Source organism: Myzus persicae, unplaced genomic scaffold (genome assembly GCF_001856785.1).
Source record: "Myzus persicae strain clone G006 unplaced genomic scaffold, MPER_G0061.0, whole genome shotgun sequence".
In the NCBI taxonomy this organism is placed as follows: domain Eukaryota; kingdom Metazoa; phylum Arthropoda; class Insecta; order Hemiptera; family Aphididae; genus Myzus; species Myzus persicae.
The window spans coordinates 130-144308 of NW_019102926.1; the positions used below are offsets into that span (position 1 = coordinate 130).

The 144179-nt window shown below is 31.7% G+C and overlaps 7 protein-coding genes and 1 long non-coding RNA gene across 16 annotated transcripts; 3 read left to right on the forward strand and 5 right to left on the reverse strand.

Moving 5' to 3' along the window:
* Window positions 1-4906: 4906 nt before the first annotated feature.
* Window positions 4907-32264, forward strand: LOC111033443 (chromosome transmission fidelity protein 8 homolog). 3 transcript variants are annotated; one of them, XM_022314178.1, is made up of 3 exons: window positions 14374-14392; window positions 22968-23128; window positions 31660-32264. In XM_022314178.1, the coding sequence occupies exon 3, from the start codon at window positions 31687-31689 to the stop codon at window positions 32062-32064; it is 378 nt and encodes a 125-aa protein (XP_022169870.1). In that variant the 5' UTR covers window positions 14374-14392; window positions 22968-23128; window positions 31660-31686; the 3' UTR covers window positions 32065-32264. The 3 variants fall into 3 exon arrangements, with proteins under 3 accessions (XP_022169867.1, XP_022169869.1, XP_022169870.1); XM_022314175.1 differs by lacking the exons at window positions 14374-14392; window positions 22968-23128 and adding an exon at window positions 4907-5313; XM_022314177.1 differs by lacking the exon at window positions 22968-23128 and having other exon boundaries at window positions 14289-14392.
* A 19050-nt stretch (window positions 32265-51314) lies between these two features.
* On the forward strand, window positions 51315-73629 carry LOC111033442 (protein gustavus). Of its 3 annotated transcripts, none has more exons than XM_022314172.1 (7): window positions 51315-51887; window positions 61690-61767; window positions 70207-70499; window positions 72034-72221; window positions 72362-72692; window positions 72842-73000; window positions 73103-73629. In XM_022314172.1, exons 1-7 carry the CDS (start codon window positions 51355-51357, stop codon window positions 73240-73242), a joined length of 1722 nt encoding a protein of 573 aa, XP_022169864.1. In that variant the 5' UTR covers window positions 51315-51354; the 3' UTR covers window positions 73243-73629. The 3 variants fall into 3 exon arrangements, with proteins under 3 accessions (XP_022169864.1, XP_022169865.1, XP_022169866.1); XM_022314174.1 differs by lacking the exon at window positions 51315-51887 and adding an exon at window positions 57774-57984; XM_022314173.1 differs by lacking the exon at window positions 61690-61767 and having other exon boundaries at window positions 51316-51887.
* A 5078-nt stretch (window positions 73630-78707) lies between these two features.
* LOC111033434 (cytochrome c oxidase assembly protein COX11, mitochondrial) lies at window positions 78708-80627 on the reverse strand. The gene is made up of 5 exons (XM_022314166.1): window positions 80466-80627; window positions 80101-80370; window positions 79868-80023; window positions 79048-79215; window positions 78708-78986 (listed from the first exon to the last, which is right to left on the reverse strand). Exons 2-5 carry the CDS (start codon window positions 80308-80310, stop codon window positions 78846-78848), a joined length of 675 nt encoding a protein of 224 aa, XP_022169858.1. The 5' UTR covers window positions 80311-80370; window positions 80466-80627; the 3' UTR covers window positions 78708-78845.
* On the reverse strand, window positions 80513-94066 carry LOC111033433 (probable ATP-dependent RNA helicase DDX5). 4 transcript variants are annotated; one of them, XM_022314162.1, is made up of 13 exons: window positions 93710-94060; window positions 93433-93624; window positions 89056-89181; window positions 88876-88987; window positions 88618-88806; window positions 88372-88551; window positions 88132-88304; window positions 87955-88065; window positions 87823-87884; window positions 87685-87744; window positions 83766-84008; window positions 83514-83691; window positions 80513-82251 (listed from the first exon to the last, which is right to left on the reverse strand). In XM_022314162.1, the coding sequence occupies exons 1-13, from the start codon at window positions 93736-93738 to the stop codon at window positions 82236-82238; spliced, it is 1671 nt and encodes a 556-aa protein (XP_022169854.1). In that variant the 5' UTR covers window positions 93739-94060; the 3' UTR covers window positions 80513-82235. The 4 variants fall into 4 exon arrangements, 3 of the variants coding, with proteins under 3 accessions (XP_022169854.1, XP_022169855.1, XP_022169856.1); XM_022314163.1 differs by lacking the exon at window positions 80513-82251 and adding an exon at window positions 82710-82794; XR_002604418.1 differs by lacking the exons at window positions 80513-82251; window positions 83514-83691 and adding an exon at window positions 84175-84487 and having other exon boundaries at window positions 83892-84008; window positions 93710-94066.
* Window positions 94067-94328: 262 nt separating this feature from the next.
* Window positions 94329-95582, forward strand: LOC111033435. Its single transcript, XM_022314167.1, has 3 exons — window positions 94329-94698; window positions 94783-94965; window positions 95076-95582. Exons 1-3 carry the CDS (start codon window positions 94638-94640, stop codon window positions 95291-95293), a joined length of 462 nt encoding a protein of 153 aa, XP_022169859.1. The 5' UTR covers window positions 94329-94637; the 3' UTR covers window positions 95294-95582.
* A 441-nt stretch (window positions 95583-96023) lies between these two features.
* LOC111033436 lies at window positions 96024-96767 on the reverse strand. The gene is made up of 3 exons (XR_002604419.1): window positions 96504-96767; window positions 96150-96218; window positions 96024-96036 (listed from the first exon to the last, which is right to left on the reverse strand). It is a non-coding gene; the product is annotated as an uncharacterized LOC111033436 (long non-coding RNA).
* Window positions 96768-100417: 3650 nt separating this feature from the next.
* LOC111033446 lies at window positions 100418-101315 on the reverse strand. The gene is made up of 3 exons (XM_022314182.1): window positions 101073-101315; window positions 100827-100985; window positions 100418-100751 (listed from the first exon to the last, which is right to left on the reverse strand). The coding sequence occupies exons 1-3, from the start codon at window positions 101131-101133 to the stop codon at window positions 100528-100530; spliced, it is 444 nt and encodes a 147-aa protein (XP_022169874.1). The 5' UTR covers window positions 101134-101315; the 3' UTR covers window positions 100418-100527.
* A 4573-nt stretch (window positions 101316-105888) lies between these two features.
* Window positions 105889-118792, reverse strand: LOC111033445 (STE20-related kinase adapter protein alpha). Of its 2 annotated transcripts, XM_022314181.1 has the most exons (4): window positions 118660-118792; window positions 107835-108361; window positions 107256-107775; window positions 105889-106143 (listed from the first exon to the last, which is right to left on the reverse strand). In XM_022314181.1, exons 2-4 carry the CDS (start codon window positions 108236-108238, stop codon window positions 105958-105960), a joined length of 1110 nt encoding a protein of 369 aa, XP_022169873.1. In that variant the 5' UTR covers window positions 108239-108361; window positions 118660-118792; the 3' UTR covers window positions 105889-105957. The 2 variants fall into 2 exon arrangements, with proteins under 2 accessions (XP_022169873.1, XP_022169872.1); XM_022314180.1 differs by lacking the exon at window positions 118660-118792 and having other exon boundaries at window positions 107835-108524.
* Between the last annotated feature and the right edge of the window lie 25387 nt (window positions 118793-144179).

A 144179-nucleotide genomic window follows, 5' to 3' on the forward strand; every position in this document is an offset into this window, starting at 1 on the left:
TTAAATTTAAATAATCATTCTTAATTATATGTGCGTAGTGCGTATAATATAATATAAGCTATCAACTACTGAAATACCTACTGTATCATAATAATAAAGTATACTACCTAACTATTATAATTTATAATACAAAATAATTGCATTTTTGTAATTATCTGATAAATTATAATATAAGTAATAATGAATACTTATATTATAAGCTGTAAGTCATCTGTTGAACTAGAATAATTCGATACAAAAAGTCACAAATAATTGATTCGTAACTATACCTGACAATTTGACAAATAACTAATAGGTAAGTTTATTCTGACATTGAAAAATTATTTTTTCTTATCTGTCAAATAACTTATTTATTATTTGTTAGAAAAAATTTGACTATAAAATCGGGACTTAGAAGTAAATAGGGTCAATAGTTTAACGTATATATATTTTTTTCCAATCTTATGTACTGTCAGGTATAGTTGCAACGGTGATTTTCATACGAAGATTTTTTCTTAAATCCACTAAAATACTCAATCTTAATTAATATAGATTGGGGGATTTTCGGAAAGGAAAAAAGCTGTTACAGAACAGAAAAATAAGTTTAATTGATAAAATAATAACAAATAATGACATGCGAGAATAAAAGAGTGAGGCCTTCCAATGTTCCAATGGAATATGGATGTACTTCGGTGTGAAATATTAGTTATAATAATCATAATAATGATAATAGTTATATTAGAATTAGTTATTACATAATACACTTAAAAGTACCTAATCTACTTTAATTTTTTTTTTAAACCAAATCGCAAAAAAAGCCTATACATAAAAAGACATTTATATCGTTCTTTTTTATAGCCTCCTTTTGGATTTCTCGGAATAGTTGCGGATGATAGTTATTAGGTTGGACAGTTGGGTGTTAAGAGGGTTAATCTAAGTTTAAGTTTTGAATACATACAATTTTAACTACTTAGCCAAATACTTAAAATATTTATATTACATAGATAATAATAATATAATATACAGAATGGAAAGAAAGTGATTAACTGGTAGTAGGTGGTACTTATTCAGTTAGCTGCTCATTATTGGACCATGACGTATACATGCCTATATACTAAATGATAATTTTTAATTTTTGTGGTGTTTTATGTGGCTCAGCAACAGTGAATAAAAATCTAGGTATTAATTTTATTGCATGGTGAAATGTTTTAATTACCTAATTTAAAAGTTAAAACAATAAAAACTTAATGAAATAGTTTACTGACTGAAAATACAAGTTATTACTTATAACTTATAAGTACTATGCAAATTTAAAGTTACATGGTAACTATACAAGTCGTGTGACGTGAAGGAGCTCAGGACTCAAGCTACAATGCAGGTAGGTTAGGTTATAGGTACATCTAAAAATGCTTTACTGTGGACTCCCTTATAAAATAATATGGTGTTCCCGTTACTCATATTTGTTGTTAATTGTTTTTATACGTGAATGCTGTTTTCGTAAATGCGAATAGCTAGTTCTAAGCTATCTAATTATAATACATAATATGTAAGAAGTTCATTATTTGGTACATTGGATAGGTCAAACTGTAGAAGCCATCAATAATTACTTCCAAATAAATCCTTCTATTTTATATATTATAATCTAGATGCTAATTATTATGATTTATGTTATAACTAGGGTTCGGATTTGAAGGCAAATGCCTTTCTCTTATTAATCACAATAGAAAAATAATTTTTATACAAAAATGTGTTTCATTTAATTTCTTAGACGATGTATCTTTTTTTTTTTGCCTTTTTTTGCCATTTTACTTATAAATGCCTTTTTGCCTTTTTTACCTTTTGTACTTATAAATGCCTATTTTGTGTTTAATTTTTCAGTTGATTTTATAATTGTATACACAGCTTGCGTATTATCGCTACAAATGAGTTTTATTATTCGCAATATTAATCGATATCATCTTATCGAGTATTTGGTTAGGTTCAACAAAGTTATATCGAAGAACAAGGGATGGGAAAATATCAAAAAGATCAACCAAGTATTGATTGGAGAAAACACAAGCGAAGACGATCTATCAATTTGCAATCTTAATTTAGATAATTATTTAAGTATGAAATAACCCCGATAACTTCGGTGGACGTAGAAAGATCGTTTTCGATGTACAAAAATATTTTAACCCCTAATTTTTCTGAAGACAGCTTATCACAATACATGGTAGTCAATTTTTTTTTAATACCAACTAGTTTATTTTGCATTAAATTAACTAGTATAACTCAAGTAAGTTAATATTTAAAATTGTTTTTAACTAATTCTTGGGACAAACATGGTTTTAAAAAAAGGTACCTAATCTATTTATACAAAATAGCATAAACTTAATATAGTTTAGTATTCATGCTCAATTTTAATTTGTATTTTTCTCAAAATATGTGCATTTGAAAGTGTTTAAAAATTGTTTATTATTTTATTTTGTAGTATATTTATGAATTGCCTTTTGATATAAATTAAATGCCTTTTTTTTGCCTTTTTTTACATTTTAAATGCTTTTTTTATTGATTATATTGCCTTCAAATCCGAACCCTAGTTATAACATATTTTTATTTTGTCAGGATTTTCTAAGTTACAATAATGATATTAGGCCTCTGACGATTTTTGTTTTTTTATGATTATTCAAAAAATAACAATCGAAGAAACTTGAAACATTTCATTATTATTTAAGCATTTTAAGCTATTATTTTCTTTATCCATTATGATATTTTTTAAATATTTTAACTAATTTTAAGTTATATTTGTTTAGCATTTGAATTTTTTTATATGTTGATATAATATAGTACTGCTCAGCCAAAAACCTTGGAAATGTAATACAAGTTAAACACATAAGTTTTCCTGATAGGTAGTAGTTTAAAAATATTAACAGTTCATTTTTATATACAAATACAATATAACCTATCTTTATAAATATACAGGCACAATTTTTTTTCTTCAAATGTTTGTAATTGAAACATAAGCAGGCAAAATTTGTGAAAATCATGCAAATATTTTTGTAGTTACACATTTATAAAATTTTAAATTCTTATAGTTGTGGCTTACAAATGTAATACAATGTTTCTCATAAGTTGTTCTTACAGAAATCTAAAAATAGAAAAATAAAAGTTCATATTTCTAGGCATTTAACTTTTCAGTTAAAATTTTGACTAAATTTGATATTTAATTGGAAAATAATGATTTTAGTTGTTATAATTCATATAATATGATGTATGGTGTCGAATACTATAGGAACTTGAAACTTTTCACGTATATATGATAATTTACTTAACACAATGCAAGCTATAAATATTTAGACGAAGAAAAAATTCACATCGGTCTACAATCCTACTCCGTGTACAACCGTACTCTGTGAGTATTGACTTATCCATACAATTTAATTACAACTATTAGTTATTACTATAGTACAGTTACTTTAGAACTTCGATTAACCGTCACTCTCTGTTATCCGTCATCGGTCATCGCCGAACAAATAAATAATTAGGCGATTAGACGATTGTCAAATGCTACGCTAATCTTACTTCTACGTCAAATACGTAATATTGCTGCTAAAAAAGCTAGAGAATCAAAAAACCAAACTAAAATTACAGATTTTTTTTTATAATTTGTGTGGTATGTATGTTTATAATTTATAAGTGTTATAATAATTAATTTATATGTTATATGTAAGTAATTTTTTTTTTAAAGTACACACACGTAAAAAATATAATAAATGTGTGTACATATATGTATGCACACGTTTTTTTTTGCAAAATTTCCGTTAACTGTCTTCGATTAACCGTCATAGCCCCGGTCCCGACAGTGACGGTTAATCGAAGTTCTACTGTAATATCATAGTATGTTATAATATTTAAATAATTACCATATATACAACTCGCTAATGAAGCTCCTGCATAAGAGTATAAGACGCTGTTTGGCCCCGGTCTTTAAGGCTTTAAATTGTACTGAATAATATACTAGTTACTAGTTACTCGTAGACTCGTAGTTAGAAGTTAATGCCTGTATGGCTGTATATAACTGCATAAGACGTATAAGACATTCTTATGAGTTGGTTTCTCAATCATACTACTTTTACTGTAACATATTATGTGATTAGTTTTTTGGTAAGAACTAGTTCAAGTGTTCAACGTACTGTATTAGAGCATTACTAAATGTCTAAATAGTAAATATTAATAGAAAAATCAATTATTAATAAAGTAATAAATAATTATTAATAACATTATAAGTAGGTGATATTCTTATAGTGATATCTCAATAAATTACGATAAATTCGTACTTGGTGCATCCAGAATATCACAATCTAGGAAAAAAATCCCCGAAAATTGCTTTGTTGCTAGTTTTCAAAGTTTATTTATACATATTTATACATTTTAAACGGAAACATCAAATGTCTGGTGTACGGTAGAATAGTTTAAGGCGTTTACGCACTTGCATTTTCTTTCTTTGCACCTTGAATAGAGGAAGGAATTACATATTTAAAAAACAATTTACCCGAAAATCTCACGGATCTATTAGATTATTTTGATGCATAATACGTAAATGACAAATAACCATACATTTGAAATGATGAAAATAATATTAGATTTCGAAAACTACCACCATTATACCCACCAGCTGCTTATGGAATGTAAATGAAACCACCCTCAATAGTCAATGGTAATATATATCGTAGTAGGTGGTAGCACAGACTAGGTATATGAAATATATTATTTTCATATATAGTCTGAGGTGATAGGTAGGTTCAATTAAGGTATGATGTATAAGGGTATATCAGATAGGATATCAAGGAGTGAAAAAATTATTACATTAACCTATTCTCCTTGGAATCACCGCAATCGATATCACATTTTACTTGTCTGTTCGATAGGTGGCGCCGGCGGCCCGCCGCAACCGGCCATTTCCTTTGTCGTCCTCGGTATCGGTTTCGTACTCTGGTGTTATTCTTCGGCTCTTATTATTTTTTTTGTATAGTGATCGATTTGGTTGTTTCTTTCACGTATTTATTAATCACGCTCAACTTCACACGTGTTGTATTTTGTTACTTAGGGTTTTTTATCATAACCGTCGTGTTAGCGTCAATCACACCGCGGTTTCGAAATTTCTACCCCTAGCCACCGACAACGAATACAGTGTGTGCGTGTTATTATAGATACCTAAGATATCTCGTCGAAAAATCCAGTAAATAAAACGAATTTGGTTTTGGTAGTATGCAATCGACCAGTAACCAGTAGGCAATTTCTCAAACTTCAATAAAGCTCCGACCGGATCAACCTGGCTCCTCAACTTTTAAAAAGGTAAGCCATCTCCATACTTTGGGTTAATTAAACTTGCATGGCTAACCTATGTCTAAATCTACCCCTACTATTTATATAGGCGTTTTCTTGTTAATCAATTAATGTCATTTATGTCTATTCTGTACATCATTTCCTTGTTTGGTAAAGAACTAAAGACTAAAGGTGTTACTTGTTATCACATTAAACAAATATTAGGTACAATTATTACATTCTGATAAAACTGTTTGTAAATCAAATGTTGTTATTCTAATGAAGTCTTGACATCAACAATCAACAATTTGTTTTCGGTATAAGTATCTATGATTATAGTTGTAGAAATTTGATAGAAAATGATCAACAGTCTATTTTTTTCCGGATCTATGTTTTGTTGTTTTTATTTGTTGGTATTTCAATAAACTGCTTAATAATTACTTTCTGTCTAATATCTATGTAATTATCATATAGATAACATTACACTTGCTCTTTGTCAGAGTTTACGCAATCAAATAAGATGATAATTATTATCTTATTTTATAACCACCCATTCATATGGTGATGACAATTTTTCAACAAACACTATAATCTATTGTTATATTTATATAACAGCACTAGGCATATTTCCTTCATATTTATATAAAATTCTAGCATTTATTTAGCTTGATTACTACATATAATTATTGTTTCTAACATCCATGTTAATAGGACATTAACTTAACAAGTTACTCTTAATTTTTACCACATTAGGTTTTAAAAAAAAGTTTCAAGGTAAGTCTTAGAAAGTTTCAATACTTAACAATAGTCTGAAAAGTTTTTCAAGCAAACCATATTTTAATTATAATTTTCAAACTCAAATGTAAGAACTGTAAATCCTCCTTTAAATTCCATAGATACCCCATAAGAACTTACATTACTTATGTTACCTACATTTAATTTATTATTTATTTTTCTGTAATTATATAATTTTTGGAAATGTACAGTTGAAAAAGAATTAGGTATAGATAAATAACTTCATAAGTAACATTTTACATTGATTCCTACAATTCTGTTGTAATTTGAATGATTTATTTTAGGTCATTGATTAATTCATCTAGTATTGATATAAAATGATTAATATTTAGGTATTAAATTATTGTGCCTAAATTATGAATATTTCCAGTTATTGGTTAGAAAACGTAAATTTAAGATAACAATTGAAAACCAGTTTTATCATTAAAGTAAACCTATTTAAATTACATAATATTATTTATATATTATAGTGATACATGTTGTAATCAATGTTTAGTTACTTTCATACAAACTATTATTATGAATTAGTATTAATAAATAGTTTGAGTGTGTTTGTATTGGTTGTTTTAATAACCACTTATTACTATCATATCGATATGCAGAAAAATATTGTAATACGTTACAAATGAGAGTAAAGTTATTGGTACTTGGCACCTATAACAATATTTTTTATTAAATAATAATACCTTGGACAGTATTTAAGCTATTTTAGATTCAGAGTGAAGTAATGAACGTATTGGTTTTAAAATGTGTTTTTTTTAAATCTATTTTTCGAGTAGTAATAATTCTACGGTGGATACTGGTAGGAAATTAGATGCAGTTGGTACAAAAATATAATATAACAATAGATACTTTCAATTTTCACTGGAACTTATAGGTTATCTCGACTGCCAAAATATTTCCAAGACTACCTATTATGGTCATCCTTGTTATCTCGTCTACCTCAATTTTTCAATAAAAAAGTGTATTATATTCGTATTATATTTTTGACATTTAATTATCATTCGGTAGGTAGGTATATAAAATAATAATACACGAAATTTAATCAACAAAAAACAATCTTTTCTTCTATGAATAATATGTCTGCTATTTGCTTGAAAATCCAGGTAATCCATTTAGTCGGATATACAATGTCATATTTAAGTGAACATTTAATATCTCGAAGTTTTAAATGTTTTTACATAATTATATATCACTGTCAAACAACAAAATCCTAATAACATTTTTTAATTTAATTTTATCATTTTTCAAATTTTTTCTTTTTATACGACATTTTGAATTTCATAATGCAGCAGAACATTTTTCGTAATATTTCAATACTTAAATTGAACTTTAATCTTATTGTTAATTGTTAATTACTTATAACTAGGGCTGGGATTTCGATGCACTTTGCATTGTTTTTCAAAGCTTACTGTGCAATGCTCGTCTTGTCACAAATTTGTTTTATGTACATTTGAATGAGAATAAGAAAGTTTATTTTGCATTTTTTGGCATTTTTTAGTTTTTAGGTCATTTTCTTAATTTTTTAGGACATTTTAGAGTTTTTGGAGCATTTTTTGAGTTTTTGGAAACCAAGTGTATGAATTTGAAATTGTATTTTAAAATTTTAAGATTTTTACACCTACATGGTTTTAAATAAAAAAACAGACTATAAGTAGGTACTGGTAATTCGTATTATATTATCGGACAATCAATTTTTTTTTTAGATTTATACAAAAACTATGTATTTACAGTTTAAACTTGTAATAGAATTTTATAATGCATTTTTTAAAACTTTTTATTGTAATTTATACTAAAATTATTAAAAATAAAAAAATTTGTGGATCATAAAAGCATTTTTTCGGGTTTTTTTAGGGCATTATTTGGAGTTTGTAGGTCATAAAAGCATTTTTAGGACATTTTTCGGGTTTTTTAAGGGCATTTAAATTCCAGCCCTAATTATAACTTATAGAAATACCTATTGTCTTATTTAAAGTTTAATTGAGCGGAGTTGAGTAGTGCAAGAAAATTTACTAAATTATAAGAATTTGCAAAAGTTGACTAGTCACTACACCACTCTTTTAAACTTAAAATACATATAAGTTGTGAGTTATAACTAATTAACTACTTGTTAAAAGTTCAATTTTGCGTATCAAAATACTCCAAAAAATATTCTGCTTCATTGATTAAAATATAACAAAAAATAAATAGAAGGAGATGGTATTTTAAGATTTTTTAGAAGTTTGTGAAATATCACATATCAATTGTATAGAATTGTAAAGAATTTATTGTTTATCAATTTCATCTTATCTGATCTTTTGATTGGTAATGGACTATGATCTTTTTTCTTTTCGTGTCGGTATGAATTATGATAATTATTTTTTTACCCTGTAAAATAATATTATTTTTGAAATAAAAGATTTTCCTTTTTTTACTATGTGATTTATAGAGATTGGAAAGATAATTTGAAATACATTAAAGTAAAGGTGTTGGCAAACATTATTTTAAAATATAATGCATGCATTTTTTTTTATTAAATAGGTAAAACAACAAATATAATTTATGTATTCTAATGTATTTTATCAATATTATGTTGGTGTATCTATACTTATATTTTGTTCCTTTATTTCGTATAAGTCTATACAGTTCGAATTTCCTTAATGCGTCAAATAATTCTGAGTGTTTACAGCCTCGTGTAAGGCCATGGTGAGCTAGTTTTTACCATGTTGGCGGTGTTAGTCCAGTTTAGCAGGTTTGTTATTGATAAAAGTATAGAAATAAAACCTCATAGCTACTGCAAGATCACGATTACCATACTTCCTTGTGACTCCACTCGAGCTGTTCAACTTGTCGAGTTCACCTTGAAACTGGTACTTTATTTATTCCAGTATTTTACTAGTATTCACGCATATACACGCGGGTCATTGAAACAAACTGCAAGAAAATTTACTAAATAATAAGAATCTGCAAAAGTTTTAACTATAGACTATATTATATTAATTATATTTTGTTTTTAAAAAGTATTTAATATTTAAATGGACATTAAGTATATACAATATATAATTTATAACTATTAACTAAAATATTTTGAAATTCGCTAAAATGACCAGCTATTTAAGTTGTTTACTCGAAGAATCTCAAAATTTAACTGTAAAAATATGCCACTCAAATTTTAAATTTTGAAAGTAATAATGAATGGATTTAGTTTTTTAATTTTTAAATTGTTGAAAAAAATTAACATTCAAACCAAAAAAAAACTTAATTTGTAATTCGATAAACATTATTCGTATAGAGACTTTTCAACATATATTTAGATTCATTTTAAACTACCTATTTAGTATTCTAGATGTACGTACCTATATTATATATATTATATATATGTATATTTTGAAGTATTGGTTACTTAATATAGGTACCTAGTGAATTTCATAGTTTTTTTTTTATTAAACTTAAGCCGAACGACTTAGGCCTTTACGTTTGGCCTTAGCCTAACTGTGGTAGGGGTAAAGTTGGTACGGTAGGTTGTTTTAACGATTGTTATGGTTTTTACGATCGGTAGCAAACACGTGTGTGTGGCAAGGTTTGTAAACTTTTATGAACCCGGGTGGTCACCCATCCGGGAGTTAGTAGCTGTGGCCGTTACTTACTCCCAGTCGCATTCCGCGACTGATAGCAGCCAACGCGTCACGCCAAGCCACGTTTTTTTTTATATTTATGACTTATGTTAAAGTCGTTAAATTCTTTGAACATTTTAAAATGTATTAACAGCAATATAAATAAACACCTATTAATTTGTACATACATTTTAAGGTAAATATATTTTTTTTTAAACTACGAGGCCTTATCTAATATTCTGTTTTTTTAATGTAACAATAGGTAAATTCAAACGGTTTTCTGAACGTTACCATTTGTCATGTTGTGTGTTAGTAAGACGGGGATTAATACTTGTAGGTAAACGTCCTGATAAATGTTTAGGTACTGTTTATTATTGGCTGTTTTTCTTAATTGTATTTAGTTGTCATATTAAAAGGTTAAGCATTTAATTCCATAATAGTTTTAACGATAAATTGCAATACGCAAGTACCAATGTAAAAAATTATTTTAATTGTTGAATCATTCGTCGGGCTGAAGTGGTTTTTGATATAAAACAAGCATGAGACTTGACAGACAAAATATAACAATTGTATGTTGTTAGTTAAATAAAAAATCATATTTATATAAACCATGATGTAATATCAAATAATTTCTTAGTTTTCAAATTATTATTGAATTTTATGTAGAAAAAAATGCAAATTACTTGTAAAACTTATATTTAAAGTTTAAACGTATCATTCTTCTTTATAATATATTGTTTATTTATAAAATAAATTGTATTGAACTCTTAACAGTTACTTCACTTACTTGTAAAATAATTTGATTACAATGCTTAAATTTAAATATATCTTAAAAATGTATCCGTCCTACTCGTCTGTTGACTTAACCTAGATGACCTATGATTGCGCCTATAGACAAATGTATTCTCACGTAACAATGGACAACTAAAATTAACACTTATGAAATATATTATATTCAACACATTGTTGTTAGTAATAGTTGTAACAATACTATATAAATAACATCGTATATTCACACGATCTTGGTTGCTAATAATAAGTATTTCTTCATTTATAAAGTTTGAATATAACCTGGAGTAAATCTAAAAGATTATAGAAAATTTAAAAAGTTATAGTTTATAACAGATTTTTAAGAATTTCTTATTATTATAGTTAATTTAATTTAAATATCAACTATTTTACGCATAAATTATTTGTTAATTAGTCTACATACAATTGGTCATAAATATAACACACTTATTTACTTAAAAGAATTTAATTAACACGTTACAATAATTACACGTTTATATTTTTTGGTGGTATACGTGCTTGTTATCGGTGGTCATTGCTTACTGTTGTTTTACTATTTACGTTTATTTGAAATCAGAATATTCATTTAAACAGTGTTTATTCATTTTTGTGATGTTTTTAATATTTAACGAGAACATTTTAATAGAAGCAGTTTACTGAACAACTGAGCGTAGACTTACTGGATTGACATTTTAAAATATACACCTAAATGCTGCTAATAAAATGCAATATGATATTATTAACCTAACCTGCTATGAATTTTGTTATTTAGTTACATTTTAGTGTTATTATATTGTATTATCTAATATAAATTTTATTTATAAATTTTATTAATCTGCAAAACATTTTTATACAGTATAAGTCCATTTAGCAAACCTGATATTTGGTTTTTATATCAGGCCCGCGTTCTTACTAATTTATAGTAATTTTCTTTAATTTCTTCTCTCCCCACCCCCGTGGATTTGACCTGTTTTTAAACGTATGCTAATGCTAAAAAACAATTCAAACAGGTTTAACGTATATTGCCTAACATTAATATTAATAAATATATTTTGCATGTATCAACAAGTTTAATTGCCTAAATTTACTACAATGGCTTATTGTTTAACAACTGTTTCCACTAATAATTGCTCAATAATAAGCTAATATCCCCCCTCCCCCTCCCGTGTTTCTGTGTTGAGCACGGCAGGCCACAAGTATATTTCTGGAGGTCGTCGTATTTAGGTATTAAGTTTTTATTAGACTATTAGAAACTCATTGACAATATTATCCCCTTTACTACTATAGTCGAGTCATGTTTTTGAGGTAAAACGCTGCAACATTATACTCGCAAACTGTGCAATTTGTTTTATTGATAATGTCATCAAACATCATTCTAATTAATTGCTTAAATTTATTAGGCAATTTTTATTTTATTTTTTACTATTAATTATTATATAGTAATTTAAATAATAATTACAAAAGTTTCCAAAATAGATACACATTTGAATACCTAGCATAAGTGTATGAAATTAATGAACTACTGTTGCCTAAACATGTCTTAAAATGCATAGGTGATTATTTTTTGATAAAATATACTATAACTAAGTCCATAGGTGTAATCTAGGGTAAATTCTTGGGGGGGGGGCAGGGGCCATGTTAAAACTAAAAATCTATAAGGTAAAAAAGCACTATTGACACACATAGTTGAATATCTGAGGAGACAGTTGCCCAACCTCAGATTATGACAAGTCTATTATCTATGGCTTATTAAATTATTAGACAATAATATGTTGATTTAGTATATTCAGAAAAATTATTACATGTGGACTTAAGTTCTTCTATTATGCATACCATATTATGTATTTATATTAATTTCTATTATTATATTGTCTAAAACTACTACCTACCTACGTTTATATATTGTCAATAACCAATTTTTAAGAAAATATAATGTAATAAATACAGATACGTCATGTAGCCACACTCATAACGATGTTATTGAAGAATGTTAAGACTTATATTTCTGTGGTTTGGTGCTAGGTGGAATATCGTCAAAAAAGAACACTATTGTGTAGGAAATTAAATTTTATATATATGATAGGCAAATTTTTTTTTATTCTTAATATAACGAAACATTTGTGTCTTGCTAAATCAAATAATGTATTAATATTATTTTGATATTGGCCTTTTTGATAGATGGTTAATATTATTAATATTATATGGCATTTGCCAAGAACTAAAGTACACAATAAACACTTATAATAATTACATAACTTAACTTTTTTATTACAACCTGATAATAATATTAATTTGCACATACTGTTAGTATAACTTATATTTATAAATTTGCTTAAATGATTTCTAAATGGTCAACTTCGCGGTTTAGAATGCATTATGAATTATATCTTAATAATACGTGGCCAATGTCGAGATAGGCTTGTAACAATAATAAATGTCAAAATGGGCAATGTATTGAGTTGGTCATACTGCATCAGAAGACAGTTTTATTAACACTATTTATTGATTGATCAGGACATTTTTTTCAATTTAATTTTAATTATTTTATAAATACTGAATTGAATTTGATGTTTTACCTTTAATATCAAATTTTAGAAAATTAGGCCTTAAAATTCAAAAATAGTGCTCGATTGCTATCATACACACATGCACATTTTGGTACATTTCACGCTGTATTCAAATTTGTTATTATAATAGTCATCTCTTCACTACATAAACTGTACGAGTATTGTCCTTACTATGAAACGCGAATGGGTTGCTTCATTGCTTGTATTGTTTTTCATAGATAATAAAGATCTTTATTATCTATGTTGTTTTCCAACAAAATAAAGTTGCAGTGTAGGGTGGTAACTGTCATTTTCCATGTTCATTTTTATTGTATTATCAAAATTTAATACCATATCATTTTTTCCACCTTGTCGTATCGACATTCGACGTACAATTAAAAAAAACCTACATCATACTGAAATCATACATTCATCGCTCTGCTCAGAATAAAAAAAAAACGTGTATCCATCATGTGGATGGTGTCGAGAAACAAGAGTTAAGAGGAGTAGAAGAGAACTCGGAAGGGGGGTCGATTAGGGAAAATGAAACAATAGAAAAAAATCGTCGTCGAATACTCGAATTTAAGATTACACCTATCGCATTATTATTGTAATATATTATTATTACGTATATTATTATAATACACGTCGTCGCCCGTAGAAACCGGTAATACTAGGCAGTCGGCCCCGGGTGTTGCCCGAGCGCTGAGCGATATGGTTCACCTGTGCACGGCGTTGGCCCGTTTTTTTGTTCTTCACCAGGAAGGAGACCTTATCGTGCCTATAATATTATATTGTTGTGCCTATGCCGCCGCTGCCTCAGCCACCACCACTACTACATACGTCTTGGTGTCGCGTTGAACCGACGTTGTACCACCACCTGTGCGCGCGCGGTACACGAGCAAAAGCGCGCCCGATGAAGGAACGGCGGCCGCGCAGATTCGTTGAGCCGCAGAGTAATGCCGACAGCCGGTTGATACGTCGACCGACGCCGTCCGTGTGGTGCACAAAATATTTCTTGCGTGTGCGCGTTTTCCGTACGTGATTTAACTGGTCCTGTTGTCATTATTTTACTATCGATATCGTCGCCACTGCCGTTGTATTTTCGTCGCTGTTAATGTCTACATTAATATTATTTATTTATAACAATAATATTATTAATAAATAGAAAGAAGAGGAGAACTTCTTTTTTTTTTTAATTTTTCGTCGTCCGGTCATTCCCCCATCACTTCAGTGCGCCTTCGTTATTGTTGTTTCTGTTGCTGTTGGAAAACTGTATCGTAATAAACCATTCAAAACGAGCGAGACCGTCAACAAAAATATCTCATATTGTTTTATTCAAACCGACGTTGTACCTACTAGTTCCGATTCCACACCACACGAAAGGTACGCGAAATTTATTTGAAAATGTAATAATGTAACTGTATGGGTAACCTACTACTTACAACACGAAAATCCGACAGTGGTTGGAACGTCAGAGAATTTAATATAATATACTATATGACTGTATAGTAATAAATTAATGATAATAATAATATAATAACCATGATCGAAACATCATGTAGGTACGTCATTGTGTATGTGTTCATGGCTTTCGTCGTATGTATGTGTTAACATTTGTATTTTATGCTGTAGTCATTGTATTTGTAGACTTCACGAGTCACCAACCTTAAACAAATGATCCTAGGTTACGCGTGTATTCGGGAACGGACAAAACGGATTTTACGCCAGTGTCTATTGTTATTACAATATACAATATACATGCGAGGAAGCACGTTCAAAACAGTTGTTTAAGTAATCACGTGTAAATAAAAATTCTAAAAAAAAAATACGTTCTGACGTCGGTTTGCACAATAATGAGACGTAGTTGTGTTGTCAGTTCATACTTCATACCATAATATGAATTCAAGAATCGAGTAACATCGAGATAGGTATGTAAATCGTTAAGGCTTCCACTAGATGTCTAGATGATTATTGATAAGTATTATTTTGAACAGTTTGTAATATGCACGTGCTGTTTTTTTCTGTTTTATTCTTCTGTTCCTATTTTATTACAACTATATACATATTCTGTATAGTATTATGTTACGTTATACTCTGTTTTCACAGTATTTTTTTATATTACCATAAACACGTATAACATTTAGAGTATATTGTATTATTATCACAATACACTTATCTACTATGTGAAGCACACTGATAAACATAATGCTCACATGGTAGTTATAGAAATTCAATTATCCATTTATTTTGTACAAAACGCCATGTATCATAATAATATGTATAATAATACCTCATTCAATTATTATCTTTGAGTATTTATGACGTCAGAAGTTACATGTAGATTGTAGGTGCATCGATCAACATGCAATACTGTATATTAGTGTATTGCAATTAGTTTTAAACTCTGATATCAAATAACTTATTCCTATTTTGTTAGGTATTTAATTGCTGTTTTGTATTTATTATGTTTATTGAAACATTTCGAAATTTTAATATTGTTTTAAAAATAAGTTGTGAATTTGTGATGTAGAATAATAATGGTCAAGTTAATTTTCAGAACATTTCTTTCTAAATATTGTTTTGTTGTTTTCATTTAAAAATATGGAAATATTTTTTATAATGAACCTAAGAATAGGGTGATAGGTACAGTTATATTTAATAATGGAAAATAAAAATAGGTGGTTGTATTATTAGGAGTATTTATAGACTATAATTCAATAGTAATGTGAGGTATAAGTTATTAACTTATTAAATCAATTGTGTGTACTAATATTTTCAAGAAATTATATATATTTTAATACTTACTACTACTTTACGAAACAAATTTTGAATTAGATCAATTGTTACTGTTCCAATACATGATACGCGTTTATACTATATGTTATTAATTAGGTATTCTTATTTTTCATATATTTTGTAATTCCTGAAATAAAAAAACACAATCAATAAATCAATTAATACACTTGTCTGTTATTAACAGCTATTACAACTTATAAATTTACGATCCTATAAATTTTTAGCTGATGATAATTCAGGCACACGAGTGAGACCAGATATAAAATAGTTTGTAGTCGACAGTCAAGCATAATATTATATTATTAATATATTATCGTCCACTGCTCAAATTCTATAGAGGCTAGAAAGGAATTCCCCGTACCAGATATTTAAACAAAATAATTGGACATTATGCAAATGTAAATAATTGAATGCATGTTAATGAGTAATCACCACGCGATTGATACCAATAAAATGTTTTTTTATAAACTGAAGTAGTACAACTTACTTGTAATTATTTATTTTGATTTCAAATAAAAACCCATTTTATTTCCGCATACAGTAAAGATGAAGATGGTCGTATGTTTAACTAGATGTTATTAATTACATATGTAATAATACCTATATACCTAATATTTCTGATGTATAATATTGTGGAAGTTAATAGTAGTGCATTCATGCTCACCTTGGTCACTCAAGGTTTTCTTCTTCAGTTCTCATTTTGCACTGCCGTGTATATTGTATAGTTTCTTTTGTGCTCGTTGTGTCGAAGAAAAATTATATCGCATTTTTTTTTAGCGTATCCACCATTATATAGTCTAAATCATAGATATTAATAGATCCTCTCAATTAATTCGATTTTATTTTAAGCTTTAAGCAAACCATTGGCTAATTATTTTTCAATTAAAATGTTTCATTAAAAATGAACGTTTAATATTTTAATGTTAGTTATTGGAAACTGCAAAAATGGAATAATTTAATTATTGCGTAATATAGCAAGATAATATCAACTATTTTGTTAGTAAAAATACGTATGCAACACATTTTAAGGATTATGTTTATTTAATCATCGTTGTATTATTTTAATAATATATTTTTATATTTATTCTTCAAGAAGATAATCGGCCCCACTGAACATGTTCGTGTGGGGGCCCATGAGTTCACAATTTGTAATATACATTTCTCACATGACTGGAATATTAATATAGATAAATACATATTTTCTTTTTTTGTTTATATAATACTATAATTTAGTATTATGCAAAACATTGTTTAGTTATTAATACGATATAATATGGTAATATAAAACTAAATTTAACAATAATTGCTTAAACCTTCTAGCTAATATAATAAGTAATGTCGTAATCCTATACATATGTCATTAGCCTGTCTATATTTTGTTCTTGTAATAGCCAAAGTGTAATTTTTTTTAAAAGTATCTTAAAAGAGTTGCTATGTTTAATTTCTAAAGGTAATATATTGTAAATTTTAAATATGAGTAGGTATGTGGATTGTGTTGATTTTTTGTATATAGTAGGTACTTAGATATTAGTTATTTGTCTAGTATTATGTCCGTGTTGAGTTTTAAAAGTAAGGTTATTTTTAATTACGTAAAGTACCGCGCTTTATAAAATAATTTTTTATTGGTAGTACATTCATATCGTTGTATAAATATTTTGTGTGGTACCTTGAGTTTTTTTTAGGATAATTTTTGGTATTTTATTTAGTATTTTGTTTAATAGATCTATAGTTGTAACCATTCGTAACTACCCATATAGAAATACCATAATTGATTATGGATTCTATTAATGCTTGATACACTACTCTAATTGTCATAAGTTCTAAGATATCTGTTAAATTTTTAAATGCATACATAAGTTTTCTTAATTTATTTGTTACACATTTTATGTGGTTATTCCATTTAAGATTATGCATTATTTTTTAACTTAAAAGTAGTACATACCTACGCAATTGAAGTCGTTTAAATGAGTAACTTATCTAAATATGTATAAAATATTGTACATAGCATGTTCTGTTGAATAGACAATATGAAGTTGTTGTTAGTCAAGTTCCTATTCCTATATAATTGAAAATTAGTTTATACATAAATATTTGATTGTGAACTTAAAGAATGATACGTATTGCTATTATAGCAATATGCTTTTAACTTTGAAATATTATGCAATATATATGTTGTACATGTAATTATTGGTTAAATTAATTTTTTTACACGAAATTAAAAAATCAGTCCCATTCAAATAATTATTTATTCCATTTTGTCTGTGGGTTGTATCTGGCACGTCATGTTGTTTGCATATTATTATAATTTATTCGGTGTAGGTGTAGATAGTATACTACTTGACTGGGTAAATTGAATCCATGTTGTAACTGCCAATAATTAGTTTCAAATAAATCGATTGTCTTATTATATTTTCCTATTATATCGCTTATAGGTATTTGCTATTTAGCGTTCATATATTTGTTTTTGTGTGTACTTTTATCGTTTAGGCTTACAGTGTGATATTCAATATATGTGGATTTATAAATATGAGTCTTGTGGTTTTTAGCCTTTGTAACAATAAAATCTTATTTTATACTATACCGTCTATACCTAGTGATTTTTTCTGGCTTAGTATGATGGTAAACTGTGTATTATATTTCTTTCTTTGAAGCAAAATAACTATGAAAATGTATAAACGGTCATAGGATTGAATAAATATTGAGTATTTTAGTATCTTGTAATCGTTGATTTTTTCAAATATATACATCGTGTTATTTACCTACTACTTATATACGATTATAACTTATAAGAGTTACGGAGGTATTGAAAGTTTAAACGCTATAAAAAAAATATAAGTTTGAAATAAACGAAAGTTGATGTGAAAATACTAAATATCAAGTTTTCATTAGAATCGGACTCAAATTTTTTTAACACGACCTTCTGACTACCCTGTTTATTTTTTAAAATATTTTATTAAATCAGTTTGAAGTATAATGATTAATAATGGTATATCATTTCTGAATACAATTATGTATTACTTGACATGAAATAATTAAATTAGTAATATTAAATAGGTACAGTTGTATTTTTTATTAAAATTAATGAAATTTAGATTAGCTTTTATCAAAAATGTCTCGAACAACACATTATTTATTTGTTTATTTTCACTGAGAACATTAGTGTATTTTATTTATTAAAAATAAGTCTTAAGGTTAACAATAAATAATAAATATTATGAGCTACTTAAGTCTATGAACAACAAAGTGGGTAGGTTCATGGCCAATAAAAATCTTAATATAATATATAGTACATAGATTTTTGGCTCATTTACTTGTAGCTGACTTAAATAATTATTTACGTTTCAATTTTAGAAATAATTTAATTATGACTTTTAAACAATTGAAAACGTCTGTATTGTCAGACTAATCGTTTGTCTATATTTTTAGTCATATTTTAATTTAATTGGTTTATTCAGTACAATAAATATGAAAAATGTTTGGATATATTGTATCCAAGTAATAGTCTGGTGATCACTGGTCACCTTCCTAATAACGGGTTTTGTGTTTTGCAAGGTCAATTTACTTCCGATGTGCGTGCGCGGAGGCGATAATGACCCCGACTGCGACAAATATTAATTATTAACTATGTACCTACTGCAATTTACTTTAACTATAACCTATCAAAAATTATTCATTTGTAACTATCATAAGCTTTTTAATAATATTTATGACTTGATGTTTAGGATTTGGTACTTATATACTATTGTAATGTAGGAAGGTTATCGTTCTATACATGTTCAATTTGTGATCCAATATCCTCTGTAGACTTATGCTTATTTGAATATAGTAATAGTTTTATTTTTATTTTTTATATTGATGCAGTGAATTTGTTGATTTGAATTTCCGTATGATTAGTGAAATGATTCAATTATAAGACCATTGTGTTATCAATACGTACATGATTAATTACTGTATGCTCTTTAGCTAATTATTGTATCTATGACAAGACAATAGTATGCATTTCTTTTTTCATTTACTTATACAATTGAAAGATTAAAATTTAATTATTTATTTAATCTTTTATAGGAAGCTAGACATTCGTGTTCTATAAAAATCACTTAATTAAATATAATTGTTAAAATAATTATAAGGAAGATATTGCATCGTGATTGTTTAAAGATTTAAATCGACCATTGGTAAATAAATGAATGCATAAAACATTTTTTTTTTAAGCAATGAATAACTCCGTCCTTTTCAAGGGCAAAGCACGTCCTAAATGCATTTAAGAAAACTTATAAGTGACAAGTTATAATCATTTTGTGTGTATCTAACTTATTTTAATTACTTTAAAATGAAAATGGACTTAATATTTAGGTATTTTACAATTATTCATTAGTATATTTTTGTTATTGAATCTAAATGATATGATAAAATTAGTATATCGACTGACAAATAAATAAATAATAAATATTTTGTGTTTATGTAAATCTCACAAAAGGTCGTAAATAATGGGGACATCAGTTACCTATTATATTTCCCATATCAATATTTTGCAAACAATAAATCTGAATTAAATGTCCTTGATAATATTAAAATACTGTTTTATTACCTTAATATAATAATTTACATACCAGAAATAGGAGTTTATTCATTTTTAATTCAATTTCAAATTTGAATAAAAGATACAAATTCTAATACATTTTTAACCGACCTAAGTATATTAACTTATATTAACGAAGTTCGTAGAACATTATTACGTTGCATTAAAATGCCTAATATAATGCGTGCTATTTTAAATATCATTTCAGATAGTTTTATACTTTTGTATAAACTTTTTATTTATTCTTATTTATTACTTTTTTATATTATAAGTATATTATTACTAGATACCGGAAGTGTGTATATATTTGTATGTTCATACTGAGGGTATGCAATATGCATTATCATTGGGATTTGAAATCAAATTGATTTCATAGACCACATGACTATATATTTAAAAGTTAGAACTTAAAAGACATATTTTGTTATTAGTTGCATTTCAATACTTCATTTGCATATTTTATACACTTACCTAGAGATAAATTAACTATTTCCTCTTCCTTAATCTAAATAATACGTAAATTAACAATAAAAATGAGAATTAATTAGTTAGCGAAGTACTTATTTAAAATTATCACAGTACAATTCTCAGTAGGAGAAAATAATATTTCTAAACTTACAAAAAACATTTTTTTTGCCTTTCAAAATTTACAATCTTCACCTCTATACAATCTTCTTAAAAAATAAGTATTGTGTTCAATAGATGTAAAATCTAAATGTTTATTAATTATTTTTGTTAGTTTGGTATACATTTTTAATACATATAAATAAATGCATACTTTATGATTTTTACTCTGCATGTTAACGTCATAGTTAGCACCTTAAGTTTTAATTTCATTAATATCGATTATAGAATGAACTTGCAGTATGAGTAGGTAATTTATATAAAATAAAAAGATAACAACATGGTAATATAAAATATATGTATACTTTGTAATACTTATGTATATTTCGATCTGATTAAATGTTATCATAAACGTAGGTAAGAAACGTGATAAAAACGAAATCAAATTTAATATGCTTGTCATTCATTTTTTTTTAAATTTAGATCGCAACAATACAACGTATTGTTGATATGGTGCATTTTAAAGCAAATGATTGTTAAAATTGTTGTGTTTAACATTTTTAAACACTAAAATAAAAAGTAATTTATGATAATGAATAATGATAATATTTATTGTTCACTACACAACATGAATACATCATAATTATAATAATAGAAAAATGAGTAAAACAATATTATGATCGTTTCCTTTTTTCTGTAAATAATGCCTATATTACTAACGTAATTTAATTACGACAAAAATAAAATATGAAAATATATATAATTTGTCTAACTGACACCAATGTTGTTCATTCTTCGCGTGTGCATATTATCATTATTATTATTTTCTCCTCTTGGTTATTAGTGTTATTATTAGTTATGATAGCCGATAAGTAATACGAACCGAACTTTAAATGTTCAGTCGAAATAGAACTAATTAAATCAAAATTCGAGCTATTGATAGGTATTTTAAAGAAGGATAAAAAATAATTTTTATTATTACCTTCCAATCGTCTTTAATTATTTTGTATTAAATAATTAATTATAAAATGTTTTTGAATAAGGCAAAATCAACTTTTTGAAGTTGTTTCTGGTTCGAATAAAGGGTAATAACACCATTAGTATTTAATATTATATATTTAAAAAATATTCAACTATAAATAATGTTATGAATTTTCACAACAAGGTAACATAACATGCTACACCTACGGGGTGTATTGACGATGTGTATGTGTATGAGTGTTAAACATTTTACGAACTGCTAAGCGCACTTAAACCAAATATTCGACGAATGCAACGAGTGCAGGTGACGTGTTGCACTTGCGAGCACAAGAATTAACCCTGAATGTCATTATTATATAATACTCGAATGGGACGTCCAGATTGCGATGACTCGGAACACGGCTACTTATGCTCTGTGTGTAGTCGCCCTTGACCTAGAGCCCCAGATATTAGCTCCCCACCTATGTGTGTATGTGTGTGTGTGTGTGTGTGTGTTAACGCCGACCACCGCCGTAAGTATACGAACCAGTGCGGGGTTCCTCGAGCTAGGACACTGCGCGTACACGCAGAACGACATCATCGCCAGTTTTGACCACGCGACTGCCGAGAAGTTATCGCGACCGAGTCTGGCTGTCAGTTTGCACCCGCGATTGTGTGTGTGTGCGCAGCGTCTGCGATACGAATAATTTCGCGACGACTTGACCCCCGGATGGATTTTATTCCGGATAACATAATATTATTACGCACACGCAGGACACGCGACTTATGACAACGTTAGTCTTTACTTCTGTTTACTACACTACGCTCCGTATAGTATCACGTACTGTGTATTCCTCGTGTGCGCCTCGTCGCCCTCGCCAGATCCGAGAGGTCTTCTTCGACGATCATGCTCGTGCACTGTAAACGGTGTGCCAGAATAACGCTCGTTGCCGACGTCGCCGTGCGTTAGTGTCGTCGTACCGCGAGCGCTGAACGGAATATAATAATAATATAGCATTATAGCGAGATCGGGTTTAATTATTATTAATACGTGTGCAGGAACACCTGCAGTGTTGTGCACGTTTGGTGTCGCTCCAACTGAAACGTTAGATTCCGTCGTCACTGGATCGTGCGATTACTGCTGTAGTAGACAGATACGCTATCACTCTGCGCATGGGACATCATAAACTCAACTCGATTCGCCTCACGATTTCTTACCGGTAGGCCATTCATTTTGAACACTCGTAAACCACATAAAAATAGTATTATTTGAAACGTTAAGGTTTTAATTCGTAATTGTTATTCTTTTATTTTTAATATTATTTTATAGATTTTTAGTGTTCCTTATAATTAAACTAGGTATTTAAGTTATAACTTAAAAGTTATAACATATGAGGCACTTGTAACTTATGAGGTTATGACTTAGAGAGTTACAAATAATTTTAATAATTTAATCATATTTTATAAATTAAACCGAAACGAAATGTCAAATATTTTTTGTATCGACAATTGGTACCAATAAAAGTAATTTTTTTGTTTCTCCGACGTAGATAAATATTTCATTCGATGGCTTTTATTTAAAAACAAGATTGGGACAATGGGTAATGCCTTCCAGACTTGTTGGCGTTGTCCACATAGCCTTCACAACATTTAACCCATATAGTTAAAATAATTTAACAAATTGTATACATATTTATTAATATTATAATGGCATGCTGATATTATATAAGGTTTACTAATAGGTACTTTGGACTTTTAAAATTGTATTTTAAATGTGTGCGTGTTCAAAATCAGTTAAATTACCTATGTAGATTTACTTTTTATTAAATGGAATCCTACGTTTTCATTATTTAATGTGCTGAGGTAAAAAATCTATATTTACTTTTATAGTCTTTTAAATATTTATATCTTAAAATTTAATTTAAATATAAAATGTTTAAGCCAAGAGTGAAGTACGTTGACATTTTTATCTTCCTCTTAAATTTTAGACAAGGCTGAAATTGCCGTTAAACAAATCCAACGACATTATATTCATTACCATTACGCCTGATAATGTATAATCTCACATGAAAGTCACAATAATATTAACGGAAGGTCACATCCTTGCTCACGCCCTTATTCGTTCAATATACTCATAATAATTGTAAGACAAGGTTAATAATACATTATTTTATCTATGCAAGACAGAGAAAAACTAATGAGTCAAATGATTATTTGGTTTTTATGATCTATAATTTTATTAAAAAATATAAAATCTTAATAATATGTATTCAACACCAATTGTATCACATAGTATTTACTATATTTATCACAGCTCATTTACAGGTAATCGATAATTTACTTAAATGTATACTTATTATATCCATGACTTATATGATTTTAATTTGTATTTGCTTACTCCACTCTACTCTGAGGTAGATTTTCTGTAGGGATAAAACTGTTTTAGGCGTGTAAAATTGATTTAGTATGTAGACTATACAAATACAAATTATTATTTTTTAGTATATTTTAGTGAACTCTAACCCATAAGTATTTAAAACTTAAAAAATTATGATTAATATATGGTAAGTAATGCATATATTCTGAAATATTTTGTTTATTATTGTTTAAACTCTGATGAAAATTACAATATTATTAATATCTATTAGGCATTAGCACTATGAAAATATTAATATTTTATATGACTTCTTGTTCAATATTTGAAGCATTTATAAAGCTATCAGAAATCACTTATCTCAATTTAGAAAGAAGTTAACAACCTTCAATTAAATCTGTAAAAAATACAATTTTAGTTTCTCCTAATTTTTCAATAAATAGTTATTATCAGAACATCCTTTTTGGTAAAACAAATTGTAGATTCAAATCCATCATTATTAATTAATACATCACCATTGATACTAGGTCTCAACTGTCTAGGTTTAAGGAATTTGTTTATTAGTTATTGTATTTTCCCAATATTACATTTATATGGTATATTACTATATTATATTATAACTTTATGTAGTATGCATGTATTGTATTGAATAATATAGGTAATTAAGTTTAATTATTTTATATTTACAAAATTCGTATTTAATGACATAGTAATTTTGTAATTTTCACGTTTGTCGCATCTTTAAATGTATAATAATTCTATATTATGATAATAAATATCGCCGGTCTCATAAGTCATATTACTATTTACTATATTAGGATATCTACATTATAATACTATTATTATTTTCATTATTATTACCCGTTGTTGTTGTTGCTGCTTATTCTGTGTAACATTATATTGCCTCCAGCGAATTCTTTGTACTGCCTAATAAAACGCAACGTTGCCAAACTGAAAAATCTTTGTGCCCGGTTCGTCTAAAACCGCACGCGCAAAAAAACTTGTATAAGGAAAAACAATAAAAAATTATAATATGTCTTGACTGTTGTCTTGCATTAATTCCATAATCATTCCAGCAATAGTTCATTGGTTTGAATAATGTTCGTTTTTATTTTTTTTTTACTTTATAACATAAAGTGCCAACTGCCAATAGCTCATTTCCTCAAAGTTAATTGTAATGTATATTTAGCTAACAACAATGAACGTTACATTGACAACGTATGTGTATTTATGTTGTGAAACAAACATAATAATATATACGCGTGTGTGCTTCAGCGAGAAAACATACAACGTAAGGTATAATATAAGTACCGTCTGTATTTTATTTGTTTGCTACATAAATCGCTTTGGCTGTAACCAATGACCTAACCACCAGGCATCCTATATTATTACAGTGCTACTGATAATACTTGTACGAGGTCGGTTATTAAAAAAACACACAATTTTTTCGGAGTTAAATATGACTTCGAGGAGGTCATCTTGTGTCAATCGATGTTTGTCTTCCTACTCTACTATATGGAAATAATCTCAATGTTGAAACCGGAATGACTCACCGGATGTATTTATTCATAATGTTAATGTTTACAGTTTTTTAAGAGAAAGGTTTTGCTCCCTTCGAGGATCTTTCAATTACTTATATATTGACTGCTTTATTTTTATTTTTGCCCGCTGTTTAAATTGTTGATTAGTCGCCAAATTGTGATAATATTAACTCCTGAACGATAATTGCAGCTTTACATAATATGTCTGTATACATATCTATTTCTGTTGGTAGCACCGTTCTATTTGTTGTCTAGGTTACACTACGTCATCTTCGTACTATTAAGATTTTTACGAGGTCATTACGTCTTGTCATGATGATAACTTAATTTTTACAATAGAAAAAGGTCTTCAAACTTTAGTTTAGTAGTGTGCCATGGTAATAAACGCTTTGACCAATTACTTAAAATTAAAACAATAAACATTGATTATATTTTAAATTTAAACACATACAAAAGAAGTTTTTCTATAATTTAAATATTTTATTGGGTATTTAGCTGTACATGTAAAATGCATCTTAATTGAAATCTGCAACAAAACATTAAATTAATTATATAGTGTAGATCCAGTTTTTTTATAATAACTAAGATTATTTATGTATAAGTAATTGAATACATTTTTATATAAGTACATGACTACATGAGACTAAAATTAAAATCAAATGTTAATTTGTTTAATGGAATTCAGTATGCTTGAATTTGTATAACCAAAGCAGTAAAATGGTAAACATATCTAAACAAAATTATCGCAAATGGCATGGTATTTTTACATGTTCACCAGTTCACCTTAGGGCTGCAACTCTGCTAAAACTGTAATTACCTTCCCGTACCAGCACACATACTATTTTTTGTAATGGTAATCCATAATGAACTGTTCCTGTTCTCAAAATCTAGATTTCTGCCAAACTGTTTCATATAGAACAGTACGGGAGTAACCCAACTGGTATACCCAACCTTTAACCTAACCAGTATTGATATAGACTAATGTATATTTATCTGATTTGGACAGTAAGTACGAGTATAACCTTGTCGACCGCTGCGTAGCGCGGATTCTCACTTTTCCGACCGCCGGTTGAAAAAAAAACGTTCATTGTCCTCTGGGCAGAAAAACTTAATTTTCTAAATTTCTAATACTTCAACCGGCATCGAAAATTAAATTTAAGATAAAAAATTGTATTTAATTTTAATTTTATGTATCTTATTCCTCAGTTATTAAAAGTTATTACTCGCAGAAAGATAATAAAACATTTTATGTTAAACCAAACTAAATTCCTTCAATTTCTTCTTTTTGGATAAGACTGTAGGTACTATTATTTCAAAATTGAAATAACTAGTCAATGGCCAATTATATCAAATATAATTGATGATGATATTTTACTTGAAGGAATTAAATTTTGCTGTGGGGGTTAAGAATCGTGTAGATTACGACATGTATTTCGTAGATACTCATCATGTAATGGGAAATGTCGTGAGAACAGTACCATTGTAGGTACGAATATTTGGTTTTTGATATTTGCAGTGTTTGTTTTTCGTTATTCGCCACCTTGCCAAGGATGACATTCATATGTTGGTAATGCTGTCAAAGTGACATGAGTCGACGAAAATGTCTTTACCAACACAGATATTTGGTCTCGAAGAATTGAGTTTTCAATTAATATGAACAGATCCTGGGAATGGTCTACCTGACTAATCGTGTGGATTTAGTCAAATTATAACTGTCAAATACACGAGTTGTGTTTGCAACCTATGAAAGTCCGTTATAATACCCCTCAATGGGTTTACTTTTATTTTGAATATTTATCGTATAGCATATCGCTTTATACTTCATAACGAGTGACTAATGAGTACTCAGATCTTCACCGATTTATCATCATATCTGATTTATGCGTCATAAAATATAATTACTTACCAAGTGCATTACCGTGTAAACCAAATTCTATACACGTTTAATTTATAACGTTTAAAGAACTTTAATACTGTCTTTATCTAGTGTTATAGCTTTTGACTTATGAGTATATTTTTAATAGATTATTTTCTATAAAATAAATGTATAACCAATTTTCATTATTGCAGATTCAATGATTCATAATTCAGTTCACTTTATTTTTCTAATTTATTCTTTAATTTAACCTAAAAACAATTATATTCTAATTTCTAGTTTAATTTATTTATTATTCAAAATCCCATTGTCAGTGTAACCTAATTTTATCATAGACTAAATTTAAAAAAAATCTTTGAATTTAAACTATAGTAGCATAGTGTGACCGGTACTAGAATTAAAATGTTTCTAATATATTTTGACTTCCTTTTGAAGTTAGGACTTGATAATTCTTATTCAATTTGCAGTAATTTAATCATTAAATTCTAATACAATTAAAAATAAGCTATTATATTATGAATACTGTACTGCGTGGTATTTTTATTAGTTTATGTTTATACTTTATTGTACCTATAACATGTTTTAATGGTGATCGTTAAAAGTAAATTTTGTGATTCATGGTGTGTTCACGGCCGTATGTAAGTATATGGTGTGAGGCAATGACAATATGTATAACTAGTATAACGCACATACAAGCACGAAGAATACACATATAAGTAAAAGACAAAAGAATAAATAACTCCCTTATATTTACTTTTAAAGTGAATATTTTCCTTTTGATTGGTGTTCATGTTATACAAACAAGTGGGCGAAAACGAAGTCAAGGCAGAATTTTGCAATTTGGAAGGTGGTTGAGATTATTTTGATCAGACACACAATTTCTAATTTAACAGTTTCAAAATTATTCAACTTATCTTAATGGCGTCTCCTTTTTATTATCACGCATGACGCCATCAATGAATATTATTTTATTATATTTGTTCTCATCTTATTGTTACTCTACAGTATCCATACTGTGTAATGTCTTATTTTTGCAATACAATGCAAATATATTATCAGGTGAATAGTAGAAGGGGATTCCTATACATACTATCTTCATAATATTACAATGACTATATTATTATATTGGTATAGCGTAGGTATAGTCTTTATAGTTCGCTGTACATTCTTGTATTCATTGTGGTAGGGAATGGTGCTAGATAATACATTGGGTCAATATTCGGTATGAATTTCAAGGTCTTGGTATGCATGACTCGAGTTGTTTGTTGCCCAACATCGCGTCAGTAAGCGGTGAGAGGGTCAAGGGGTTCTGGACCCCCCGGGGTCTAAATTAAGGTTGTAATTATACTAAACGTGTTCTTCAATAAGCGTAGTGCATTTATAATATAATTTTAAAATCTATGTAGCACTACAAATTGTGAATTTAATAAATCCAGAGCTGCTGCAATTATTAATAAAATATAATTTTATTTAGTAACATTATATAAGTAATTATTATAACTATAGTAGTGTTATGTTACTGATAGTTACTGTATGATCAATATTTGCTTGGACCGTACTGACCAAAGTTAAATCAATTTATATTAAGTACACTTTCCTACATAACAATATTGGTTTATTATTATTTATTAGTGAACTCTTAGTTAATGATTTAGTAAATATTAAATGATTAGAAAATCATTTTTACTTAAATTGTTATTCATCGCTTTAAAAACCACTATTTATACAATTTAGATATATCATATTGACAACTCGTTGAATAAACTTGGGTTTTTGTACTTCCTTAGTCTGCAGTCGTTGGAATTAACATATTCTTTAGATTTTAAGCGGCGACGTATGTATTGGTACAATAGCGTAGGTTATTTTGGGTCCGACACCATCTTTTGGTGTACTTAAATTTTTTTCGACGGTTATCGTGGTCTTATACAATTTCTTAAGAAAAAAAGTGGAAAAAAATATTGGCCCTCCATTTTTACTATATAAATATAGTTTAAATATTAATTTATTGATTCATTGTATTTTAAATTCAATAAATGTAGGTACCTAAAAGTATAAATGTTTAAATAAATATATTGTTTGCTTACAATACCACAGAAATTATTGCCTAGATATTTGCAGGATGGATATTTTTGTTAATTTAGTTGGAAATGTTCTATGGTGTATATAATTATTATAAGGAGAGAATGAGATCAAATTTAATTAAAACGTGCCATCATATTGTTGAACGGGACACTACGAAGTTTTATGAGCCCGAAATAGTTGGTTTTAGATATTCAGAGAAAAAATTAATTAAAGTTGTAAAGTCCTAGGGCGGCGAGGGTTGAGATTTAGTATGAAGTTCTCTCTCATTATGGAACGTTCGAGCGGGGATAGCAACCCTTTATATTTGTACCGAGAGAGAATATAGTGGGCCAAGGGTATTTGAGTAATTTTATATAGAGGGTCGTGGAATGACTGAGCCTCTAAAAAAAACTAATATATTTATAGCTAGTAAATATCATGTATTCCCTACTATGTATAAATATATAATATACAAAAAAAAAAAAGTATTAAAGTCTTTATATTAAAAGTGCGTTTACGTATATTAAATAATATAACATACACAATGGTATAATGTTATAATAGTTAATGAACTTGTATAATTTTATTGTTTCTCGTAGTTTTTCTGTCGTAATAGTCGTGCGGAAAATAAAAATACGTTTTTAACTCGTGTTTAACGTGACAGTTGTATTGTACCTTTAGTGAAATCTTAAGCGCTTGCTGCATTTTTCATCTAACGAACTGTACTTTGTTGGAATATTGCAGTTAAATAATAGTCGTTTCCCAGTCGATTACGTTCAAAAAGTCGGCAATTTACATGTATGCAATGAAAGGTGTTTCACGTTAATTCCTTGTTGGGTGGTTTGTCGTGTTCAGCAATAAACCGATTTGGGTGGTTTTAAATTTATTAATTCTGTTGTATATATGGACTATGTGCTTGTGTCAGACTCGTTATAATTACATTATTTATGAATTTTACAGTGGAAATTTTGTTAATATCGATTCTGCTATTTTTGTATCCGTGTTTAAAACGTCTTAGCTGTTAAAATACGTTTCGTGATTACCTCAGTTATCTGTACCTCAGTTTCTCGTTGGTCGTATGTCGGCGTTAACGTCTTATTACAATCGGTATTTATTTATGTAAATTCCACACATTTGTATGCAATTTAAATGTAAATGCACCGAATATCTGTAAAAATGCTGCGTAAACGACTTATCTTATATTACACAAATTCGTTATGATTCATAAATGTTAAATGCGTCAATGTCGTGTAGCTTTTACTACATTTTATGATAGAGTGAAAACGGAATTTGACGCTTAAAGGCGTTGTGCGTAGGCAACATATTCACTCATCGGTCGCCACCGCTTTTCGTTTGCGTGACGTGTGTGACAAAATAAACGTTCCCGCGCTATAGTTGTGAATTTTTTTATGGCATTTTTACCAATCATTATTTTTCGGCTATCGACAAGCTATTCAGTAAATTTGGTATCATACGCATTGCCTCCCAATTGTTTGCGTATTGAATTAGTTTTTGTCGTGGCGATCGTTACGACGCGTCGTACGTATAATAATATGGTGGGCACCAATTTCTATGTAATTTTTCATTACAGAAAAACGAATATTATCTTTAGTGTACGGTTTATTTGGTTTTTAAATTATTTAACTTGTTATTCATTAATCAATGTCGAGAAACAGAAATTGTGGCATTTTAAAGATGTACTGTCTGCAGTGATAAGTTCAAATTTGAAGATAACAATACCACCAGTTTTTATAAAAATATTAAGTCCCAGTCCCTGGCTGTCTATATTCTATGTACACGCCGTTTCCTATTTATGTATTGTATTTGCCCAGAGCGGTGGATTGTTGTTGTTTCCTAGCTGTTGTGTTAAACCGGGCACGTTTTGATTTGATTTTGTAGTGAACCAAAAAAAAAAACCAACCGAAAATGATTCTAGTGAAACTGATCGAAAACGTCGACGGACTCGAATCACCACCCGAATGGGCCGCCCTGGAACTACAAGGTGAGCTCGAAACCCGCCGGCACACGCCGCTCGAAAACCAATACGTCGGTGACTTGTTTGCTACCATGCAAGATGGCGTGCCCATATTGATCATCGGCCATCATATCCTGTATGGCAGAGCTCAGACGTTCGAAAAGCCACTTGCTGTGTTGAAGAAGAAACCGGACGCAGACGAGTACGTGGTCGAAGCCATCGTCAACAAAAAATTGCTGTTCAAAAACCGGCCCAAGCCCATCATTGCCTGTCATTCCGACACTGGCCGCGACCCTGGCCGCGACCCTTTGTTGGGTTTTTTAGATTAAAGTTATATAATTCGTCGTTTATTCCAATAATTCATTACTATACCCTTAATATGTAATTTATATTTTTCATCGACCAGACGTGATCGGATTTTGGCCGACGACATACTCGCATTATTATTTCAAGTTGTTCCGCCAAAACAAAAACTATATTATAATAAATAAATAAACTACCATACACAATATACATTAATTTTCCGAATTATGCGCCTTTTTATTATTGCTGTAGTTGTAGTTGTATTTGTAGTGCAGCCGCGGCGCTGTCGTGTCCGCTACGCCTGAAAACTTACCAGCTAAGCAACCCAACTATCACTAGTGATGTCTGAGCAGCGGGTGTTTCTAACGGCCGCGGCGGTTGTTAGCCGAACGATCTTTTATTTATACTCTTGGAATGCCTAGTTTAATCAATTGATGTCTTGTTGTCATTTTGCATCCAAAGGTGATTTCGATTTTCCGACTATATTTTACTTCAAACGACGTATGTCCGTCTTCAGCTGTGGTCTGGAAATCGTCTTTTCGTTTATAGTTTGGCGAGAAAGCGACTCCAACTGACATAATATAATTACTCGAACCAATTTTGTCATATTATATTATGCCGTGTCCCGCCCCGTGTCGTTCTCGAATCTGAACATATGTATCGAGTATATATTTTTTATGTCGATAACGCCGTATTAAAATGATAAATGTATTCATCGAAAGTAAGGCTGCTTTTGGTTTAAATTCAAAAAAAAAAATTAATTTATATGGAATATTATTAAGTACATTATAGTAGTGCATGTGTATAGTCACGCTAATCGATCCATGTGACCGATTGGCGTGTTGTTGTTGTAATGGCAGTTAATATAATATTTTATCGCACGTTTTTTAATACGAACAATCGTCATGGAATGTAAATAATTGAATAATTGTCAATTTCGTCGCTTGCTCTATGCTGTATTGTAATATTTAGGTATATGCATAATATAATAACATATTTCTCGTGTCCCATCTTGTTACACCTCGCCCTAGTAATCACCGTCATAAGATTTACACGCCTGATCGTTTGGTGGTTTTTAGGCGTATTATGGCAACAGTCGGAGACGCTTGATGTAATTTTCGTCGATGTTTCTCCCTTCGAAACGCCATTGATCTCAAAACCACTATTTGTAATGCGTACGCGTATGTATATTCGATAGATATACGTTTACAGACGACGTATATCGATTGTTCTCCGAGCTATATAATAATAATATAATCGATACAATAATTTAATTATGGTGCATAACACGAGTGTTGAGTTCGCTGTGTAACACGATATCTGTGTAGTGTGTACGGGAGAACAATAACGCGCGAACAAAAGTCGTCTTATTATTTATTACGAGCGGAGCGTAATGTAAAAGTTTCAAAAACAAAAACGTTATTATTCCATAATAATAACGCGGGCCTTGTCCTCTGTAATAATCGAAGCTGATATATTACACAACGTAGAGATGTTCGTACGCGGAACACCTATATATTATGTTATTGCAAGCGTCGAAAAATCATTACAATTGTATCTGTACTACTATAATATAATATATAATAATATAACAAAGCTGCTGAGAATCCAAGTATCGTTATATATACATTATTCTACAGTGTAATATATGATTGTAATAAATATTTTTAAGACGTCCGACCACTCTCACGATCTCTCTTTTTTGCGTGTGTCTGTGTCTCTATTTCTCCCTCGGCGTGTTTTGGTGCACAGGGCCGCTTGAGTCGCTGTCGCAGTGGTTTTATTATGCATGACGACTACGACGATGTTTTATATTTTTTTAACGAAATCGTATTTAACTCCCTCTGAACCCACGTATTTGTAGATTGTTTATTGTTAATTCGCGAACTAGAAATAATATGTACATATGTACCTATTAATAATAATATGTACATATAAATACAAAACAAAAAACAATTTCTTGAAAATGTTTGGTAATGATTTCTCAAAGAAAATCGGGTCGGCGAATTCAAGCCAAGGTCTCTGTCCTATGGTGTTCGGTATGTGAGTGCGAGCCGAGCGACGGTGGTTATAGTCGGTAGCCGGTCGTTGAGAGTGTTACAAATTCGTACGACTGAGAGGCCTGTTCCCAAGGACAAAGGACGCGATGTTAATTAAGTCCCTCGATTGTCTCGAGTTAATATTATGATTATTATTATAATACCTAAATCTAAATCTTGGAAACGTTTCTTTATTTCGCGTATAATTAATAATAACGTTCAATGTCAGGATTTCCCCCCGCCCCCACAACATTCTCGGCAATTGAGTCTGACGTCTGAAAAACACACATATTTCACTATTACAGTATATTGTATAATATGATATTATTGTACCTACAGCGTTACCGAGTTTCTAATTTTTAAATACATTATTTATTATTTTATTTTTAAAGTTGTAATCTTATAATATTGTGCGTAATAACTGGGGACTATTATTAGTGCTGTGCAACACTATTTCTGGCGTTCGTCTTCTCGGGCATAATATTTTAATGTCAGAACTTAAAAAGTGACAAAAATTAATCTCGCTTTATGTCAATTAATTAGTTAATTGTATTGCAGGTGCATTTAACTATTATAATTAAGAAAAACAAACGAGTTACCTACTTTCGGAGAAAACACTTTCAACGGGCTTTATTTTTGAATGATGCGTGACGTGTAATTTATTTCAAAACAAAAAAAAATAATGTGACGTGTACAAATTATTGTTTGTTGTCTTATTGTTACTATTATTATAATTTGTAACTTATAGTACTTCAATTTCAATCGTTTATGATTATGACATATTATTATTTATGCATGATATAATCAGGGTATACCACTTATATCACCTAACATCGTATTTGTATTTGAACGGTTGTTGCGCACCTACCTAGATTTATTTTTTAAGACATTTGCGTTGTCCTTGAATAGTATACTTGAAATTCATTTGTACATGAACAATTGACTGAAACAGTGCCATCTCGACCTGATGATAATTTGTCAAAACGCAAGTTTCCTGCTATTGTAGGCAAAGAAATGGAACACATTCTTCCATTCATTGTTTAAAAACAATGAAATTATCATAATTATTTGGACTAATATATAGTATTAAATTATAAAGGGCAAATGTCTAAGACGGTTCACTCCCGCCGCCTTGAAAGAGCCTTGGTCTCCATATTTTTCTTTCGTTTTCATCGGCCCCGCGTAACACCTATCTAGGAGCACTATATTATAATACTGATATTTATACTGAAATACGGAAAATGTTCAGTGCTTATTTTGACTTCAAATAATATATCACGGCGCCGAAGTTTAAATTGTTTTTTTTCTTGACATAATCCCAATCTATTGGTCCGTCGTCGAATTCGCCAGAATTATGAAAGAAATAACAATAATAATATTAAGACTATAACATGATAGTTCTGTCATATTAAGATTATTATCTTCTTTTTTTCTTTTATTCCTAAATATGTTATTCTGTATATCATTTAAAAATGCATGTCATGCGTAAATATATACATATAATGTAATGTTATGTCCAATAGCCACAGACGCTGCGGATAGTTTGTTTAAAAAAAAAAAGATTATTACCTATTTCGTAATTAGACTTCGTGGTTAAGGTTAACAAGTCTGCAGTCTCTTCAATTCAATTACCTTTTCTTTTTAAAGGAAGTCATGAATACTCACGTTTGAATAAGCTGCAGACACTAAACCATCACGCTTACACACTGTAAATTCTTGCGAAGCTTTGGGCACGTAATAATGATTATGGCATTTATCGTGTTTCCGTTGAATAAATAATAAAGTAGGTAATAACAAATGATAAGTAAAATTGAAATAATAAGAAACACTTTCTTACGTAATACTGTAACATGTTGCATAAATACAATTTACCGAAACAGAAGTGAATAATAAAGCTAAATAAGAGTTAATACAATTAACAGCTTATTCAATATTGTATGCCTTGCAAGGCATAATGTACACTGACACTGAGAGACCGACCATGTGTCTATCACTTTTACTAATTACTAGCCCTAAGGTCCGCCATCGCCTTAAAACATACTCGGTTTGTGTTTTTTGAAGGGATCTTTCATGCATTTTGTTTGGTGTCGTTATCGCCTTCCGAAGGTCAATTTTTGTGAACAAAAGTGATAATAAATTTTTGTTTGTAGATAATTTATGATTATATTTTGTTTTTATAGATATTCATAATGTTTAATATACTATACATATTGTACAAGACGTATATAGTATCACTAGTGTGATTATGACTTAAGAGTTATGCGTTATTCTGAGACCGTGGTTATGAGTTTAACATTATGATTGTGTTATTATTATTATAATCATTTGAATTTTTAACTGTGGATTCAACGTCAGTGGTTATTATTAGCCTGTTCTCTAAAATGTTGTATCGGTAGTTGGTGTACATTTTTAGAATTTTTAGAATGTTTAACAATTTTTTTTTAAATTAAATAATTTATACAATTAAATGTAATATTAAAAATTTAAAAGTTATGAAGTGTTTAACTCTGTAATTATGTAGTTTGATATAAGGAATCGTGATTGTATTAAGTACATGGTTTTTTCCTTATTGATTATGCCTAATATATAATTTCATGTTTATTTGAAACGAAATTATTATAAACATTATATATTTGTAGATTATACTCCCAATTGTTATAATTCCTATACAATTGTGGCTGAACGAAGAGCTTTGATTGTCTTTTTAGATTTTAGTATAAAATAATAGTCGAGCTATCTGCTATTTATTTCCTGTCGTATTTTATCTGTACGCTTAAACAAAACCAATACATACGTGTCAATGATAGTATTAATTATAGTATTATTCATAGATTAATCATTATCATTACTTCAACTATATTTTTATCTACTTTTAAAAGATAGTAATAATATAATAATTTGGATACAATGCATTTCAGAGTGCAAAATATATTATTTTATTAGGTTTATTGTTATACTATGAGTCTATGCACTTGGTGTCAAGATATATTACTATAATGTCTTGCGTATACTGTAAACCTTGTATTACTCGTAATTAACTGTAATCCATGTATCGTCGTGGTGTTCTCTACATAGACCGAGTTATACTAACTATAGTAAGTTAGACTAGTTAAATTAATCGTTATTCGTTAATATGTAGTATGTATTTTCCCGAAGTTATATTTATTTTGGTCAAAGAGACGATTTACTAAATTTTATAGCACCCTTTATATTATATATATTCTTAAAAGTTAAAATACATATGAATGTTATTATCTTTAACCAGGTGCACCAGTTGGATAAGCATAGGTGAGTTGTATTGTCACTATAAAAAAAAATCACCCTGCACAATATTTTATTATAGCGGTCCAATATGTATTTATTATAATTTATATCGTACGTCTATTATAGTAGGTCGTTTACCGTGTAACCGATTCATTTTCATAAAATTTGATCGAAGACCAACTATTTCGGAACCAGAGATCTACAAAAAGATACAATACTGATCTAAATTCATAGTGTTATATATTTACGCCGGAGTGGAGTATATACCAGACAACATCATTTTCCATTTACGGCGGACCGTTTCAGTTGTAAGCGCCGATCAATATATGCGTAACTCCTACCATTTAGGCCGAAGGGACCGAATTTTCCATCAATTCTGTTGGCCGCTGCTGCAGAAGTCCGTATTTATATATATATATATATATATATATATATGTACATATGTATATGTGTTTTCCTACACCACTGCACAGCGTGTATACATGTTATATTAATATTATTATATGCCGTTCAAAACGCTGTGAAAGTGTACACGCGCGAGGATTTGTGGATTTGTGTGCTTATAACATCGACTCTTCTATGTATGTACCTAATTTTTTTTATTGAATATAATGAGAATAACAATATTAATCGAGTATGGTATTGTCTACAACGGATGGTCGGTCGGACCGGTCGTCGTCGATATTGTAAAAATAATTTTGAACTCACCTTCATATGATATTGTTATATTTATTTATAGCTGTATGTATGAAAAGAGCGTTTTCCTTGTGATTTTCACATTTCCCTTCCGCGCAAACAAATGACTTTCACCTGACCCGGCAATGTCGAAGTCGATATACAACTAATTTGAAAACTTTTTATATAGACATCATGTCAACGAGGCTGTTGCTTTACAGTAATATACCACGTTGACGGAATACTGTTTGCATGTTATATACAGGTAACGTAGTATTCCCATGTATTATTTAGTGGGCAGCGGAAGAAAAGACTCGAATCCAATATTATTTCAACAAATGTATTTTTCTTTCCTTTCCTGTATCCCCTTATTATAGACGTTAATCTGTTTCGATCGCAGCGTTTGCCTTTTGTCGTATGAGTAAAATTTTTCCCCACATGGTGTGTAATTTTCTATGTAGCTATGTCTGTAAGAAATAATACCGTCCGACAATGGATTTCTCTAAACAAACCTTTGGTAACAAACATATATGTATGTATACGTACGTTGCAGCTGGAACCGCATTTATATTATATACAAAACGTTTTAGCAACCGTATAATATTATATACGGTTTGAGTGCGTGAAGCATATTATAGTTATATGTACGAGTAAAATGATTTGTCGTTACCCATAGACCGGGAAGGAGCCGTGGCCAGCTCGTCCAAAGTACCTACTATAACAATAGTGTAAAGTATTATAGTAGGTAGTATAATAGTACACTTATATTACTCTGTTCGCAGAGGAATTCCGAGGTCGACGAAAACGTTCGGCTATATAGTTGGCGATACAATTGACATTTATTCCCAGTATACTAAAAAATATGCTACATAATAAATAATAATAGGTATGCAAAATGTTTTATAGTAAGCACTTACATAGTATCTATGATCTGCAGTGCCGGGGCTTGAGATTGGCCGTTTTTGTTTTTTCCTGCATACAACTTGATAACGTTATTCGCATAAAGGTGAATACTGATTGACTTTGCTCCATAAATTGCTTCACTTACTCATTCTTTTATAATAACATAACGATTACATAATATAATACTTAACAACATTTATATAAAATAGGATACATTGTATCAGTACTTACAATAGTTATTATATTTACACTTATAAGTTATGACTTTATGAGTCATGACTTAATTGCTTTTATAGGCTTATTAGTAGTTTTTACGAAACCTAACTACTCACTGACTATCGATGTAATAAAAAAATAATTAATTTAAGAGCAATGTTTGGGTAACGTTTAAGGACCAATGGCCCCTTCTGTGATACCCGCGATCAGTATAAATACCCTTTCGTATATTATGGTTGGTATAGTGTATGCACGCGACTGTCGTCTATGTTTATATCGGCCGGCGTTGTGTACCAAAATCGTTGTAATATGCAAAACTCACCGAAAAAAATGTAGTTCTCGAGTTCACTCGGGACTGCCAGACAGGACGGCGCTCATAAATATATATATATATATAAAGTTTTTTTATATCGTATATATATTTTTGAACAGATAACACAATAATAATAGTATAATATAATATCAAAATGCATAGCCTGGCGTGAGTAATAGTATACTGTTAAAATTCTAGACTTTTTCGTGCGGGATTCTATCTAGTCTACAATAGTTTATAGTATAATGGTATACTGCACTATTGTGTATGCCCATAATAATAATAATAATTATTATTATAATATAGTCTGTGTATGCACTGTGTTCTTTCGGAAAGTATACGGGCACGTCTGACAAAAAAAAAAATACCGACCTTATGGCTTAATAATAATAATATTCAAACCAGCTCGACCCTGTATATTATACTGGCAGCAGCAGCAGCAGCAGCAGCTGTCCATCAGATAACGAAACGCGTGGTGCACGACGTGTTATTTCGGGTATGCTTGTGTGTACGAACTATAGTACCATACAGGGTGTCCGTCTCGTTCGCAGTGTGTGCACGTGTACTTTCTTGGTATACGCCAGCTCATATCATGACTTGACGGTAGTTATTGTCCTCGTGCGTTTTGCAGTTGTTCCATAACGTAACATTTAATGGGAATCCATAATTATTATTCTACTTTTCACGACTTCGGAGGTTATTGAGAACGACGAACATTAAAAACTATCGCGATTGGCACTAAAATACAGTCATGGACGGTGCGACGGACTCGATGGGGCACCCTGTACACGTGTTCCACACTCGGAGGCTGCGTGTGAGTGCATTTAACTGTGTATTGTTGTGTACGATACTGCAGCGACGACGATTCAACCTAACGCGTTTCGTAAACTCATTTTTATGTATTACGATATGATATTCAAACTGTATGCCGTCGACTCGTGTATAATATATTATCCTCGCAAAAGAACAGCAGCAGCCGGTCGTCGTCATCCCGAGACCGTCCTCAGCTTATATACCGGGTGCTTTATACTATATATTATAATATAATATGCATATTAGTAGTGTGTGTTCGTTGGTGTGCATATTATAATATATATATAGTTGTGCCTCCACCACCACCACCACCTACCCGAGGGGGTTGTCGACCTCCACCGCCGCCGATGATGTGTTGTATTTACGCACGCACGCACACCCTTCGCACGTCCCCGTCGGGTTTATTGCTAGCGACACGCAGCCTTCGTGCCTTATCGCTAGGGACCGCCGCCCTGCCATCGCCCTCCGAAACTGCGCTAGTGATATTCTCAGACCCCGAGCGAGAACGCGCCTCACAATATTTGCTGCGGGAGAGCCGAAAAATAGAGAGAGATAGAATTTTGAAACTATATACACGATACTCGCAATCATTGCTCATATACCTATAAGTATTATATATATCTGTCGTCAGCAGTCCAACTTCTTCTTTTCCGCATAAACGATGACCCGGAAAACTTTTCACCTCGCCCGATAAATGGTGGTCTCTCTTCGGTCCGCTTTCTCATTCTTTTCGCCTCCGTATCGGAGGTATATCATTACAGCATTCTATTAAACGTCGTCTTTGGCGACGACCGGAAAAACTAAATTCACAAAAAACCGAGAGAAAATCTGTTTCTGCACGCTTATTATTATCATCGTTATATAACGTGTTTTTTAATGTACGGTTGTATACAGTGAGACACTAGATACTACCTTTTATTACAGATATATAAAGTTATTACCCTCACTCAATGTGTGTCAAGATATCTATCAATTATTCCAATACGTCTCCGCTACATGTACTTCGCCGGTTAAATTCATCAATGAGTGTAGTATACTCGTATGTATGTAAACTCATTACACAGAGTCAAAAGGACTTTTTCTGCCTCAGTCTTGCATAGTCGTCGTTATAATTGAATCCTTGGCTTTCTCTCTCCTCCACCGAAACGTCCTCCGCACCATGACACTAATACTGTATGTGCTGTATATACATGCACTCAGCTACTGACTCCCTTATCGACCCGAGACCGCCCCTTTGCGAGTGTATACTCTACATAACCCAAAAAACTCACGATCCCCATCCCACTCGTGTTCTCGCCGCACTGTAGTCACCCTCCCTGTATATAATCTCGTATCCGCATATACATTATATAATAATAATCCTGACGAGCGCTTGGACAAAAAATAAAATCTGCCTGCGGGCCACGTTCAATTAGAACTTTTAATAATAATATTATAAACGTCCGTTATAATTGCGTTACACAATTACGGGATAAAGGGTCGTTTGCATTTACAAAAATCGATATTGAAATCATTTAAATTTTTTTTTTCCACTGGTTTCCGTCATTATCATTATTATAATCATCGTGACCGCGTTGGATATAATATACAGAGAGTCATGTGTCCGTAACCATAAACTGTATTATATACGTATACGGAATTCAACCTGACTGACGATGCGACTATAATATAGCCTTCATAGTGGAAAATAATAAGGCTGTATTTATATAATATATAGGTATATTGCTTTCAGGGTACACGATGCCTATATGTTTATATGTATAATATTATATTTATACGTGACCGTACCTATACACTCGACGTTGGGATAGAGAGACCCCAATAGAAACCCGACGCATCAAACCGGTTTCAATTTTTTTTCCGTCCGTGTGGTTTTCCGTCGAATAGCCCAACAAAGGCGCGTTCAGGAATTTCAAAATACACATATATATGGGTATTATATATTTTTTTCACCGTCGAAATACGACCAGGAAGCTTATTGTCGAAATCATTTTTTTGATTTAATGTAGGAACTGGTTTAACAATTAATATTTAATGCGTTCTGGTAAAAAAAAAAAAGCCGCTACCCTGCACGGGGGCTATTGTTGTACGCTATTGTTTCACACCCTACATGTTATTAACTCAATATGCTTATATGATCCTTTTTTTTGTTTCAGGTAAATATATACATTCCAATTCGTACTACTACTACTATTTCGCTTAAGGGTTAAATACAGTTTTTTGCTCGGTAAGTGTTTGATTGTGCTGTTATGCCTACATGTATTATTTTTTATACGACGAAAATTTAAAAAAAACTGATTATACATAATATACTAAACCAACAGAATATCATGCTGTAAGGAGGTCCCTAGTTACTTTGTCTATATTTTTGCAGGAGAGCAGAATAAAATTCAATATTACATGCTTTCTTATATAGATTCATATTTGTACTTGGAATTTTAAATTCTTTTAACTTTTTATTTAGGCAATGCCAGGTTGTAGGAATTGAGCAGTTTTAAAGACAACACTTTGAATATAAGTATAATTACAGTAAAACAGTCTACTTTGAGAAAAAAAATGTTCTCTTTATTATAAAAAAATTCGAGAGTTATAATATTATGGCCAGTTCAATGCATTGTTCGGTCCAGCTAGTAATTTTGTACATCAGAATATAAGATTCCTAAGACTGCCGTACGATATTATAATATAATTTTAACGGCCATCGAAGACTTGACTATAATAATTTATGAATCTGGGGTCCAGGGCAGAAAATCGGCTTATTTATAATTGTTCGCGTTTGTCGCGTGCAACTCTTGAGTCTTCTTTGACGATTACGCGTCGACCGGCGATCATTTGTTACTCGGAATCGGTCTGGAAACGAAGTTATTAATTTATTAATTCATAGACTTATCGAAAAAAATAATACTCGAAACGAAAACTCGACGACCGATTGGCGGCGATTCCCTTGTATAGAAGCTATTATACGGAGGTGCAGACGCTTGATGACTGTATACCGATATACAATCTTGTCGATTTCTGTTCCAGGGATCAAATGTATTGTGCGTCTTGTATTGAGTTGTGTGTACAATAATTAATAATTATTACTGGATTTCGACGGGACTTTTTACCCCGCGATAATGATAAATTCTTATATACCATATATTTCATTCTGTAATCTGTAATATGACCGAAACGACGACATGTGCAGTATTGTAAAGGAAAAAAATCGCGTTTCGTGTGCGACGGGTGTTCGGTGGGTTCGTTGTTTTCGTTTCGTGAGTGCGTGTGCGTTTGTCGACTACGGCGACGGTGGTGGCGGGCGGCGGTGCGTGTTCCGGGCGGCCGATGGAAAACTGGCAACGCTGCGCACAGGATCGACAGTCATGCGTTGCCTAGGCGGTCGGAATATTGATCCCGTCGGCCCCCAGCGCACGTCGTGTGCTACGTTGCAACGCCTCACGACAAAGAATCCGTCTCCAACAAAAAAAAAAAAACATTTAGGTATATACCATGTACCCAACAAAATGCACCACCGACGTCATGGCGGCGGGGGTGACTTCTTCACACATAAAAGACGGGAACCCCTTGGACGACGACCCAGACGAATCCTTGGTTTTGTTATTTCTCTCTTCTCCGCTACGTACGATAGGTCCAAAATCTATTCGTCATGATTTTCCCCCGTTTGCTACGATTTTGTACGGGTAGGAGCATGACGAGTTCGGTGGTACCGTGTGATACGTCATAACGAGCACTTAATATGATATAATATATAGTTTATATCTGGGTATTTGTGTAAATTGCGTTTGAGGCGATTTGTGAGCTTCGGTGTGTATTTCGTGACTGTTTTCACCGAACATTTTTGTGTGCTTCCGTCGGTGCTGGTATTCATTCGCAAATTAATTCATCTTGTGGCCAGCCTCTCTTGAAATTATTCACTATTATCTATTAAGTTTACGTTGGGTTTGGAATATTATACATAATGTGTGCTGTACGCTCCACTCCGTTGCAGGAGCCTTCAGTGTGCATTTCGTCTGACGCGGTCCCCTCTTCCGTTGCTATAGCAATAATGTATATAGTATATATCTACGCCTGTCGGTCAGCAACAGTAAAACGTCGTCAAACGGCCGCAAGATAAGCGTTTTACATGCATATATACGCAAATCGAAATGCACGTAGGTTGGTATACGCCAAGAATCGGTTTTCGAAAATAATAAATCTATCCACGTTTAGGTATTTCAAAACGACATTATTATAATTTATTATAAGTATATACAACGCGATCATACGCACATAATATAAGACAGTGTACCAGGAAATCGACAATCAATCGACTCATGGTGTTGTGTAATTTTTTACGGGTTTTTTTGCGAGCTAGATGAAAAACTATGACGAAAGGATACGGAATACTTCGATTACTACAGAACTTTGTATCGCATTGCAAACGATATTATTAATAATCAAGTAATATGTATTCATTGGCAATGCCTTGTGTATAGCTGAGCTGTCTTTATAGTCTTTGCACAACTAAAGGAAATTCTTCATATATGTATATTGTATGTAAACGACGCATAGTTGAACATTATAATAATATGTCTACAATAGTCTATATGACTATATGTGCTCAGTAGAATTTAAAATAAATACTACATTATATGTATGCATCGGATGTAAACAATATTTCTGTGAGGATTCAATTATACGGTTTTTGACGACTATTAATTAATATCATATAAGACATTAGTTAGGTATATAAGCTAGCCGCTTCAACAGAATTGAAGGTATAATAATTATATAATTGCTGAGTAAATACTTTATGACCAATACAATGTGACCCAAACCAAATTTTCTTATATTATATAGCCTACGAAATAGTAATAAATAACAATAATATTCTTATCGTATTATTATGTCTCTACGGCAATTAGTTACTTTACATGTCTGCTATATACATCGAAATTATAGACCAAGAGAAATACACGATCGACTGCGACGAAACAAATGAAAAATTATGCATTTGGATTGGGTAGTTATGTTTTTGCAGAAAAGGAACTCTGAGAGAAATTATTAGATTATTAAATAAAAACAAAATTTATCCGTGAACGGGGTTCATAACAAGAACATTAATTTACAATTCGCACAAATGATGGACATAATACTATACTATATAATAGTCAAACTAACAAATTATTTTCCTTACTATCCAGCGGATTTAAAAAGGGTAGTGCACCCTTACCACCACAACGTAAAATCAATCAATAGCTCAGACGGTATTTCGAGAATTGAGGAAACGGTCACGACTTGACAATATATTGCAAAAAACCTTACCATAATATATTGATATTTAATATGTCAAACTCAATTAGGCTAAAATGTTTTTTTCTTTATAGTTTAAACCAATGAATATTTCGATTGTTTAAGCCATGTGCCCATGTATGTAAGTAATTGTAATACTGAAACCTTGAAAACAATCGTGCCGGAAATACAACTTTGTATTCGAGTATAAAATTCTATATCAGATTATATATAATATGATTACGTTGTTCATAGTCGGCTGTGTGAAAATCGTTGAACTTTATTCTTTAGATAACATTATTTAAGTTTCCGGGTCGGCCGCCGTGGCAACCTGTAGATTAGATAGTAATTTAAAAGAAAATAATAATATAATATTGTAACTTATTTCTTTATATATTGATTTAGTTTATAAATGTATTTAATGATGAATTGATGACTGACCGACTGTCCCACGCGAATTGTTGTAAAATGATTTCGTGAGAAATAGAAATACGACACTGTGAAACAAATATGGCCGATTGAACGCATGATATCGCTGATGAGATATGTACGAAAGGAAAAGGGGTGTTTGGGGTAGGTCTGTCTTTGGCATTTGTTTTCGCAACGAATGAATGAGTAACATTATTTTGTATAAAATATAATCAAACATCTTTTTGTTTTTTTTGCAATAAATTATCTATCATCATATTTACTTATCATATTTTTTTGTTTTTTGCTGACAAAACAAAGTTGATGATAATATTGTTTTTCATATAGCAAAAATCCGGAAATGGGTTAATTTTTCATATTACATAAGTCAGATCTACAGAGCCTACATTCTACAGTAACAATACGTATTAATAGCGGGGAATGTGGAAGTAAATCTTAACAGTAGGTACCTACTAGGAATAATTATAATTTATTTGCCATCCCAGTACTGATTTCCCGCCATATAATAATAATCATGTAGAATATTATGTATTATGTAGTCAATATCAGAGTAAGCCCATTAATATTATATAATGTTATTATATTGTGTTATTTGTAAATACGCTAAATGTTTTTCGTTAATATTTTATTATATTACATGTTCGTATAATTCCCTTAAATGCTAGCTGACCTCGCAGCCAAAAATGCTATCACATCTTCACTATCTTCACCCACACAAATCATTTCCTCCAGTGATATACAAATGCTCATAAGTCATAACAAAGAAATGTCAACAAAGATGGCATCAAAGGTTGGACATCTTATTATACGAAACTAAACCATATAGAACACAACACCGATAATTGGACATTTCCCTTAGAAATTCACAGAAAATTCGAAGTTATATTAACCAGACTAAGAATTGGACACATAAAAATATCTCACGTTTCCTAATGTCCAAAGAAGAACCACCAATGTGCACAACATGCGGTGTTCAAGTCACCATCAAACACATAATAACCGAATGAAGAAACTACGACAGTACCCGAACAAGCCACAACCTACCCGAATCACTATCAGAAACTATGCAATCACCCTCAATCCATTACCAACATCATGCAATTCATCACAGCCGCCAATCTTATTTCCAACATTTAATGTAACTTATATATATATGTATACAATTTCTGTAATTTCTGTAATTTATAACTTTTGCACTGTAAGCCCAATGGCCCATGTTGCCGAGAATATCATTAATATAAAAAAAAAAATTCCCTTAAGTGTATAAGTATATTTAATTTGAGTACGCTTATTCGCATTTTCGTCCTTATCGATTCAAGCCACTTCGGCAAAAGAACATCAGACCCAACGTATGACGATCGCACGCGTTCGCGCCCCCTCCCCCTACCGAAAGTCTGCGGCGGCAAAGCTGGTCGTCTGCCTCACCGCAGAGTTTATGTTTTTTTCGTATATATTTTTTGGGACGTCTGCCAAAAATGATCTCGCGATCGTCAGTCGCTGTTCAGCTGTTGTCTCTCGGGGGTTTTTGGCATCGCGATTCATATATATAATAATATAATATCGTCGGCCTCCGTTATCATATCTCGGTCGCTCGCTCGCTCCATCACTGCCACGTGAAGTCGACTGCACCTGCGGCGTGGGTGGACGACGGATCGCGGGAGGGTGGATATGCGAGGCGGTGGAAGGAGGTTTTCTAGAAGAAATCGCGAACAAAAACTGAGACACCCGCACAGCCATTGCCGTCGCCGTTTGCGGGCGGTGGTGCGGCGGCCAGAAAAAAAAATACCATCAGTGCCAGTTGGCATTTTTCTCGCGCGGCACGTCCTCCGTCGAGATACCGCGCGCGCGCGCGCGCCGGTTGGTCGGTCGTCGCTCTGTGATGACGAAAACTACGCGGGCGGCGGTGGCCGGGTGTTCCGCCGTATAGAGGACGACGACAACTACGAAGTAACGCCATTACCACAGAGACGGTCCCGGCCATGTATGGGAATTCTTGGCTCGGCGTTTTCGAGGTGGCGGCGGCTGTGTCCCGCATTGAATATTATACTCGCGGCAACTGGATTTCCGAAAACTCAATGTTGAAACCTTGCACGTTTTTACCGAAGCCGCTCCCTGTGAACCGAGGAACGAATACGAGATAATAGTATATTAGGGGGGAAAAGTCGGAATAAACAGGAAAAAATAAAGGATTATTGCTAAATTATGTAAAAGACGAGCATAATAATATACCGTAAAAACCTCAAGTGTATATCTGACCATAGTATTAATATAATAATTAATAGTGACAGCTTGGCTTTGTATATCGACTAATCAACACTGTTTATTATAGTACGATAGTTCTGAGACCTGGTTCCGATGAGCGAATAATACGTTATAAAACAAAAATACTTACCACCTATTTGTGACCGCTTTTTATTGTTAATTAATATTAATATTATGGACTAATAATCAATTATTAAATTTGTTGGGGTTTTATAATAAAACGTGTTTACTTAGTTCTACTATTTACCACCGAATACAGTATAGAATGCATTGAACACGTATTATTATTATGAAAAATAAACGCGACGATTGTCGAGTGAAAATTAAAAAAAAGAAAACGGTTTTGGCGGCGGGAAAGGCACGTTAAAAATACGCTCGACGCCACAACTACGGTCTACTACACCGACGACGACGCGAGTGGTACCTAACCTACGCTCGATTTCTATTTCTATTGTTGGCCCGTAAATGGTTTTCGTTAATCGATTCGTATATTTTCGCAGATACCTAGGTAATGAACAATTATTACCATGGTATGTTGTCACAGTAGTTATGCAGAAAAATATTATTTGGAATTTCAATGTTATTGTGACGGTGTATTTTTGCTATCATAAAATATATTGTATTATAAGTTATTATAATTCATAAGTAAAGAGCCCCATAGATTGTTCCGCAAAAACAAACGAACTTCCTTTGTGTATTGTGAAACGGACACACGCGTGCGTGTACTAAACGCGAAATATTTTTATGACATAATAAAATATTGTATTATTCATTATCCGTCTGGTTGTATACTATGTATTATCAGGTATTATTAAAAATATTAATCGTCGTGTTTGGCAGTAGTCGCGCGTACTGTATCAACTCTTTACCACAATCGTCAGCGGTCACCCTTTCCTCCGGACCATGCTCACGGTGGCCAAAAATATTATATTATAATCGCAGTGTAATAATGATCGAAGCGGTACGAAGACGTCAAGTCGAGCCGTACGAATTACGTATTAATAATGCTTATTATTAGGCGTTTAACGAACGCTATGACTTATTATGAGCGCTTATAAAATGTAGCAATGTGTTATTATTGTGCTGAACGCGACAATATTGCCGTCGCCGTGATACACATAACACAGGGAATTATCTCGAGCGTACGACGCCGTTCTCGGCTGTGGGAATCAATTATTATATTAATTATAATTTCCCAATCGTTTCTCTCTCTCTCTCTCGTAACAACATCTGACAACGTATTACTTTATGCAAAAAAAGATAACTTGTTTTATTATCGTACGCACGCGGCACGCGTAAATAATATCGCCTGCTTGTTGTTGCGTGGTCGCCCGGCCGCCGCGCCATTTGTTTATTACGTTTTCCTGAAACACGAGTACCACGCGGGACGTTCGTATCTACGCGGAACAGCCGATAGACGGTTTTCCCTATCAATCGTGGCGCGACGCCGGTCTCTCCGATTTTCGCCCTCCGAGTTCTATCTAACCGAATGATATGGTATGGTTACAGTGGCCCTCGTTAACTTATAATAAAACACTGTGGTATTTTTAAATTCACTCCAGGTAGGTGTCGACGGTTTTCCCGAAGACAATGAGACGCGAGTACGTTCGAGGTCGTTTGCTCGAAAACTTAATAATCCGATTAAAATGCACTGACTCTCCTCTCGTTCTCCTCTTTCCCAGTAACTTGTTTGTACCGTACTTTCTATGATAAATTGTATTATTTCGTTAATATATTATACACTTCCAGTTCAATTCGTTAATCGCGCAACTACGGAAATCATCTTTAGGTAACACATTATTTTTAGTTGATTTTGATAGTGTATTATATATTTCTATACACTATGATGAGTTCTAATAGAAATTAACATTTGTCGACGTTATTGCCTATTACTATGCTCGAGTATCAAGAAACTTCTGATGACATGGCTCGAAACTAACGAGGAAATACATTTAATAAACGTTACTTTACCTATTATATTTTAATGTAATATAGTACACGTTTCCTTGTCTATTCGACAACCTTTGTCGAAAGTAAAATATATTATTCACAAATACCCACATACAAACGATGTCAGTATTGGTTTTGAATAATTTATTATGACGTGATAATATATTATGATATTTTATGGCATGACAATAAAACACAGGCGTAGCGTTATGCACACTCCCGTGGCACTTAATGCATACTTTTGTAAAATTCATCGTTATAGTAATTGTTATTGCGCGTGTGTCCGTATTGCAGCAGCGCGATAATAATACTTATTCAAAAAATGTATATCTTTTTTAAACGTTCAAGTCGTACCGTCCACGAATTAGTAAGACGATAAGTGTGTGTACAATCACAACAATCTGAAAGTGCAACTGAGAAGTACCTACTATAACCGTGTACATAGTGCGTCGTTATTATTATTCGACAGACATGATATAATATTAAAATATTTCGCTCTCGACCAAGAGGAATCAAGAAGAACAATTATAAACTATAAAATCGTTTAAAGGAAATCCACCGGCCACCGTGTAAAGAGAAAACTTATTTTGAAAAAAAGTCCCCCTCGCTCGCTAGTTCATAGTTTTCTCTCCTGCCGAGCCGCGTCAAGCACGGCGCGCGGTTGCGGCGATTCAAGGGCGTCACAATGGAGCGGGGCGTTGTGCGCGCAGCTGTTGGCACACTCCTCGTGCATGCAACCCACCTCGCGCCGCCTCGACGGCCGTCGTCACTCATGTGCGTGCGTGTGCGAACGGCTCTTTCGGCGCGCACACCACACAAAACAATCGCCGGCGGAACTCACTATCGATGGCGATAGTACCGTATCGGTGGGTCGGCGTAGACGATGATCGTTGCCGATTGTCCTCGTGTGGCTCCACGAAATGTGTGCAGCAGCGCTTCGGCGGCGGCGATAGCGGTCGTCGGCTGGGGAGGGCGTACAAAGCCGGTCGTAAAGAGCCGCGTTGTAGCGATAGCGACGACCGCTTCGTAGTTTTCGGCTTGGGAGGGGTGAAACGAGGATCGGTGGGGAAAAAATCGATAGTGTACGGTTACGCCGCCGGGCGCGTGTGCGTGCGGATCGACGACGGGCGCTCACCGCGATTCCGGAGGACAGCCAGTTCGTGTTGAGCGCGCGGTTTGTCATGCCAGCAGTGGTTTTGCCGACTCGCCACTGTATAGCAGCAACGAACACGACGACGACGACTAAAAAATCGCCTTCAACCGCCGCCGTTTCTATTGCTGCTGCCGGTAACAATATCACGACGACGACGACGCTCTTCTGGTTGCCTGTAGTGGATAGCCCGACGTGTTGTTTTTGCTGTTATTGCGGCGGTCGGCTATTCGTCGTCGGCGGTGTCCCGACCACCGGACGTGTTAATAGCAGCGTTGGTATCAGCAGTGCGTTGAGTCGTTTCGACGCGTGTTCGCCGCCGCCGCCCCCGACGCGTAATTTCGGTAGATTTTGCCGGTGTGACGGTGCCGTAGTCGCCGCCACCACCTCCGCCGTCGTGCTACTGGTGCCGTATGTGCTTGGGCCGCCGTGCTTCCGACCGATCGTATTACCGCCCACGTTCGTTGCCGCCGCCAATCACCTCAGGCATCACCGCCGAATACATCACCAACACCAGCACCACCTGTACAACACGGCCGTCGCCGGCAACAATATGGAAACTAGGTAAATACCTCCTAATCGAATAAAAAACATTTTTATCTGTCGCCACGCGTAGAATTTTGGCCTGATAATAGTTTTAGACCTCGGTTAATCGTCGTCGATAACGTAGTAGTTAAAAGCAGCAACAACAACAACAATAATAAAAATGTTGTAATACTCTTGTCGCACGTCCTCGCCGTAGACCAATCATAAAAGTGATCTATAATAACTATTATCAAAAAAAAAAAAAAAAAATTATAATAATAATAATGATAGTGATAATAATAGAATATGCGCACACTGTCGTATCGTGTATTCGTGTCGTATATCATACGTCGTTCTACTTACCATTGGAATATTATATCCCGTGATAACCATTTACTTTGTGTTCTCGTTGTTATACCCTTTCGCGAAGACCCAACACCGCGGCCGCCGCCCTCGTCCCTACCTTCTTATCCGCCTATCTATCCACCTACCTGCCTGCCTACCTATCTATCTACCTACCTACCAACCAACCAACCAACCAACCAACAAATCTACCAACCTACCTACATGTATATGCCAGCGTAGAACTTGATGCACGGCAACAGCGGACGCCATCGTTTATTGAACCGGTCTTGAAAAAACCGCTTCGGTTGCCCTTGAACCCATATCCCCAGCCCGCCACCATGGTATCTGATGTTGTATTATACTGTACGTACGCTCGGTCGCCGTTCTCTTTTTCTGTTTTGAGTTTTTTTTATCATTATTATTATTTCTTTCCGACTCGGCCGCGAAGACCGAGGGCTTTATTTCGGTCCGATTTAGCGGTGGGGAAAAGGCGGTTAATGTAGGGGAAGGGAGGGGAGTTGGCGCAACGACGTTACACAACAACAGCTGCTGCTGCGCTAACGTGTGCTGCGAGCAGTGTGTGTATGTGCGTGTTTTTTTTTTTACCAAAGCACAAAGAAAATCATACTAAAATTGTAACCAGTGAAAGTTTTTTTCGCTTCCGCCCCTTCGTCGTCGACGCCACCGCCGCAGTACACAACAACAACGGCGGCGGTCGCCTGAAATAATTACGTCGGACCGGGGCCCGGTGGTCAGCACGAGCCGCAGGGACGTTGACCTCCTCCGCCACCGTCACCGCGTATAATTATACGCGAAACGGCCATCCCCCTTTTGTTGTAACGGTTCGGTTGCGCAATGCTCGTTGGCGAGGAGGAAGTGGTAGTAGAGTCGAGGTACGTCGCCGAGGGGTAGTGGCGGTGGTGGTGAAGTGTGTATGTGTGTGCGTGTACGTGCACATAAAAGGGTGTGCGGGTAGTGGTAATGGTAGTGGTGGTAGTAGTGGTGCGGGTATATAGACAGCTCACAATGCGTATTAAAAAAATAAAATAAAAAAAAGCTCCCCTCGTAGTTTTGTATTATGTATATGACGTGATAAATGCGTTCCGGGCGCTGTGTACAATGTAAAATGCACTTAAATGCGCACTGCTGTTGTGTGTGTATGTGTAGTGCTTGCCAGCGTTAGGCGAACGTATGTTGTTATAGGTACTAGCGTATAATATGTGCTACGCAACTACAATGTGTTTGCATTGCGCGCGTAGGTACTTTTGGCCGTGTTTGTTTTTCCTCTCTCGAAAAAAAGCGCCAAAAATAGGCTACGCTCACGCCCACAGAACAAAGCGTAAAAAAAATGTGTGTAATATCGCGTTCGTGTTTTTAACAATATTATTGACCCGTAACAAATTTTGTTTTACGGGCTCGGCTGACCGGAATGTTTTACAAAACGACTGCGGTGCGTGTTTCGGCGTAGACGGCCAAAAAGTCACAGAACGGTGGAATATTCCTTTTTTTACTCGTTATATTACACTGTACTCTACGGGATGGTTTTTTTTTTCGTAAATAAAAGGACTCGGGGCAGATGAAATCTATGGATTAGAACGGAACAATAATATGACGAGAACCATGTGCGGTGTTCACGAAAACTCCGTGTAATGTACCCGATTCGTTGCTTTTTTCTTTAAAGAATCAGGACATCGGCGTTTTATCGTTGACAATCGTCATCTGACGAAATGTTATTGTACGCGCGCCGTGTTCGTCGGTTCGGTTCGTCACGACGGGGAATGTGTGTGTTCGACGGTTTTTATCAACGCACAGATCCGACGCCGTGAACGGCCGACCGGTCGGTTGACGCATTATAACATGTTTGCCGTTTGCAGATGATGCATTGTGCTCGCGCGTACGGTATAATCATATGATGTATACATGCAGTCCATGACTTTCGGAGCGCACTCGAAAAAATGTCGTTAACGCCGCATCCCTCGTGCAGTAAGAATATAATATATATATATATGGGGAGCAATGGGAAAAAGGGACATGACAGTGGCGGCGCGCACCCCTGCAAATTCCCGCGACTAGAGAACCCTCTCCGACGTCGGCGCGGCCCCGACCCTTCTCGGCGGAGAAAGAAACCGTCGTCTTGCCATGTCTCGGCGGCGGGTTCTCAAAATGCGATGTATGCTTGTGTGCGCTACGGTTTCGAGAATCGTTTGGTTTATATTATACCTTTATAACATTATATTATATTACACAAACGACGGATGCGGTCGTTGCCGCAGCCAATGTATACGGTCTCGACACGCACGTAAAAAGCCGTGAGCGGTGAGTGAGTGAATTCTGTAAGTGTATGAGAGAGGGAGAGAGAAAGAACGAGTGATTCGAGTTACTGCGGTATAGAGTATACCCCAGAAGGCGACGTTGCCGGTCCGTGCGCCGGCCATCTGTGTGCGGTCGTTCTTTGTTTATTACGTATCTCCGGACACGACGTCTACACCAGTAAATCGCCGGTGCTTCGGTTGTTTTAACTCCGAACCCGTGCTGCCGCCGCCGTCGTCCTCGTGTTCACCATCATGTGAGAATAAAATTTCGTATCGGATCGTATTATGATTGTATAATCCTTGAGCCCTCCAACATCCGATCACGAGGTTGTCGGGGACTCAATTCGGGTGGGAGAGGGACCGAATAAATCTTACAAGGAAACGTTGACAATCCGATAACTTAAGTCGCACACTATTTTCAATTTTGTTATCTATTCTGTTATCGTGGTCAAGCGAGTACACGCTTATCACATATTATACAATATAATATCTAATATCTATAATACAGATGTGACGACTTTTCACTCGTACCATCTGTCTCTTTGTACGGTACACAAATTATTTAGTTGTGGTTGTGACTCTGCTAGTTGTGTTTATTTCGTCCACCTACAACCGATGCCTAACCGGCAGCAGCAGCAACAGCCCCCTTTCACTACGAGTTTTTTCTTCTCTCCCGTTCACTCTGTCCGTCCGTCTCTCTGTTACCTTTTGTGTGTCCGCTATACACACACGCACACACACCTGGGTCGTCGTCGACACCGCCCGGTCCGTCGGCGACGGCGGCGGCTGCTGTGTAGGGCGAGCGGGCGGCGCGAGGAGGTGTGGGACTATCAGTGTGAGTGTGTGTGAGCGCAGGTATCGCCAGGTGGTTTTTATTATTATAGTTTTTTTTCCCCGACGGATCCGACGAGAGACACCCACCGTACACGTACATAATAATACCCAACAACAATACAAAAGTTTTGTGAATAACACCTCCACCCTCACTGCTGCACGTCGTCGCGTTGTCGCGCCGCCGTCCGAATGTGTGGTGGTGAGTGAGTGAGGAGTACCTGTTGTGCGAGAAAATAAAATGTATACACGTCTGCTGTCCCGACACGAGACGGTGTATCCGAGATTTATTTATTGGAATTCGTCGTATTTCACTCGTACATTATTATATATTATGTGAGACGTCGAACGCGGCGGCGCCGCGCGAATACCTTCGAATCCGCCTTGGCCTAATTTCCCAAATAGCGTTGTGTAGTAATATTTCTGTGGTGTGTGTATATAGGTAGTAGTAGGTAGTGTTATTTATAATATGTGCGTTAATATTTTTTTTATTAATTTTCTCAATCTTCTAGCGCCGAGCACCGTTAGAAATTGCTGCGTGGTTTCGGGTGGAAAGTGAAATCATGTTCAGAGTTTTCGGTCGAATTGTCACACGATTAAGAATAATAGCGAAAAAAAATTAACGGTGGCTATTTATTTTTTGTATTTTGTATTCCGAATCGTCTATATACTATAGTTATCTATTTGGAATTATGTTTTTTTCTTCTACATTTTTCAAATAATTTGTTCCGTTCCAAAGAGATTCCCATTTTTTTTAATACTGTCGGTCTTAACCGGAATGATTTGGCGTCGAAAATTGAGATGGATGGATAGATACATAGATAGATAGATAGATAGATAAATAAATATTATGACCGACGGCTAGATGTAGCAGCGCTGTCTTAGCTTCTCGTCGATTGTTTATATGCGTGTGTTTGACATTTACGAACAAGGTCGACTAGCTTCTGGCTGTATCCAATAATAATAATTATTCACAAATGTTCATATGTATTTTTGTAATGACATCGTTGGATCAATAAAGAAGTCATTATGCGGGTCAAGGCATTATTGGGTATTAAACGAAACTTATCTCAAAAATAATACCAAATTAATTGCCTCTATAAGAAACTAATGGCCCCCTGATATGATTTTATCAGAAAATATTCAAACCAAGATGTAATATCATCTATTCACATGTTTTCAGTATTAATGTACAAAAATATGTATTACCAAATGAAAAACTCTCCGATGTGCGCAGTTGAGTATAATATTTGTATATTCATTTAACCATTTATATTGGGCCTAAGAAACATTTTGGTCCAACTTGCTGCCAACTCCGAAAATTACGCGTCTAAAACCAGAATTGGTTCATATCAACCGTTATGGCTGGGTACATTAAACAATTTTTACACACTCGCTTTCTATGTAATGCTAATTTCTCGATAAAAATTAAAGAACGTTTTTTTTGTTCCTTTTTTTATTCACGAATTTACGAGCCTGTGCTCGATTGCAAAGTCGTGCAGTATGGCTTATGTACGCAAACACGGGGATATTATTTTTTCTTTCAAAGTATGCAAAATAGCAACGCACAGCTGTACGGAACAAGCAGCTGGTAGTTACTAGCGTCCTGGGAATATTCACGAGTTTCTTCCCTTCTCCCAGTCATCGTTATTTTATAAATGCCCTTTTAGAATCCCGGGACGACCCCCCTCTCATCGTTACGGTTTACGCGAACACAGCGCAGCATGCTGCAGATCACCGTCCACTTGATCTTATACGAAGAAAATGCTGTCCTCTTCGGTCGTCCCACCGTATTTATATGAATATATTGTATCATAATTTATTTATTTCCGTCTAAATATAATTTGAGGTTTTGGAAAAAAAATGAAAGAAGCCTAAAATGGAACTCGACTGCTGCCGTTTGTGCTGAAGACCGCGGCGGTTCTCTTTAATTGGTTACCCTTCTCCGTTATGTATTTTACGATCAGCTGTTCTCCTGTATGTATATCGGACGATTCACACCTTAAGAACATAATAATATATAGGGTGGTAGAGAATTGTCTTTGGCCCCCAGGTACACACGGTCCCGTTTATACAACGGGATCCCTCATGCGGGACAATTATTATGCGAGCAGTGATGGCCAAATGTACGGGACGGCCTAGCAACCGGTGCCTCGAACCCGACGCTGCTTTGGAAACCCCTCGGCGGCGGGACCGGTTGAAAAGGAGGTGCGATGACACCATTAGGACGACATTATCATATCCCTCCGACGGTTACGGACCCCGTGCGAGAAAGGGTTCCCCGTGCGGGAATACCGGTTGCTATAGACGTAGAAATGGAGAGAGAGAGAACGACAACAATGGAAGAAGATTCCTTCTATTTGGCTTTGGTTCCCACCGTCTGTGTCAAGGGCGGTTAGTCGTCTGCCGTCGCGTCTTCCTAAACTGTCTTGCCGCTCTCAGTGTAGTTTTCGGTGCGTTCTCGGCTCGTTAACTTTTTTATTTAATATTTACTCTGTTATTTTTATAGTATTTTCCTATTCGCTTTGGTGCTCTGATTTTAGTGAACGTTAAGTTAGTTAATTTTGTACTTACTTACTTATAAAAATATTTATCATGAACCGCGATTACCATACTGTAAGAGCCCAAATGTCCACATTGTTCCCTCCGTAAGTATATAATATTGTAACGTATATTAATGTCGAATTGTATGGTAGTAGCTCTACAGCATTCCGATTTAAATATCACGTGTATCTAAAATAGGGATAAAATGAAAAACGTCAAGTACTTATTACTAGTAAAAATGTGCCTCGTCGTATGTGTGTCTTAATTTCCTTGACATTTTTCTCAATGTTTGCTTAACACGCAATACGCGGTCTCAAAAAGTATGTTTTTTTCTAAATTTTCCACTTGAATGACGAGTTTCTCCAATCAGTGGAGAAGTGTGTGTACTATATCATTATTATTTGAGACCTCAAATGGAAACCCTAACTACACAGCGTCGCGTAACATGGGAAATGTGTATGTGTGTGTCCTAGTTAGGAAATGCGCGTGACAACCGGTGGCGCCCGGGTACAACTAAGTCAAGGGTATTATTATATGTACTCTTTACACTGTTGTGTACCGCGTATACATGGTGTCGGGCCCGAAGTGGCGGTCGGATCAGGCAGGCAGTGTCTGTGATATGGTACGACTGAGGTTTTTTCTTATATATTAGCCATTATTATTATTGTTTTTACGCAATCGATTGCGACATGCCGTATGCCCGGGAAAGCCGCCGCGCGACGGACGGGAAAACGCGGCCGCGTGTAACGACACAGCCGCTGTGGTGGCGGTGGCAGCGGCAACGGCAACGAAGCAAATATACCAACGCGAAAAGGAAGTGACCTTGGTCGTGGGCGGCCTTGTCCGGCGGTGGTTATATAGCTGCAGTCTGCGTGTATTAATATACCTATGCTCGATAGCTTATGAAACTACTGCTGTGCCCCACCTCGGCTCTCCCTCCGCCGCCCACCCTTTGCCATCTCTGCGTGTGATATTAAGTCCGTCGGTCTGTGTGTGACTTTGTGTTTGTTGTGTATTTCCTCTCCGTCCGCCTTTCATATGACGCCCACAACCCCGCTTACAAAATCGTGTCGATCATGTTTCCTGAAACGACGAGTACATAATATAAAATCGTGCTCGGTGAAAAAATAAATTATAAAAACTCCTCGAGTTTGTGTGATTTTCGTGATTTCTAGAATAATAACGGGGGGTCCACTTCCACTGTAAGATTATGTGTTTAGGGCGTACGCATCGTTTTGCGCGAGGTTTTGCGTAATGTTTTTTTTTTACAATACTCGAAACGTTTCTCTATTGGAACTTATCTCGCAACATGATAACTGTACGGCAACGAGTAAACGACGTCTTTAAATTAAGTTATATTGTGTTTATTTTGTTCGCGTCGACAGTGAGACGTTTCGAAATCGCGTACGTTTCCAATTCAACGGCGACGGTGTAAGCCTAATATACAAATATTGTGTGTATTCTCGTGGAATGGTATACTACGGTGTCGCCCATAAAATGGTCGACGATCGCGTCGGCCACTGCCGAGCCCAGCTCTTATCGACGGGGTTACACAGAAAGACACAGACGTGTGTGATAAAACGAGAAGACAGAGAAAGGGTTATAAAAAAAACGTGTGTACCTACACTCGCGCTTATTTATTTTTTTGACGACTCGAAAACGAAGTCGTCACAATGTGTCGTAATCGTGTAGAGGAGATAATGTTGTATGTGTATTTTTATATCAGTACTGCACTTACTGGCGATACGGACGAAGGTGTATAACATTATTATCATACATGTCTTATTATAGCGCGTGTATTATAATAATAATAATAATAATAAAAATATATTTAATAAATAATAATAATGATAATACTATGAAAACGCCGTGCGCCGGCTTCGGTGCGCACCTCTCTATATATCATAGTCGCGCACCAAGGCCAGACTCGGTTCCGAAGGCTGCTGCTGGTTCTCGGGTGACGTCACACCTGGTTTCTTTGTTGTCTCGTTTTCCGCTATATGCCGTGTGCGTGTATGCATGCCCGCCTATATACATTATAATAAAGATATAATATCGTTGTATGTCGTAGTCGTCGGGCCCCGAAAAAAATGGTACAACCACTGAAGAATTTCCTCCGTATAGTATTATCTTATATTGTAAACGTTCTCGTGCCCCACGTTGACCCCGGCCCGGTGCCCAAAGTGATGGCTGGTACAAAATATAAAAAAAATGTGGGTATTATAATATGCTCTAATAATGTGTATATAATATATAAAACCGAACAAAAGTCTGCGAACCTCTCGGAAGAGGATAAAAAGAGAAGTTGCGCCACATTGAGATAAATATAATATATGGTAGCTCAGATTTCTGTGGAAAACGTGTAGGTACGTTTTGTACTGCAGTGTGTCATATTATGCTGGCCCGAGAAATTGCTTTTAGTCTGTGGAGTGCGCGAGTGCAATATAGGTACTATAGTAGGTATTATAAGTAGGTACTACCATGGTTTCATTTCATATTGTTCGCGGTCACGTACAAAATCGGAGAAAAAACAAAAATGAATTCCGGATTTGGAAAAAAAATGCATGTCCGGCGACGTCATAAATTATATATTATATACCCATCTCCGAGAAACTCATTGTCTTATTATACGCCACCGACTGCGTGTCGTAATATAGAAGGTTCGCACGTCGACGAACCGTTTGAACTCCGAACTCGGTAAAATGAGAATCGTTGTTCGTCGTTTGACCGACAGTGCAATATAATAATACATAATAGTATAATATAGTGTACGTATATCGACTATGTAATAGTAGTGACGTACCTTCAATCTTCATGTTCTTCTCGTGTTCCGTACACACATGTTCTTTATATACGCCACTCTCCGTATCGACACGATTTTGTTATGGCTGAAGTTGTGCATATACCTACCACCGCCGGATGGCCTTCGTACACTCAAAATGCGTTTTCCGAATAATATTTCAAGTGTAATACGAAATAAAATAAATATACATTTATTTATATATATACATATATAAATTATAAATTAGGAGAACACCGTTGTGGTTTGAGATTTTTGGCTTTTAAACGGATTTATACTCGCAATTAACGTGTTACGTCGCGTTAAACCTATAACCTTGGCACTGGCAGTACATATATATATATAGGAGTTATCGTACCAATCTCGTCCTTAAATATAAATGACTCCAGTAATCTCTTCCTTGATGACATAACGACGGTAAAGTACTGAGTGTAGGACTCGTGTCTTTGAAAAAACAAAAGTAATATTGGATTTTGAGTTCGCGAAATAATAATGACCAGCGGTTTTTATTGTTGCAACCGACGGCGGCGGCGGCGCCAGCCTTGTGCGCTTGAGAACCAGGAAGGCCTTCGGCAATTATACGTATATATATTATATACGCGTGTAATGTATATACGTATATATATATTTGTATATATGAATATATGTGTGTAATACACAGTATAGAAATGCGTTTACGCTGATATGTGTAATATGTATTTGTGTGTAAAAAACGAACAAAGACAGTTAAAAAATAAATCTCCGAGCAGGGGCGTTGTTGCCGTGCAGTGTGTGTGCATACACCTGTCCCTCGACCCTCGAATTAGGTCAGCCATCTGCCGATCCCGTTTCTTCAATTGGAGACAATTATAACGTTTTTTTTTCATACAACAAATATAATATGTATCTCAAGCCGCACATAGTAATATTGTACACGCACATACCAATGTGTGTGTGAGTGTGTGTCAACAGGTGTTTTGCGTTGAGATTTCGGAGACTAATGTTTTTTTGTTTTTTTTTTTTGTTTCAGGTCAGTATATTTGGGTTTAGACGAAGAATCGTACGCTAGCATTAAAGATTCTGTTAAAGAGTTTTGGAATCTAATAGGGTGAGTGTTATTGTAAAGACATTTAAATCCGCCGACCAGACAGTGGCGGCGTCGTCGTCGTCGTCGTCTTTGTTAATGCGGACGGATGATGTCCGTGATGCCGTCTCGCATAAGACGACCTCCGTTGGTGGTCCGCGAAGGCCTGTCCGGGTTTTGTACGTCGGCAGCTGCTACAGGATCGTAAAAATTCGCAGTGCTCAGCAGTTTTTATGTCTCGCAGCCGTCACGCGCCGCAGCGTCGTACTCAGGCTGATTGCAAACGCGTTTTCGGATTTTCTTATTCTTACCGGGCGTCTATGGAGTTTTTCGGATTACTACCATGTTTTTCGCAGGCACGCGTGCCACATAATAGTATATACAGGGTGTGCGCAAATTGGGTAGAGGAGAGATCGCGTGGACCAGATAAGTTTCAATGTATATTGATAAAGCCGAAGCGGAGCTTTTGCGTTGGGGTGGCACCATCCCCATAGCAACACCCGTGGCCCCGCTGTAGTGCGTTTGTGCGCTCCTCGTCTACCCATCCCTAACCCTATGTTATATTCGTTCTACTTTAGGGCGTGGCGCTCGCGATCGTAAAGTTACCCGTTGCAATGCCGCACTAGTATAGCTCATTGTATGTTGTATATACGACGTTGGGGTTTTATAAACCGACCGAGTTTTCCGCGGCGCTGCAGCGTACACTCAGATGCGCGCGACGGTGACAAAGAAACGGTGCAGCAGACGCCGAGAGAGAGGGTGTGCGAGAGAGAGAGAGGGAGAGGGAGTGAGTGAGTGAATGAGTGAGTTTGTTGTACAACACAACGTCTTTAATACGTATTTTTCTACGGGTCGAAGATTTGGGTTGTATGCGCATTATAAACACTGAGCGGCCACACTCTCTCCGAGGACTTTTAGTTATTTAAATTTTATTATCAGAATATGTTGTGTGCTGGTGTGTACACATTGCAGCTGATAGATAACGAGTATACTGATATATACTGTTCTACTGTGCTAACAGAGTGTGAACGAGTCGTATAACTCGGGTTATCACCGTAATACTATAATCCCAATTATTGTAACGTTTTCTTTGTGTTCTTATTTTTCCGTCGACGGATTATTTAAAACTGAAAATAAATATTAATATGCCGCCCCTTCCACGCGCGTACCTACAATAATAATAATATTATATTATGCACAACATAAAAAATAATAATGTTATTATCGTAATGTACATCGACGAAGTACGTATAAGTAGTAATAATAAGTGGTATGCATGTACGTTGTATAATATTATATAAAACCACGCGCGCGTGTACGCAGAATTGTTCACCGACGCATGTCGATATGCTACGACCACGACCAACGCATACATAGCAAACACACACCTGTTATATGTTCATAATAATATTATTTTTAATAGTTTTTTTCTCTTTCCTTTAACGCGACGAGACGCCTCTCGAAAACGGTTGGCCGTTGTCGTCATGCATTATTATAATATTTATAATGTAGTTGGTATATTATAACTTGCATACAACAATAGTATAATATATTATGTTATCTTTAATGATAATCCACTCGTTATGACCGCCTATTGGTTCCCAAAGATACGAATGCGCCCAAAAAGTTGTCGAAGTTTACCATATATGGATCTGTTGGTGTAAGCTATAGGTTTTCAAAGTGAAGGGGTTTTTTTTATTAGTAGTATAAGTTTTGTTTTTAACATTATTTAATCGCCGCGTGCCTTATTTAAAAAAAAATCCTTGACGTTGTGCTGTTACAAAAATATAAATTGTTTCGATGATCCACACACACAACCGCCTACTCTTTGTTGACTTTCTCCGATTCGTCCTCTTTATTGTGTGTGTGTGTGTGTGTGTGTGTGCTCGGCGTTCGGCGATGTGTCGTCACAATAATATTACACACGCACAAAAGCGGCGGCGAGCGTCCCACGTCCTCGGCTCGACACCAGTAAACCTCTCCTCTCACCGCGTGAGTTTGTAACAAAACTCCACTCAACTTTCACTCGACAAAAAATTGAAAAAAAAATATAAATACGTTTCATGGTCGAGCGTTTTCAGAGCGGAACTTAAGATTGTGTAATTTTTGTGAAAATCTCTCTTCTACCCCTATCGCGGTGACTCGACGGATAAAACGCGAGGTGGTGACAAATACGAACTCGTCACCTTGCCGTCGTGCGGCGATCGATAAAAATCGTGTGTTTAGTAATATTTGAGACGACTCTATTATTATAATAACATATTACGAGTAAATATCGTTATCGTTATCGACCCGGTTGATATGTGTTCATATATAATATTATTATATGTTTACCGATTGCCCGTATTGCCCCACGATACTCGCGGAACTAGAAAGTATTATATGGGATTATACATAATATTATTAAATAGGTCGTCACGAATGCGAAATATTCAGAATTTCCGAGGAAGAAAATATTAGGAGTGTATTGATACGTATCGGTTCAATATTGAGCGATCACGGAGTTACGTCTGCGTGGTTTGTCGGTGTACCAGCGGAACGTTACGACCTATATCAGACTCTAGACTTCGATACGAGTTGATAACTATTCCGTATCGAATTTTTTGTATCGTTTCACTCATAGCACTTCAGTAGCCGGCAAGCATTACACACCCAACGCTGCAGCTGATTCCGGTCAACTTTTAACCATGGTTACACTGCGTTAGAAAACTGAATCGTACTTAAATACACACTATTTATATTTGTTTTCTGCAGCTGTGTCTGGTCAGTTTACGTAAAAATACTGTTCGTTTCGTCGTCGGTACGAGCTCTTGTCGAGCTCCGCTGTCCACGTATTATTATTATTACGTATTAATACAACTACTACTCGGACCGAGCGGTGCATGTCCTCATTTCCTAAAGTTATAATAATGTATTAAAATATAATAAAATATAAAATAATATGCGTGTATAACGACGTCTGTCGCGCATATTCCGCCACATGTCCGTCCGCCCGGATGTGTAATGTGTACGTGTGCTGTCGGGTTGTTCACTCTGCTATTGCCATATTAATAATATATAATATTATAACGAAAACTGGCGGTGCACCGGGTGTGTGTGTGTGTGTGTGTGTGTGTGAAACACGTGTGCTTCACTCACCATCGTCAACCACTGCACTTCTCGGGTTTCCGAGTTCTCGTGAGTGTACGGTTTCTCGGGTACGCTGTAAAATATGTTTTATACGTGTGTGTGCCGTATAAATATCACTTCATCATCATGTAATAAATATTATTATGTATTTTGTATGTCATGTACCGTCGTCTGTCGACGACAGAGATTATTATTATGTCGCCGCGCATATTTTGCAGTACGCTCGACTACGCGTTTTTGTCGTTCGATAACTAAAGCATGCTTATAATTATTTTTTTTTCCTATATTCCAACCGTATACCGTGATTGTAGTATATCTAACCTGTACCTACGTAGTCGTGTGTACTCAGAATTTTACTCTTACTCGTGTCGGCACAATAATATCGTCGTCGTTTTCTCGGCGTGCATACCTCGCCAACCTTCCCCGCTGTTCTCGTGGCGTGTTATACGCGCGATTTAGGACGCACTGGGAGAAAGTAAAAGTGTATATTATTTTTATTATGATTACCATAACGCCAACCGGAGCATCCCGTTGTCGTCGTCTGTCGGCAATGAACCAGTTACGGGTGTAATATAACGGGAGAAAGCGGCTCGAATATAATACGTTACGTGAACGTACGTAACTATGAAACGTATATATACATAATGTAACGAGCACCCGCGCGCCATCAGTGCTCGAACGTTGGCGAGAAGGAGGGCTCGCGGTACGTGGAAGGGGCCTCGCTCGCCGCCCCGTTCACTTTTTTGCAATGACACGATTTTGGCCGTAATGGATTTTCCACCGCCGCCGCCCAGGCGTGTTAAAAACAAAAAAATTCTAAATCGCTCGCCGCCCGTAACAAACGCCGGTTTTATTTTCAACGGGAAACCCAGCCGGCTATTTTATAACAGAGAGCCGCCTGCGGAGCTCGTCACGCTTTTTACTATATTTTTCTTTTCCGTCGAATGCCGCCCAACTGTATAGGTAGTTTGGTATTATTAATTCCGTCATAACCGATTCCGCCTTTCCGGGTGACACGAAACAGTTAGTTGGGGGTTGTATAGGTACTTATTATTATGACATTAACTCAACTGCGGGATGTGTGTTTGCTGTTGCTACCTCGGTTGCCGAACGAGGAAACCGTTTCAATGACTAAATTTTCCAGTGTTGCTGCTCAATACTTGTGTTTTACGTAGTCATCGTCACCGAGGCCTTTGGTCGATGCCCATTTGCACTGACCAGACGCCTCTGTAGCCTCGCCTACTTAATGCACCTACTTAAGCTCTAGGGTTTCGTTTTTAATTGCCGCGTTCGTCAAATTTAAAACTCTGACGGCGCCCGGTCGATAAGCATTTTACACATTATTACGATGCACAGACATATAGCTCTCTCATTAAAACGCGTCTCTGCTGCAGCTTTACGTCATAATAATATCGTTATACACACGGCGGCGGTTCCCCTCGAGCGTATGGCGCATGCCACCGGAAAAAAGTTCCCGATTCCCCGGCGGGAATGAGTCACACGGTGCGCGAAAAAACGGGCCCCGCGTGCTGCATATACGCGCCGCGTGAATCAATACCACGCGCGCCGAGTCCTTTTTATCGTGAGCCCATCCCCACTCCCCTCCTCCGGAGATCGTTAAACCCACGCCAACGGACGAGAAGCCGTGGGGACGGCGATCCATTGCCACGCGCGTACATCAAAATGTATTATTATGTATTCGCAGCGTACATTATTGTTGTTGTGCTGCTGTGGTATATATGGTAATATACGTACGCAAAAGCCGCGTGCCGCGCACCCCTTTGACCGGAGCACCGCCCCCGCTGCCTGTAACGCTGCTGCTGCTGCTGCTGCTGCTGTTCAACGACCCCGCGTCAACGGCCTTTATGCGCAGAATTTGTTGTGTACTATTCGATTAAATGATTCGAATTGCGTTCTATAATGAGAAGTCGGCCCCTTTGGGGCTGCTGCAGAATGCGCCCGTCCGTTTGTGAAGGGTCGCTGTCCCGGTCTCCGCAGCCATTCGCAGTATTTACAATACGGCGAAACTTCCGTCGGTGGGCGAAAATAATAATGCTTATTAGAAATTCGTTATAGAATTACGTAATTTAAGTTCTAATTCGCATGTCGTAGTTCTCAGTAACATTCCGTTTCACTGTATAATGAATCAACGAGAACTTTTTGTACTTAGGTATTATCAGTATTTGTTTCGGTTTCCACTTTTTCATGCATTTAACGTGGTTATAGCAACAATTGATTGTATTTAATACCGACAATACCGTGCACGAACAGGCATATATTTATACGTGGTTACTGGTTATACATACGTGCAATTTAAAATTAAAACGGTATGGATGCAGCCCGATGACGACATTACGACGTAATCGTACGACTTCCAGAGCGGCTAGCGGAAATACCATTTCCCGCCAGCACCACAGTTCGAGTGAAAACCGCAAAACAACAATGTATAAATCGTCGCCGGGAATCCCGTCTATCGTCGTATCCCTCGATCGAATTTCGAGTCTACAACATTATGACAAATTATGAACTCATTCTATATAATATTATACTTGGTTTCGGTTTGTTTCGTCCGCGGACCATGTGCGTACCTTTGTGTGCGCGCGCATTGCGTACATATATTCACCTGGTTAGGTACAATATTCAGCCACGTCGCTTTCACTGGTTTTCACAACTCGGCTCGCTCGCGCCACTGTCGCCGAAGTAATAATGTGTACCTATTAATGTACAACAATAAAAACTAAGACGGCGCCGCCGCTGTAATGGACTCGTAATAATATTGTATTGTCGACACATATTATTATTATTCTTTATTTTGCACACGACGTGGTCGTAAATGGGTTATTTTACTGCGTCGATATTTTCGATTTTAAATAGCACGTATCTATATAATATAATATACTGTTGGTGTGCGCTATTATGTTACGTATTGTATGGTGAAAATATCGAAGCAGAAAATGATTTTCGAATTTTCTGCAATTTTTAGTGCCGTTGTGCGTTCGTCGATCGTGTATATGTTGTCTCAGTGATAGTACTTTATGTGTTATATTATGTCCTTGGCGACTTGTTACTTTTTGTAGGTAATGGTGATTTTTTTCCTTCTTTTCTGTACCTTCTAAACGCACACCTCGGACCTCTACTTACCACCTGCCCAGCCGGTGTACTAAACGTATGGTAAGACCGCTGGTAGGAGTATCATTTAGGTACTGCACATAGCGGAGACGATCGTTTTAGAAATGGAAAGTTGACCGTTTTCGACGCATAATATAATTAGCGTAATATATTTATAATTGAAGATTACATTTTTATTTTTTGATCACCTGCTGCAGCACGGCTGCTGCTGCGACGTCCTCGACACGTGTCCGAGGACATCATCGCACAGCGAATATTCGACAAATTACACTCGCGCGTCCAGGTGGTGGTGTCCCCTTTAATTTCGTTTTATTTTCAAGTGTAAATGTTCAGCCAATTGCGTTGATTATATCGCTGGTTATATAAATACAATGATACTCTACCTATATATATTATAATAGTGCTGTGCAGTCGCGAGTTTGCACATTTTTTACGTCCTCCAGGACATTCAAGGATGTGCCCTCGACGGACACGCGGCTAAATGTTCACGTATTTACCGATGGCGTTTAGAACAATGTTGTGACTTGTGTTTGCGGATTATGATTATTATGACCAATGAACAAATTAGCGCTTTCAATGTTATCCGATTCTAAAATCAGGTCAAATAGCGGTGCAATCGCTACGGTGGTGGACGTGATGTGTTGCGTACGCGGCCCAAGTATATAGTGCACTATGCCCGACGCACAGAGTTTATTTATTTATCACATTATTTTTGTACATTTCATAATACTACGAGAAAAGTTCGACGAAGTTAACGATCGGAAAAAATCGATCAACGTCCGTTTACTTAATATAAACTTTTTTTTCCGTCATTGAACCGGCTATAGCAGCGACTGCGTTCCAGAGGAGATGATTGTAATTAATATTATTAATTATTCTCCTTTTAATCATCAATTTTTTAATTTTCGCCAACAATAACACTATTATATTTTTGCACACAATATTGAGCATAATAGTATACAACGTTATATATTCCGTTTGACCTTGGGCGCGTGTGAAATCGATTTATTTTCGTCGCGTATCCAATCTTTGAATATTGTACCTTGACTTTGAAATTGTTGTTTTTTCGTAATATAATATTTATATTTAATATCATTATTACGGTCATCCGTGTTATGTTGTTTACGGGACGTAAAAGTTCAGCACACGATGGCACAACATATCTGTGTATAGCAGTTGAACGCAATAACTTATAGATAGAGATATCAAAAGGAATATTTTCCAATTGACGCCAAATAATAAAATAATATTTTCATTTTTATATATAAAAAAAAAAACATGCCCGTTCTTCTGCAAACGAGTTAATTAATTATTTGAACAAGTCAATTGCATAATATCAAATTTGTGAGGATTCCATTTTTGTATACGTTTATACTACATTGTATCTATTTTATTAATTGTACAATAAATTATAGTATAATTATTATTATATATAACGTACTCGTCTGAGCTTATAATACACACGAAAATAAAATAGACACTTTAACTACCTAACCGAAAAATCATAGAAACCAGAGTATTTCGCTCCTATTTTCAGGAAATTCATAATATTATCATATTTAGGAAGATGTTTTTGTAAAATTATTAATTCAAGGAAAATCTCATGAAATTCATAATTTATTTTTAACACTGTTATAAATAGGTACTGAAATGAACCTTTAAATTATTTAACTTAATATTATGATTATGTAATTTTCTTTAAAATAACTTTTTAAAATTAGATTTCAGTTTTCCTTAATTACCATGTCATATACATTCCGATTTACTAAATATATGTTAAGTGCCGTCGTTTACTAAACGCGTCAATGTATAATAGATATTATGCGTCGCGGTTTCCAATCCGTTTATGACGACGAGCACCTATGTCGTGCGCGTTCATAGAATATGATTTTGAATACCTACTTTAAAGCCGTATACTCGAGTATACATAATAAATTAATATAATCCAGTATTATACTACACAAACGGTGATCCTTAATGGCGTGCTGTACTCAATATTAATTAAGACGATCGGCGGCATGCAGTATATAATATAAAAAATATATTTTACCTAGTAGTGTCGTCGTAGCACCAAGTATAGTGCAACTCCTAGACACACCAGTTCCTCGAGTACAATAATTATTATTATACCTGATGAGTTAACCCCATCGTAAGACTTATTATTATTTACTAATGGTTGAAATTTTTTTTTGTTTGCTTTTCCAGACTGAAGGGCACCGGTGGCAGTGCTCTGGGTGGTGCGAGCAGCGCATTAGTAGGCACCAGCGGCAATCTAGGCGCAGCAGCAGCCGCTGCTGTGCTTAGCGGCGGTAGCAGTCGCGTGACGTCGTCGGGCGTTGAGCTCAGGGAGCTCAGGCGCCACAACTACAAGGCTTCCGTGTCGGTGCTATCGCACCTGAACAAAGGCAACGCCGCTTCGCCGTACGTAAGCATCGGAGGAGGACACCGACAACGGACCAGAGCCCACCGGGCCATGAACATGGGCCAGAAAATATCTAGTGAGTTGAATATTTTTCGAAACGGTGCTGTAGGGGTGGTGTTATCACTGATAAAGTTGTGAAAACAACGACCGACCGCCCTACCCTTGTCAACTCCAACCCTCCGCCGGCCAACCCCTTCGTCGCTCCGGATACATGCAGCAATGCTATAATTAGATGTATAATATGTATTATATATTCGTGGCGCTGTTGTTCGTCATCGTCATCATCGACGACGTCGACGGGTTTAATCGACTTTTCTCCGCAGCTTTTTGTTTTTCGTTTCCTCCCCCGGTTTGATGATAATTTTCGGTGTTTGTAAAGCGTCCGGTCATGTGACGCAGTTTTTTATTTATTATTATTTTTATTATTATCGTCATTATTCTTTTACGAATCCCGCGGACCTATAATGTACAGTTGTACGGATGCGAAGGGTGCAGCCGGGAAAACGCACCCCGCCGCCGCCGTCCCGTAGCTCCCACCCTCCACAAAATCCGGTCCGACGCCGCGGCCGCGAGTGATTTTGCCCGCCGCGTTCACAGTCCAAATCGTCCGTCGTCCGCCGTCGCGTGTGTAATGTCCGACCAGCGGCGATAATGATAATATCGTGTCCGTGATGTGTGTACAGAGCGCTCTGAAAATCCGCGTGCCGCGCGTAGTCGACGGTATTATAGTTGCATAGTTTAATCGGTGGTTGTGTGTTTGGAAAGGCCACTTCTCTGGTCACTATTAACGCGTCCGATAAAACGATAATATTCTATCTATAGTCCGAAAGTGAGCGAGCTGAGGATTCGGAGATACGGAAAAACGAGTTTTCTTATCTGAGCCAACAGCGGCCGTGGCGTTTTGGAATCGTTCTTTACGGCGCAACACATCCAACCGGAGTCGACCCACAATCGTCGTTCTGTGTCAGCCGTTGAATAAATAACACAAGTCTCGAACACTGCCTTCACAGTTTTCCGCTGCAATAAACCAAACGTTTGTCTCTTTGTGAATCTCTAGCGGACGCGCGTGCGTCGCTTTCGAAAGTCATCGGCGTACGTTTTTTTGTCACCGCGTGTATACATAATTTCGGTGTATTTTTATTGTTACATTATCTATCGTCATTGTTTTCGTTTCGAATACCATTCCGTTTCGTTTATTGCCACACGCATTTCTATTACATAATAACGATAATAGCCGGGTACACGGCGAACCTCGCTAGACATGACCAACAACGGAACGGTGGCACCCGCTGCAGTCGACGGCGCCGCTGACGACACCGCCGCCTTAGGTAAAAGTAAGTGAAACCATACCTCCACGGCGTTGGAGGCACAACGCTTCCGATTCGAAATCGCGCGAATTTCTGCCACGACCGCGTGTTCGTTGTGTTGTGCGCGTCGGCTGTTTTCGCCCGGTACGAAACGTTTTCATAACGTTTCACACCGCCACTCCCACCCTCACCACAATCCGCACCTAAACTACTACACCGTCACTGCCACATACCTTGGGGTGTCGTACCGTACTACGCTAATTACGTATTATATATAATCGTCATACTTTTCGTGTGTTTCAGGTGGAGTTAAAACTGTTAGCCGCGAAAGTGCGCAACCTTACAAGCCCGTAGTACCCAGAGAACTGGCCCAAGATTTCGCCCGTCCGGCCAGATTAGACATACTATTAGACATGCCTCCGGCGTCCAAAGAAATGCAAATCAAACACGGCTGGAACGCGGACGATAGGTCTCTAAACATATTTGTCAAGGTAATATATCATTTAAATTGTCCACGCGATATGTGTATTCTGTCGTTGTGCATTGTTCCGACTGACGTGTACCAGTAGTTGCACCTTGCCCCGCCGTATAGGTGTCTAGTAATAATCGTGATTTCGTCGTTCGTTCACAGGAAGAAGACAAACTGACATTCCACAGGCATCCGGTAGCCCAGAGTACCGACTGCATCAGAGGTAAGACTGGCTTGACCAAAGGTCTGCACGTGTGGGAAGTAAACTGGTCGACCAGGCAACGCGGCACGCACGCAGTGGTCGGCGTCGCGACACAAGATGCACCCCTGCACTCTGTCGGTTACCAGAGTTTGGTGGGAAGTAACGACCAGTCATGGGGCTGGGATTTAGGGCGTAACAAATTGTACCACGATTCGAAAAGCTACGATGGCATTACGTATCCGGCCTTGCTCAAGCCCGACGAGACGTTTATAGTGCCAGATAAATTTTTAGGTACGTATTACTTACCACCTCGCTCCGTGTACGAGATCATTTTGTTTTGGTGCTCCCCGAGACACCTGAGATGATCTCCTTACACTGTGTCGATGTCCGTGCGACGATTATTATTATATCATGTCTTAATTTTTGTTGTTTGCTTACAGTTGTTTTGGATATGGACGAGGGAACACTATCCTTTGTCGTAGACGGCCAGTATTTGGGCGTAGCGTTTAGAGGCCTCAAGGGGCGGAAATTATTCCCAATTGTCAGCGCTGTTTGGGGTCACTGTGAAATTACGATGAAATACATCGGTGGACTAGATCGTAAGTATACTGCCGGCCACTGCAGCAGCTCTCGGCTGACTTGACTCACCGACGTCACCACAATTGTGATAATATATTAATAAAATATCGTTATCGTTGCAGCTGAACCCTTGCCGCTGATGGACCTGTGTAGACGAGTCATTAGACAGCGAATCGGTAAACAATACCTAGAAGAACGCGTCATGGACCTGAACCTGCCGCAGTCTCTAAGCGTTTACTTATTATACCGGGACAGGAGATAACGGGGCCAGCAGCCGCGCCGAAAATATTGATCAACAGATCTCAAACGTCGATCCGATTCCTCCCCCTACTTATCTGTCCTATTCCCCGCCCTGTCGACTCAACACCATCTCCTCCACCGCCAACTAATCGCCCGTATCTCCTCTACCTCAGGCCAGTAACCGCGACGTTCGCTAAACTAGTCTCCCCCCCTCGTGATCCCTCGTTCAAGTTTCCCTTATAGTGACACCCTTACCCCACCACCCATGTAAATAATACTCGATGCAAACACCCCTTCCCTATCCCATTTAAATTACACAAACACGAAACTTTAAGTAACGACTGATGTATCAAGTGTCAAGATAGTTTTTTTTTAATATATTAATTAATTTAAGGTTTAGGAAAAAAAATTGAAGATAAACTTTTGTACAAAGTCCATACAATGCCTAATCGGTATTATAAGAGAAAGAAATTAAGCGCGCAACGTAAATACCGCGTATAATTTTCAACTTGTGAATTATATTATTCTTTTTTTATTATTATTATTAAAATTAATTTCTATCCTGGTTTACTTGTACTATATAATTATACGCGCGTGCTAAGGACAATGAAATCTTTTTTTTTTACCAGTTTTTGACTAATTATTTGTATATAACTACAAGTTACATGTTTTTTTTCCTCGTCATTGTTTTTATATCACAAATAAATTATGTTTTGTAACTGAAATGTTCTTGGTATATTATATTCGGAAACTGTTTATTATTATCTTTTTTTTTTGTAGTAACAAATCTATAACTATACTTTCTTTATGCGAGTTAAAAAATAGTTTTTCATTTATTATTATTTTTTTTTAGTTGTTTAATAGAAGATAATAAAAATGTTATTGTTTTGCTATATTTGCTCTCCAAAAATTTTCTTTGGCAGAACGTTCAACACCGCTTAATTGTTCTGTCGACGAAAACGATATTATGAAAAGACATTTAATATTAAACATACATTTTAAAATGAAAAAAAAATAAATGTAGACTAATATTTAATTTATATATGGAACGTTTGTAAATAAGTTAATACGTTTTGTTTATTTTAATTTTAATTTTTTTTTTTCAACGATAAATTTGTTGGCTGACAGCAAAACTCGTTTTGTGATAGATACGACTTAAGTAAAATATAATATATATAAATATATATTTTTTTTTTACATTTCAGTTTCTCGAAAAAAAATAAACCGATCGATTTGTAAATACATTTTTTTCCTGTGTAACTGTTTGAAACGTTAAGTACCAGACAATATATTCGAATATATAGAACAATATTTTCTAAGAAAAAAATTTGCATTACAATATTGTTACCATATTATTTAACGTTCAGGTACTACACAATTTATGTTTTTTTTTTTTTTTTTGAGTAAACATTTATTTGGGCACATGTTTTAGTTAAAATTTGTACGCGTTTGTTTAGCCAGTTGGCAGATTTTTGAGTGTTGATTTCTGCAGTTAATTATCTTCTTTTTTTATTGAAAGAATGCAAAAACTAAAACAATAATTAGCCTTGAATGTATATTTTGTAAAAGATAATTTCGGAAAATGTGCAAAAGGTTTTTATTATTATTATTATTATTATTATTATTATTATTATTATTATGATTATTATTATCAATTATATTATACTTGTCAAGAAGTGTTACTGTCAAGTAAACTAATTAATATCAAGAAAGTGTGTTTTGCGTTTGTTTTGTTGTCGGTCTATACTTTATATACCAACCAAAATTACCTTTTGGCCCTATATCTTTATTTTATTTTTAAACATTTAATGCCGTTTTTAAACGTCTCATTATGAGTTACTATGAGTTTTAAGTGAATAATAATATTTTATAATAAATAATAATAACTTATTTAATTTTATTTTATTTGATAAAATGATAAAATTGCCTTACGAATTTCCATTTATCAATGTTTGTTTTTAAATGTAGAAAAATAACCTGTATTTTGTGGCATTCAACAGTATATAATATAAAAATATTATGTAAGATAACAAATATTGTTTATTTTATCATGTGCAATATTTTTTATTTTTTACCGATTTTGAGGCTAAAAATATTAGGTTTTACTGTTTAATTTCTATATTTTATATATATTATGTGTACTTAAAATGATAAACCTAAAAGTGTTTGTTAGTAGGGTAAAATAAATGAATTAATATTTTCTTGTTCAACCTCATAAATTTTTCGAATTAAAATCAAAAACATCAATTAAATTATGATCAAACGTGTTGGTGTGATAGTAAATGTAGATAAAACCAAACATTTAACTGTAAATTAATATTTACTTGCATGGAAAAAATCCATGATTATTCAATAATCAATAACATTTTGTCTCCTTTTTAAACTTACGTTCTTGTATTTTACTTCCAATTGTTTATCACAGATCAATCAATATGCATTAATCTAAACTAAACTAAATTCATAATTGTCTATGTTCTAAGATTAATTGACGATAGCCTTAGAAATTTACAATTATTTTATTTCCTTATACATATTTTACTTATATTTCCTTCTAATGTCTGATGTTTCACAAAAAATATCACATACTGGTACCTGCCTAGATGTACATATAACTTTATATCAGCTCGTACATCACTAATTAGTTTATATATTGAAAGCAATGAATTGCCTCAAAAGTATAACACTTTTCACAAATTCTATTCGAAGCAAGCCCAAGTAAGTATGTATAATATATATATATTTAGGCAAGTATAATATTTATACACTTGTAGAGTAGGTAAATGGTAATATCCATACATTATATAATGACTGTATTCAACGTTGTCATCATTTTTATGAATAATTGTCTACAATATTCATGTTTACCCTCGCCACATAGGGTATGCAGCTGCACCTATTTCTTTCTCAACTCATTAAGTGCCACTGCGAAGTGCAAACTAGTAAGTTTTAAGTAGCTACCGACAGTAACGTGGCTTAAAGACTAAGATAGAATGGACTGGAAATGACATGACCGGCGGTGACAGAGTACTGCGGAGCTATTTAAATGCCTCTCAACAATATTCATCAGTAATCGCTCATCATTGATATCATAATATTATATACCTATGTAATGCTCTTAATAACATTTGAGAAACATTCAATTCTAAATTTATTTTGTTAAGTTCGTGTCGTATTTTTTTTACCTTTCGGTAGACCAGACACGTCGTGTCGTCATCTCACGCAAATACGCAACCTCAAGCGGCCTCCAACAACTCTCGTGACTCGTTTCCAGTTCGTTATATCTACATTCGTGTCATGAAAGTTCATGGTAGTAACCACAAATTAAGATTTACGGGTTATAGGGATTACTGAATGGGTTTACAGTAAAACCACCAACGTTGTGAAAATTGTAGAGATATATTATGTAATTTGTATGATTTTATTAAGGCCCTTGCAAACCCTATCAATTTTTAATCAAAATGATAATATATAAGTGACTGGTAAAAATTAAATTAGGTACCTACCTACTTCTGTTGGTTCGATTTAAAAAAAATATTAAGATTCTTGATTTAGTGAATAAGTTTAGGAGCATAGTATATAGTGTATCCAGCTGATTCTTCAATCATGAACTACTTATTGTTTCAAAAAGTGTTAATGTTTGAAATTTGGTTTTATTATGTTTCAAGTCGTTTCAAAACAAAGTCAAAAAAAAAAATTATTTTTTTAAGTGAGACTTTTTTTGAATGACAACATAGTTTTAATTTAAGCTTCGCTATGAGAATATTTTTCTAATTATTTCAATGCATCGAAATCGAATTTACGATGGGTACTTAATGAGTTATAATTTATAAGTATTTAAACTTTTAAGTAAAGATGAACAGACTGCAGAATAATAGACCAACGTATCACGGGGTAACCGCGTACCACTCGGCGCCTTATTCAACTAAACTTTAAATACTTAAAACTCATCTTAAATTCAATTTGTATCGATCGAAATACTTGAAAAAGTAACAATTTAAAATATGAGGAAAAAAATATTGGTATTTTTTGAAATAATAAGTTATAAGTATTTCATGATGAAACTATAACCTTGTATTCAATATTTTTAATTTATTTAATATTTTTAATTTATTTAATATTTAACATTTACCTATAATCTTTTCCTCGACAAGAATTTAGTTCAATTTACCAAAATTTAAAAAGCGCTTCGACCGATGAAAAGGAATGTATTTGCGTGTTTATGCATTTAATCGAACTTTAAGAACTTTGGAAGTATAGGTACCCTCGTACCCTACTCTAATTGTTGTTATTCTATGAAGTGTACGAATTATGAAATTATGTATAGCTACTTTACGTCCACAATTGGTTTTGAATATGGTTTTCATTGAAATACCTACCAAAAATGACATTTGCATACGCGTGTGTGTATGTAGGTAATATGTTTAGCCGACCACGACACAAATGTTTCCGTTCTGAATGAAGAGATCGAATGGTAATGGACGATGGTTATGGACTGTGGTGTATACTAATGATCATATTTTACAATACTCACACAAACCAAGCAGTTACAAGGAACGAAAGAATTGCCTTGGCTATAAACACGATGCTTAAAAATGACACGTATGCGGGGGCCTTTATAGTTGAACAATCGAAACTATAAATAGTTTTTAGCAATTCTTGACTTTCGGTAAATATGTTTTTTCTCAAAAATAAGTGCTCATTCCATCGGTGGCAATTGGAAGTGTGAATTTATTGTGAAATATTCAACCAATTGTTTTCACTCTTCGAATATCGTGTGTATTATCATAGTGCTACTTGAGCAACTGAGCAACGACTAATTTCTTTATTATAATATACCTAGTATTATTTCCCATAAAAAGTTTGTATTATATGAAATTTTCAAATATTAAAAAACATACATTACGTTTGTAATTATTTACTGTATTACCATACATTTACTGTCAATAAATGACTGCATGAAGTATTATGAATATGATAATTGAAAACCAGATGCTGGATTCCCAGAATGATCAATGAATTACTTATATTAAGTAAGGGATAAAGGATAGGCCAAACTATGATTTTTCTAGATCTGAGCTTAAGTATCAATTTTATATTCAAACTTCAAATAATTCAATTTATTTCAAATATTCAATTTTGAGCATTAATTTCTAACAGACTTCAAAAAATGTTCAGGGTGAAAGTTTGAGAACTCATCTTTATTCACTATTTATACTGACACTTGATATTTAAGTGAAATCAATACTTCATTTTTGTTAATGACATATTTGTTAATGCAAATATCTATAAAGTATAAATGTTCTTGTACCAAGATATCAATTCCTATTCTATGATACCCTATATTGATAACTATTCTTGTCAAATGTTACCTTTTTTTAAAATAAAATCCCAAATCTAACGCTTATTTTCTGGTTTAGCTTCATTGCCAATGCAAAATTGTTTTACTTCGGCAATAAGAATATGTACATATTAAAAAAAATAACAATATAACCTTTTTATAAATATATATTGTATATACTTTTTTTTAGCTTTGTTTATATTAAAATTTGTAAAAACAATGCCTGTACGCATGTTGTATCAACAATGTTTACTACCATAAACATAACTTATAAGTTATGTATTATATCAGTGTTTGAAGATATTTGATAAATCTACACCTTGTTTGGCTTCAAAGAACGTGTAAGACAGTGTTATGTCATCGATGTTCTCCATTTTTGGATCAGCGGTATACTCAGGATCAATAAAAAAAAATACTGGCATATCAACCTGGAAAATTATAAAATGATTGTCAATCCTGTTGTTGTATTGTAAATAGCTTATAAAATACCTCTTCATTTGGATTTAACTGTTGTTCTTCAAAACAAAAACATTGTATTTTATTAAAATATTGTCCTGCCTCAAAAGGTACAACATTGTATGTGCTAATACCCGTAATTGCTTTATCTAATGGATTTTTAGCTGTATAGAATGCTAATGCTGTTTCGCCAGGTGCTACCTAATATAAATATAATAAATATTAAATTTATTTTCAACATTTTTTAATTTAAAAAAATAAGGTTTTTTCTTTTTTTTATGGAGTTGAAAGTAAAACTAAATCAACTGATTTTTAAATTGTAGTGATATTTATTAGGGCATTCTAATGTAAAAAAATGTTGACTACAAATTAAAACAGATAATGTAATAAAAAAAATTAGAAGAGTAAAGAAAAAGTAAAGTAATTTGAAAATGTTCCAATGTAAATAGTTACAACTTCCAGAAACAAAATTTAAATGTTTAAAATAATTTTAATCATTTCGTCAAACAGTTAAAGAAAAATACAACTGTGTGATAGGTATTCATTATTTAACCCGACAGTAGGCACTAGACATGCTAGGTATCTTTGTACTCCAGCCACAAGGTGACTTCTAATTAAATTATGATACTTCTAACTTCAACACAATCTTGCAATGAATCTAAAGAACTTTGTAATTTCAAGTTAATGTTAATTGTAATGATAAATATCTATGGTATCAAATATCAATTCAATAAAGAATAAAGTAGTAAAATTAAATTTTTATTAATTAACTAACCGAATAAAATGTAAATCATTATGTTGGTTACAGTTAATCTGGAGTTTATCAATGCTCTATTAAACATAAAGGTATTACTCTGATTTCATTCTGAAGAGGTTTAAAGCTCCATTGCATACTGGACGACGTATCAGCAGTAAAATGAACTTTAATCTCCCTATTTCTATTGGGTTTCATTGTTTCTACTTTAGAATCTTCTATGTTATGGTTCAGCGTTCCACCGTAACTGAATGCCTATAAATTGATCAAAATTATAGTGACTTATCAATGTTATGTGAATGTAACTAAAAATTATGAACATAAGTACTCACCTGACAAAACATTTTATACAGTGGCACAGCTGCATAACTAAGACCGACCGTTAATACTCCCAGTGAAGAAAGATAATATACAGTGGAACGTATTCTCTTTTTTTGTGCACTGTTTGAACTAGTATTATGTAAGCGTTTGTTTAATACAGAATTTAGGGGACAATGCATGCCACACATAGGCCGCATTTTATAAATTGCCTTGAACATCATATTATTATCTGTTCTGTCTTCTCAATCGAAAAGTCATTGTTTTTCTTGGGAGGCAAGGTACTATAATAGAATAAAATTTACAAATTTTATGAACGTACTTAAATTATGGTACAGACATTTGTACAGTCGCAAAATTTTAATTGACAAATATTTACCCCACTATTATTTAGTACGGAGTGCTACATAAGGCACATTATTCTCTAGCGATTTTGACATAAGTCCGGTGTGACTGTGACATTATTAATAGTTGAATTTGAACAAACTTCGTTTTAATTTTTGATTTTTGACTTGCGAATCGCAATTGTAAAATACTAAAAAATACTAATATAAATACAGTATAGTAAATACTGCCCGTCGCCTGATTCTGTTATCACAATTATTGTGCAATATTATTAAATATCTCATAGAGTAACTCTGTGTAAGAATATGGTGATAACACAGAACAACAACAAAGTCAAACATCCTGTCAAGTGTCAACCACAAGCGACACTGCGACAGCAGCTGGTCCTCACTCCTCAGCACAAAATAATTTGTGCTAAGGCTAACTTTAAAACTAACAACAGTTCATTATTTGAGATTAAATTTATAAAATTTAAACATGTTTTCTAAACTAAAATCATCAATTTCAGAAATATTACATAGATTTGACCATGAATCATTAGTTTGGAAGTTCCTTATAATATCAATATTTAATTCCCCCACACCGCTAAAAAAAAAAATTAGCCTCGACATTTTGAGTTAAATTTACTAGTGTAGTCCATGATAGATACGGCTTTATGTCTTAAGAGAATGTCTGCGCGCTATTTGTTTTCTACTACCCACAAGTAATTTTAACCGAATCATCCCTGTGTTAATTAGGTACTTTTAGTATAAGAGAGAGTTTGCCTTTTATAAACTTTAAGAAACATTGTATTTGTCTCTAGGTTAGCAATTTTTATGATATTTGCAAGCATGTAACTCATTATTATAAGTGTGAACAATGGTCTAAATATACTTTTAATTGACTTTCGTATAGAAAGATACATTTTATTTATACCACATATACATACATTTAAAAAAAATGAATTTTCTTAACAAACACAGGACGATCTGTACAAAGTATCAAATAGTGTGCCTCACACATATAATTAGAATGCCACTTCTGTTCCGAATTACGATGTGTTTAGTTATTTACATTTACAAAAATAACATTCACCCATGGAAGCAACGGGAACCACTGGTCAAGAGAAACTTGAAAGAGGACACCATAGATAACGCCCCCATAGAACTACATAATATTTAGATGGTAGCTGTCAAGTTCCGAAGCACCTTCATACCTCAAGACTATTGTACTATACATTTTAGACTAGTGATTTGTTCAATGAACAACTTTTTTGTTTCAACTGATTTGGAAATTGTTCAGATTATTTAAATTAATCTACATTATAGATGAAGAAAAAATAACTCAATATTACAACTACAAGTAATCATACAGTTTTCATCAGAAGTTGATATATTTTATAAACTGTCCACAGACTTCAAAATTATACAAAATACCGGAATACTCTAATTGCATTGCTATATACTAAGATATTAAGCACAATATTGAATACAATAGGTCTAAAATTAAGAACTATTTATTTATTCTTTATATTTAATGTTTATACATTTTACATGTGTTTAAAATGTATGTTAATTTATTGAAAATAACACTTACAAGTTACAACAACAACAAAAAAAATAAAAAATTGGAAGTCATATTCAATAGATGTAAGAATCTTTATTTAAAAAATTTATTTTAAAGTGATGTTTTTATAATATAGCTGAATATAATATAAGGGAACCAATAATACAATTTTTTTTTTTTACTTACAAATATTCTGAAAACTATTTCATTACATACAAAGTTTGGAAGTTATTTTGACAACTCAACTAGGATTGCATTATTAGAAATTTGTTAACCTAAACATGTAAATAAATTAAGAATAATTAATATATTTATATTTGTTAAAATATGACTAAAATTATTAGGTATAATATAAATAAATTTTAAAAATCAATTTTTTTTTATACTAACTATAAACTAGATTAAAGATATGAACTTATCAATAATTATTACATATAATTAAAAGAATTTACGTATTCAATCAAATACATTTTAACAATTCATTATAATATACAACATTTAAAATGTATCTACATTGATATAAACTTAGCTGTTTTATAGTTATTTTTAATATATTAAGTAGAAATATAATAATTTGAAATTTGTGGTTAATTTTTAATAAACAAACATAATACTATACACATATTTTTATTTTGTGTAAAAAAAATGATTGTTAGTAAAACAATTTAAATATATAAACCAAAAAAAATAATGAGAATAATCATTAACACAAAATAATATTAATCCTATTGTAAAAAAAAAAATATATATTGTATAAGTATAAAACAACAAAAATGGAAAATTATTGTTTGTTCACTAATTGTCATTAATCCGAGCTCCTAAAATTAAAATTAAAAATATTACAACAATTACCTATATTAATTATTTTATAATAATACAGGGTTGTTTAATATGATTCATCAGATACTTTGCACATGATTTCCTTGACCATTCGATATTATGGCATGTGACTATTTCTGTTGGGGATATGTTAAAAAAAAACTAACAAGTGCACAATATCTTTGAAAAATTGATGTGCTGGATATGCTGTAACAACTAAGGGATGAATTTTACTATTGATTAGATGTTATTCTCGTGAACAAAGGAAGCCACATATAACATTAATTGAAGTACCAGAAACTAAATTTCTTGAATAACCCTATACAATATATAGTAAATATTTATAATATATTATACTAAGGGGACAGTGGCAATGCAATTACGTTCACAAAAATACACTAGACAGGAATAATGATCGTGTCCCGTAAAATCAACTAAATTTGATAATTTTTTTTAAAACTAATGTGCTATGAGTCACAGGGATACACTGAACCAAATTTAACAATATTTTAATTTATAAATTAATATGTTTTTAAAAATTAGACAATTTTATAGTCTAAAATTTAGAATCCAAATAGATATTGGGCAGTGGAAAAGATTATAATTTTTGAAAAATCAGCACTGGCCCCTTTATAGGTATAGCACTTTAAAATATAATAATAATATACTATATTTAATAAATGCATATAATATTAACTCAATAATATTTTAGTAATACCTGCTACGCCTATGTCTCCGATGTCTATCATATGATCGTGAACGACTACGGCTTCTTGACCTAGAGTATGATCTAGACCTAGATCTAGAAATTGATCTACGTTTATAACGATCACGGCTCCTTGAACGGCTCTTAGATTTTTTGGATCTACCACTTCTCCATCCACGTCGTCTATCACCTATAAAAATGTAATGTATATTAAAAACTATTTTTATTTAATTTTACTATGAAATATATTATTTTAAATCATACCTCTTCCTGAAAATCCATTTGAACGCCAGTTGTCAGCTATGTCTTTTAGTTTAGGACTTATAGTCTGATTGGCTTCTGTGAGAACTGAAACCAAATCTGCAGCTTGTTTGGCATTTGACTGTGTAAAGAATGTGTAAGCTGTACCCGTCTTGTGAGATCGACCAGTACGACCAATGCGATGTACATAGTCTTCAGAATTATTTGGGTAGTCAAAATTGATTACAAACTTCACATCTTCCACATCTAAACAACAATTAAAATAAATTAAGAAAAATCAAAAATAGTATTAAATATCAACACTTGTAGTTGTTAAATGTTGCTGTTTGGCCCAAGACTTCATAATCACTTTCGTTTACCATAATGAATCTCCAAAATAACATTGTTAACGTTTTGTTTATTTGCTATTTACCATCGACATCCGGTGTACGTGTTTAAGCGCCCCACACGGGACAACGATTGACGTTGGACACGTCACAACATACACAGACAGGTCAAGGCGGCAGTTGGGGGGACAGCAGTGTGGAATGACTAGCCCCACGTTGCCGCCGTTGCGCGACCACTCAAACTACTTGTGTAGCCAGAGCCGCCACGAACATACAGACCCACACGCAATTATTTATGCATGTCCATTTTCGAGGCACAGCGTCGACAATGCGACAACATTGATACATTTTTATAGTATTTTTTAAATTTAGTACGCATTGTACAGCTTGTGTGTGCCTCTGTAATGTAAAATAAAACAAAAAACAGAACATATCAAACACCTATATATCCAGGTAGTTCTAAAAAAATTATACCCATTTTACGTGTACATACAAACTTGAGTTATATTTCAATGCAGATTTAAAATATAATAGCTACATGAATCCAAAAAATTTAACATATTAACAGACACACACTTAACATCATTAATAGAATGCCATGGAAGCCATCATGAATAATAATTTCTACTAACATAAATGGAAGAATTAAAGATGATACTTCTTTGATACTGTGCATTATAAATAGTGATAGGGTTAAGAGGATATCAGTGTGTCACCTTAGATTATAAACAAGAATATCACTAACTGTAATTACTAGAGCAGCCATTCTAAACTGGTATTCAGCAAATTACCTTTATGTGTCATGAAAATAATTGTTTTTTTTATTTATATTGTACATATTTATGACATTATTATGTAAAGGTAAAACCACAGATAAAAAAAACAATTTTGAAAACAGTCTCATTCTCAATTTACAAATATGTTTATAATTGTAGCTTTTTCGAAAATCAATTAATTATTTGAAGTATAGCCTATTGTGTGGCTTTCACGCCATCCAACAAGAAATTTCCTGAAATGTTAACCCTTTAGATGGCATCTGGCCGCACAATCTCCGTCTTATAGACGCAGATTATGGCAAATTACATATTCTGAATAATCCATTTATAACCCAGATATGTTTTTTTTAATATGCGACCGAATTAATCAAATATACCTGAATTAAATAGATTATTCAGAAAGTACAATTTGCTATGTAAAATTATAAAATTTGTTTGTAAGACAGAGAGAACACATGTGGGTGTAGCATCCTCTAAGTAAATAGCCAGCTCTGACAGCCTCAACAATACATACATTTGTTAACCATATTGTTCATCAGCCAAAATAAACTTTTTAGTAGTCAGTATATGTTTCAGTCACTAAACAACATAAGATTACAGGTGAAATAAATCTAGCAATATGAGATAAAAATTAATTTCAAGTTGTATAAAATAATAAAAAATAAAAAGTTTCACCTTAACTTCAATTATTTTGCGAATTTACTATTTTCCATATACTATAGTCTACAACCAATAAAGTTATATTGAACATTCTGAATGTAAACAATAGGCGCAAAATGCTATTGAACTCAATCATTATTTATATAAATTTAGAACATAACGAGCCCATTACATGTAAATTGTGGTTTTATTGCTACAATAGTTAACTACAACCCACGCAATATATTAAAAAAACAGATAATATGGGAATTTGTGAATATTTTAACAATATATAAATTAACAGTAAATTAAGTATTAATATTCTACAAAAGACTTGATACAAATAAATAATAGAAATACAATAGTTTTTCTAAAATTAAAAGTATTTGGATGGTAGGAAATACATTTTACATACATTGTATTTTACTACATTTTTATTTTATTTAGAAATAAACAATACATGCAAATTGTACGTAATAAGTTTAAGTGATTATTAAATTTATTTAGATATGCATAGACAAGTGTAAGAAAAACCATCAACAAACAGAATTTCCACAGTTCGTTCACAAAATTTACATTAAATAATAAATATAAGTAGTCTCTGCACTAATAATTCAGACAATAAAGTGGTCTATCATTGAGATTATTAGATATTTAGTCATCGATCAGTTAAGATTTGAAAGATTTTGTAGTCGAATTCTGAAATTCTATCTTATATTTAAGCCTGAACAGGCAGTTTTTCAAAATACATAACCAAATTAAATACAAATACAACATGAAATAATGTAAGTTAGTATAGCTAATATTTATATTATAAAAGTACAACAGCATAAATATATAAAAATGAAAGCATGATATTATTAGTTTGGATTGCAACTAAGTTAGGTGATATAACTATAAATAAAGATTAAAAAAATTTAAATTAGTAGAATTTAAGTAGCAACGCCTCCTATACATTGGATTATTAAGACCAGTTAGTTGAATGAAATGTCAAAGAGAGAATAGTTTCATCGGTATGAGGGATCAAGAAAATATGAATGTCAAAAAGTATTTTTTATTAACAGCAATGTAATGAAACAAATATCAATGTCAAACCAATAAGAAGACAGGGAAGGGATATTAAAGCGTACTATGTAAAAGTGAATAATCATGACGAGGGTTTTCAATTTTTAGAATAATAGTGACTGAGTAAGAAATTTATTACAGTGAGTCTTTAATAAAGTAATGGTGCCAAACAATCACATAAACTCTAAGACAGAGCAAACTAATACTTAATAAAGGAAGTGGAATTGAATTATTGTGGTACGTTATCTAAAAAGATAAACTTGGTTTAGAATAATGTCGTCAATAGAATAATTTTAAGAATAAAAGAATAAAATAGCTATAAGTATATTAATGTTGTAGTTGGTAATTATACTTCAGAACCAATTCATTAAAAACGTTTATATATATTTTTAAATCACACTTAAACATAATTTGAGTTTTCCTTGTAATCAGTGATCACTTTGTTATTTGTATACAATGTAAGAAAAATAATATGAGAAAAAGGTTTGATGAAAACCTTTAATAGTCATCAACAATAAAAAGAACTGATTTTCTTTTTATTCGTTAATATTTAGAACTTTTCAAATTTTAATTATGATTTTAATTATTTCACATAATTTAAAATAAAACCAACGGAAAGGAAGAAAATTAAATAATATTAAAAAATCATCACCAAAGCGAATGTATTTTGAATCTGGTTAATCTTCCAGTTAGCAAATATTATTTTATCAAATTTAAATAGTTAGAAGACGTAAAGGGTGTAAGAATATTTTTAATTATTTTAGAATAAACATAATCATAATAACTTTTTTAATTTATAACTAAAAGTTACCCGAATTAAAACTATAATATGCACTAAATACTTTTATCTGTGAAGTCAGTACAACATAATTTTAAATTACCTATTAAATTAAATAAAAATACGATTTGTTAAAACTTATTTCACTAGGAAAGTAAAATTCTATTAAATATCATGTCCTATGGTTAAATTAAAAAAATACAACCTTCAAGTTTTTATCGTAACAAATTGTATTGTTTTTTTTAATAAATATTATATAATTTGATTTTAATCAAATATTGGTTTTATACTAGGAATTAATTATATTAAAATTTTAAGACATATTTATAGTTACTCACCAAGTCCACGAGCAGCCACATCTGTAGCAACCAATATAGGGTAACGACTATCTCTGAAATCTATAATACATCAATTAAATTTGACCATACCTTAATTTTTTTTCAAATTCAAGCAATACAAAAATATAATAATCATACCTTTCAAAACATTGTCTCTCTCATATTGTGATTTATCACCATGAATACATACAGCTGAATATCTAATGAATAATAAAAATATATATGATTTTAACAACATTTTTCCAACTAAATATTATTGTATTAACTTACCCATGTCTTTTAATCTTTCTTGTTATTTCATCCACCCGCCGCTTAGTTTCTATGAAAACAATAGTTTTATTTTCATCTTCATCCATTATTTTCTTTAAAAGAGATATTAACCTAATAAAATATAAAACGTCAAAAAATGATGGAAACTAAAAACGTAACCTATTAAAGAATATATACTTTGTTTCTTTATCATATTCCTGACAGACTTCAACAATTTGTTGGATATTATGGTTAGCTGCCAATGTTAAGGAACCAATATTTATTTGTATATATTCATCTAAAAATTCTTCTGCCAAATTCTTCACTTCTTTGGGCCATGTTGCTGACCACATTAATACTTGTCTATCCGGCTGCAAGGGAATAGATAGATATATACATATAATATATAACTTATTTTATTCATTATTTTCTGCATACTCTTATTTGATCAATGATTTTTCGAATCTGTGGTTCAAACCCCATATCCAACATTCTATCAGCTTCATCCAAAACAAGGTATGTGCATCGACACATATTTGTACGTTCACTTTCAAGAAAATCTAATAAACGACCCGGTGTAGCAATAACTAATTCAACTCCACGACTTAAGTCAGATGCCTATAGTAAAAACATTGAAAATCAAAGAAAGAATGATAATTTATTTATTTTAGTATTTAAACATACCTGACCACCTTTAGGCGCACCACCAAATAAGCAAGTACTACTAACTCCAAATGCATCACCGAAATCGTCACAAACAGTTTGTATTTGTTGGGCTAATTCTCGAGTTGGAGACAATACTAATACAATAGGTCCATCACCACGTGCCAATTTGCGTTGATGAGAAATATGTATTAAAGCAGGAACAATATACTGTCAATAAATGAAATTATATACATTTACATTATGCTTCAATTCATACACTATGCAACAATAAAATACCGATAGTGTTTTTCCAGAACCAGTAGACGCAATACCAACTAAATTATTACCGGACAAAGCTATTGGCCATCCTTGTGCTTGTATAGCAGTAGGTTCAACAAAACCTTGTTTCCTGTTCGAAAAATATTCATGTAATCTAATGATCAATTACCTAGCATATATTGAATAAAAATGTTTTACTTTAATTCCTTGATTATGATTTCAGGAAAGCCACTTTCATCAAACTTAAATATTGGTTTTGGAATATTCTCACCAACTAACGTTATTTCTTTCTCTTCTCTGTATTTTTCTATATCTGATTTTGATCTATAAATAAAATAATAAAATAATTGTTTAAATGAATTGTATAAATATTTTCATTTCAAAACTATACAGATAAAATACAGTCATTAGTTAATGTATAGAAATAAATTGAAAATTATCTAAATGTTTTACTCAACTCAAAATGAATACAACATTTTAAACATAAATATACATTCATAAAGAAAAATGAACACCAACATCACACAGAGCCGCAACTGCATAATAAGGTGCCCGTGGGCAATATTTTTTTGGGCCCTTCCTAAATTAATTTTACTGTAAGTATTACAATCTATAAGTACTAACACTTTTAGGTTTTGTGTATACCTACGTATATGTATATTTATTTTTTGGTTCATTAGTTTTATTCAATCCGTTTGAGAGGGAACAATAAGAATAAGTGATGGTATAGAATAAGCTAAAATTAATAAAAATAAAAAGGCAGATTAAACAGATTTCAGAGTGATTCCAGTGGAGGTCCTACGACATGGGTTAAAATATATAATATATATATAGAACTAAATACCTATAAATGTTGTGTATTATGCAACACTACATATTTAAGAAATACCCACTTAAATATGTATTTTACATTTTTATCTCCTAGTGTTTTCGTTTTTCAGAACCGCTCAAATGTTTCTTTTTAAACATACCTAGGCGACAGTTTAAAAATTAGTTTAATTCGCATTAGTATTCATACAATATCCAAAAAGATGTATAAATTACAAAATAGAAAAATAAAATTGGTTCTCACATTGTTAGGTACTACTCATTTTGTGACGACTGATTACAGTAGAATCACAGAATATAATAAAGAAGAACATAAATGGCATAGACCAACAAATTTATTTAACTAACCTTAAACACTAAACAGTAAGTTACCTGATGAATGATGATGCTCGGAGCGTCAATAACTAAAAAGTAGGTAATAGCTAGATATCATCATTAAAATTACAAAATATATATTATATTTAACCAATACCAACAACTCGGACAATTGTGGTCGTATCAGTGATGCTTCGATATTATTCTTGGTATAACACGACATTTTAATAGTTTATAAATTAACACTAATACGTCAAAACATTACTTTTATGGCACGTCGTTACTCGTTAACCGTCGTCGTTTTCAGCTATCAGCCTGTTGTTCTTCCGACAATTTGACAAACAACGACCCATAGACGCGATAAAAGTAGATCTTATGGAAAAATAGATAGTACCTACTTCAAAAGTTAAAACCATTGACACTTGAATACTTGATACCCATCTTTTTCTAACATAGTAGATACGTGATTCTAGACAGTACCATTGATTTTATGATATACCTACTAAAACCTACCATCCTATTTTAACATACTTATTACTTAATCTAATATTAGTATACCTACAACTACACTAATTTGAATTCTAAGTCAATTTTATTGTATGCTTCAGGTTGGACTCGGGGGGCCCCTAAATGTATGTAAGCTTTGGGGTCCGTGTGCGCCGCGCAGTCTGCACACCCAGTTTTTGCGGCACTGCACACAGAAGAACACAGGGCTTTAAAATATATACACAACAATGTGACACTTTATAAAATAATTAATACATATATGAATCATAGGTGTCAATTGTTTAATATACAGGGGTCGCCGCTTATTGGACTCACTTTGGGACCTGACCATTTGAGTCCATTAACCGAATGCGTCAATAAGGCGAATGACCAAAAAATTTTTAAAAATCCTTACATTTAAAAACGTATTTAACTAAAAAATGTTTATTGAGATTCAAGGTATGTATGTATCAAAATAAAAATCTAGCTATACGCAATTAAAAATAATATTTAGTATAATAATGTATGTAAAATCTAATTAATTTTTCGATAAAAATCCATATAGGGTTGATTGGATTTTCCCTTCTTCAGCCAACTTCATTATCATATCTTTGTAGGATTTATGTTGCTCGAATATGTCAAAATCCTCTTTGCTGAAACCCTCTACGTAAAATTTGAAGCGCAAAATACCAGTACCGACTTATTTCGCATTTATAACACGTTTGTTCAGTGTATGTACATATTTTATTTATTTATCTAATTTTCAAATGATCCTATTAACCGGTGTGTGAGTCGAATAGACAAATTTTTTGCTGTGTGTTAGTATATGTGCAAATCGGGACTAGCCGTTTTGAGTCTAATAGGCGAATGAGTCAATTAACCGTGAGTCCAATAAGCGACGACCACTGTATTTAATTACTATGGAGTAAAAATTTGGAGAGCACAGTGATATACATTTTATAGAAATATAATTACAGAATATTACTTATTAGAACTTATTATAATGATTTTAAAAACAAATTTAGTTTACTTTCAAAGTACACGTGTAAAGAACTACTTTTACATCAGTCCAATAATGTACATTATATTAAGTATCATTAGAAATTAAACATAGTAACTATTTCAAGATGCTTAAGAAAAAAATTAGTCTTTGGTTACAATGAGAATAAAATATACATATCTCTAACAAATTTATAAGACCATTACATTACTCATTAATTATTATATTAATATTAGATGATTTTAGTAATTATTGGTAATTTTAGTTCTATAGTTTTACATTGTATTATTTAACTAGATTGTATACATAATTTTACATTATAAATATTTATAATGAAAATATATGTATTCATTTAAGTATATTGATATTATAGTAATGTAAAAAAATGTATTGTCATTATTTACTTGTTTTAAATACCGATTCAGCGGGGATTCAATTCTTTTTGAAGAATATATAAAAATAAAAATATTCTTATGTATAGGGTTAGAATCTTGGTTGAGGAATTTTGTATATTTTTTTTGTTTAGTTGTGCACATTGCAAAGAAAATAATAGTTGCATGGAATTCTACTAACATAGAAGCAGTTACGACAATTTTCATTTTGCATGTTATTGTTTAATAACAACATATTTTTACATCTTAATGAAGTTTTTGTCATTTAAACAGTGCAATAGTTGCATGTTGCCTTCGGCACGTGAGTCTCTCTCTCTGAATAGTTTCTGGCCTAGGGAGAGACAGTCCGTGGCCAGTATGTCGCTCTGGCTCATGCCACCATGGCCATCTGAATAAATAATATTCCAGCTTAAATATAGATGACGTTCATAGGCGGAGATCAGGGGGGCTTACGGGGGCTTAGTCCCCCCAAAATAATTGATTTGAAGTTAAAGTCCACCTAAGAATATTAAACAAACAATACCGTAATTTTGTACAGTTTGCAGAATTTTTTCATTATTTTATATTCTTATATCCACAATTATAGAAGTGTACCTAGTACATTACATACACACTATTTAGTATTTACCAATTTATTATTTACGGTAACATACCGAACAATTAAGTCACAATTCACAATAATATTAAATTGTGTTTATATACCTAATATTGTACATATTTTGTACCAATTGGCCATCTATATTGAATAACATATTATACCATTCTATTTTAGATGGGAAAAATATTATTTCTTTTCCTAATTTTTGTTAATTCTCGAGAAGCGATGCTATTATAATTTATAGGACTATCGCTATAGCTATATTAAACCTATCGTAAAGTTTATTGTGATTGAATGAATCGTTAACCGTATTGACCATTTTATACTAAATTATATTTTACTTATTGTTTGATGTTCTTGGGAATACATTACTTTTGAGATTGTGATTTAGATTTTAAATAAATAATTTAATTCAAATATGTTTAAAATATTTAAATTTAAATCGTTTATTAATTATTCTTTTTTTTATGTTTGTAACTATTTAAGTTGTTATGATAACTAGTCAACGAGAACAATTTTTTATGAGTGATTTAATGTAAAAATTAGTTTGTTGGGGGTGTGAGGGCAATGCCCCTACGGGTCTGTTTGTCATCAAATATTTGAGCCCTCCTCAATATTTCACAAGATCTCCGCCTATGATGACGTTACAACTGTCCCAACTAAGATAACGTAGGTTCTTACCTAATAATTTGTGTAGTTATTAATAAATAAATTTAAAAGTCAATCAAAATTTGTTTCACTGAATAAATAAGCCAAACCTACTATTTATTATGTCAATTATTACTAATTAGATGTGGGATTCAATAGCACTTCAAAACTGTAAGATTTGCCCTCATAACTATAATTGTTATTATTTACTAAAGTTTAATTATTTTAGAATAGAGTTGTACTTTAAACTAAATTTTTACACCTCAATTTTTTAACCAATTTAATTAAATATAAATTACATTTTTTACCTATTATGGACAGCTTCATGCGGCAAATAGAAATCTTTTTTGAATGGTTCAAGTTTTTTTGTTTCCCATCGAGGTTTACGTAAGTTAGAGCCAGGATCACCTCTACCTCCTCGACCACCACCTCGACGACGTATCGGACTTCGACTTCGTCTATCCCGCCCACGTCTACGATCTCTCGATGACGATATTGGACTGTTAAAGATTATTTAAAAACAAAATTATTGTTTTATTAAAATGTAAGTGATATTGCTCATATTGGATACAGCGATAGACTTACTTCCGGCTGTAACCCATACTGGAGACCATTCACAGGTCGGCGAATCAACAGTAAGAATTGTAAACTTTACGATTATAAATAATTATTACTACCCCAGATATTTAGCTTAATATATGTTGAATAAGCAAATCAAAACACTGACGTACGACATAAATCAATAACGGTTTCAGAACCGTTTTAGTAAATAGTAAATAAAAACATATTGTATTGGAGTATGAACTATGAACTATGAACTTTTAACAACTCTGGAACAGGGAGTCAGCAGTCGACAACCGCGACTCGCTTAATAAAAAGCATAGAAAAATCCATGGTTGAATTAAATATTAATATATCATAGAAGATCCATGTTAAAAATGTTAACATGGCGTCATCATGGAGAAGAAACTTCGTACATAAAAAATAATCTTTAATCAATTTTTATGAATAATGCCCAACTATATCATCGAACTTTACTTTATGCCTATATTATGATAAATATATTTTTTTTCTTATAATCATAACTACTATAAATAATATTGTTAAATGTGTTTTTTTAACGCTTATATTGAACACTAACAATTATTTTATTTTGAAGTTTCTATTTCTATAATATTAATTTTGATTTACAACCCGTTTAAAATAGTTACTAGTTCCCCAAAAATATATTTTATCATGGCTAAATAAATGTAGCCGTGAATATTATACATAATTCGTGGTCCTAACTTTAGTACATATTTCACACTGAGCACCCCTGGTTGTTTTGTTTATATTTTATCCATTATCATTTCACATATTTTGTCATCAGCTTAATCAAATTTCCCTTTGAATTACTATTTAGTATTTACCATTAGACAATTTAAAATTTTTAAAAAACGTAATTTATTCTTATATCGTTAAATTATCTATATTAATTTTGTAAACGAATAGCTTAATTTTTATTTTATTTATAATGAAGTCCACTATACTTTCATGTTTTGTATTAATCTTAGGTTTTTCATTCTTGCATAAAGGTAATTTTAAGTCTAAAAGGTGTGGCTGTCTTTTGTCACGCCCTTTCATAGTAATATAATTAAGGCTTAACTTGTTGTGTTTAGTAAGTGGAATCCAATGCTACCAGTGTTCTACAAGTAGCGACCCAAAGGGATCTGATAATTGTGGTGCATACGAAAAATTCCACAAGGATCGTCATGTCTCGGTAGAATGCACCAGTGATGAATCTCATACGCCAGGCACATTTTGTGTTAAAGTAACGAAACAAGGTCTCCGAGGATTTATATGTGAGTCAAAAGTGTCTAATAATTGATTTGATCAATATCATCAATATATTTGTATAGTATTCTAATATTAATATGTTATGTTAATTATATTTTATTGTTTTTAATTTCAGGGGATGGTCGTTGGAGAAATGTGATCCGCCGTTGTGGATCGGTTTCAGATACGGGTGTAACTGGTGTATGCAACTGGGGAGTTGAATGGAATGGAGTCTATTGGGAAGAATGTTACTGTTCTGAAGATAACTGTAATTCATCCACAAACATTACACCATTATCCGTCATAACAACCACATTGTGTTCATTAATTACTATGTACATATTAAGAAATTGATCTAAACTTATTTTTAATCTCGTAACGAATTCCGTCCAAACTTTATAGTGTTGATCACTACATTTTTTTATACATTTTATAATTCACTTAATTATTACTTTTAAAATATAAACTGTTATATTTTATAAACAATTTTAAATGGCTTGTTATCTTTTTAAAAATGCCTGTCTTCTCCATTACCTGAATCTGGAACCAATTATCAATGCTTTGTACACTTTGTTAATTTAGTATCTGGTATGAATGTACAATGTAGAGAATTACTTTTGGAAATACATATAGTTTCATTACATCTTTTCTATTTCGATTTATGCTGATTATGATGGCAGTAAGTGTCATTTTTTGGGCTGATTTTGATGTAAAAAATAAAGCATAAGAACATTGAACGTCTAACCCCAGAGGACCAGAGTCATTTCTAACTAGTAAAAGCTTAAACAAATTGTAAGTGAATCTGATTTAAACATTTGGTGGACAACTAGTGGTTGATTAGTTGAATATAATGTTATCATATTAATAAGTGTTACTTAAACAAATTGTGAAAGTATGTAAAAAACTGACAACCTGTAGTTTTAAAGTATACTTTTGTTTCAGTTAAACATTTTCTCCACATTGTTACACAGTTCAGCTCTAAGAAAATACAGTTTGCATTGAGACTTGTTCTCTTGTTGATTAAACTCTTATCAAACCTTAGTAGAAGTATATTATGTGTGATGTTCTGTCTTAGAATTTTTCCGGTTGCATTCACACTGAAAATTATTTTAAAACAATTTGTTTTTATGTTATTTAATAATCATATGACCAACCACATATGTGTGGAAGCAAAAAGCAAGGTAGAAGAATTATATAATTTTATACCTACGTTAGTCAAAAGAAATGCATTAAAGCTAGACACAAGCTGAGCGGCCAAAAGTAGGTTTGGTCCTTGTTTCTATAACAAATGAACATACATATATTCAGCACAACCTTTTATTATTTTTAAAGATGGGTTTTATTTTAAATAATTGCATTTTTTCCTTTATCTCACATTATACTCCACAAATACTCTGATAACTGTGTACTATTTTATTTTTATTTATTTACTTTTTAATGAAAGCCATAGACTGTTCTGTATGATAAAAGCTTATAAATAAATAACATTTTTCCTAAAATTATGAATAATATGTAATAAGCATGGTTACAAATTAAAACTCAAGTAAATAGAAAATATACATACTTATAGGTATTATGTTTGCTTCATTAAAACCTGTTGGAATTTATGTTTGCTTTCCACAAAATGCAATAATATTCATATTGATTTTTTTTTCATAAGAAATCGTAAAAAATAACAAATATGTTTATTTGCCACAATTTTTAGTTTTCTAATATATCCAGTGCACTGCAGAAGAGATGTTAAATACTGTTACTGTTGAAATTTAAAACCAAACATAATATCTATAATGTCTTGTTGTAGTGATATACTTGCATTCACATATTACATTGGTTTGTTATATTATATCATAGTAGAAAGATAAAAAAGAGATAAAAAAAATTATATAAGTATGCTCTCACATTCTTAAAAAATGTGTATAGTTTCAAGATAGTAAACATCTATCACATTTTTCTCATTCAACTACAAACTAAGTGAATACATTTTTTTAAGTTATGTATAAATTATTAAATTGTATTATTGGGTGGTACTACTTATATTTTAATTACTTTTAAAATTATTTTTCTGAAGGCATAAAATATATTGAATGTCAGAATTTAATAATGTTTTGAATTGCAATAGTTAGTTACAACATACATGCTGCATGCTGTTTGTATTGAATAGATTTTATTATTTGGTCATTTGCATTTTGTAAAAAAATTATATATTATTTTCGACATATTTCATATTAATCTACCTGGTAAATATACTTTTTTTACATTCAAAGAATAATTATACAAACAGTATGAAACTATTGGAAAATCAAAACGATCAAAGTTCTACAAGTATAACAAACAAAAACAATTAAATTTAAAATTTTTATAGCCACTATTTGCAAAGTTTTAACTCGGCCTACAGTGTATGGTGTATCTGCTGTACAAATTTAGGCGGACGAAACAGAAAAAAAAAACGATTAAAAATTAGAAATTTTGCACTCGATATTGTATCAAACAATGTATAGAATATCATTTAAAAACCTCTGGGTTGACCACTTAAACGATTATAGACAAAATGTACTATATTAACAGTTTATTAAAAATAAAGATTCATTCCTTTGTCAACTGTGTTCGGAGTGTTTGTACAGTTTTATAAAAGTTAAATTATTATTTTCAAATGTACATCAATTCAAATGATAAGTTTAATTTCAATATATACATATTTTTCTAATGAATAGATAAATACTGCATATTTTATATTGCATACTTGCATCACTTAAATCTTTATTTGTAGTGGCTTTACATTGTGAAAGACATTATTTAAGATGAAATCGAAAATTATCTTATTAAACATATAGGTATAATTGAAAAACTTCAATGACATAATTTTTTCTCCGTCGAGTTGTATCAGTGATTAGCATATTGGTTATTTCCATAAAAATGTTAGTGGTTTAATGGTTATTATTGTCACATTTTATGAAGGTACATATTTAGAGCACTACTAATAGTTGAGGTGGACGAAAATAGTGATTTTGATAATGACAGCATAGATTAAATATGCGTTATTTAATCTATGATGACAGTGACAAAGGCAACAATTCTGAATAAAATAATACATTAATTACAATAATCGCAATAACGAAAATATTTGTTTAATTTTAAAACATTTTCATCATATTTAAGACCTTATAATAATTTAAATTTAAACTAAACAACATTGGAAACAAATAATCTAAAAAAACTAATTTTGTTTAAGTAAAAAAGTTGGTTTTCAGACCACTGTGCGGCAGTGAGCTTTTGTTTGTCCTATATTTAGTCACAGTGGCCTCTCGAGTTCTCATTGGTAATCAATTTAAGACCTGTAATTTTAAGAAAAATATTAGTCATTAGCCAAGTACAACAGTTAAGAAAACTGAGAAAACTAAAGTTGTGTATAATGTTATCTGCATTTTAGGGCACTAAGATAAATTTGTTAAATGTTATAATTAATGGACACAATTTTGGGAAACCAGATAAATGGTCCAAAAAACTCAAATTTAAATTACTAAAAATAATTACATTTAACTGAAAATAATAATTTTTTTGTATGGGCGGTGATACCTGTAGAGCACTATTGGTCACATTTTGGGAACTGCTAGTAAGAAGAAAATGTATTTACTATGAAATATGTAGTAACTAATAACTGCTTTTGCATTATCCATATACTCAACAGTTATTATTTCACAAAACTAATGTGCAATTTTATTCATAATTCATTAACCAGATAAATAAAAATTGTTCTTCAAATCAGCGAAATTTTTCAGCAACTAAAATATCTTAATGATTAACAAGACTGACTAGTGACTTGTGTACCCTTTTTTAATAGTATATTATGTTACAGATAAAAAAATAACAACTTATTCAATTATTAAAGAAACGATCAATTAATAATTAATGTAGAGTTGTATATATGATATGTGAGGGGAGGAATCATCAAAAAACCGATACATTTATAAACTGCCTGTTATTATATTTAAATTAAATTAAAATTATACAATGATTTGAGATATTTTAACATTTATATAGTTCTCACTCAAGATATTAATCAACAAAATTAATATTAAATATGTTGAAATAAATACAATTGACATTTAGTTGTTTCAAGTTGAACTAAGTATTTAATAAATAATTGTATGAACAATTAAAAAAAGTAAAAAAGGTAAAACATATTAAAAACCATACTTTGATATACAGTAAAACCTCGCTAAAACGGAACTTCGGTAAGACGGAAACCCCGGTATTACGGAAAAATTTTTTGGTAACGTTTCAAATTGCATATAATTTTATCCCGCTAAGACGGAAACCTCGCCAAGCCGGAAACGGACACGTTTTTGTAATGAAAGTTGATGAAAACCCTCGCTAAGACGGAAATATAACACGATTTTCGTGTAATAAATTTATTTTCGTACTGTCGTTACCCATAGATTATCGATATACGAGCGCGTACGATGACATTAAAAACTAATAAAATTGATACGTACCTATACCCTATACAAGTATACAACATTATCTGAGTTGCTTGGTTCAGTATCAAATCATATATCGTTACGTTCGTGTCGCTGCGTTTTTAAAAAATATTATAATAAAATATTAATGTACAATAAATATGTATGTAATAAATAAATATAAATGAATAAATATAAATGAATAAGTATAAATATAAAATTATAATAAATATAAGTATAAATTGTATGTAATATGTACCAACTGGTTTAAAATAAATATGTATGTAATCTTTAATTATATTAAATTAACTTTTTTAAACCCCGTCAAGACGGAAACCCCGTCAAGACGGAAAAATGTCATGGTCCCATGCGATTCCGTCTTATCGAGGTTTTACTGTAATATGAAAACAAAATAAACAAATGAGATTCTATGATACAATGTTTTTATAACATATTTTGAAAGAGACTTTTCAATGTAACATAGTTCACATCATCACTGTATGAAACCAATTACATAAAAAAGGATTTATCTTATATAATTAAGTAAAGTAAATCTTCTTAAAATTGCATAGTATAAAAAAAGTGGATTAATATGATAAGCAAAAATAAAATTGATTATTTACCCATTTTTGGAAAATAGTTGTTACAAATTAGTAACTAATAATACTGAGTTACACACTTATTCAAAAGATAAAATACAAAACTATTTATTGTTTTTATAAAACCTAATGTACCAAAAATATAAAAATATATGTATACTCTAATTTTAAGGTTGTAAATTTGTAATAAATAATTCTAAACATTTGTTCACAAAATAATCTGAGAATACTCATGTAGGTACAAATATTTAAAAAAAAAATACTAACCATACATTTTTAATACTAATGTTATTTTATAATTAAATATTTTAAAAATGGACGGATCAGTTACACTTTTCAGTTAATTAATCACAACAAAATATCATAACAAGTAAAACAATTTCAAGTGGCTTAAAAAATAATATAGTTGCCAATATTACTGTTGTCTTAATTTAAAAAAAAAATGGTTTGATATCTGACGAAAACTATATTCTTAAATCTTAAAACGTTAATCAGGTATCAACTACTTTTATGGTTTGTATTGATGAACACATTACAGAAGTCTTCTGTAAACAATAAGAGCTGGTGCTAATGATATGCTTAAAAGTGAAGAAGAGATTCCTGATGCACCATTGCATCCATCTCTAGAATTGCAAGTGCAATATTCAGTAAATATATTATGTGTGCCTGTCCTCATTAAACAATAACGTTCGTCACCACCAATGCCAGGTTCACCCAGAAAAGCACAACTCCGGTAAAATCGCCATTTTCCATATACTAAAAAATAATTTAAATCAATAAACCATTTAAGTAGGTGTTTAATAATTGTTTATGCTGCACAATCGTGTATACCTTTTTGACGGATTTTGCGGCACATTGTACCTCGGACACCAGGGTACGTGTCTAGTTTTTCCAGTTTGCAATCTTTCATCGGCATTGAGTGATTATCAAATGGATCCACGCATTTGGGGTCGTGGAGTGAATCGCAATGCCAACACATGAGACCACATACTTAAAAATGAAAAAGTGAATTTATTGATTTACAACAATTGTTATGTTATGACATCAAAATAAACATGTTTTGATTGTTTTTTTTACCAGAATAAACGCTGTACAAAACAATGAAGCTCATGCACAACACACAAAGAGCGGACGGCATCGTAACAAGATTGTATTTTGACAAATGAATTAAAAGTACTCGATTTAAAAGCTTACATTACTGGATTGATTAACATGGTTATATTTATTGTAATTGAATGCTTTATGTTTTACTTCTTGTGAACAATTTCAGTTTAAACTTTAAATCACACGCCCAAAATATTTTGTAAATTGTAATCAAATCAAACAAGTGTTGTTACTCACCGACACACAGTGCATCCAAATAATGGGACAAAAACTGCTTACGTCAACCTTCGACCTTATATTTACTACTACCACCTACTACATACCTTTTTGCTATTCGTCGTTAGATAATTTAAAATCTAATTTGGATAAATATTTTGTATTTTTGTGCCTTTTTAAAGATTTCTTGAAAAACATCTGTTTAAAGAATTATTTGTACGGGGACATCGTTTTGCATAACGTTCTACTTTATGTTCTCTTCAATGGCACCATTGATCTCCGATAATATAACTGCACAGTTGTCTGTAATAATCCCAAGTTTTTTTCCAGCTCAAACTTATTACAAAAATCAACAACAACGTGTCCTAAAACTTTTCCAGATATACGCCGTTCCTTCCTCTTAATATCCTCAATTCGAGTTGACTCATAAGTCATAACAATCAAAAATGAAATAAAACCCTCTCGAATTGTCTTTTTGTATACATAATAAAAGATCTATCTCTAGAAATTCTCATTTGTTCTTCTCTTCTGTGTACTACATATTCTAAAATAGTCTTATCAAAAACATTGAAAATCGCCGATACTGATGTGCTTTTTCAACTTAAGTTTGTAATATTTTTTCAGCACATACATTTTTTCATTCTGAGTGCCCTTTCCAATGTATGTTTCATTTGCTGATAAATTTGAAGGTGATTCTCAAGTTTGATATCTCTAGCTGCCACTTGAAAGCACAATAGTTCCCTAAATAGGTTCCCATCGTTCCTTAAACTGCTAACATATTCTATTGTAGTGAATTTTTGTTCTAAAAGATAACCATCATCTCTTTGGCCTCGTAAAGGAATATTTTGCCGTCCACGTAGAATAACTATCTCAATTATTAGATGACGATGACGAGATCGATTTTCTTGTACCTAAGCTAACTACTGCAGTGAATTCAGTTGGTTAATAACTTCCAATTAAGGGGCGGGAATGCGTGATGCCGTGATATGTTATTAAAAAGTCTTTACCATGCACTAACTGCATGACTTATGATATTTTGTATGTTAAATCTTTACAATAAAGCTTTGCAAACGACGTAAGAGGTGTTTTTACCTACATGGCTACATTCCTATATTATATATAGTTTAATACTACTCCAGTGATATCTATATTCGCCATCAAAGAGTACAAAATACGTACGATAAAGACCAAGGTAAATATCTGAGAGGACAATTGACAAGCAAGTGATGGGCTGCATAGGCGTGTCCAGATCTCATTCGCAGTTCATGCACAACCGTGGAATATCCAGGGGAGAGAAAAACTACCCCCCCCCCCCCGCCAATAAAAAATTCTGTTAGGGTATTGGGATATGACCTCCGAATTTAAAGATTTTAAATTAATTTTTTTAATTTAGATCAAATTTTGCAGGTCATGCCTGTGCATGACAGGCAAGACCCGTGGACACGCCTATGATGGGCTGTAAGATGGTGCCATGGTGGAGTCCAACAAAACGCTTAACCTCTCTTCCACCTTTCGAATTTAATGAGAAAGGAAAATTATAAGAATTGGTTGGAAACCACGGGATTTATAATAATTGGTATTTAGTGAAATCGTTCAACTTATAATTTTTATCGATAAATAGCGGCTTATGTCATAAGCATAATGTAGATATCACTGATGATTCACTTGCATTAGTCTTAGTCATCGGTGGACATTTGGTTGAATTTGTATAGGGGGCTATAACTCAATAATCCTTCGAATAGTTTTAATTTTTCCTTCCGTGGAGGGGGCTAAGCCCCCCCCAAATATCCACCTATAGCCTAAGTCTTAATAGATTGAATTTCCTGCTCCGTAATTTCATTCTTTAGTGTTTTGATAAAAAAAAATCTACTGGCTTGGATTATTGCCGCTCACGGCTTACCACTACTACCAAAGGCTATATTTTTCTCTTTGTCCTATATAAAATTAAAAAAACATTCATTGGAAGTTGGAAAAATGTTAGTAATTTTACTATATTTTTTTTTAAATATTTTATTAGTTAAATTATTTTCATTTATTTATTGTATACAACCTAGGTTTATAATTATTGAAAACAATTTAAAATATAATGTATTTTTAAAAATTAAGAATCTAAATTCTAAAGTTATAATATATTAGTTAGGTATATACTTATTGAACTAAAATAAATATCTTAGAGTAAGAAAATGTTAATTAAAGAAGTTAATATGTTGAAATAATACGTACCATGCAAAGGTTACAATGCAAAGTGAAATATTTTAGTGGTCACTGTCGGACGTCGGTCATCTGCTCACATAAAATCGCTGTCGCCGAGGTTAAATGATGCACAGCTAACAGCTACAAGCATTGAAACGATATTACTCTGAACGAATCTAGGAAAAAAAGACCAAGTAAAAAAGAACACCTTGCTAGGCCTTGCTCAAATGTAAAAAGTTAGATAGTATTTTTGGCGATGGCCGTGAGTGAATTTAAAATAGAGGAAAGGTGTGTGATGGTAAGTGGGCTGGTAATGTATAAAGCATGGCTAATATAGCATGGTTGTATTTAGCATGGTATTAAGATTCGAAATGAATTGGGAAAAAATACCAGAAATATTTTCTGTGGAAGTGTTTTGGTTTTTAGTAGCTTACCCAAAATGTGTGTTTTACCATTTTGTAACAATATGTTGCTGCAATCTTAGAAGAAGCGACTGTCAATGAAATTATCCCCTGGACTCGTAGGTTTGGAAGTGAGATATTATTAACATAAATGTTTTTCCAGTTCCACTAAGTACATCGAAAAAAAAATTGTCTAGTACAGTAGGTGATACTTTGTGTTTACTTTGTAAAATAGTATTAGTTTATTAGTCTATTTAATGGTACCTATTGGATTAGTATGTGACCTGCGGACCGCGTATTGGGCATTCGTTTAGTATTACAAAATATAATTTTTAATTGTCTTGGTAACTCACATACTAAAGGAGTACTCAGTATTATAATATGCAACTAAATACAACTTGAAAGTGCGTCATAATTAAAGGATTTTCTGTAATATAATTCATCCCTAAGAAAACGACTATGATTCTCATCGGTTCTTGATGGAGATTTTATATTGAAATCAGACAGCTTTTTCCATATGTTTTCAGAAGTTGGTTTTCAATTAAAATTAACACTTCATTCAAAATATACTAGGTGACAGTTAACTCACGATTGCCGGAACAATACCTTTTTTGCTTCAAAATGTTGGAAACATTGCCTTTATGATTTTTCCACACTTCTGGTAAATTAGTTTAGAGGAAAAATAAAATTGTTGTCTGAATTAAATTGTTAGATATATCTAAATTCTTTGGGTCTATTTTCAAAGTTAGATTGACAGCTGACGGTTTCAAAGTCAAATGTGAAGGGAAATGATTTATTCATTGTATACCTACGTCCTACGTCCTACATAGAACTAGGTTGTGATTTTATAATGTTAGGATACAAAGAAAAATAATTAAGTCATTGCTTTAAAATTGTACATATATATATATTTTTTTTAAATTTAATTTCTTATACATTTATATTATTTAATATTTTATTAAATGTTTGTGCAAATAGTATAACTGAATAATTTACTAGATGAGAACAAATAATAGTAGAAATTACATCTATAATAAACAACAACAAATATAAAATAATAATCATAATTAAAATAATAGTAGAATTAGACATACATTTTAAAATAATACTAAAAATGGAGTTTGGTAAATTTAAAACATACATCGACATAAAATTAACAAATAAATGTGATTAAAAAATGTATTATCTGTTTCTGAAATGTACGTTATTTCACATTAATATAATTAATACCACATTTAGAACTTAGATCAAGGAATATAAAATACAATGCACAACGCTTCAAAAATTAATTGCAATTTTTTTATACTCAAAACAAAAACAAATATAATATTTTGAAATATTGAGCAATGTTGAGAATGTGTTGCATACTTCCATATTATTTTCTTTATTTAGATAGCAATAAACAAAAACATTAGTTACATACCTAATTTGTAAAAGCTATGTAAATGTAAATGTTAACATTATTATTAAGTAACACAAAGAGTTAGTTAATGTTTTTAGAAATAAAATAAAAATTGTCAAATATAACTTTTAAAAGCATTGCTAATGAACCAACAAAATAAAAAGAGATCAATTTTTTGGGGAAAAAACCTAGAAGCACCAAATAAAAATAACATTGTATTTAGTACCATGTTATACCTAATATTAGATAGTTATTTAATTTGCTATAAGCAAATAGTATAATCATATGCATAAGCATGAACATCAAAAACCAATAAAAAATTCTAAGTACCTATTTGCAAAAAAAAATGTACCATTAAGTATCATATTTTATAAATAGCAATAGTAGCCATAAATCAAAATAAAATATTCAACTGAATTACAGTCAATATTAAATACACTTTTTTATCAACATCCAAGCAGAGATTAATTTAAAAGATATAATATAGTAAGAGTAAATTCAAGTAGTTGTGTAGGTACAACATTGATCTAAATATTATATAAACGTTTAAAGTTTCATATATTATAGACTAGCTACTGATCTATATTGCATACAATATAATAGGGATGAACACTTGCTAACTAATACTAATACTGGTAATAGGCATTTATAGTGTTGGTACTATATCATTAAGGTCGAAATCCCATGCATATGTTAACAGGTCAAGATCACTCAATTGTTGTGACATGCCTCCAATAGAAGCGAGATCATCACTTATTTCTGCAACATTTGTCTTCAACAGAGGTACAGCTGGCCGCAATAAATCAGTTACTTTTACGTTCACTCTTTTCACCTATAAAATAATATTAAGTTAAAATCAATATTGATTGATAAATTATCATTATTTATTAGCATAACCACAGACTCCCGACATTGGTCTACGTACCCCTGGGGTTTGCAGATCAAGGATACATTTATCAATATCATGTTTTTAATTTCCGTTCATAAGCAGTTACATAAATGAATTTCATTAACATAGACGGAAACATATGATACTAACAAATGTAAACTTGACTCAGCTTTTATTTTAAATGTACAATAAACAGTTTAAGTTTAGTTTTGTCAATTTTGATATGAGAGTGAATTGATTATTATCAAATTTAGCTAACAAAATTATCTATATTCTGATGACAGTTTATTTTTGATATTTTAATTTTAAACCAATTTAGTTGTAAGACATTACAATTTAAAAATTATTTTAACTTGTTTCAAAGAGTTAAAATATTTAAAAAAAACAACTTATAACAGAACACAAACAATGTGGTTACAATAAAGCTTAAAAATAGGTTTAATTTATCCCAATATTGAACTAATCAAACCAAATTTCAACTTTTAAATGCAAATTTACCATGTTATTATAATTTGTAACACGGACACAATTTATGACAGTTTATGTACAATTTAGTAGTTATTTTCATGAAAATATATGTAGTGTGTACTCTTAATTATAGTTACATCTTAATATTTATGTACATTCAAATAGATACAAGACCTTCTAAAATTAAGTTAAGACCCGATAGAAATGTACATTTTTACTTATTCAAACTGAAATTTCATTAACAAAATTATTGAGTTATAATATCTACAATCTACTTTATATTTATGTTTTACATCTACAGGAGCTTAAATTTTTAAAGTTAATAATTTTTTATTTTTTATTAGGTAATTTAAGCATTTAGGAATTATTTACCAAATTGTATCACTTAGACTTAATTAAATGTTTTAACCTGATTCTTCTCCATATTGCTAATAAAATATTTTGAATTATATGAATAAAAGTTTTTAAGTATTTTAAACTCTTGGAATACTTGCTAAGGCAAAGCTACGTTGCTAAGGGTTTTATGTGATGTATAGAATTTTATAGTTGCAAATGTCATATAAAAAATATGTAAACTTAAAACACACTTGTTTAGTAAAAGTATGAGCCAGCAAATTGGGTGCAGAAGGTCTACTTTCTGGATCTCGTTGACAACACAATTCAACAAGATTGTGAAACTCCTCGGTAAACATTCTGGTATAAACATTGCTCACAGGTGTTGCGTTCACACCAATTGTTTCTTCGGATTGGTATCCATTATCCGCTGCATTATCTTCATATGGATAGCATGTAGTGCAGTCTAGCAAGTGTGGAATAAGACCTTTAACTTTTTGTGTTAGCATAAGTGTGGTATCAGTTTCAGCAAAAGGAACGAAACCATTTGCCAATTCACATGATGTTATGCCTATACTGTAAATGTCAGACTTTTCATTGTACCCAAGCAAATTTTGTTCGAGCATCTCGGGACTAGACCAATTCAAGTTGTTAGCCGATTGCAGAGGCAAGGAATGTAAATTTGACCGTTTATCGATTGGACACATGCTACGCAAGCCCGATAAGCTTGCATGTCCATCCGCACGTATCAATATATGACCCGCCTTTATAGCCCTGTAGAAAAAAAATTATGAAAAAATTATCAATACTGGTAGTGGGGAAATGCTACCAACCTATGCACAAGCCCTTTATTGTGTATATACTCTAGTCCCAGCAGAACATCCCTAAGCACAAATGCTATAACTGTTTCCGGCAATCCTTCCACAAAATGGTTGCGCAACAAGTCTCTGCACGAACCGTACCCCATGAGCGGGAATACGACATACAGCTGGCTCTTGTCCAAAAAGGAAGTCACATACGGTATGAGGTTCGGGTGCATCAGCTGCCTAGTGTTGTAGATCTCGTCCTGTATGAGCTGACAGTCAGTTTTCGACATGCTGTCCAAGTTGAAGTTCTTCATTGCCACCAGGTTGCCACTCTTGTTGTGTTTGCCCAGGAACACGACCGCCCGGTCGGAGAAACAGGAGCCCAACACCGAGCACATGGTGTACTGCTTCAAGTCAGGTTCGAAGTTCATGTTGCGACACAGGTGTCGGATACTTGGAGAACGACGACCTACGCGTCGCCGGTATAGTTTATGTGCGTAAGTATTGCTTTGTGTTATTTGTCACGTATACGCACGGATATAGACCTCGAACAACTGCAATAACACGAATTGTAATTTAATTTAAAGTTCCATTAAAAATATTTAATAGGTACCTAAACCTAATATAACATCACTGTTATAGGTACTACAACAACAACAACATACGGGAAAAGCGTTTTGATAACACGTTAGTGTTCGACTGTATGATTACCTACATGAGTCGTAGACGTCCGACGATAGCCGGATCGCTATCACCAGTCACCGCCCGCGCAATCAGATGTTTTTATTTAGGTATGGAGGTTCATTATGAATTCGCCTTGTAGTACCTACCTACTTCAAACACTTTTATAATTAATAATCAACGGTAGACTTCGACACTATTATAGGTTAGTGCATTATTATAAGTTATTTAATTGATGATAATAATACTATTTTGAGCCTATAATATTTATTTCATAGAATATTATTATAATAATATTGTGAATTTGTGCCCTCCTCCACCATAACAGTTGTAACCTCAGGCAAAGTCAATACCACAATAATAGTTTGGATCAACATGGTTTTATTAAAGATAGATCAACGGTCACTAATCAGTATTTTTTCAGAAATGTATGTTAGATGCCTTCTCACATAGTTACCTATCAAGTTGATGTAATTTTTACGAATTTCTCTAAAGCTTTTGATAAAGTTGATCACACAATTCTTATCTCTAAGCTACGTGGCATTGGTATTAGTGACCCTTTTCTCACTTGGATCACTTCTTATATTTCAGGTACGATTAGTACGAAACAAATAGTTATATGAAGTATAACAATTTTAAATCGTTTCCTTTTACAGTATTTTCTGCTGTACCACAATAAGGTACCTTGCTCCTATTATATTTCTGTTATTTATAAATGATTTAAAATTATTAAATTCAAGAAAATTACTTTTCACCGACGATATAAAATTGTTTCGTCTTACAAGAAACATTAATGATATATCTTTATTACAAGATGATTTAAGTACTCTAAGCTAATTGGTATGATATTAATAAATTACCATTAAATTTTCTATAAATGCAAACCTAAGACCTTCACACTTTCTTGTAACTTAATTCATCACACCTACTGCAATATATGAATTCATCCTTTACTTCGTGGAAATTGATTGTGTGATCTCACTGATCTTGATGTCATATTCAAATCCTGGGCTCGAAAACGTTTACATAACGTTATGATTATAACGTTATACTAGTAAAAAAACGATTGAAATAGATAACAGAAAACAAAACGGTAAATGATAATATAAAAATGATAATATAAAAAACAAAAAACAAAACAAAACGATAAACCAATAACTTAAAAAATCATAAAACGAAAAACAGAAAACACAAAAAATCGTAAATTGAGAAACGATTATTAAACGTAAAATCTTACGTAAAATTTATTTAAAATGGTTTAATTCGCAATACATTACATTTTTTGTGTATAAAATTGATACTGTAACTTGTAATTAGAGCTTTATTAAGAAATAAAAAAATAAAAAATATACAATTTAGTTACCAAACTATAAATTTAAATTTAAATAAATTAAATTACGTACAAATGTATAATGTATATTTATTATTTATGTATTTTAATTGTTTTGATTTAAAAAGGCTCTTTGTTGTGAGAAATAATAAATGTGACGTAAAAACAAACTATTCATTCATTTTAGAAACGATCAATATGCAGGAATACAAATACAATCTTTAATTAATTCAAGTATTCAAGTATCAACGTCTAGAATTAACTATCATTAGATTCGATGAAAAGTTACTTTCGTTGACTCATTGTATCATTCAATGAATTTCTGTATGAATTACTTTACAATTTATTTTTTTTCTTCGAAAAAATAGAAAAAATCATTTCTTCTACTTATTCTATTCATTGATTGTTTTTCCTTTGCAGACGAATTTATTATTTATTATTGTAGTCGTAAGTTATTACGAGATGCAATTGTATACAATTAATAATATGGTATTTTGTTCAAAGATTAAATTGATTATTATATTACATAAAGAAAAACTTGGTTGGCCACCTGATGTATCAATATATCAATATTATAATATTATGAGATGTTACAGAATCAATTAACGTCAAATTCATGTATTTAGTTTATTGAGTAGTAATGAGTACCATATGTTTAAGACGTAGGTATCTTATCATTTTTAAATTAATTTAAACGTCAAATTTTCAAAACGTAATCAACAAATCATTCAAGTTTAATACATTAATTATAATGTAATTAAATTACTCTTACTATTTTTGTAGTAAGAATCATGACCAAAAGCAATTTTTCTTTTGTGGTTTTTATGTTATACCTGCTGGCTGCTACTTACTTTCGTACCAACTGTTTAATACACTGAATTTGAATTTCCAATTTGTATTTGTTATTTTACAAAATGTATGGAAAAAATGTACATTACTAGGTATAGACTATTTTCTCTGAGTGATTTGAAAAAAGTAAATAAATAATATAGGTAACTTCTGGCTAGGTGAGTGAGAGGAGATGGAAATGATCGCATTGCGGTTTCTGAATAAAAACTATCGCACGTGTTTCGAACGTCAATGTAAGTTACTTTTGAAAGCTCTGAGGTCATCGGTCATTTTAACACTCGACAGGTTTTATATACTATTTGTGTTTTGAAGTCAGAACAAAATCTTAAACAAATCTTAACGGCAGTTTTCACGCCCTCTATATATAGGTTTCTTCCTATTTTTCTTTGAATCATAATATATTATTAAACCAATCCGGCAAGATAGCATAATATAACGTATATAAACTTAATAAATGTGTCCATGTATTTTCGAAAGCGATGTTTTGCTCTATTTCACATTATTTGTTTTTATTTAAGTTCATAGTAATTTATAGTTTATTTAATTTTTCAGCATTAAAAATATCGATGTCTAATATTTATTGAATTTATTTTCAGTGTTTTTAATAACTTATCGTCACGTAACTATTTTATTTCTGTATGACTTTTACGTCCATTTTATAAAGCCACCGCTCATGCGAAACATATATTTATTACAGGTAGACATTTCATTATTTCAAGTCATTTTGTATTCCAGCGCCATTCCTACGAATTGGATTATTATTATTATGTTGTAAGCCCTATAATAATATGTGTTACATTATTTTATTTTTCAGCGTATTCAACTTTAATTTCCATATACCTAGCGAATAGTTGGTAATTATATGGTATTCGGAAAATAAGTCACAATAAAAAAAACCCTAAACAAAAATGCTGTAAAAAAAGCCCCAGAAATCTACCACTTGCCCCTTGGCCTTTATTAGGAACAAGATTATGCTCAATAAGCAATATAGAGATTGAAGCTATACCTGAATATATCTTGTACATAGCTTATTTTGCTTAATAATTATTTACTAGGGGCTTTTTTCTAGGGCTTTTTTCCTAATATTTATCATGTTAACGTACATTAACCCAATTGTATTAGTAACTCTGGTAGAATTATAATTGTTAAAATGCTTTATTTATTATAATTCATATACAAGCGTTTTATATTTTAATCTTAGTACCTGGTATGATTGTTATTCATCATTGAGACTCATTATGAATCAACATCAATTGAAATAAATTCAATACGTTGGTACGTTGCAAGTCCACCTATTTTTCACAACTGCGTCAAATAAAAAAAACTCTGATTTTATGTTCCATTGCAACTGAAATTATTTTTTCAACTATAATCAAAATAGAAATTTAACAACATGAGTAGGTAGTAGCCAGTAGGTACATAATATTCATGTTGACATTGGATATTAAAAATGTCAGAATAAAGGAAGATACCCAAATTTATTATTGCAGGATTTTGAACTATTGACTATTCCATATTCACGTAAACTGCTTGCTAAAGTGGTTTTCAGAAAAAAAGGCAAAGGTAACTTTGTACACTACAATTATTTAATGTAGAAGAAAGTAATTAAATTCATATTTGAAAAAAAATTAGACAGGATATACAGATCCACTCAATCCAGTTTGTACTTATTGACATATTGACTTATAAGTTCACTTGATTAATGTTGTATAGTAGTGTATTTATTTTAAAATCTTAGTGAAATTAAAAATGTATTTGGTTTAGCAGTGATATTTGTTTTTTTGCTAACACCTTTTCAAGTATAGGGAAACTGCTCCAAAATGGCAAAATGTCATAGGTTATAGGTCATGTATAGCCTTATAATATATGTAATATGCCTATATCGATTGAAAATCAATAGAGTAACATTGATACCTACTTTCAGGATTTGTACTAAATAGTTGAACAAAATACATAAATAAGTATAAAAAAAAACAAGTAAGGAAATCTCACTCTGCGAGCGTGCTAAATGACCGGTTTCTAAACTTATTTTGTTGGTATTTAATGAACTTTGTAGCTTAAAAATAATTTGGTAACTTGAATATGCTTTTGTATAGAAACCGAAATAAATTAAATGTCTTAATTTGTAAATAAAGTATTTTTATGTTGGTGCCAATTTTTAATATTGGCTAGTATAAATCTACATTAAAAACTCATATTTTGATCCTATTTTTTAATGCTGATTACAGGTTAGTATGAATTTACTTTTATAAAAGTACTTATAAGTTTTAATATACCGAACCATTTTTAAATTATTTATTTTATTCTAAATATTATCTTAATATCAACAATCGTAACTATGCAGTACTGGTGACTAACGGACACAACGGGGATTAAGGTGTTCTAAACTTATGTGTAGAAACTTAAAACTGCATAGATGATTTTATAAATTATATGGAGTATAATGTATAAATACATAATTATGGGCATATTTCTGTTTGACATATCCCCGTCAAATACTTGGGGTGTAATCCGTTTACACCAAAATAATATTGACTGTTTTCGCCCAAAACAAAAAAGATACGATTCCCGTCTCTACTAAATTACGTTTCTGCCTAAAAAGTTTGATAATCAATGATTTTAACTTTTATGCAATGATCAGTCTAGACTCTAGACAGTAGTGCTTGGCAATTTATAAATAATCGTGAAGATAGTATACAATATTACAATTGTCAATGGTATACCTTTTTTTTTTAGTTGGTCGTTCTATACTGTATATCTGTATATTACATATTATTATATTAATATCACACGTTGGTACACTGTTGACCTTGACTGTACAATCTTGTAGATATTTATTATTCGTAATTTGTATTCTACAGTCTATAACATATTGGTTGTAAACTTGTAACTTGTAAGTTATTGAAGCTTGCAAATCAAATTGGCAATCGTTTTTGAGACGTATTGGTCATGACATACTTTTATTATGCGAGTCTAATCTAGTACTGATATACCTACAAACTGATGTGTATTTTATTTTACTATTTTTAATGGCAAACGTATTTCAGTTATTGACGTTGAGATTACAAAAACTAAATTTAATTAACGAATACCAGTAGGTGGAAATTGATACTAGCCTTAAAAAATGTAAAAACAGCTAGATTTTTTTTAAGCTTTAAGATGGAACATTTGAAAGCTTTACTTTGATGAATTATAACTCGTTTTTGTAATATCTGTAATGAAAAAAATCTTTAATCAGCATCGTTTTAAATTAAATTACAACATGGTTAATTACGTCCCACTCTCTCCTCTGGCATACCAGACGAATCAGTAGCACGTGTTTGATCGCCATTCTCCAGTATTCTTAATTTACAATAGAGGTCTAATTATATTTCAGTAAGAAAAATATTAATTTTCATTTTAATGGAATTCATTCGTGACATAATATTATATACTGCTGATTTTAAATACCATCACAGCATGAATCGGCATTGAACATTTTCCTTCGATCATAATATTAAATTGTTTGATGTACAACCCTATCATATTATTGAGCATGCTCAGCGGGGCCCATTATTCTGTTTGAAATAAACATAAATAAATATTATTATATGGAATGTGTGTTTATGACGACTACATGGACATAATATCGAACTGACGAAATGACTGATTCATTAAAGATAAACAAATAATTTCCGAGGTAAAAATAATAAAAATAATTTTTTAATTTTTTATCCGATAGGTGTTATACGTATTCAAAATACATGCGTATAGCTTATAAACCACAAAACAAAATAAACATTAATTTATATACTATTAGTTTTAACCTTTAGGCCCTGAGCTGAGGGAAAATGCGTATTGACTCAGTGGTGGGCCGAGGGTGGTTCTGTATCGATATGTTTTTTATTTTGTATTTGTTCATGCTTCATTAGTTATTTTATTGTAGATTTATCAAAATGTATGTAGAATATTATTACATTTTATTTTTGTATAACTATTTTAATACATTTATTAAACAAGTGGTAAGAGGATATAACGCTCTGGCTCTGCTGTACACTTTAGGTGTCTAAACTACTATAATTACCGTAATAGATATTCTGTTGAATTAAATTGTATAAAATTATTGCATAAGAAAAACGATTCTGAGCGTAGACGGTCTGTCAGCCTATAATATCAGTATTACTAAGTATATTTTATAATGTTATTGTGATTAAATTAAATTATTTTACTCTTAGGTATTATTACTGCAGAAGGTTCAATTCATTTTTGTTGAAACAATTTCAATTTTGGAAAAAATTTCATTTAAAAATGTCATATGAATATAAAATATAATAATATACTCTATAAGTTTCAAATACCAACGTATAATGTTATAATATTTTTAAATTACAACAATGAACAAAATAACCAAAACCATTATTCTTGGTTTAAATATGTAATTTTATATAAATTTAAAATTAAAACCTATAAAAAGACTGTGTTTACTATATATTTTTTTAGATTTTTTGGTTGAAAATTTAATTTTTACGAATTTCGTTTAAATTCTAACTTCAGACCTTCATAAAAAAATTACTGTCGATTTTGTTCAATTTTTTTAATTTACACCTTTTAAAACTACTTGAGGAATACATGAGGAGCCTTAAACTACGTTTTTAAGTTTTTTGATAGGGCTAAGATTTTTTTATCAACATTAATTAAAAAAACTAATTAAATCGAAAATATCTTATTAATCTAAATAGCTCAACATGAGTCAAGATATTTTGAAAATTGTATGGTGTATAGAAAATACTATTATAAATATTTAGTGAAAATTTCAAGTAGTTATTACAGTCATTTTTTTGATTTGCACCAAAAATTAATATAGAAAATCAAAAATTGACTTTACTTGAAGATTCTCATTTTTTTTGGCACTTTTTAAAGCTACTGGGAATTTAACGTCCCGAATGCACCAACTGACCCACTGGACAAGATACTGAAGTTGAAAATCGAAGTATAATTTAGACTTTTTATCATGTACATAGACACACAAAAAAAAAAATAAACCTATGAAAATATGAAATATCTATTGGTAGGTTCTAGGATGTAGATAAATATTACTCCATAACCATTTAATAATTGTTCATGACAGGTTTTCTTTCGTGGCACTATAATAATCGAATAATCATTGATCAGTAGAAAGTTTGGGCCGTCAGCGGTTACAGGCGATGCCAAAATGTGCGGTCATACGCTTGTGGTTCCATCACAGGATAGCTGATTCCAAGTTATTGGTGAAGTTATGTTAATTTAGGTAATTTAATTGAATTATGTATTTGAATATCTCAGCGGATGGCTAGAGAATCACGCATTTTCTTGAACGATATAGTTATTGTTTCCACGCTTAAATCATTATCATTGATTATAATTTATACGTAGGTATAACTGTAGTTTATGTACTAACTATACTACTATAGTAATTACAATACTAGGGGCAATATTATTTTATTTATGATCAACTATATATAACATTATATTTAGGTATGTTGATATTCATCGAGTTACATATTTTATCAAGTCTTCTTATCTAAGATTAAACTTTTATCCTTACAATAAATAAGTACCTACTTTAAGAATAATTTTTTTTTCAATTTATTTTTAAAGAAATATGTTTAAAACTTCTAAATCTATTTAACATGACTTATATAATTATTATATCCTACTGCAGTACCGCCACTGATAGAGCGCTACTCCTTTGCTCATACAAATGATTGAGCTCCATTGATTAGTACCCAAATTTCTTCCACTCTACCACCTAGTTGCCTCCGCAAATGCTCGAGATGGACGAGTTTTGGTCGCCGCCCAGAAGCGATTTCTCAATGGCCATTGTATAGTAGGTATTTAAAATATAAATATTTACTTTTGGGAATATCATTATTTTATTTTTAACCCTTTTCTATAGGTATAATACTATTTTGATACTATTTTTTGGACCTTTTTTTGCGGCAAATGATTTCGGGCTTTTCTTTGTGCTTTTCTAAGTGAAAAAAAAAATATTAAATAAAAACATGTAAACAAAAGTGCACAATAAAAGGCAAATAGAAAATGTGTTGTGGGCACAAAAAAAAAATGAAACTGCAACTACAGGCGTCGCCAAGTCGGGTGTAATCCATTCAAATGGCCACACTATCGACAAGGAAAAAAATATATTGGTTTGTTTTTTTCCTAAACAGACTAAAGAAGAAAACATTCTCCGGAAGTTGACAAAGAGGAAACGTCAGGATGAAAAATACGAATCGAATCCAAATAAAAACCTATGCTGATCCTTACTTTTGCATTGTGTCTTATCGAGATGGTAGCTAGAGCCTTAAAAATGAAATAAAGATATTATTAGACTATTGAAAAGTTGTTCATTTTTGGTTTTGTATAAAAATATTGTCATTGGACTAGTTAAATTAAATTAAATATCGAGAAGACACAATAGCATGTTATAACATAACAATATTGGTTATACACTTATACAAATATGATATTATTAATATTAATACCATACACGCTATAATGCTTTATACAATAAAATTATTGTATTATAGCTAAGGAAATTGTAATAATAATAAATCTGCAGTGTATCTACAATGTAATAAACAACACATTTGAGTGAACATAACCGGTCTTAGATAAATAGCACAGCGGGCTACTGAAATTTTCTTGTTAAAAGGTTCATTATTTGCTCGCTTAGCTGAATTTTTAGCAAAAATGTCTAACAAATTTGGTGGTGCCTACACAATTTCTTATATTATGTTGAACTTTACATGAGCTAGTATCTACTAAGCTAGTGATATAAACTACAGTAATTAATGCATGTTAGAATGTGCATAAAGTGGGTGACTTTCCATGTACGCTTATAAAAATATCTCTACTCGTGTCCACATCATATCCTTGACTAACTAAATATTTTAAACTTTAATTAATACCTGATGTTGACAACAGACAATAATATTCAAGTTTAAAAATTAAATTTACGATTAATGTCACCCGAATGGCCGGCATGGATGTTAGTTGCATACTTCCATGTCAGATCACAGACCACTAGGTTTTTTGCTGTGACAAAAATACTAAATATAATTATCATTGTGCAGTAAAAATATCTTCTTCGAAGAAATTCGTAGTTACTTTGAAAATAATTGAGAAAAATAAAATTTGATATCCAAGAAATTTCGTAGTGCACGCCAAACCCTCAAAACTCAGACCAACGACCTTGAATACATCTATGTAGGTATATTAATTAAACATGAAACATATTAAATTTTAGACTAACCTTTAAGTGTACGTATTACAAATGTGAGCAACATAACTCCAGTGATGTATCAATTCGTTTCGATTATTTAACTTTTATAAAAAAATAATCAAATATTTACTGAAATATAACAACATTATTAAAAAATATATAAAAACAAATTAACCTACCAACAACTTTTTTTTTCATACCTAAATATAAAATGTACTTTTATGTTTACAATTATTTAATTAAAATAGAAACAAGTTACATAAAATTAAATTTCATTAAAAAATGTTTTATTTTTCTCGGGCTATGTTGATTTTACTCTTTTTATAACTCAACAATAAAATTACATTGGTATTTCTTAAACTTATATTATTATAAAATATGAGTTTTTTATTATCAAACTTCTTATTAAAAAATATGTTACTTATACACAATCAATTTCAAAATAATGAAATACCCATATTTTATTTTCAGAGACTTATACATATATCAGGTTTTACTCGCTACACAAGGCTTTTTATTAACCACCCCTTACCAAATTATAAAATGAGTCACTAGAAATTATTTGAACACACAAAGGTTTGAAAACTCTCAACAGTTAACATATTACTATGATAAAAATATGTTAAGTCTTCAGCTTTCATTAAAAATAATTAACCTTTGTATTTTTAAAAATGTTTTCTATGACTACATTTTTAGAAACTACACAACTTGCATTACTTCGGCCATCCATATAAACTTGAAAAATTGCTTACCTGGCAGTAGTTAGTACCCAATTCCTTCCCTACATAAGTCCCTGGTTATGTTGAACCATTATACATGCACATTTATATTTAGTTTTAGTAGATAAATTAAAAATCGAAGAATCAATTACTTAGCAGCTAAACTTATTCACCCATCATGCTATTAGCATGAATACTTGTCCCAAGGAAGGACCACTTTTCTAGTACTACTTGACGACGTGTTCTTATAGGGGATAGATTTGCATACCTGTTGGTATATCAGTGTAGCCTATACAAAGATAATAATCGATGGTACAACTTATTGATATAATAAATATCGTAGATAATTTTGTTTTATTTTTATCCAAGAGAAGATTTATTTATGGTTGAATTAACTTACTGGCTACACTGATAACCCGAAAATAATTCACCGATTTAGAAGTTCTCATTAAGTGATCCTTCTGGTTATTCTGTGCCGTTCGTTAAAAATTAAAGGATGCTACAAAATAGTTTATATTATTATTATTTCTTAGTTACTTTTTTATGTTTTAATTAGATCGTGATGTATAATTTATTTTTATATTTTCTGCAGATATTGTCTTTTCAGGTGAGTAAGTTTTTTAAAAGAAATTTCCAATATAATAATTGCTTATCAATATTGATGTCAAACTAAAAATAATTACATTACACATTATATTCAATATAATATTTACTTCCTAAATATTTTCAACTACTTATCTAATAAAACATTTTGACGTGACCGTTCGAGAATGTAAATTAAGTGTATTAGATATATTTTGATAAGAATTTGTAATGAAAAATGAAAATAAATAATATTGTATTTCATTACGATTTCCATAGGCTGACATTCATTTTTTTACCTACCGGTTTAAGTAATGATTTTTTGAAAAATTTGTTTGGATTAGTTTTTATTAAAAATATCTTTAATCCTTTTTAACGGCGTTTTTTATATCACCTGTTTTATTATACCTTCTACAACTGAGTTTGACTTAAATGTATTCAAAAATAAATTACAACTTTTAATGATGCAAACCATTAAGTATAACGTTTTAGTAGGTGTAAAATAAATGGCGATTAAAAATAAACGTACACAGCTTACTTGAATGCCTAAATTCAAGAAGAAATAAAAATACAGTTTCTTTACTGTAGTTTTTAGGCATAATATAAGGATTTTACTTATTTATTACAGTTCTTACCATCCACTTAATATAATGGAAACATAATTTAAAATTGGTTTGAGATTGTTATACGACGGGTGGTGCTACGGGTGAAACCTTTTATTTTTAAAATTAATGGAAATAAGTTATAAGAAATTACATGGTTGTTATGTAAATAAATAGAAATTATTTGGTAATTTAATGCAACAGTCGTTGACTGATTTTAGCGATTAAATTTTGTTCTGAAAATGATCGAGAAAATGAACTAGGTGGGGCTTTTTGGGAACAATCAAGTTGCTGTGGGACAATTACCCGTTGTCTAATTTACAACATCACGGGAGGTTAAACCGTGAAAGGCTCTCGAACATTACCCCTAAATAATTTGTGTATTCACTACTAATCAATAATATAGGATATCGTGAAATAACGAGCACTCGACTACGAGGAAATTGCATCAAACAACCTTTTAATAAGGAATTTGATCAAAACGAAAGTACAAATCAAAAATTGTGTTTCATCAATTACCTATCAGAAATCAAAATATGAAAAAAAGTTTCAATTAAGGATATAGGTTTTAGACGGATAATTGTCAGCACAATATTCAAACACACTGCAGTGTATTCTATGATTTAAATATATATATATTTTTTGAGATTTATCGACAATAATTTATTTTGAATTATAGATATATACTTAAACGATACAAGTAATTAAAAATTATAGTATTGCAATTAACATGTATTGAAATAAAAAAACAAAATATTTAATATATTATCGAAATAAATGATTAAGATTCGCCGACTATAAACTTTATTTTAAATTAAATTCTATGTTTCAATAGAGACATAATAATATAAAAGTAAAATGAATAAAAAAATTTTATTTTCTTCTTCAAGAAATAATGTAGGTGCTGTACAAGTTCACTACCCCTCTGAACCCCTCAGATATTATAATCCTTTTGCATTATTATATTATTATGCAATAATAACTGAAGCGGTATCTGTCTACAGGCTAAATTCGTATAGGACTTGCAAACGGGTCACATCTCTGATTTACCGCGTACAATTATAACATAGACTCAACCTTGAGTAAATAAATATCTATTCTCTCGACTTAAAACTTTTGAAATATGAGTTTAGAACAAAATATTAGTTTTCTTTTTAAATGTCCTCAATCTTCCGGGAAAAACAGTATGAATACCAAATCGGTGTGAAATTTGATTAGGACCGTGAATAAAAGTTTGACTTTTGTTAATGGTCTGACGCGTTTGAGTAATAAAACCGCGAGAACTATACGATAGGACAGGTACCCAACCCGGACAGTAATAATAATATTTGGATAAAAAAAAAATAATTTTATTTCAAACACGTTTTACGCTCAAAATCGTAACCGATTATAAAAACGAGAACGACGGTTGGATTTAATCGCGGTGGCTAGTGGCTATGGTTTATAATTCTATACCACTGCTGTATACAACCGAGGTTTACACGCGTTGTGTTCCGAATCGTCTTATTCTCTCGTCACTCGTCAGCTGCAGCTACAATATTATGTACCTATACTGTGTTTAATTCGCTGTTTTGTTACAACACGCAGCACCAGTTGAGGTGGCACTTGGGGTGTAAAATGACAATATATTTTGGAATTACAGAGTCCGCCCCATGCGTTTTATCGCTTAAAAAATAAATAAAATCTCCGACAATAATGCATTGCAATAATAATATTATACTCTTTTGTGTCGATGACGTCATTTACTGCTGTATTTCTGATTGAGTCGTCTGTTTGTTTTGGCTCGGGAATCTGGTGAAGGGGATCGGACTTCTATTATAACAATATGGATTGGGTTCCGGACGTGATTAATGACGTTCGAATGCAAATTTATATCGGAAGAGCATAACAATGGAACAATATCATTGCGATTGTTGTTGTCGGCAATACTATTACCATCAATGAAAACATACATTTTTAGTGACGAATAACTATTAAATACCACTGAGTCTTAATTTTTACTATATTTATATGACATTTGAACATTTCGTAATACTAGCTATATGCATTGAACTCAAAGATATTAATATATTACCTATACTGAGTTATTGAACAAAACTCATTCGTCGACAGATATGCGTACCTATTACTAGTTACTAGCTAAGATTTATAGCAATCTTTATTTATAAAATCGTATTAGTTTGACTTTTATAAAAACAACACAACTATGATAGAAACTATTGATAGTATGTTACACATTTATAATATACGGTCACAAAGAAAAATTGTTTGAAATCTTTATAATATAATTATAATAATAATAATTGTGAATAGGTTCTATGAAAGTATTGTATCCGATATGATTTAATAATTGTTCACTGCCAAGTTCAAGTAAGCTGTTGGGTGACTGGATTTTTGGTTTTAGATAAGTTATGCGTAATTATGTTAAGTGTTAACTTTGCTATTGAAAGTCTCAAAATGAGAATAATTATTTTTTAACGCTAAACTCGAACAATTGATGATATGTTATGCTTATTTAGTAGTTTTTAAGTCCATTAGATGAATACACAAATCGATATAAAACTATTCATTTGGTATACTAGAGTTATGCGCAATTATTTGTGCGAATATATTCTGTCAATAAGGGTTTATTAATTAAACGAATGTAACATAAATACAAATATCATTCCGTAAATTAATTGATAACTATAGATTTCCAAATGTTTAAACCAGAGTTTACGTAGACCTGTTATAAATTTATAATGTATACACTACATAGTTTGAAAATTAATACATTTGCTACCTAACTATTCAAAGATTTAATAAACTATTGAGTTTAATTAAATACTAAGATAATGATCGATGATTTTATGACTAAAATGTTCTTAAATAGCTAACTAAGGCATCGCTTCTATTTCTAAGATAGACTCAATAAATAAATCAATTGAAATCAATTGAAATTAGGTACATCAACTATTTTTAAAATGATTCAAAATTTAAAATTTAATTTTTATAGTATTCTATTATTCTCAGTTTATAATGTTTATAATTTTTCATTTTTTCTATAGAATTCATTCTCGTCTCATTCTGTATAATATATTATATTATGAACATAATACCACAGGTAAAATACAGTGGTGTAAACACCCGTTGAATGAGTATAGGCGTTCAACTCCCTTGTGTTTTTTACTACACAAAACATATTTACGTTTTTATATATATATTTGTATGTATTTTAATATAACCCTGCATCCTGTTGGAAATTTAGTGTGTACACCACTGAATGCCATCTACGATCTACAAGTCTGGGTATAAACGAGTAAAAAAGTTAAGGTTAAGATAAAAGTTAAGTTGATTTTAACTTTTTAAAATTTAATTTTCATGAAGCTAATATTTAACATAACTGATTTTTATTGATATAAATTTAATAAAATGTTCAAAAGGCTGAGCTATAACAATTTAAATATTGGAAGCTAATAATAATAAAATAAAAATTAATAAACTTAATAAATAGAGAGTTACTTTTAATCAAATTCAACATCGTTAACTTATAAATAAATAACTTAAGTTAGTAAATTAATTGTAAGTTTCCATATAACTTTAAACTTTACTGAGTTAAAAAACATTAGGATAACTAGGTGTTAACTTTAAAATATTTTCTATAAACTTAACTTAACTCAATTATCATTAACGTGCCCAGGCTTGTCTATCTATGTATATGGAATTTAAACATTGGTAGTATATTCATAGGTTTAATTTGTATGAATTATAAATAAATGTGTATAATAGTATAGGCATTAGTACTGAATACTGAATACTGTGTAGTGTATATAATAAATTAGTACCATTTGATACAGTTAGTAACACTTCATGTAAAATGATAAAGTGTACTTTTTAATTATTGAAGTTATGAATATTAAAAAAAAAGTGTATTCTATTATTATCTTAACACTATACTCTATTTAACTACAACAGTACCTATAATATAATATACTCTTTAATATGCTACAAAATTAAATATAATGACGTTATCCATAGTTCTATTAACATTGAACTTTATACATTTGAACATCTTTTTAGAGTGTATGTACATGCATTATGCATATATATATATGATATTTTTGTTTTAGGTTTATACTATTTATGTAACTATATAATAATACCAAATAGGATACAAGTATAATACACATGTGTAATATTATAATAATTAAACATTCAATAACTGTTGTGTATCAGTCATACACACAGAACTTAAAATAGATTAAACAAAATAATTACACAGTTTGTCGTTAAACTATAATTGTAATTTTAACTTAAACTTAAATAAATCCAACTAAATTCTAACTTAATTGTAATTATAGACATTTATTGCCATTTAGTTGAAAATAACAATAAAATAAAATCTTAATCATTAGGATTTTTCAATAAAATATGTACACATACTTATACCTCAGTCTTATATTAATTTTCTTACTATCCATTTTCTTAAGTACTAGTTTATTTTGAACTCAGCTCAGTTACAAGCATTTATATGCTATACTATATTTAAATATTGGCCATTATTGCAGACCTTCGAACTATACTATGTGATACATTATTTACTCTTGAATACACAAAATGAAAAGTAATCCTTATATATTACAAACAGGTCTGTCACATACAGATATGGTGATTTTCAATTAAAACTTTTGTAGACGCGTTGAGTACGTTGGTTAAGGGGAGCGTTTCGTAGCAAATCAAATATTAGTCAATGTTGCCAAAAAGAAACATTAACAACGGAAATCATGTATTATTCATGTGTTCTTTGTGATGTTTATAGTATTTTTCCTCCCTTTTCTCAGTATCTATGTACATTACTTTCTGCCTAATATGAAACCAAGTGAATCGATAAACAGAAAACTAAAGGACATGCACGTTTTTTTATTAGAATGTAAAGAAGAAATATTTTTGTCGAGGATTATATTTATCTACTGTTGAATTCACGACTGAGAGAGGGTTTCGTGTTTCCTCGATCTGTCAGCTGGGTGTTTATTATCATACACCCTTACACGCAGGCCGATGTGGTGTCGTTTTCGTTTTCAATTTGTACCCTTTTGTTTACGTGAAGGGATGAAAAAATCTCTTTCTCTTTCTCAGCCTCCGTGTCGCATTTCCAGCAGATATCCTCTTTTGTGGATCAAAAATCGTTATTAATTTTGCGTTTCTGGTTAAAACTGCCAAAGAATATCTCAAGTTTTCCAATTAAATTCAGAACAATAACACCTGCAATCAATATAAAGTCACACAAAAGTTTTGTTGGCAGTATAAGATTACTCGACTTCTGAAAGGCTTACAGATTTAAAATACAATTAGTACTTACTCTATGAAAATGTCTTTGTGTAAGTGGATTTTAGACGCTTATAATATACGCATTTAGCTTAAATTTGTATACATCTATAATCTAAGAATACTGTTATACTTGTAGGTATATATGGGTTGTATGAATTAGGTAGAATATATTATAATATGCATTTCAGTATTTGTCTAGTATCCTTTTTCAAACTAAATTGTTAATTGTTTTCATATGATTTTTAAAAATAAATGGATATTATTTTATTAGCTAATTAACCAATGATTCAGGTTTTTGATTTACAAAAACAAATTCGTAAATATTACTCAGAACTTTTCATTTCGGCTTGAACGAATTAATATACAGTTTTAAGGGTACAAATTAAAATATATGAATACGCACTTATATCAGATCAAAAATAATTGTAATAGTCACATGTGTTGTAATTGTGTTTATTATTTATTGTAATTATTACAATATATCATAAGAAAATATTCATTAATAGTTATTTTCTATAATCTCAAAATTGTTTTTATATTGGTAATATTTTTGTAACCAGCAAAGAAAAGTAAATATTTCTAATCATTTTTTGGGACAAAAACAAATAAAATAACCATTTTTTTTTTGCGGAAAAACACTAATAAAACATTTGAAGGGGAAAAAAATGTAAAAACTTTAGTCTAATTGGTTCAGTGTATTTTTTGCTTGTCCGTGGGCGATTATCATCGTAGTTTCTTTGTGGCACCCTATCTGAGGGAGGTGATGTCGTTGTGAAAAATGGGGTGGACGCCCGTTTTTGCAAAGTGTACTTCGGAGAATACGATCACAATAGTGAAAACGAGGGAAAAATATCGAATCATGAGCGACGAGGACCCTCTGGGAAAAACGTCGCCCTGTTGAATAATACCCTCGCCGAATATTCGCTGTTTAAAATGATTTTCTGTCCCCAAAAAGGTGTACCTAACAAAGTTCCCAACCTCCGTCTACCATATAAAACCCCCAGGGAACAAAAATCCAGTCGAACGTTCAAAAAGCGATTTTCACCCTCTCCACACACGGAAAATGTACTGTTTCATGACTCACAGGAGATGCTCTTAATTGTGTCAGATCTTATGACGTATATAGGATGTACCTACAGCATAACATCGAAAAGTGGGTAGGAAGTACACAAAAATAATATAAGGTATATTTTAGTAGGGTGAAATGCCAATGACGGTATATAAGTTGCCGGAGGCGGTTTTTCATTCCGGATGTAAGTAGTATATAAGGAGCTCAGAATCAGGAAGTCCGTATAAATCATAAAATGAAAAAAAAAAACAAATTTGATATCTTTTCCTGTTTAGAATGGCCACAATCCAGGAAGCACTTTGACGGTGGTTCTTTCCTTTTACCACATGGGAACACGCCCTTTAAGTCGTTATAACTTTAATAAATAAATGTGGAAAATGAGTTCATAACTGCTGGATAAAACTCAAGAAAATAGCTTACAAGTTTACATTCAAATTCAATGTGTGTTTTACTTAATGACTTCAATGATATTTTTATTGCATGCATATATACAGTGTTCATATATCCATAAATGAGCAGTATTTAAAATATTTCGTGCAAAAAATATGTCTTGAAATATATTTTCTAAATCAAATACATACTATCAACTTTAATTTTTGTATGGTTACTGCTATGTGTATATCCGTGATAATATTATATTTCATATTGTCAGACGTTATAGTGTATGGCATATAATTTTTATTAGTAATTACCTAAGTTATCTATATTGTACAAAATTAATAAAGATTTTACGAGGCTGAAAATGTCATTAGTAAAGTATTCCTTCTATTTTGAAAATATGTATCTTATGTTTGAAATACCGATTCTAATAAAAAACTTTTGATAAAACTTAAGTCAAAAACTCTGTTTGAAATTGTTCTACTAAACATTTTAGTTTATATTTAAAAAATATATTATCTAGTACCTATATTATATTTACTTAACTTTGTATTGAAGTTTATTGCTACTACCTATTTATATGGTAAAAATGTAAAATATTAAGTAGTTAATAGTTCATAATAATATTTACAACGCAACGACCAAACAATTAAAAACTATGTCTTTTTGTTAAGGTACATTTTTATAAATATCTTATGATTTAATTATACAGAGTGATTCATCAAGAATTCTCACCCATATTTTTCTTTAATAATGAATTTATTCAAATTTTGTTTTTTTGATTTTTTTAATATTCTCAGACAATTTTTTCAAATTTTTGTTTTTCTTGTACTACTTAACGAGACTCCTATGGATATACAAACTTCTGTTTTTCATAAGAGAGCCCTCATTTTTTACTGTAAATTATTTAGTGGATAATTTTTTTTTAAATGTTGATGTACCTAAATTTCAAAATTCGAATGAGTAGTTTCCTACCTACTCAATTGCTCAATTGTTGGTACTAAGGATAATAGTCCTTACAAATGGTTTTACAAAAATATAAAATAGACATAATATTATAACTTGTATTTATTGGACTCGGACCATGTTTACAAATTATTAATTTTGATAGATTAATATTTATGACTGCAATTTTCAAATCACCATACCTTATAAACACATTTTGTCCTTAGAACACAAAGTTAAATAACTCAAAAACTACTCGTATACGATCTTTGATTCCGGTACGTCAAATTTTTCAGAAAAATTATTCACTGAATAATTAATATTTGAAATGAGGGTTTTTCATTTTAAAACCAGAAGTTAGTATCTTCATAAGACACTTCTAGTACAAAAATTCTCAAGAATTTAAAAATATGGTCATACATATTTCTTTTTTTTTTGATTTTTATTAATATTGTGATATTGAAAATAAAAATTATATAAATGTATTCCGTTTAGCCTATAAAATATAATTATTTATAATAAAATATTATTTTTCAATCTTCAGGAATTAAAAAAAAGAAGTACAACATTTCCTATTATTTTAGATTCTGAGCTGAGCGATGATTGTACCTATTGATTTTACAATGATGTTTTTTTTTTTTTGGGGGGGGGGGCTTCTCTAATAGTGCTTTGATTTTCTTCAACAGCATATTTTCTGATAGGAAAGTAAAAAATGAACAATAGTTTTCAAAAGTGGTAGGAAAAACATAGAAGGAAAGGAAAAACAAGAACTTTTACTGAAACTAGGTTTTCGACAAAATCGATTTCGGTTTTTGATGTAACTTTAAAAAAAATATATTCTAAATACAAGAAATTTTCAAAATATTTTGACTCGTCTTAAACTATTTATAGGCGTATCAATATTATTAATTTTTTTTATAAGCATTTAAAATTCAAATTTTGACAAAATGTATATCATTCAAAATGTACAAATAATTTTACAGTTAAAAATGTTTAATTTTTAGAACTAAGGATCATAAATTCAAAACAAAGTTACACACAAGTAGTTAATTCCATAATCAAAAAATCTAAAAATTTATAAACACAGTTTTTTTAAAAAGTTTTTTTCTGTTCAAATTTGGACAAAATACATATTATTAAATAACCATTATAGAATTAAGTTTTAAGTTATTTTGTTGTAATTTAAAAATATTATTCTTGGGTATCTATTTGAAACTTTTAGAGTATATTATTACATCATCAAGTTCAAATATATACTAAACTATTAAGTAATATTATAGGGAGACAGGCCGTCTTCGCTCAGGATCGTCTTTCGTATACAATGATATTATATCATTGAATTCAAATTGAAATGATCTACTTCATACTTGTAACTTACTGTACAGCAGAGCGCCATCACTTATCCGCTTTTTAATTTATAATTTTACCATAAAAATGATCAAGTATTTTTTTAGTAACAAGACTTTAAAGATAATGCTTTATTACGCTGAAAAATTTCAGCATCCATGTTGTGGATATTTTCTATTATTTTGTATACCCTAAATATCACTATCAAAATGTTTCATTTTAAAAACTATACAATGTTAAACATTAACTATTTAATTTTTGTTAATAGTCAAACTAGAAAAATATAAATAATAATACTTTTGCATTAAATAAATAACATTATTAATATATTATTTACTGTAGGAGTATCTTCGTTCCTAAAAGTGACTCATTATACATAATTGTATTTAATGCTTTCATATTATATAGGTATGTATAAAAAATAATTATTAATTATCTATTTTATTTATCGACCAATTTCAAGTTTCCGTTTGCATTTAAAGTGTATTTTGTAAATGTCAACAATTTAAATCACAAGGAATTTATTTTAAGAAGCTATTATGTTAATTTATGAAAAAAATCGGGTTATTTATGTAGCCTGTTAACTGTTAAGGTTCTTGCTAACCAAATTATTGTAGTGTTCCTCTCATTAAATATATTATATTAGGCACTTACACCAAAAGATACATTCTATAAATAATTAAAATATATTTCTGAGTTGTTTCAGCAAGTTCGTCATTTAAAAATAATCTTAGCTAGAATAATAATCAATGAAAAACACTTTTTTTTAAAATAGTAAACAAAATTAAGTATCACTTATAATTGTGTACTCAATTTTTATTTTGCCTTAACGACCGATGTTGCTTTCATTATTTATTATTAATAAGTAATAGGTACCTAACATAATTAATCCAATCTTTTCAAATATTGAACTAAACTTTCGTTTAATTAAAAGCTGAAGGTCTAAAAGTTCTACACTGCGTAAGTTTACTCCTTCCACTAGAACTTGTATAAACACGTAATAGTAGTAGTTATCAAGGAGTTAGGCAGAGAAGGAAGGTTTTTTTTACGTAGCAGGCTCTCATTAAAAATGCAGTTTGAAAAACATGTTGCAAAAAAATTATACATATAGGACATAGATAGTAGGTGAACCTGTAAGTTTTTTTCGAAAGAAAAAATGTAAAGTTTTATTCTGTCATCAACGAAATATACGTTCGTTGAAAGGTATTAAAGCCATCGAGGTTTGCTTAATGAAGGGTTGAATGCAAACTAGGGGATAAGTCCCTTCAAGTTCACTTACCCGCATGTGTGCGTATAAAGTGATGGCGATAATGAAGGGAAGCGTACACATGGGAAATGTATAACGGAAATTAGATAAAAAAAATTGATGAAGAAATGTACATTGCGCTTGTATGGTCGTACAAACCTGTCAAAACTTTGTACACGATTAGTTTAAAATGAAACATAAATTACACAATTCAAATATACTCGTAGATCTAATTTTTGGTTGAATATTGAGAATGACTGATCTTATTAAATTAAAAATTACGAAAAGTCATAATACGTAGCATTCTTGCAAGAGGCTACATTGATCAGACATATTATTCTATTTTAATAATATATTCAACTTGACACCTAAATAATTGCCTAATATATTAGTTATTTTTTCAATTTTGCCTCATTTGATTTTCTATAACTAGGAGGGATTTAGATACATTACAACACAATTATATTAGCTTTTAAGTTCCATGTTAATCTTAACAAATGTCAAATTATAATACTTAAACAACTAATAATACATTTCAAATACCTATAACAGTATAATAACATTACACATTGAAGAATTTAATGAATTCTAGTATAAGTAGGTACCAAAAAAATAATTAAGAAAATCAGTCAAAATGGTCTTCAAAAATATCAAATTAAAAATATGTACAAAATATTTCTCACAAAGAATAACTGAATATACCTAACAAGCTGTAAAAATTAATATATAAGTTGTAATATAGATACAACATAATATTATTACTATATAACTTGGTGGCTAGAGGTCAATAATTCATCAAAGTATTTTATTATTTTTAAGTTCAAGAATATTTTTTTTAAATAACTGAACTACTATTTAGACAATAGTATGCTCAACTGATTCTATAAAATATATCTACATTTTGTGTAATTACATTTCTTGCATGTGTTCATATAATATTTAGTAAACATTGATATTCAAAAAATATTTGAAATTTTATAGGAAAATACAGTAATGAATTTTATTTTAAAGTGTATTTTAAATTATGTTAGTATTATTCGAGTTTATACAATATCTTTTGTCTGGATTTAGTTGGGATTTTATGTACGTACTTAACCGTTGCGTGTTCACTAGCTTACGTCTTTCATTTGGGATTCATCCCCCCCCCCCCATTGCCTCCAATAGTTGACGTTTGTGACTTCCAACACACAATTTCTTATTTCCCAGCTTTGTGTCAATTTGGGGGGTTCACTGTGATATTTTCTGTTCAAAACTATTATAGATTTTTTTTTGTCTGCGAACTAGTACAATATTCTTTTTTCATTATTCCCATGGGTCATTATCAAAATAATAGTACTGACTTTTCTTATATGATTGTGGTTATGTGTAGGATATTTTTTAAATAAAGATTATAATTTTTCAATAATTAAAAAGTAGAAAATAAGTATACTAAGTAATAAGTATATTTATGATACGGACTTACTTAAAAAATAACTAAAAAATTGTTGTTTGTTAAAAGATGACGATTTTATGAATTTGATTTTCGATCGATATATTTTACTTAAATTATTAAATTATTATACATAGGTACCTAACACCTAATGAAATTATTTTATTTATTTAGAAATCTATAATTAACATACTCATTTTGTACAATAAGTATACCTATATAATTATGTGGTTCATTAATTTACAAGTCATGCGAAATTGTGAAGACAAGTAAAGTGAAACCCTCCATTGACGGAATAATTTAAGTTAGTTTACATAATTATTAATACCTTAATATAGTAACATTTTAGATTATAAGAGTTAAGGAAGTGTTACCAACGGCTGATTTACTCATCATGATGTTGTTAATGCAACCACGCCGTATATATTATAATATACCTACCTATTAATTCGGTAATCAAATTTACTTATTGTCGTATTATTGTACAGATTGTAAATTGTTTCGCTTTAAATAATAAAAAAAGATAACTATGGGTATTTGCAATAATTTCAATTCAGCCGGTGAGGTGGACTTAATTCCATAATAAGTGGATTTGCGTGATTTTGGAATTGATTTCTGAATTTTTTATATTGTGAGTTGTAACTAATAATACAAATTTTATGTTCAAAAATAAACAATAATGTTTAATAGTTCATCTTCTTAAACATTTTTTTTTTAATTTCAATCTAAAAATTAAATATCACATAGGAAATAGGCCTCTATGAACTGAATAATTTAACCATGCATATGATTTGTTCAGGTCTTATAGACAGTATAATTTAAATTAGATGTTGAAAATCGGTTTTAAATTCATTCTGGATGTATTATATTAATATGCTGTACATGGCGTAAATACCTTTTTTAATTTGTTGAAATTTTGTACTAGCAAGTGAGTAACAATTTGATACATTTGACTCAAACTGTAATAAAAGTTAAAAAATGTAAGCAGACATGCGTTGGTGGGTATTGTTAGGGTTTTTACATTTCTATATCCCTGCATTAAAAAATGGATTTATAATAGATGCATTCTGCTGGGGTAGAGTTTATAATAAATAATTTAACAATGTTAAGGTATTCCTTTTGTTGCAAATATTTTAGTATTATACATGTAGGTACATTGTACGTACATATAAGTAAAAGTCTATATACCTCTGATGAACTAGTGTTACGATATAATATACATATATAATGTTATAATTTCGTATATAATGAATGTGCATTAAAGCACAAAATAAAATAAAATTGTTAAAATCAAATACCTATTATATTATGATGAATCGGCGTATACATAATTACATAATTGATTAAATTTGTGTATGCTAGTTAAATTATTAATTAAATACAAATGAAGTACGGTACCTATTGTTTGTTTGTTATACCGTTGTTAATAAATCAGGCCTTTTTCCTTTTTGTTCCAGGCTGTTAAAAGAGGAGCATAACAAAACTTTTTCACGTATAATTTATTGCGTTTTATAAAGCATCTTGAAAGTCTCAACATCGCAACCTAGGGCCAACAACAGTCTGGATTTTATCCAATTTTCCTTCCCAATATCCCGTAGATGTTCATGGTGTGGTAGGTAGAGACAAACTTCCGAGACATAGCCGGAAATGAGTTTCGAGTAAGTGAATATTTGACGTTGTGTTTGAAACATTTAGAAGTTGTGTGTATATGACGTTAAGGTTTTGTAAATAGTAAATACATATATTTTAATATAAACCAACCCATGTATGATAAGAGGAAGTCAATCAGTTTCTGCATAACTAATAGGTCAATTAACAGTTTGTAAAACGATTCCTATATTAAACCCATAATACTATTTTTTGTTGGTAATTACTTTTTAATAATTTAGATTTTAGATAAACCTTTTAATAGTTTTACAATATGTATATCACGGATAATAATATAAGTACTTTTAATAATACTTTGTAAAATGAGAAATACGATCAATAATAATTAATAATTAACTATTAATTTTCTCAACACACGGTTACATATTAATTAAGTCCCTATAAATATAATATTATTGACGCGTATTGCCTTTTTTTATAAACATAATATTTTTAATCAATAGTATTCTTATAGTAAGCATGTGAAACATATAGCCATATAGGTAGCCGGTGGGTAGGTAGTATTCATAAAAATCAACTTGGATATCATCGACTAGTAGCTGCACTGCTACAGTCTACAGAATAAATCTGTCTACGTATATATCAAAAACATGGCTCATGACTAGTTGCGTAGCCAGGGCGTATTCCGGGGGCTGTAGTTCCTAATCCCAAAATTCTAAAGAAATAAAAAACTATGTCTCTGGTCTATTGCAAATACAAATTTGCATACATATTACATAGCCATACAGGAACCGCAACCAAAAATACAACCTCGGCATCACTATGCTAAATTTATGATAGACTCTAGTTTAAATCTATAGTTAAAACACATTATCCGACCCTCCTCCCCCAACACACAACCTCTATAATGACCGCCTTGTTCATGCAGTCATCTCATGTGGAATGTCACAATATGACTGATTTCTGGTTTGAAAAAAATGTATCTACTGCAAACGCTCAGTGTGCCTATAGTTGACCAAAACTCGAGGACAACTGAAACTGTATTGGACTACAACCAGAAAGGTCATAAGCCTATTTGTCTACCCTCAATCCAAATCCATCCATTTATTATGGCACACTCTGTATAATAGGATAAACGATAGCACAAATTTGATTGTATTTTCTGCCATTTAATATCAAACACCTATAGTTGCTTCGAGGGATGACGCACAAACACACAAGTATTGGCACGCAAGTAAGCACGATAAGAAATAAAAAGAGAGAAGTGCGACAGATATATAAATCTCAATAAACGAGAATTTCATATTATATTATACATAATACTGCACACACAGATATTGTTTCTGACATAAAATCGGATGGTTGGCTGGTAAGTGTTATGCAGCCCTCACGAGGTGTGTATATCGTCGAGAGTGCACTTGGATATAGGAATGTCAATTCCGCATACGAAGACAACGATATTATTATTATTATTTAATATATTTTATTTTATCCGTTGGAATAATAGTAATAAAATATAATGATACAACAGACGAGCCGGGCTTGCATATTATTATTATTATTATTATATCATTTAGCGTCGTGCCGCCGTCTACACGCGTGCACGCACTGCACTCTCGTCGTCTGCGGAATGCAAACGAGGAGTGACATTTTTATAATAACTGTGTAAATAAAGAATAAAAACGGCAAAGGGATTGAAAAAAAAAAAAAAACTAATAACGTCTTTTACGAGCAAGGTGAAAAATATATAATATAGAGTCTTTAAAGGAGTGCGCCGTGCGGAGGGGAAAAAAAATAATAAAACAGTTTGGCGGCGGGTCCACCGATCCGTTATAATTGGGAGACACCGTTGCCGCCGCCGCCGTCTCGAATCTTTCGGAGCGGACGTAAACGCGTCGCCTATATACGAATATTATAACGCGTGTATAATGTGCACGCGACGGCGGCCGGTTGCCATGGGGACTTTGCCGGGACGCCGTTCGCGCTTTTCGTGTGTTTTCGACCGGAACGTTACGTATACGTACGCGCTGCGCAACGTTGTTTATTATACGCCCGCGACCCGCCGCCGCGTACGTCCGGCGTCGGGCGGGTGCACCGGCACGATATACATAATAATAATAATAATAATAATAATAATAATGTACCGACGAGCGTCGCTCTCGCTGTCTGTCGCTATCGCTACCCCCCGCGGCTGCGTCGGAGGGCGGCTGCGCGCTGGTGTCGATGTCGAAATTATATTAAACTTGCCGCCGCCCGTCACCTCTCACATACGGACACTGCTATCCGTTATGCAGCCCATATTTTGCGCCCGTGAAATATATTATACTATTGAAATGTATATGCACGGCGGGTTTAGGTGCAATATATTATAGCTGTGATATTGTGACAATAATAGTATGATATTAGTTTTGGGATAATTCCAGTAGAGCACTGTTGTGGATGTGCTTCAATAGTGCCTAATATATAGCTGCAGTGCTCGTGTAGTATTTTGACATAGGTATAAACAGTTTCTCCTAAACCGTACAACGCGTTCTTTGAAAAGTGCATCGAGGTAAAAACATAGTAATTTTACCTCGACGTAATAATTTCATCCAGGTGTTGAATGTTGATAACTGATAAGATGAGCGCTGTACTCTCTCAGAGATTGTGCACTATACGGCGTTACAATACAACACCTATCACCTGGATCGTGGGTTCAAATCCGTGCGTATAGTGCGTACAATTTTCATTTAATAGTTAATATTTTTGATGAATTTCCTTGATTTTCAGTCACCACTTATTTCCACCATAGCATCACTACAACATCCAACTGGTGTCAGAGATCTGGTCTTAGAATACTTACAAATTGCTTTGTAGAGTTAGAAGTAGGTACCCGTATTTCAATGAAAAGAGCATTATTTTTTGGATGCTCTAGGACAATGCATTCCAAGTACATTCGTTTCACGTAACTGCAGATATAAGTACCCATCCTTCAAATGTGAAACTTTTATTTTGCATATTTTAGCATTTTAAAATAATTTTATTAATTTTTAGTGCATAATATATCGATACATTGTGCGAGCTTTTAGTGTAAATTATCGTGTACTCCAACATTCAGAAAGTAGTTGGTATACTGACTACAATTGATTCGCGGAAACTTGTAAATTAAGCGGTAATTATTCATTGTTAGATTTACATTTTTTCTTAAGAATTACCTAACCACAGCTTATTAAAATAGTCTCGTCATCTTCTTAAAAACACGTCCGTCGTTATGTCAACACGCTCGTCGCGGCTTCATTAGGCAGGTATGTACTATGTATACGATTAATAATCGTGTACGATGGCTGCTGTACGTTATTATGCTGCATGTGCGCGCGGCCGCGGTCTTCCGTTTGAACGTTGCCGTTTGACGGACCCGGTCGACCGGAAACGAAATTCCACTGGAGCAGGGTAGGTAGCATACGTAATATACAGCTGATATAATATATATGTATGCGTTTATATATACGTATACAGGTGCACGGGAAGCCGACAATTGGCTCCCCCGAGTTTAATTAATTGAAAACGGGACGGATGCCGGCGGCGGTGCGTGATGTACGACCTCATCCCTCCAACCCTCGCCGGGCCTGCACAATCGAGACATTGACGACGATAACGAGCCGGCGGCGGCGCGGCGGATCGGCGCAGCGACGGAATATTTTAATGCTAATGTTATGATAATGCGCGTCATAATATTATGTACATAATACAATATTATATCTGCACCCTCCAGACGACGTGCGATTTCAAACAATTGCGGGATGTCGGGTGGATTCGACAGATTTAATTGAGCAGACTTAGCTGCAGATGCACTGTCGCATATAGGTGTTGTCCTTAGGTAGGTGCATACCCACGTTATCATGCTGGTGATGTATATGCGATAGACAAATATGTATATTACGATTTACGATGTATACGCTACGAAAAGGATTTAAATGAAAAAGAAATTATACGTTTACCTATACGGTTATACATACTTACTAATTTTTGGTGCAAGGACTTAGGAGGCACGTCGGAATGTAGATTATCATATACTTATATATAACACTACTACTGTACACTATTGATTTTTAAATTCTGCAGATAAATGCATTGGTTGTACAATATAATGATGTGCATGTATGTATAATATATTTACGGAAATACCAAAAATGTCTAGAATTATTTAAAAATGTATTGAGCTCAAACTTAAACTTCAATTCGGCGCGGGTTAACTTTATTTGATTGACCTAAAATTTTTCACAGTTCATTTTTATATGTATACACGCCGATTTAGGGGGTGAGACTAAAAATATATCATTAATCTTTTTTTCTCGTATGGCTAAGGAACACCCTGATGTATATATGTGTGTGTGCTACAGTCTGTGAGAGTGTGTTTTTTGTGTCCGATAAAAAAATGTTCCAATCTTTAATTAGCGGGAGAATTTAAATACATTGTAAATTGGACCTATTTGGTAATTTCTTTGATCAAAAGCCAAAATAGAAATTCCTCAAAGGCGTGAAAGAATAATCTGGAATGCGGCACTACCAGTTTTTGACCAAACCCATTTTGTTGTTTAGTGGTGATTAAAAAACCAACATTCGTAGAGAGTAGAGACCTGAAATTTTCACCACATATATGTATACTATGTAGGTATTCTCTAAATCTAATTTTGAACTATTTATATAGAGATTTCAAATTTTCATATTTTTTAGTTTTTATCGTTTTATGCGTATTATTCAATTTTTGCTTTAGAATCTTTGCGAATGAAAAATCTTGAAAATCTAGTTAGTTTTTCTTAGTAGGTACACCTATTTTTATAAGTTTTTCAATTTAAAAATGGTGAAAATTCGCAAATAATATTTTAATATTTGTAATATAATTATTGTTATTTTGAAGTTTAAAATACATTAATTTGTTTACTTTTACGTAATGTTCGAATAATTAAAGTCAAGTTTGCCATGAGTATTCATTCCAAGAATTAAAAAAAAATGTTAACCGTAAAGCCAAATCATTAATTAATCTTTTATGGACATAAGTTTTTTTTAGTTGGACATATTATGATGTATAGTGTTTATTACCTTTCCTCCCCCTTATAATCCGTTATCTTAGAATATTATATGTTAGCATATAGGAGGGGAAACTGCGTTAGTGTATAAAATATAAACCAATGTTTATCACCTAAATTACCAGAGATGAAGATTATTATTTTAGGCACGGAATAGTGAATTTTTTATTCAACACCGTGTTATCAGTTATTAATATAAAATGTAAATATAAATAAAAATGGTATATTATACTATGTTTTATTTTATATATTATAATTATTTTATGTTTATAAAGTATTTATGTATATACTAAGAGAGAACATACATAATATACTTATTATAAATAATAGAACAAAAAGTACAAGTGCACTCTATTAATTTTTTATAATTCTACATCGTCTATTTTACTTTAACTCTAACTAGCCTAACACTATATGGCACCTATATGCTATAGTTACTTCGATGTTACTGGTTAATCACTTAATAAGAGTTAAGACTACTGTGATTATATTTTAATTTCTCGTATGTTTCGTCAGTTATGGCTATAAGTACATATTTTGTGTCTAGCCCCCAACTGTTGTTCTTTTTTTAATTCCTAGATTCACCCCTCCCCTGAATCATTCTACAAACTGTTAAATCACCCCACTAGTCACTGCAGTTTTCAAAAATAGTTAAATACATTTTATGATAAGATTTCATAAAATATAATAACACATACCTACCCAAAACGATTTCGGTCACAGCACATTGCGTGGTATTAATTATCTTGTGGTTCACCGCTTAAACGTAAAATTAATTGAATACTTTTAACTATGTTTGTTTTTTTATGTTTTGTTTATTGCTGATAACATACTAACGTCTCAACTGTTACAATACAATTATAATAATTAGTACCTGATCTAAATATTTAGAGATATTAATAGTATTATGATATGACTATTTATGAATTTTATGATACATTATGGTAATGTTTTATTTATAAAAAATAAAAATATATTTATCGGACAAACGAAAAATACTCGGAGGTGGACGGTTGGCCGCTGTCGTATAGATGGTATTAGATACGTTATGCGATGTAAAATCTTTTGTATGAGTTTCAATGTTTCTTAATGTATATTGTGTATGTGCCGACGATGCGGGCGACTTGACACGTCGTGTGGATATTTTACTTATTCCACTCGTAGCGCCGTTGAATCGTACATAGGTGCCCACTGATCGAAAACAGACGTGTTTGATGTATCACGTTCTGCTTATAGCGTTATGATGATATTGTTGAAGTTTTAAACCAAAAAAAAATATTATTTGACGGACAAAAGTCGGCCGGCTAATAATCGATACTATTTCACTTTTTGTCCATATCTTATACATATATTTTGCGGGTATTACATTTATCGATTATAGCTAACTAGTTGTCACTTGTCATGTGAAAACACTCGACCTTGCTACTCCGAGAAGTATATTATATAGTATATTATATTTATATAAATAGTAAATACGTATAGTATATATACACGTTACGTGCACGATATTAACCCACTATATAGGTAGGTTTAATAGAGAAGTCCGTAGTTTCAGGTATTAATGTGTTATACCTTCCTTATTGAGTAAACTGAAAGGGCTGACATCAAACCTTTAAAAGTTTGTTGTTTGAGTTTATATAGGATGACTTCGGCGAATTCATGAATAGTGGACTTGTATGGCATTATTGGCACAGATTCCGTGTCCTCAGGACAAATTATTATATAGGTTAAGGCTACCTAAGATTATAGAACTTGTAGATAATGTTATAAACTTGCAGCTATTTAGATCAAACCTAAATAAATAAATAAATAAATAAATAGAGTTGTTACATTATCAATTTGCAAAATATTGTGTGATGATCAGATGGTTTGAAATAAGTACATAATTCAAATTGGTGACCTATCTTCTCATCTTCGTACATGCAGTTAGTAGTTACTAAATTCAAAATTGGTAAGTAATATCTAAGCATTCGTACGCTGGAGGGTGAAGACTAGTTTCGTCTTATGCGATGTAACGTATAATAGCGGTAAAGATCATAGATTTCATTGTTAACGGTCAGCCATCTGACCTTATAAATTACAATATGAATATATTTTTATATTGTTTTATTATAATAATATGTTTAGGTACATAACACCTTTATATTGTTTATTGTTTAGTGTGTAATATTTCTACATAATATATATACATACGACCTACCTGATATATACGTCGCGCGGAAGCATTTTAATTTATAACCACCAATGTTCCTTAAATACAAACCACGATTTCCTAAACAATAAGTAATAAGTATTATAATGTTATTATTATTCTATAAACGGAAAATACTTTATTATTCTAAACATCATGTGTATGTAGTAGATTGGTAGGCATGAGATAAATAATATTTGATATTTTATAAATGCTTAAATATTCACCGTCGTCTATCCGTAGGGAATAAATACATAAATAATTAACCGATAAGTGCGAAGTGTTTAATTTATGTTCTATGTGTAAAAACTGTGTTGAAAATCGTTAAAATTATTGGTACCAATGCAGAGTGTTAATTGATTAATTAAATATTATTGAGTAGGTTATAAATTTAGTTTTATTTTGACCAATTACTTATTATAGTATATATAGACAACAGACATTTTAATATGATAATACTAAATCATCAATACTTTTATCAGATTATTGGTTTTTATTTTGAATAAACTAATAAAGTAAATAAGCATTGCGTACTTAGGCAATATAGGTATATAATAGGTAGACAATATGCTCTAATATATATTATAAAATGTTATTTTATATAACTTGTTAATGCTAATTAACTGTACTGCCAAAATAGAATCATAAATAATTTTGGGTGACTCTAATCTTAGATAGGTATGCATAAGTAAGTATACCTTGGTCACAACAAAAACCTTAAGTACCCTACTATTAAGTTTAATTATATATTATGCAATATTATATTATAACGCATAATTTTATTTGGTACTGGCATTTACATAAGTATTCTAAAAGTTTGAAAGAAGTGATAAAAGCAAAAGTTTAAAATAGTTGTGTTTTTTTGTATGTTATTAGAGTAAAGTACCTACTAATTTACTATTATTCAATTTTTGACTCCATAGCTTAAAAAATATAATTCCTCAAAGAATTTGTGTCAAACTATACAGTTAATATGAAACGCTATCTATTTATGAGTATGTAACTCAGTTTTTCAATCGATATTTAATCATATTATACCTACATTATGATATTGACAACTATAATATTACATTTTTGTGCCAGTGTATTCTATATTTACTCAGCTTAGTTTTGTACTTGGTGAATTTTTTTATTAATATGATATTTATATTTATGTGTTTAAAAAAATTAGATTGTATAAGATTGATTCAATTTAAAAAAAACATTATTTTTTCAATCAGTCTCTATTTGATTTTAACTGGAATTTAATATTTATTATGAAATATACGTTCAAACAAATGTAATTTATAAATACTTATATTACTTATGGAAGTATGTTATCCTTTTTACCATATATTTGTATAGCATAAATATTAGTAATGTCTGCAGGTATATTATAATTACATTAAAGGTAATAATTTACAAATAAATATTTATAACATATATTTATTTAAAATTGTAATTCAATTATAATTTGATCACAATATTTTAGCCAAAAAAAAAAAAATTATTCAAGAGAAAAACATCACATAATATTAAACATGCAGCTCAAAAATTTATATTCCAAATTTCTATATTGGTCCAAGTTATAATCTTATGTTAGGCAAATAAATTAAATAAATATTCGAATTTCAACTCCACGAAAGAAACAGATAATATTGATAAGTATAATGCTACAGTATTTTATTAGGTAACTAATAAAATTATAATAAAACTTTAATGTTTATTTTTATTTTTTTATCATACATAACTTACAGTTATATTGTTCAAGATAATACAACAAATATAAGAACAGTAAATGATCAGTAAAAAATGTCCATATAGTAAGTTATTAGTTATTACTAATATACTAAATACTAATACTTATAACTAATACGTTAATATAATAGTAGTAAACTTATTATATTTAATACTTAAAAATAAGTAAATAAAGTTTCAATCAAAACCTAAAAAAATGAACAAATACCTATACATCAAAATTGTACTTACATTAATATGCATAAATGGAAGTGTATGAAATTATATGTGATTGAAAATGAAATGAAATAGGAAATAAAGCGATGTAACATTGTAACTTGATTGATTGAATAGTGAATATGTTAATTGACTTCTATACTTCAAGTCCTTACGAAACAGTGTAATAATTGATTACGTATATACTTGGGGAATCTTTACGGTGAGACTAAACTATAAATTATATCTTTTAATCGGTTAAATAGTAATTACAGTTGATAAATTGGATTTTCAAATTCAAATTCAATTTAATATTATAAGAAAATCTATTAATTAATCATAAAAAAAATATTGATAAACAAAATGAAAAAATGACAAAATATCGTTTTGAATTTTGAAGCAATGAGAAATAATTACGAAAAATGATTCTGAGCAAAATTGTTTAACCGAATATTTTCTAGATCTATCGAAATACAATAATTCCTCATTATGTTTTATTATTATATTTATCATTATTCCTTTTTTTATTTTTGTAGTTTTTCATAATTGTTGTCATCATTACTGGAAAATTAAGAAAATTATAAATAATATTTATGTTTATGCGTTTAAATATTAACCTGAATATGAACTGCTGTGGACATGCCTGATGGGCAGTACAACAGCCTCGAAAAATGTTTGCTATAAAAACGAATAGTTATATTTATTGTATAGTATTAATAATAATAATATTCATATCGCTGCATTATCATCTCATAACGATATAGATAGAGATAACTTATAACATATACATTTGTGTAGGTGCATATTGTTGGATCACAAGCTATCTTATAACGAAAGGAAAAAAATACAAACACGAAATTATTTAATATTCAAAACCAGAAAAATGTGTAAGGTATCAAGTTTTATTTACTCAATGCAGACTCGAAGCGTGTGTAATACATTTGAAATTTCATACGTTGACAATACACGTTTGTTTATCAAACCACCAAATCAAAGATAATTTGTTTACACGTCCGTTTGACATAACTATATGACGCGCCCTACAGTGTAACGAGCAGCGAATACATCTGTCTTGATTTCATTCGCGATAAAAACCCCTTTTCGAATCACGCGAGGGTGGAAATGCGCATGATAATAATATTGGGGTTTACTTGTAAGTAACCAAAAATAACCGACGTTCCTGCTAGTAATGGTTTTCTAACCCCTAGCTGTTTTCGATTACACAGAATCCTGGGGTTAAGTGTTAAGTTTTGAACAAATACAATGGGTGGGTGTTTGGGTTATGATTAAAAAACAAAAAATGAAGATATTGTGGTAATATAATAACATGTTTCAATGAACAGTATTGTTTGAACGCAGGCGACCTATACAGCAGTGAACAGGGTGATTATTTCAACCTCAAGAGTCCATTGTTTTGGTAAATTTTAAAATTTATTTTTGCAAACTTCTGAAATAGCTGAAAATGTTTTTAGTTATATAAACTTTTTAAAAAAATAATAATTATTGACCAACTGATAATGAAAATGAAAGTTAATACAATTATCTTGCTTGAATAATATACACCTGCATGATGTAGGTACTTGTCAAAAGAAATATCAGGTGATAGATTTTGATATTGATTTTTTTATACGATTTATAGGATTTAAAAATATAAGTTCTAGGTAAGTATTATATAATATTATTATCATGTTGTTATTTCAATAATTAATATATAACAGGTAGGCACACGTAATTGTAAGACTGAAAAATGTATGTTTTTGATCATTAAACATTTCGTTTTTATACAACTCTGGCAGAAATAACCATCCAAATTACATTATATATAAATATATAATACAGTAGAACACTTCA

Bases quoted from the DNA above. Each gene is read 5' to 3' on its own strand.
- LOC111033443 (XM_022314175.1), top strand. From the start codon at position 31,687: ATGATTCTAGTGAAACTGATCGAAAACGTCGACGGACTCGAATCACCA.
- LOC111033442 (XM_022314172.1), top strand. From the start codon at position 51,355: ATGCCAGCAGTGGTTTTGCCGACTCGCCACTGTATAGCAGCAACGAAC. The intron at 72,222-72,361 runs GTAATATATCAT...GTTCGTTCACAG, and splicing joins CTCTAAACATATTTGTCAAG to GAAGAAGACAAACTGACATT. The intron at 73,001-73,102 runs GTAAGTATACTG...TTATCGTTGCAG, and splicing joins ATACATCGGTGGACTAGATC to CTGAACCCTTGCCGCTGATG.
- LOC111033434 (XM_022314166.1), bottom strand. From the start codon at position 80,310: ATGATGTTCAAGGCAATTTATAAAATGCGGCCTATGTGTGGCATGCAT. The intron at 80,024-80,100 runs GTGAGTACTTAT...ATCAATTTATAG, and splicing joins TGTATAAAATGTTTTGTCAG to GCATTCAGTTACGGTGGAAC. The intron at 79,216-79,867 runs GTAATACCTTTA...TATTTATATTAG, and splicing joins CTCTTCAGAATGAAATCAGA to GTAGCACCTGGCGAAACAGC.
- LOC111033433 (XM_022314162.1), bottom strand. From the start codon at position 93,738: ATGGTCTCCAGTATGGGTTACAGCCGGAA. The intron at 89,182-93,432 runs GTAAAAAATGTA...TTTTATTTATAG, and splicing joins CATGAAGCTGTCCATAATAG to ATCAAAATCAGATATAGAAA. The intron at 83,692-83,765 runs GTATGATTTAAA...ACATTTTTATAG, and splicing joins AAATGGATTTTCAGGAAGAG to GTGATAGACGACGTGGATGG.
- LOC111033435 (XM_022314167.1), top strand. From the start codon at position 94,638: ATGAAGTCCACTATACTTTCATGTTTTGTATTAATCTTAGGTTTTTCA. The intron at 94,699-94,782 runs GTAATTTTAAGT...TGTTGTGTTTAG, and splicing joins TTTTTCATTCTTGCATAAAG to TAAGTGGAATCCAATGCTAC. The intron at 94,966-95,075 runs GTGAGTCAAAAG...TTTTAATTTCAG, and splicing joins AGGTCTCCGAGGATTTATAT to GGGATGGTCGTTGGAGAAAT.
- LOC111033446 (XM_022314182.1), bottom strand. From the start codon at position 101,133: ATGCCGTCCGCTCTTTGTGTGTTGTGCATGAGCTTCATTGTTTTGTAC. The intron at 100,986-101,072 runs GTAAAAAAAACA...TTCATTTTTAAG, and splicing joins TTTGTACAGCGTTTATTCTG to TATGTGGTCTCATGTGTTGG. The intron at 100,752-100,826 runs GTATACACGATT...ATTATTTTTTAG, and splicing joins CCGCAAAATCCGTCAAAAAG to TATATGGAAAATGGCGATTT.
- LOC111033445 (XM_022314181.1), bottom strand. From the start codon at position 108,238: ATGAACTTCGAACCTGACTTGAAGCAGTACACCATGTGCTCGGTGTTG. The intron at 107,776-107,834 runs GTTGGTAGCATT...TTTTTTCTACAG, and splicing joins AATAAAGGGCTTGTGCATAG to GGCTATAAAGGCGGGTCATA. The intron at 106,144-107,255 runs GTGTGTTTTAAG...ATTATTTTATAG, and splicing joins CTCATACTTTTACTAAACAA to GTGAAAAGAGTGAACGTAAA.